Here is a 144,179-nt window from a genome sequence, read left to right on the forward strand (position 1 = left end):
TTATAAATGAGGTTTTATAATAATATTACGTGATAAAATACAAATATAGATAAAATTAGTTACATTTACTTCAGTACTCGTACGATTAAAATATATTTTTTCAATCATTATTGAGCATCAAAATATATTATCCAATATCTAGTATTTAAAATTATAAATTTGCTTCGTTAAACTTCAAGTCTATGAATATGATTAACTCTTTTTAACAACTATAGATATGAGAATATGAGATGTGTCATTAGAGTAGTGGTTGAAATAAAAGTATAATAAGCATGAGGTCATAAGTTTAAATATTAACTAGCCTTCTGTCCCGTGCAATGCACGGCTTGTTCATAGAAAATTGCATTGAGAAATGAGTGAGAAAATACCAATAAATAATTATGAGTGTAATATGTAACTGAAAACATAATTAAAGAAATAAAAATTTTGGGACTTTAATTTAAAATGAGACTTAATAGAAAGAAGATGGAGGGACTAAAATCAATAAGAGAAAATAAAAAGGTTGAATTAAAGAGGGGAGATGAAGATAAAGTGTTTAGAGTTAAGAAGAATTGTATAATTAAAAATAAAAAATATAAAACGACATGTGGCACATTGAGTTGAAGAAGATGATAGGGAAGTGTAATAGAATGATGACATATGTCTTTTTTGGTTTGTTTTTTTAAATACTAAGTGTAGATGCTAACAATTTATTATAAATTTATCTTAGTAAATTTAAATATAGTGGCAAAAATTAAGAAAATTTGATAATATATGTTGAATTCAACCTAATAACAACAAAATTAATGACATTTATCATTGTACATTGGTAGTTAAAACTTAAAATGGTCAAATTTAGAATTTAGCAGTGTAAAAAGTCAAAATGATACGTTTATTAAGAAAAAAGAGGTAGTGTAGATTAGTACTCCCTCCGTTTCAATTTGTTAGTCCCATATACTATTTTGGCCGTTTCAAAAAGATCTACCCATATTGAATGTATTCTACTTTTAACTTAGTTTTTATTTCCTATTTTATACATAATAAATTTTGATTGCTTAGATTAATTGATTGTGAATTAATGAAATGACTCTAAGTAAAGAAATTACTCCCATGATTTATGCAATTATTATAGCTAATGCTTTCCTAAAAAAATATTAAATAAGGCAAAACTATTTGTGAATTGTTTTTACTATAATGCTAGATTCCAAATATTCTTATTTTCTTATTTTATGTGATTGATTCCATATGCGACTATCATATTAAAACAGAGGGAGTATTAAGCTTGTATAAATGATTCCACGATATTAAATGAATAGAGGTGAAATAGACTTAAGCTTATATAAAATGATGGGATAAATTTCCCCAAGTGATCTTTTATGTAATTTATTTCACTGTCCAAGTGTTCTTAACAAATTCTAAAGAGAAAGTACACATACAAAAGTTAACTAGAGAATTTTCTCTCTATTTATCCTTAATATTTTCTTTAAGTACATAATTATCTTCTCTCTATTTCTTAACCCGTTTTGTTTGAGTATCTTTTTTCTTTTTTCTTTTTTTTTTTTTTTCTTTTTTTTTTTTTCTTTGTGCTTATATTATTCCCTTTTGGGAGATCCCTTTTAGATTTCACCATTATTCAAATACATATAGTAGTATAAATTCTCACTTGCACTACTTGCTTTACCTTTCTCCCCAATAACCCCATTTGTAAAATTTGTGTTTTAGGTGAAAAACTACGTGGACCTGAAAAGTTATTTGTCAGTGGGCTAAAGACGAGATCGGTTTGAGGGATGATTGGGCCGAATGTTTCATGTAACAAAGCACATAAATTGGTCTTGGATATTTTGGTAAGGAATGCCCCTCCGATACGAAAGTCAATACAATTAACATGAGAGAAATATAAATGCTATGCAAGAGAATTTTAAAAAATGCTTGAGGCTTGAATTGAATACCTTTACTTGGGTGAATAGAGGAGTACTAGTTTATGCGTAGCACGGATTAAGTAGTTATTATTTGTTTAAATAGTTGTCAATTTTATATTCGAAAAAAGTGTGATCATAATCTCATTAATAATTTTGAAAGAAGTACTGTATTTAATTAGTTTTGGAATATAGAAGGGAAAAAAAATGATGATGTCAAAAATAGTTAAAACGGGAAAATGTGTCCCTTAATGATGTCAGCATGTTTTATTTTAGTAATAGTTAATAGATTTATACTTTAGATGGACAAATGGACCCTTAAGACATATATGGGCTTGGGCCTCAACTAATTTGGCATGGACTTTGACATTTGGTGGGTTGAACCCTTTGGCATTGGGCCATTTGATGACCGGCCCAAATAAGTTATTTGGACCTAAACAAAGTGTAACCCTATATACAACACTTTTACTTCATTTCTTAAAATAATGCAATCAAAGCTAAGGACCGAAGGTTAGAGACTTAAAATAGGTCTATACAGAACCTTACATCATCTCATGGAGAATAATGAAGCAGGCTCCAATTTTATATTATTATTATTATTATTATTATTATTATTATTATTATTATAACAACCATTTTGTGTACGGATAGCTACACTATGTGGTCAGACAAAGTAATCCCTATAATAGTGATTAGTAATTCTTGTAATACCTACCGAGTAACCGCTAACGTTGACAGTGTAACCTCTATAACAATGACGAAATAACCCTTATAACACTGACCAAGCAACTCTTATAACACTGAAGATTCAATCCCTATAATAATTGGCCACATGGTGTGCCTAACTGCCTATTGACCAGTGACATTTAAAAGTTTGAAAAATTATAGTAAAAATTGACCGCAACACCCTGAATTATGACTAAGGTGCACTGAGTACCTTGAACTTTGTGTAGTAGCCTAAACACCACCGACTATGGTGTTAGGTGCGACATGTGCTTTAAAAGAAAAACTATAGCCATTTATTTCATCGGAGGGACCGAGGGAGTAAATCCGCGTGTGCTAAGTGGATGAGAAATGTTCACCATTTCCTTAAACTATTACAGAGAGTGCAGATTCACTTCCTTCGGTGAAAATAAGTGGGTATAATTTTTCATTTAAGGCACGTGACACACGTAACACTATAGTTGGTGGTGTTTTGGCGACTACGCAAAGTTTAGAATGTTTAATGCACTTAAGTCATATTTTAGGGTGTTGCACTCAATTTTGCCAAAATTAATATAAAGAAAGTAAAGGAAAAAAAAAAAGAAATGCATGGCTAAGTAACGTTAGCAAGCAATGAGAAAGCATATTCTAAAATTTGGCATTAAAAGAGAGGCCATAAAAGCATATTCTATAATTTTGAGAATTCATAATAAGTGGCTCACCATCCACTAGAATGTCAATCACGTGTTACAAATCAAAAAGCGTCAAACGTATGAAAGCGTAGTTAGTTAATTAATTAATTTAAGATCTCAAAATAAATAAATAAATAAATAAATAAAAAATAAAAAATAAAATTTAGAAAGAAATATAAAGACGAGTTGACAGGAAACGAAGTTAGAAGGATACGCCACAAATCTGTTCCGATTCATCGCATTTCCGTTTCTCTCTCCTCGCACACCCTTCTTCTCAGGTGATCCTCTCATCTTTTATTCTTTTGAATTTTGTTTAATTTGCTAATTTTTATTTAAGAATGTGCTACTATATTTTTGTTCTTTTTGTTGATTTCAACCTGCATTAAAGGTTGGTTTTTTTTTTTTTTCTTTTTCTTTTTTGGTGGGTTTGTTCTTTCTTTACTGTAATTGAGAAGAAATCTGTTTGAATTTCTGTTTTATAATTATGAATTATTGTTGTTTTGTTGAAATTATGAGTTGGGTTTCATGAAATGCTACTTGGGCACCTTAGATCTGTTTCTTAATTGTTAAATTGAATGCTGTTTTAGGATTTGCTGAATTAGGGTTTGTAGACATTTTCTTGGTGTTGGTGTCTTTGTTTTGAGCTCTAATTTGTGTTAGAACACAGATTGATAAAAAATTAAAGGAAAAAAGAGTGAGCTCTAATTTGATTGCATATCAGTGATTGAGAACCAGGGATTTTCAAATGAAACTGTATCATCTTTTTGTTGGTTGTAATTTGGGTTCAGGGTTAAATTATACTCAGATTGTTTGAATTACGAGTGCTTGCTTGGATATTTGCTGCTTTGCACCTTTTTCAATGCTATAAAACCATGGTATATGAAGTTTTGCAAATTGTTCACAAGTCACAAGTGTTGAGAATAATTCTCGTTCCTTTTGTTGTAGTCTTTACTTTTGGCGCACCCAATCATTTTGCGACAGTTCTTTCCACTTACATGTTATCTATTAATTGTATTGCAGATTTGGTACCTGTACTTCATGAATTCGAGAACATCTGTGACATCCGTGGTTTCCTGCATTCCGGGAAACAAGAACTGTTTCTTTCTCTGGATTTTGGTATCTCTACTGGCTAAGTTTTTGGGAGATCTTATTGTTTACGTGAACTTCCTTCTTGTCCAGGCCATTGACAGGAGTCCATCAGCATTACGCCTATTGTCTATTGTTCCTTAGTTGTGTGTGGACTCGGCCATCTGCATCACTTATCCTTGTCTTGTAATTTGACAGCATGGTTTCTTCTCAGTTCTCTGCTTTGAGTGAGAGCCACAAATCCTTTCGGAGCCAGTTTCTGCGTCCTGTTAACCCTCCAAATGCTGTTCCTGCCGATGATGATGAGTTTGATTTTTCTGATGTTTTTGGTCCTCTACCAGGGCAGTTTCCTGTTGAAGTGAATGAAGGGGATTTAGAAACTACAGGTGCTGATGTGAGTGAACTTGTATATGATGACCCAGTTGTTGTGTACAGGCGATCACATTCTCTTGTTGGCCCTACTGCTTGCATTAGTCAGTCATTGAAGCTCAGTAAGCTCTGTCTTGAGACTGAGGAAGCAGATGACTTATTGGAGTGTGTGAATGGAAAAACTATTGATGAAGTTTCAGAAATCTCTACAGACGATGATGCAAAGCCTTTGGACTCCTTGAATGATGATCTATTATTGACAAAGGACCAGAAAGTTGGCCTTGATGATTTTGAGATAATGAAAGTGGTCGGGCAAGGTGCATTTGGTAAGGTATACCAGGTGCTCAAGAAGGGTACTTCTGAAATATATGCAATGAAGGTCATGCGAAAGGATAAGATAATGGAAAAGAACCATGCTGAGTATATGAAAGCAGAGAGGGACATTTTGACAAAGATTGGTCATCCTTTCATTGTCCAGCTCAGATACTCATTTCAAGTAATTCCAATCTTGTTATGTGTTTTTTTACAGTGCCTTCTAGTCCTTATATTTTTTTATTCATCCAATGGAAATTTAGGAGTGTTCAATTTTTTTAAGAAAATAGGGGTGGTTGTTACCTGATGTAACATTGTAGATTTAATTAATGTTATACTTTTACTTAGCCTTTCTTTTGCTTGCCTGCAGACCAAATACAGACTGTACCTAGTGCTGGATTTTATAAATGGGGGACACCTTTTCTTTCAGCTTGAGAAACATGGTCTTTTCAGGTGTGTACCTCTTTTAGATCCTGTTTGTTGATAGCTGGCACTGCTCTGTGCAAAATCAATTAAACAATGTTATGCTTTCAGGGAAGATCTAGCCCGTATCTACGCTGCCGAAATTGTCTCTGCAGTTTCTCATCTCCATGCGAATGGCATAATGCACAGAGATCTGAAGCCTGAAAATATCCTACTTGATGCAGATGGCCATGTATATCTCTTACTGCTTCTCTGTAATATAACATGGTTGCTGATTTTCAAGCTGTGTTGACTTTATCTTTATGTTGCAGGTTGTGTTAACTGATTTTGGTCTTGCTAAAGAAATGGAAGAGAATGGGAGGTCGAACTCTTTGTGTGGGACAGTGGAGTATATGGCACCTGAAATTGTTCTTGGGAAGGGCCATGACAAGGCTGCAGACTGGTGGAGTGTAGGTGTCTTGATCTTTGAGATGCTTACTGGTCAGGTATAGCTGTGAGACTCATGAATGTAATAATGCATAGTTATGTATGTTCGTCCTGCATTTAGTGAAATAGATGCACCTTTGGAATCTAAATTATAAAATCATCCAGTTCTAAAATGCTCTATGAGAAGCAATTCAGATATATTGTATCAAATCCGTGATGAATAGAACTTTAAGGAGCTTAGACTATTTTGTGAAGGTGGTTATACTGCTCTCAGCATCTTTAGCTTGAGTGTTCAGAAACCACAATTGAATAGTTGGTTATACTGCTATTAGCATCTTTATGCAATTGCAACCTGATTTTTAGTAATGCTGTGACCCTTTTAGCCCACATTTGAAATCTATTACCCGAGTCTTATAAGATGACTGTTGGTCGTGCAGCCTCCTTTCTTTGGTGGTAACAGGGACAAGATCCAGAAGAAGATTATAAAAGATAAGATCAAGCTACCAGCTTTCTTAACTAGTGAAGCGCATTCTCTGTTAAAAGGGGTAATATATTTTTATATTGTCCTGAACTTATTTACTGGGTGCTTTCTATATGCTGAAGAAGGTTCTGAATGAGCATCTTTGTTTCACAGCTTTTGCAAAAAGATCCAACCAAACGTCTAGGCAATGGAGTAACAGCAAGCGAGGAAGTGAAGCTCCATAAGTGGTTTAAGCCAATTAACTGGAAGAAACTAGAAGCAAAGCAACTTCCACCAAGCTTCCGCCCAGAAGTTGATGGAAAACTCTGTACTGCTAACTTCGAAAAATGCTGGACTGACATGCCTGTTGTAATTTCTCCTGCCGCAAGTCCCAATGGCAATGGGAATCTACTCTTCAAGGACTTTACATACGTGAGACCAGCTGCAAGTTTCCTTCAGAGGATGAGTCCCCTGAACGAGCGTGCTTGACTTCAGCTCCCTACTTTTATATGTCTAAATTTCCATGGAGATGTTCTATGTATGAATCAATTTGACTATGTAAGCCCTTTGGGTAGTTTCTTCTCCACTGTTTAATTGTATTCAAAGCAAACTTTCCATCATGACTGATGGTTTCCAAAGTTTTATGTGAGACTTAATCCAAATTTAAGGTTGTGCAATCATTAATGTGTGCCTCTATATGTACTATTAGGATGTTTTTGTTACCATGATAAACATCAGAGATATAGACAGACCAACAGGAACAGTTGAAAGTTGAAACAAATTCTGGGCCCTTTTTTCACCAAGGGCCAAGAAGGGTTATAATGGTCCTAATCAGAAGATGCCATCAGCAGTTTTGCTATCTTCAGACTTTGAGGAATTTGCTGTTTTATCTTTCTCCACATGTAACTATTTAAATGGATAATATAGGGACTGACACGTGGCAAAAGATCATCCACTGCTGACAGTTCTATTGTGCATCTCAGTTTACCACCCAAACATCATCAAGCTCTTCTTTGGAAACCTATGGCTTCTGCTTTGCTTTCTCCAGCTACAAGTGCACATCCTAAGTCCCTTTCTCTCTCCTTCACTAAACCCATCAAGCAAAACCATTTCTTTTCCTTCATCAACCGACCGAAAAGAATCAATGTCAAGTGCAATGCATTTTCAGATAATATAATAGATGGGTTGGCAGATACAGTTGCTGCTTTACCGGTTATTGGTTCTAGTTTTGTAGAAATACAGGAGATTGCTGATACATTACCGGAATCTGAAAAGTGGGGAATCGCGGTGTTTGCTGGTTTGGCTTGGATATACCTGACTGCAAGGCCTGGAGTGCTTATTGGAGCCATTGATGCATACATTCTAGCTCCTTTGCAAGTGGGTTTTGATACCTTGACAGGCAGAAGGACACTAAAGAGGTCGGATTTTCTGATTACTGATAAGATAGGTGAGGGTTCCTTTGGTGTGGTCTATTCTGGGGTAGTTCTGCCAAAGAACGTAAATGTGGGAGAAAATGTGTCCAAGAGGAGCATGGCAAAAGTTCTTGAATCTGACAAGAGATTCAAGGAAAAGGTTATATTAAAGCAGGTAAGTTTATACTCTCCCTTTTGTTATCAAGTTATCAGCATTTGTGGAACTGGTTAGCTATATGGTTTTAGACTTGAAAGTTGGTTAGTCAATTTGGCTTTGAGTAGTAAATTACAATCATCTCTTCAAACTTGATCAAGCTTTTGGCTTTTCTCATCTAGATTGTTACAGCTTTATTCAAATGATGGTGCATAGCGAAAACTATTGTTTGTCATCAGCATCAATATTGTGAATTAGGTTGTTAGATATTTATTTTCTTTATACCATTCATCTGTTAGGTAAAGCTTGGAGTTAAAGGGGCCAAAGAATGTGGTGATTTTGAGGAGTGGTTTAATTACAGGTTATCAAGAGCTGCTCCAGAAACCTGTGCTGATTTTCTTGGAAGCTTTATAGCTGACAAAACAAACTCACAGTATACAAAAGGTGGAAAGTGCCTTGTTTGGAAATATGAGGTATCCCATCCCCCACACACATAGAAAAGAAATAAAAAAAAGGAAAAGTTTTATTTGCAGGAGTTGCTTTTACAAATTAGCTAAGATAACAATACTCTCTACACAGGGAGATCTAGACCTTGCAGATTACATGAAAGACCGTAACTTTCCTGTGAATTTAGAGAATATCATGTTTGGTCGAGCATTAGAAGGAATGGATTCTCTTGAGCGCAATGCATTGATCATCAAGCAAATAATGAGACAGATAATCACTTCTTTGAAGAAAATTCATGACACTGGCATTGTTCATCGGGATGTAAAGCCAGCAAACTTAGTAGTGACCAAGAAAGGACAGATCAAGCTCATAGATTTTGGTGCAGCAGCTGATCTTCGTATTGGTAAGAACTATGTCCCAGATCGTGGTCTGCTGGACCCTGACTATTGCCCTCCTGAACTGTATGTACTCCCAGAGGAAACCCCAAGGCCGCCTCCAGAGCCTATTGCTGCATTACTTTCTCCAATCCTATGGCAGGTATTCAACATCTCCTCTAATATATGTTTTTCCCTGCAAAATTAAGCTCAACTGAGAGGTTAATTAGTTTACATTAGGACTAATACATTCAGAAAATCAGAAGTTCTGACCATTATTTATCATGTGAAATGAAATATATCTAAATTGGTCAGAATGATGGCTCCAAGATTATATTTTATCCTACTTCCATTTGCTGTAATTGTCATAATTCTCCTCAAGCTTTTGATTTTTCATCTATAGTGTAATGTTGATATTGGCCACATGTGATTTGCAGCTCAATAGCCCTGATCTATTTGACATGTATTCAGCTGGGATAGTTCTTCTGCAAATGGCTGTACCATCTCTGAGGTCCACAGCAGGCTTAAAAAACTTTAACAATGAATTGAAGTCTGTAGGATATGATTTAAACCGCTGGAGGGAGCGCACTCGAAGTAGGCCTGATCTAAGGATATTAGATCTGGACAGGGGAAGAGGATGGGACCTTGTAACAAAGCTTATCTCAGAGGGGGGATCCTTTAGACGAGGTCGTTTATCAGCCGCTGCTGCTCTTAGACATCCTTATTTCTTGCTTGGTGGTGATCAAGCAGCTGCAGTTCTCTCTAGATTGAGCTTGACCAGATAGTAATCCTTCAGGATCTTGTGCACCTGTTTTCTCAAGGCTCTTTTCATTTTTGTAAGTATCATCAGTAATATCCTCCCACCTATTTCATTGCAACTTTTTCCAATATGAATATACAAATAACAAACAGAGCTTTTGTTGAGAGTTTACACACACTTGTTTCACAGAAATTTCTTCCCTGAATTCGTGTTAACTTTTAAAACACATCAGAAGAAAAACCTTTCTTTCGTTCACTGGTCTTGAGTTTTGAAGAACAATGAATTAACTAATTACTTTTTAATGTTACCTCAAAGATGGTAGATAAAAAGAGGTTGGTTATGTCAATTTTCTCAGATCAGCTAGATTCTGATCGTGCATAAGGATGCTCGTCTTTTCCTTGCTATATACAACAGGAGGCATGTGTAATTCTGAAAACTTCCTTCGAATATCAATACATTTTTCTTTCCCTCAATGGAATAACATAAACATCTATAGTTGTTGATTGTCAAGGAAAATCAAATGAGTGACTTCCTTTTTATCCAGAAGCTCTGTATGTACTCAGGCAAGTCTTTTCCTTGCTAAATTTTTGAATTGTAATTGAGCAAGTACTAAAAGCTTTATCTTTTGCTCTTATATTAACCTGCCAAAAGCAGCTAATAATGAAAAGGGAGTTGCATTCTATTGTCTAATTGACCCAAATAGTAAATTTTGCTAAAGGTTATTCTCATGCTCACTTTGATTGTACTTTTAGCAATTTACACTCATCCAGAAGTTTGCAGAGACATTGTCAACTTGTCAAGTGACTTTTGATACTCTATGGTTTTGTTATTAGTGATTGACCTCAATATTTTTTTTTTTTTTTTGATGTTAATTTCCTAATATAATACTTTTTAAGTATAGTTTAGGATTTTATGATAAATAAGATAGTCAATTGTTGTTATTAATGTATAGTTAATACATTATGTTTCTTACTTCTTGATACTTGCATAATCCTTATATATGTCAACTTGTCAAGTGACTTTTGATACTCTATGGTTTTGTTATTAGTGATTGACCTCAATTTTTTTTTTTTTTTTTTTTTTTTTATGTTAATTTCCTAATATAATACTTTTTAAGTATAGTTTAGGATTTTATGATAAATAAGATGGTCAATTGTTGTTATTAATGTTTAGTTAATACATTATGTTTCTTACTTCTTGATACTTACATAATCCTTATATAACTTCTGTATTATGTTGCAATTTTTTAACCTGCAAGTGTATTGTGTATACAATATACATGTGCCTTTTAAAAGGCCATCCTGTTCACAGTGCTTACAAGAAGAAGCCATAATCACTTAATTAGTATTTGATAATTTTTGTCTCCTAATAAGCTTGCACAGCCTTACACAGCACCATTAAAGTACTGCCGGATCTAGGCCAAGCAGCCTCTTCTTGCAACCCCAGCGACAGTTCCAAGAACATATTGAGCTAATGAGCTCTAGCCGTGCAGAATTAAGAGCAATCATGTCTGCTAAAGATTGAGATTTGGTCAGAACAATTGCATATCCATCATCCATGTAATCGGTGCCCTCAGGAAAGAGCTGCCACAGAAGGCTTCCAGCTCCACTTCCACCTTTTTTAGCTGAATTCACCAAAGTTTTATACACTGTGTTATAAATTGTGTCCCTGAAAGAAGAGTTGTACCCAGGATCTTTCACAGAGACACCAAATTCTGCAAACACAACAGGCATCCCGATTGACTTCTCTGCATCTTCTATGTGGGCTTGCAACCATGACTGATAGAACTGGAGATGTGCATCGGTTATTGTAGGTGATATCCTAAGTCAAAAAATTTGTTTCCATCAGTACAATATAAACAGAAAACTATGTGATACGATGAGCAAACTAACAGGTGTAATGCTACTTACCAAGAATCTGCATATATATGAACAGATGCAAAATCAACACCTAAAACCTGATGGTTCCTCACAAAGTCAGTTCCCACTTGTGTGGCGTATGTATTTGGATTAAACTGAGCCCGCTCAGGGGTCGAGGTACCATAAAATCCTTCCATCCCTATCTCGAGCAAGTGTTTTGGATCAATACTTTTCACATAGGCAGCCATCTCTTGTATCCAAGCCTGTGAACATATGGAAAATGTCTTTAACATTCACTTAAAGAGATGAAAAAGGTTAGGGCACTGGAAATCGGTGAATCAGACGAACCTGTAGTTTATCGCCAGAGGGGTCAGAAGTGCAGCGAGGCTCATTCATCAGCTCCCAAGCAAAAATGGTTGGGTCATCTTTGTATGTGACATTGGTAAAGGTATTGACTCTGCTTAGCACCATCTATAAATCAAGTTACAGTAAAGAAAGTATGACATCAGACGAAAGTATTTGTGCTTTTTATAAACATGTTACTTGGACTCTTCATTCAACTCGAGTATTCGTGTTAGATCCTTGAGAATTGGACATGGGTATGGACCCTTAAAACTTTTTTTTGAATAAGTGGAAATATTTTCATGAATTAGCTTGGTCTGAGTAGACACATACCAGTATCTAACACCAATAACTCGGTCCAAGCCAGTAAACGATCATATAAGATTTCTAAAGAGCTAACCTTGATATGATTTTTGTAGTAGGTCTTGAGAGTAGCATCAGAGAAGAAGTCATCTTCAGAGCTCAAATTCAAGCCAGCATCTTTTCCCCTTTTAACATACTGTGGTTTGCCACCATAGTCACTCCAGTTGTTCACCAAGGATAAAATCAACCTGATATTGTACTTCTTTGCTTCACTCACAACAAAATCCAAGCCCTGTGAGAAATTCAGACGGATTTATTTGTAGTTACATTTAACAGATCTTATTATGGTTAAGCATAAAATCTTGAATAGAAACAAAGAAGAAAAGGACCTTAAAAACTTCTTCATCATAGACTGAAGGGGACTTCTGAAGAGCTCGGTATTGGCCATCGTTAAAAGCCCACGTCCTGCAGACTGATAAACCAACAGAAGATGCTTGTTTGAAGACCTCGGTTACCTTTCCACGAGTAGATTGATCTGAAGCGAAGACCATAAGCCAGTAGGTGTTGAACCCATTGAAGTAGAAAGGTTTACCATTAACAATGAATTGGCTCCCTTTCCTCTCCACCATTGTCCATGCATTCTCATCCAATTCAGAGAGCCTAATCACATTATTATAACAGCCATTGTTAGAAGTTGTTTCGAACATAACATACCAACAAAATCAAACAAAACACAGTTATAAAGATCGTTAATAGTAAATGTTTACCCTGCATCAATCCCGTCATCAGGAGCAATTCCACACTGATTGTCTGCACTGATACCATGTAGCAATAATATCGCCATCAATAAAAAGATTATGAAGCCCTTAAGTTTTGTGAGGCTTGCCATGTTGTCACACCAAGCCATGTCAGAGGAATATGATCAGCTAACTTTATATAATAATGCATACAATGCAAGTGGCTTTATATTTGGTTAAACTCTTAAGGAGAAAGAGAGATATAGGGGGTTGCAGTATTCTTTGAAGCAAAGTTAGTAAAGATTTCTTTATTTCTTTTCAAGACTTTGTTTGTGCTTGCATCACACTTACTAAATTGTGCAAACACAATCGTTACTTATTTCATGCATACAAGATTTGGTGTATCAGCATTTAATCAAAACTAACTTATGGTAGGGCATCTCTTTTGGACAAGGCTACATCGCCTACATGGGCAATATGGATACATGAACACTTAATCAAAACTAACTTATCATAGATTCATAGTGCGTGTTTTGTATTAATCCGGGAACTAAAAACTAAGAAGAAGAAAGAAGAGTAATGTTAAGTGTTACCACTACTAGTTATTTCGTACCTAAGGAAAGTAATCTCTTGTTGTATCAAACTGAGGATTGAGGAAGAAAACAATTTTGCTACCATAGGATTGAAACAGGTAACAAATGGGTAGTAATGAGGGCATGTTCACATTTACTTAATTTCAGTTCAGTTCAACTCCAATCAGTTCAGTTCAGTTCAGTTCAACTCCAATCAGTTCAGTTCAGTTCAGCTCTTAATTTCCCTCTCACATAAAATATTCATTTCAGTTTAGTTCAGTTCAGCTTCAATCAGTTCAGTTCAGTTCAGCTCCAATCAGTTCAGTTCAGCTCAGTTCAGTAAATGTGAACAGGCCCTGATTATCCTTAATTGGTAACGAAAATGGTTAATTGATTTCATTTCCACTAGCACAATGCAATATGCCAAACATGCTATTAATCAAGGAGTAGTTAAATAATTTAAACAAAATAAAAGAAAAACATACAAATCAAGATAAGAGATGATGTGTACTTTCATGTGATCCACACATTGCACACAAGGTAAGGTAGCAAGTCTAAGTGACTTGGGATGAAAGGCCAAAAGATAAACAATTCATTAACATTAGCTAGGCTTATAGATTGTTCCATAGCTCCTGTAACAAAGAGAGATACAAGCCAAGTGGGGTAGTGCTTGCTAATTAAGATGAAAGTTTGCTTCAAATTAAAGATAGTCCTATTCTACTTCTATTTATTTTGTAAAGACCTTACAATTCACTCTTTTAGCATTTGCAATATAAGTAATGCTTAATTGCTAATATGAGATTGGAAATGAAATTTTTACCAATATTAAAGATTATAATAAAATATTACCTGCCATAATCCAGTTGCAAAAACTGCTACTATTGATATTGATCACATTGAAACAACAGCAACTAAACTTGAAATGGTTAAAATCTGTAATTAGATGAAAATGAAGGTAATTTGGAGTTGGTTGTTTAAAATACAGGGAGCACCAAAGCAGAATACAAAAGGTGCAGCTGGTAGTTGGCATTTGCTCTTCAAGCTTCTTTCTTTCATACAACATTAATTATAATGGTAACTAAAAAATATCCCCTTTGCATTTGTGGTCCAGATCTTTATCTTTATGTACTTTTTCATAAATGTCGGTTAAGTTGCTTTCTTTAAAGAAAAATTAACTCTACTTCCTATTATTTGTAACAATTAAACATTTTTTACTCACATATTTTATGTCAAATCGTTGCAAATAATATAAAACGGATGTAGTATATACGAGTATATTAAAGTAATCAAGTTGGTAATTTGTGATTCTGTGTTGTTGCTCTTAATTATAACCTTCTAAACTTTGAATCAACAATGAGTAATAACACAGGAGAATAAAAGATAATTCGAATTTAATGTAGGAAAACATAAATATAAAGTATAATTTTTTTTTGCAAAATTATTTGACAGTATATGGTAGTCTGGTAGACAATTTGGATGACTTTGATGGAATCATAACTTTCCAAACAAGGAATGATATCTTGTTTCCAATCTTAATACAAGTATACAAATATATTTAAGCTCAAAAAGTAAACAAAACAGCCGTCTTAGCTCAGTGGTAGAGCGCGTGGCTTTTAACCACGTGGTCGTGGGTTCGATCCCCACAGACGGCGCATTTTGAAAATCTTTTTTATTTCAAAGTATCACCTTGTTCTAATATCGTTTAAGGTGTAGTTTAGATTTGAACTTTTTAATCAACATTGGATTGTTCAGCTTAAACTTTTAAGATTTCAAAACTAAAAGTGCTAAACCGAGCTGCTAATCGTACAACTCATGCAAAATTAATACAGTACAAGGCCCGCGACAAGTCTAGAGCAAGAGTATAGGAGACAATTGAGGTTGAAGATGAAGCCAATACATGACACCAAAACTGCAATATCTATTATGCACCTGAGTGTATCTAGATTTAGGTGAATGCAATATCTATTATACAGCTCTAAATTAGCAGAAATAATAGCACCAATATGAGTAGCATAATAGTACTCGGATGATGCACAGTGGATGCTCTGCATTGAAATTGGCAAGATAATCTAGGATTGTTTCTTGAGTCAGTGTTTTAAACTTTTAAACAAAAACTTTTCTTGCAAACGGAACCCAGAGGAATCGATTACAGCCAGGGAAAACTGTTTAAGATGCTCATCTCGAGGCCTTTATAAGATGCAACCTTGCAGACCTGGATAATGTCACAAGCTCTTGTATTTCAACCTTCCTAAGTGCTCACTTTCTTAATTCCAAACCAGTGCATTTAAATTGTATTCAAAGGGATGAAATCAGAGCTTCAGTTGAGCAGGAAAAAGTGATATACTGTGTAAGTGTAACTGCCGCAAACTGCAGAAAATAATCACTGCAGTTCATGTTCCAGTTTTCCTACGCTCTGAGCGAGTACCGTAACCAGCTCCTATGGGAGCCACAGATCGTTCAGAACCACACTGTAAATGTAAAAATTAAATTATGGCATCAATAGAGAAAACAGAGCAAATACCACCCTAATGATCAGAATCACAAGTCAAACCAGCTATACAGCAACAGCCGACAAAAGAAATTGTCACTTGCATTATATCCTAAGAAACAAAAACAAAAACAAAAACAAAGAAAGATGCTTACCAGCTCACACTGGAGGAGAAAAATGTGGTTTTCTTTTGAAAGAATTGTGTCTGGAGTTCTACAAACATTGCAAAGAACATATTCATCTGTAAATAAGGAGCAAATGCATCAACAATGAATCCACAAACACTCAAACAGAACCACGTTTTTAAGAGTGTCATAGTCAATAATCTCAAATATCATGTATAAATGATAGGGACTCACTAATATATCTTTGCAATAAATCATCTAAACTTTTAGGAGCAAATCTTCCCCTAATTATCAATCTGTTCTCCTCATCTAATGATCCACTAGTGCCCAGTTTGATTAACAGGAAATTTACAAGTTGTTCTGCTCGCCTATGCATCCTGAAAATACCAAAAGTGAATCAAAACAAGCACTCTTCTTAAAAAATATAGGTTACTTGATGGGAAAAGATAAATGGCAACTTCAGATTGCATGATCACAATGATAATGTCAAACATGACAACATTTCAAGACCAACATCATCAGGGGAAAATGAGTCTCTTGGGCAGGGGAAGGGGCAAATAATAAATTTCTACAATCTAGCAGATATTAGAAAGCTGTATTTGTCAACTGAAATAACCATTGTGACAATAAAACATTACAGCATAAACCCATCTTTTATACGGTGTATCAAGTACTTTGCAGTGGTTGAAGACTTACGTTTTACACAGATCCATGATATTGACGAAGACTGTCTGTGTGGAGCCTTCTGAGAAAATTAACGGTGGCCTTAAAACTGACCTTCGCTTATCTTCAGCAAGCTGAGGATTATGTTCCAGCAGAAAACTATACACTCTTTGTAGCAGCTGCACATTCAGTAAACACATGATTATCCAAATCGTGAATGAAATCTATAGGCATTGATGGGGATTTTACAAAAGCAAAAGGCAATCACCAAGTAAAACATTGTTGAGATTGTGGCAAGCAAGTACTAGAACAAACTGATTCAAAACTGAGAAAATACACAATGAAGACAGGCCAGCTAGCTGAGTGCAAAATACAGGCACACCAGCTCATTTGATGAGCAAATATGTACTAGTGTACGAGTGCTATACATATCTACAAGGAATCTCCCTTGGTATATTGCTTGTCATTTACAAAATTTGAAGCTATATTAACTTGCCAAAGTCTTCACTATAATGCAATAAACCAGTGAAACGTACACTCAAAAGATTATATGTAATGAACCAGCCCCCTGTGGTCCTCATGTATGTCAGAAGAAATGCAGCAGCAGGCTGCGAGTATTGGGCAAGGGAATGAGTGACGGCACATAAGGACAAAAGAGCAGAGCATGTGAAGGCAAAATGGCCACCAAATCAGTCTGGGAACTTGTGTATATAAATGAAAGAGTGGAAAAGATTTAGAGAGGCAAATTTGTATTAGAGTTATCTCTGAGTGTTGTGGGCTAAACCCACTATTGAGAGTTGTAGGCTAAACCTACTAATGTGTGAAACCTATTGCTGCCATTGTTACATATAATCATGCTTGAAGCTTTCTTCCTTATTTGTTCTGTTTCTCTATATTTCTGTTGTTTTTAATAAGGTAGTGGTCTGAGTCCATTACACTAGGCCTGTAATATACATATTTGATATTTGTGAAAAACACAAGTGACAATAATATAGCAGACTTTCTTGATCTAAATAGAACATCCAGAATCCTTGAATCAACTAATTACTTGACCTAATAAGCAATTAACATTCCATAAGATCCTAGTAGAACAGTGATAGACAAAAGCTCTTCCAACAAAACCATGATCATAATCTCTAGCATAAAGTGTGAAAAGAGTACTGTACCTCTTTATACTCATAATCATGTTCATTTCCTTCCAAAGGGTACCCAGATTGTTGAATAACCACATCTTCTTCCTCATCCTCACCAAAATCTACTGAAAAGGAAAAAAAATATTTAAAGCCAAAACTACCTTTCTTGTGATAATGAGTAGAGACTGCAATGCAAATGAACATTATAAACTTTCTACAATAGGAATCCTCATAGTAAGCAATCTGCTTGCCAAGAGCTAAAGAGAATTCTAGCCTAAGGATCACGCATATATACTATTTTAGAAAACACTGTGCACTACTACCTCAAGGTTAAAATATAAGTAGCTATAATACCACCCCATTAATCTTAAATAAAATAGATCTGAGATCCTCAGAAACATTTTAAAGAGAAACACTAGTACAGGAAGGCTAAGTTTACCATACATGGCTCCTGCAGCATCAGAATCATAGTTAAACAATTTACTGGTTCCTACCTGCAATTGACAATATCTTCATCAACCAACAATGTTTGATAGCAGCTAGATCTATTCAAAAACTATGTAGAATTTTTAAACTTACTGATCCTTTGTTCTTTGTAAAACCAAGAAAGAAATTTCTTCCACCTTCATTCACTGAAACAAAGAAAATGATAGTCGCGCAGAATATTACTGATAGTGAGTGCCTAGAGACATAAAATTAATGAAACCAAACTTCACAAACAAATGTGCTGAATAATCAGGAAAATATATAAATCTCGTGAAGGTTTTTACAGACATCGTGACAAATCATCTCTCTCCACATTATGTTGAATGGCAACTTTCTTCTTCTTCTTCTTCTTGGTTGGGTCAAAAGGCACAATCTGTATTGTGAAATTAAAGTCATAAATTAATACAATGTAAGAAGAACTACTTAATCAATATGTTTACTGGTTAACTCTTCTCCTCAAGTCCATCAATTATTTAATTTCTTTCAAATTTTACTCCCCCTGTCCCACATGATTTCACACATTGTCTTTACATATAGTCCTATCTAAGTTGCACACAAACCAGTTCAACTTTCAAGTAAACTCCGCCTTATTATTTCTGACTTATTATTACTCAGTCCAAACCACTCTATCTCTTTTACTCTCTCGTTCCTCTTTTCTTAATCTTTAAGCCAAAGGCATGTGTGTAAAATGTGGCAAAGGGAGAAACAGGATTGTGTACAATTAATCCTTTTGCGTTTTTATCCATCCATAACAACCTTTATATACCCCCATAGTCAGCAGTTTAGTGATAAGTGTGAAATAATCTCATGGATACCCTGAGAAATAGTCATTTTCTTCCTGTCCTCTCTACATAATTCCATTTCAGTGGAAATTAGTGTTTGTAAAGGCTAAGGCACAATAAGGCAAAGGGGGGTTTCTGGAGTTAAACACTCAAAGGATGACAGGAGATGCATCCTGAGGTCTTAAAATGTTGTTTGGAACCATATACAACCATTAGTTGATAGCATAAAGGCTCATAGTGGCCTTGAGTTAATGAAGGGAGACTTGTACATAATTGTCAATTTAATAGGCAAAGTGGGCAGTTCCAACCAACCACACAGCCTCTCGAGGTATAGTAGGGTCCATGGGAAGCACATTGACCTCTTTTATTTTCGAATCCAAAAAAATCGAAAATGGTCCAAAACTAAAAAAAAATTTAAGTAAATGTGTGGGGTGTCTCCTAGGGCCATATAAGGTGGTTTTGAACAATAAAAAGCCTATTAGCCTACCAATATCTTTATAAAGTTGTGAGAATGAGTTTGATGTAAAATTATGTTGCATTTGTAGTTAAGAACTGCAAGAGATGGTTTCAATAACCAACTTGGCATCTCGAGGTCATATAATATTGTCAGAAACCATAAACAGCCATTGATCGGTCACATATAAGATCGTGGTGGCCTTGAGTTAATAAAGAAAGACTTGTATGTAAATAACTAAATTGATAAGATTAAAAGCAATGTGGATGGTTCCAACCACTCACATAGCCTCACGAGGTATTGTGGGGTCCATGGGAAGTACTTCGGCCTATTTCTATTCCAATTTCGAAAAAGTTGAAAATTGTCTAAAATTCAAGGCTATAATCACTATTGGGCAAAATTGAAAATTCGTGAAATTTTCCAAAAATTAAAGAGAATGTGTGGGATGTCCCTCAGGCTCATATAAGTCGATTTGGAACCATAATAAGCCTACCAATAAGTCAATAAAGTCCCAAAAATGAGTTAGTTCAGCTATGTGACTATTTTGAAATTATATTGCATTTTTAGTTAAGACTTAAGAGCTGCAACAGAAGGTTTCAACCACCAACTTGGCATTGGCATCACGAGGTCATATAATGTTGATTGGAATCAAGCACGGTCATTAACACTTAAAAGCAATGTGGATGGTTCCAACCACTCACATGGCATCTGTAAACAACCCATCCCTCATCACCAACATAAACAACCCTTCCTTCCCACAATCACCTTAACTATGCACCTCAGGACCCAAGAAGCACCGGAAGTGTCAGATACCATCCTCATATTCCCCCTTCCCTCTATAGTTTCCTACACTAGGTGGAATGTGGGATTGATTGTGATTGTAAGCAGTATTTTCCATAACTTGGAAGAACCACTTAAAAGAAATTCGCTAAATGTAAAGCTACATCAATGATAATTGAGGCTCAAAAGAACCAAATCCAGTTTTGCACATCCAAGAAAGTGGTTTGAAAGGGTGAGGCAATTGGGTGACACTCAATTGATAGCCTGACACGATAACATCAAGCAACCTATTTAAGACACTTTCACCTGTTTTTGACAAACAAAATATTTCATTCCCATACATCTTCTTACAGACTACAGTCCTGTACAGTAACTAGTATTTGACACAGTATCCGTCATAAGAGCAGATATAGATATTGACGGCAGAAACTGATTCACATTAGCTGAAAACAGTCTTCACCTTCCTATGAGGATAACATAATTGTCAATGACTCCGCGCCAGACTCCGGAATCATTAGCAAAGCCTTTTGACACTACTAAAATTCAATCCTCAAGTCAACTTACCCATCAAAATCATCAGCCCCTTTTCCTGTTTTCCAACCAGGTGACACTCCGATCACTATCATGTTGATCCTTAATACACCCTCCATCCAGAGATAATTGTCATATTCTCATAACTAAGAATACAACATACACAAATTCACAAAAAGACATTTCATTCTACTTAAATAGTCCATGCTCACGCTCCCAAATCTCAAACATTCAATCTAGGCAACAAAATATTGGGGAAAGAAGATACTGAGTACTATCCAAAATAAAGGAGACATCTTTTCTCGGACATCCTAAAATAGTTGACCATCACAGCATTCAAACACCTTTCAATTACTACATTCAAAAGCATCAACTTTCCAAGTGAATAGCTGTATGTTTCAGTGTGTACATTATAATCGACAACGCGTTCTGATCATTGTTGAATAAAGTAAAGTTAGCCATTAGTCAAGGCTACAGCTAACTCCAACTCAGTACTTAGAATTTAGTATTCAGCATTACCCCAAGACACAAAACGACCCCGCAAGAAAAACCCTTTTAAATACAGTACTATATATTTATCAAAAAAAAAGTGGTACTCACTTCGGGTATATGTAAATCCGCCATTGCTTCTTGTAATGACGTTCCATCAGTCATGTTTCAACCAAAATCTACAAGAAATTAATCCAATTTTCAGCAAAACTAACAACTCTGATGCCTTATATGAAATTATACAAAAATTTAATTGAATTTATGAGCATGTAAATGAAATTAATACGAAATTAAGAAGTATAAGTTAGATGAACAAGTGATCAAAATACTGAACCGAATTGAAATAGATTTGTAAGTTGGTAGGCTTAAACCCTAAAAAATAATGTAAGCAATTAGTGAATTGAAATGGCGAAATTCTGACCTTGAGAAATGCGGCAGTGGCTCAATTAGTAAGGAATACTTAAGAATTAAGGCGACTGGTGTACGAATTTTTGACAAAAATGGAGGAAAATCTAACTATATTTTGGAAGTTTTTTGGTATTGGACAATTGGTAGTTTGATTAGTTAGTTACTCTTCTCCCCCTTTTGCTTGGTCTATAAGTCTATTCAGGTGTTTCCAAGTTCCAATATGGTTGCTAGTGTTGGTGAGTGGAATCAAAAGACTAATGAAGATGTCAAATATTAACTCAATTCAATAAATATATACGGAGTATATATATATATAATCTTGTAGTGTAATTTTTTTTTCCTATTTCTTTTTAAAGGTAAGGATTGGGGTCTTATTGGGTTAGAATCTCTCACAAGTTAATTCGATATGGGTTAGCGAGATAGGTTCTTTGGGAGTGCGGGGAGGAGTATGGGAATCCTCAGTTTTCGACCTCAAAGCATCTTTAGCAGAATTTGATCCATGACATTTAGGTTTTGAAATGACTAACCTTAGTACATACAACTATACTAAGAGTCTATTCTCTTTAGCTTAATTTCAGTTCACTCTACTTCCTAATTTCATTCTCACATAAATAATTCGGTTCAGTTTAGTTCAATTCAGAAAGCTTTGCTTAGAGCATAAGCAATTGATGGGTTAATAGTAACTCACAATACTCTCTCTCTTTCTCTTCTTTGTGCTCTTTCTCTTCTTTGTGAGTTAACTCATTATTAATTGACACAAAGGTTACTCATGGAGTCATGGGGAAGAGAACACCCCACTGTCGAGCAATTGACATGTACATAAAAAATGTGATTTTGTTATGGTCCAATGATAAGATGACAAGTGTCACTGACAAAAGCAATTTGATCTCTTTGAATCTAATTTAAATGTAGAATGCATTGGCTAGGTTTTTTTTAATTTTTTATTATTATTATTATTATTATTATTTACCATGATAATTTTTGTAACAGTAAAATTTACAACATATTTAAACTTTTTTCAAAAAAAAAAAAATAAAAAGCACCAATGGCATACTTATAATTATATCTATAAATAGAGCCTATTATTGATATAGTTTTTCACCCTTAAAATTTTACCCTTCTTTTTTATATTCCAAAAATATTTTGTGATTATGGATTTTAATAATCCTAATTATGTAATTGAATTGGTTCATCTCAAAATAATCCAAACTACCAATCTTCCAATTCCACAAATTTCCAAAGTAATTTTCATTTTGATCTAAGTAACCTTACAAATCCAAAGGCTCAAAAGATATTATTTACTTATTTTATAACATTTCTAGCCAACCAATACATCCAAACCAACAATTTGTACAACAATTTTCAAACCAAAATTTCACACTATAATTCCCAATCCAATTTTCAAACCAAAATTTGCAAAAAAATCCCCAAAATTATCCATTTGGTTTTATGTTCCCAATGTCACAACATTATGGTGGGAACCAAATAATTCAAAATACTCCAACAACTCATAAGGAGGGATAAAGAAGCACTAATTTAAGGTATGTTCTGATTTATTGAACTGAGTTGATCTGAACTGAACTGATTTGAAATGATTGGAGGTGAATTAAATTTAGCTGAATTGAATTGTTGATGAGAGAAAGAAATTAGGAACTGAACTGAACTGAAAATAAGCTGAAGAGACCAGACCCTTAACCCCACTCGAAATTATACATAGTTAAGTGATTATTAATATTATAATAAATAATGCTCTAATTAAAATAAAACAAACCAATTAACGATGTCTTAGGCCATGTTCACTTCACCTTAAAAAAATAATATTAAGGGAAAATAATTTCAGTTCAGTAAAAATAAGTTCAGTTCAGCAAAAATAATTTCAGTTCAGTAAAAATAAGTTCCGTTCAGTAACAATAATTTCAGTTCAGTAAAAATCAGTAACTTCAAAGAAGAAATATAACATGGAATTAGTAAAAATAATTTCAATTCAGCAAAAATAATTTCAGTTTAGTAAAATTAATTTTAGTTTATTAAAAATAATTTAAGTTCAGCAAATTTTTAGTATCTTGTGTTACATTTTTAAATAGATATTGGTTGTGTTTGGTAAACAACTTATTTGAGCAAAATTAGTTTATTTGACCAACATTAACTTATTGACTAATAAATAAACTAATTTTAAGGTGTTTGGAGAAAGTTTATTCAAAGAGCTTAATCCATTAAATAAGCTCTTTTTGAATAAGCTTTTTCAGCAATTAGCTTATTCATTGATTTTTGGAGAAATGACACTTATACCATCATTTAATTTAAAAATCTACCTAAACTACATACCCCACGGTTTGCTTATTGGTCATTTCACATACTCAAATAACTGTAAACTAAGCAAACGCGAATATTGTTGAAGCCGCGGCGTGCAGGTTCGGTTTACAGGTGGCTATTCGGCTGGGATACTCATGTGTTCAATGGGAAAGTGATGCTGCTAATACTGTCCGAGGGATTAGAAGGAAGGCATGCAAGAGGTTTCAACCCTTTAAGTATGATGATCGATGATGTTTGTTCTCTCTCTATGTTTTTTGATGTTTTTTCGGTATTTCATGTTAAGTGGGCGGGTAATACTTATCAAAGGCACAAGTCAAAAAGGAAGTTGGGGCAAACAAAAGTTGGAGAGAGGATTATATATTCTCACATTTGATTGATTACCGATACAATTACTTGTATTGGCGTAAATTTTCTGTTTTTTGTTAATGTATTGGTTTTATTCTTTTGTTTAACTTTTTATGAGGATAACACGAGTTTGCTTTTATTCATTTTAAGAGCGTAGTTTGCAATGTGCGTTAATATTCACCTTCCTATTTCTACATGTTTAAATGCTCCAAACTAAACTAGTAAAATATTTTGCTCAAAATATAGGGTCTAAGATTTCTGCAAAAGTCTTAAAGCGATTTTTATTTGCTCATCTGATTCGCCCAAAAGAACAAACTTAACAATGTTAACGTGAGACTTGGGCTAAAGTGTTAAGTCGCTCATATGAGTGCTATCTATTTCTAAAGTTAATGTCTAATACAAGTATAATTTTTCTTTTTATTTCACCCAATAATTCTCTATCCTTATTCCATTATTTTATCCCATTATGTCCTAATTGACTCCCAAAGATTATAAACTTGAATAATCGTATAACACAAAGTCTTATATGTGGCTGGCCACACGGTGTAGTAATCCAATATATGGGTTACTTGGTTAGTGTTAAAGGGTTTATTTGGTCAGTGTTAAAGGGGTTTATGCTTTGTTTGGATAGCAAAGAAGGAAGGAAAAGAAAGGGAGGAAAAATGGAGGAAGGGAAGGGAAAAGAAAGGGAGGGGGAGGTGAGCTCCATTTTCCCTCCAAATCTCTCCAATTTTGGAGAGATTATGGTTATTAAAGAGAGAGGGAAAATTGATCCCTCCCTCTCCTTCCCCTTCCTTCCCCCAATCTTTTACCCAAACAAGATTTTGTCCCCCTCCATTTCTCTTCTCTTCTCTTCTTTTCCTTCCATTTCTTCCTATCCAAACAAAGTGTTAGTGTTTAGGGGTTATTTGGTCAGTGTTAAAGGGGTTTAGTGTTTTAGCGATTACTTGATTAGTGTTATGGGGTTTATTTTATTGTTTTATAAGTGGTCACACGGTATGACCAGCTACACACAAGACGGGCTGATCTTATAAATAATTAATGAATCATTGCGGTGGCAAGCACTTTTTAAAGTTTTTCGAAAAAAAAATAAAATTGTGAGAGTCCATAAAATGATTGGTATGGAATAAAAAAAAAAAAAAAAAAAAAAAAAAAAAAAAAAAAAAAATGAAACGCGTAAGACTGTACCACAACATAATACGCGCTTCAGCCGTTCTGTCTAATGGGACGTTATTATAGTATTAGTAGAGGCATCAAATCAATCATAAATTAACATCAATGGCAAATCTGGAATTACCACCTTAAATCCATTCTCTTTTCGTCATTTTTGTCAACTTGCTGTTTCTTTCCTACGGAGTACAAGCAACTTGTTCTTGTTGCTCTTAATTATATATGTTGATTACTTCATCTAATCACAAATGCCTTTTGTCTTAATTCATTTTTCTTTTATTATTGTCATATTTTTACTTTTTCACTATGAAAGGTTTTTTTTTTATAGCTTTATTTTGCACTCTAACACACTTACACACACACTAGGTATTTCCATGAATATATTAGTAACAATTTTAATGTGAATAACTCAACAACGTCCAAGTTATGATTTATAGATGATTGATTAATAAGTTAATGGTTAAATTTGATACAAATAAATATATAGGTCAATTATCAAACATATAGAATTAGCCGAAGTAGTGATTGTTTAGTTGATATAAGAAATTATGAAGTTGTTTGATAAATTTTCCATAATTTGTTTACATGTAGTGATAAATTTTACTTTTATATGTAATTAATCAAATAACTTATACAAATCTAATTAACACGAATAAACAACTTTGTAAATAGATTATATCTAATCAAACTACAACTAAATTAACAATTATAAATCCTAATTAAATTCGACCTATACATTAAGAACATCAAACTTTTCAGCAGACTTTCATTTACAAAAGGTAAGACGGTGAAATATAAATAAACAAAAAACAAAAAAAAGGAATATAAACAAATTCTTGTAATGCTGTGTAATATAGTCACAGCTCATTTTAATAATAAAATTAAAAAATTAACTACTACTACTACAAAAGTCTAAAGCTTGCAATTATCAGTTAATCCCCCCTTTCTCCGGTCCCCACTCCCAGCAATGCAGTAGTAGTAGCAATTAAAAAGAGCTAAACAATTAATTACACGATAATACAAAATTATAAATTTTAAAATAAATAAAAATTGGCAATGAGACACCTTCAATTCCGGTTTTTGTAGTCCTCTTCCTTCTTTCTTCCTCCATTACCAACTTCCCTCTAACCCTAAACTTTCTCTCTCCTTCAAATTTCCCAGATTTTCGATTTCAACCTTCTATTTCACTCTAAATCCATACTTATGACTTGATCATCTTTCTTCTTTCTCCATTTTCTAGAAACTTCTTAGCTTCTGCATCTGGGGTTGGATTCTGCTTCTTTCTTTCAGCTTTGAGATCATTAAAGTTAAGTTTCTCTAAGCTCAATTTGCTGCTGATTTTCCATTTTCAGCTTTATTTTACCTGGTTAGTTGTAGTTTTTCCCAATTTTTAATTTTTTTTTCCTGCTTGAATTTCATGTAAATTGAATTGAATTATTTAGCTCCCAAAAAAAAACAAAAAAAAGTTGAGATCTTGATGAAATGGGGAGAAAATTAGCTTTGATTCTATGGTTATCTGTATTAATAAAAGTGATAGTAGCTCAAAATTATACACCAAAAGATAATATTCTGTTGAATTGTGGGGCCACCGACAAACAGAGCAGCGATTCCGATGGTCGGAAATGGAACTCCGACAATGGATCTAAGTTCTTGTCTTCATCCAAAAACACAACCACAGCTCCGGCTGACAGTCAAGCACCTGATGTTGCTGAGGTCCCTTTCTTGACTGCTAGAATTTTTCAATCTGAATTTTCCTATAATATTGCTGTTGCCCCTGGTCGGAAATTTGTCCGTCTTTACTTCTATCCCAATTCTTATGCTGGTCATAACACCACTAATGCTATCTTCTCTGTCGCGGCCGGGCCGTTCACTTTGCTTAGCAATTTTAGTGCTGCCCAGACCACCGAAGCCCTTAACTATGATTACCTTATCAAAGAGTACTCCATCAATGTCGAGGGTGATACTTTGACCTTAACCTTTACGCCCTCGTCTAATTATACCAATTCCTTTGCCTTTATTAATGGTATTGAGGTTGTGTCTATGCCTGATATCTATCAAGATGCTGATGGTACACCCTTTGTTGGTGGAGGTGTCAATTTTATTATCGATAACTCCACCGCCCTTGAGGGTTTGTATCGGCTTAATGTGGGTGGAAATTACATTCCTCCTACTAAGGATACCGGCCTTTTTAGGTCGTGGTCTGATGATACTCCTTATATATTCGGTGCTGCTACGGGAACCACTAATGTTGCTGATGTTAATGTCACTTATCCTGATTCTATACCCTCGTATACTGCTCCTGTCGACGTTTACTCCACTGCAAGGTTCATGACAATGAACAATTCAATCAATGTCAATTTTAACTTGACATGGTTGTTTACGGTTGATACTGGCTTCAGTTACTTGGTTAGGCTGCATTTCTGCGAGATCTTTTCCAATATAACTAAGGACAACCAGATTGTGTTCAATATCTTCCTCAACAATCAGACTGCGACCCCTGGATACGATATCATTGCCTTGGCAGGCAGTAATGGGACACCTAATGTTCAGGACTTTGTGGTGATTCCTCCCCCTAGTAAAGACCCCCAGCAGGATCTCTGGCTTGATCTGCATCCAGATACCAGTTCTAAGCCGAACTACTATAATGCATTTCTGAATGGAGTAGAGGTATTCAAGATAAACGGCACTGATGGTAGTCTTGCTGGGCAGAATCCAATTCCTGCCCCAACGCAGGAGGTTGTTTTCTCTCCATCAGGCTCATCCCATTCAGCTAGTCATGCTGCAGTTATTGGTGGAGTTGTTGGAGGTGTTGGACTATTCTTCCTGGTTGCTCTATTGGCCTGTTTCATCTCTCGCCGCAGGAGGTACGGAAAGGTCTCCAACCCAAGTGATGGTCCATCTGGTTGGCTTCCCCTTTCCCTGTACGGAAATTCGCATACCTCTGGATCTGCAAAGACGACTACAACTGGAAGCTATGCTTCTTCTCTTCCTTCAAATCTCTGCCGTCATTTCTCTTTTGCAGAGATCAAATCTGCCACCAAAAATTTTGATGAGTCTCGTGTCCTCGGAGTTGGAGGTTTTGGTAAAGTTTACAGGGGAGAAATTGATGGTGGGACGATGAAAGTAGCTATCAAGCGTGGGAACCCACTGTCTGAGCAAGGTATACATGAGTTCCAAACAGAAATTGAGATGCTTTCCAAGCTTCGTCACCGTCACCTTGTCTCTCTGCTTGGTTACTGTGAAGAAAATGGAGAAATGATCCTTGTGTATGATTACATGGCTTACGGAACCCTTCGTGAGCATCTCTACAAAACCCAAAAGCCCCCTCTGCCGTGGAAGCAAAGGCTCGAAATTTGCATTGGTTCTGCTCGTGGATTGCATTACCTTCACACTGGTGCCAAGCACACTATCATTCATCGTGATGTCAAGACAACCAACATTCTGTTGGATGAGAAGTGGGTGGCCAAGGTTTCTGACTTTGGCCTGTCCAAGACAGGGCCTTCATTGGATCACACCCACGTTAGTACTGTTGTGAAAGGTAGTTTCGGATATCTGGACCCTGAGTACTTTAGGAGGCAACAACTCACCGACAAGTCAGATGTTTACTCATTTGGGGTTGTTCTGTTTGAGATCTTGTGTGCTCGGCCTGCCCTGAACCCGTCGCTTCCAAAGGAGCAAGTTAGCTTGGCAGAGTGGGCAGTATATTGCTACAAGAAGGGTATACTTGATCAGATTATGGATCCTTATCTGAAGGGAAAGATTGCTCCTGAATGCTTCAAGAAGTTTGCTGAGACTGCTATGAAGTGTGTGTCTGATCAGAGTATTGATAGACCGTCCATGGGTGATGTGCTGTGGAACCTCGAGTTTGCTTTGCAACTACAGGAGAGTGCAGAAGAGAGCGGTAAGGATCTTGGCGATGTTGCTGGGATAGACTTTGTTGAAGGCAAGTTTGACGTCGAGTGTGGAAAGAAGGATCCAAATGAATCCCGGACTTTTGATGGAAACGTGACAGACTCAAGGAGTACAATGAGCATTGGAGGTCGCAGTCTTGCAAGTGAAGATTCTGATGGTCTGACACCAAGTGCTGTGTTCTCTCAGATCATGAATCCCAAGGGACGTTAGATACATGTCCAATGCTTGGGAATTTCATTACCGAAATTTGGTGTTCCAGACCTATTTTTCTGCCTAATCAAAACGGGTTTGCTAATCGGTTTGTAATAGGGGTGAGCAAACCGGGTACCCGGTCATAATTTTAGGACCCGGACTTGGAATTGGTTGGAACCGGGTCCTAAAATTCGGAACCGGAATTGGAATTGGTTTAACCGGGTCCTAAATTTTAGGAATTGGAATTGGAACCACCAGGTACCGGTTCCGGTTCCGGGTACCCACTTATGTATGTAATTGTTAAAATATAATACAAATTATAATTCTTATTTTAGTATCATTATTAGTGTTTAATACTTATATTTATATATGCATTAAGCTATTTGTATTCATGTTAGGTATTAATAATACTTTTTTTATTGTACAAATTAGATACATTTAACATATTTTTATTATTTAAAATTTATCTAGTTTAGGATATATTGGATAACCGGGTACCCAACCGGTTCCGGGTCCAAAAAGTTGAGAATTGGAATTGGAATTGGTTATAACCGGGTCCTTAATTTATTACCCGGAATTGGAACCACCGGGTCCAATCTCGGTTCCGGACCCGCCGGTTCCTAACCGGTTCCGGTTCCAATTCCGGGTACCCGGAATTTTTGCTCACCCCTAGTTTGTAATCAACCAAACCACAGAAGGAACTCCATCATTTCGTCATCAGACTAATAACACTATCCAAAATTTTCATCAATATACAATATCTTGGTTCATCTGTTGAACATGGCTATTTTTATTTAATTTCCATCTTTGATCTAGCAGTAAGTTGTATCTATAGTTCTATTTAAAGAGTGAAACTGAAATTGTTTTATATACCATATGTACTGATCTTTCTTGTGTATTTCAGTAATTTATGGTTCATTTTAGTGGGATTCATTTATTCTTCTAAACTCGCTAATCGGATTCGAGTTTTCATCCCTAAGCCCTTTGTAATGTTTGTTATAATCATATTGCAATCTTGTTATCTTTGCATAATAATAATATAGAGTGCTTAATACTTGGTACTCGTATTAGTCGTATAATGTGAAAGTGAGTATGTAATCGTGAATATGATGGTGACCCAAGAAGGATAAGAAAGTAAATGCACCACCACTAAATATGGTTGTCAAATGTCAAGATACACATGGATGGGACCCACGTTGAGTTGTTCGTTGTTACAGCTTAATTGGAAAAAGGCAAAATGGAAGGACGGCAATCAAGAAAGAAAGAGTAAGATAATTGACAATGGAGAATATGTCAAATAATGAAAATGGCTGGAATTAGGCTGGACATTATACAATAATAATTATGTTATATTCTTTTGAGTATGACACCCCATATTAATTGTTTTACATGTCTTAATGTTTTGCATTTGATAGCTACTACGACTACTTGCTACTCAGTCCATTGGACGAATTCAATTCTAAACGATTTTCTCTATTAACACTTTGAGCAAAATAATACTCTTTCCGTTCCTTTATTATCTTGGCACTAGTTATTCAATATTTACCTCATATGAAGTGGAAATGAGAGTGGAAGGAAGGAGGATGAGAGGATAGGAATGGCGGGTTAGCTTGGTTAAAATTAGAAAGGAAAATGTGGCATTTTATTGTTTTTGGTAGGAAATCTATACTAATATATTAAAAAGCGTTCGGAGATTCAAACCCCAAACCACTCATAATAAAATTGACTTTACAACCATCTAAGCCAATTATCACACATATTATAAATATGAGAAAGAAATATACAAAAGTGTATATAATTATTAAAAAAAACACTCACATTCATTCTTGATCTTTTAATCCAAATTTATATATAAATACATAAAAGTATTATAATATAGAATAAACTCAATTAAAAATCCAAAATTAGTTTTTTTTTTATTTTTTTTATTTTTATTAGAATATACTCGTAATATGGTTTCAAAAAAAATAAAATAAAATACCCATAATAAAAAAAATTAACATGTTTTTTTTACAGTTTTCTCAAAAAAAAAAAATGTCTTTTAAAGTGTCTAAAATAGAAATGAAATTATTCAAAGTATTACCCGGGAAAAAGCCCGGGGTTACACACTAGTTTATAATTAAATAACTACATTGTACTTGTTTTGATGTTAGACTTGTAAATTATGAGTCTCAATTTTTTTTTTAAAGATCAACCACTAGTACTCGTATATGTTTATACTATGCGCAAAGAAATGGTTGGACAAGAAAAGGATTCAATGGTCACTTGTATATGTAACAAAAGGTATAGAAGCCAGTGCCATCACAAGATTATGATGATCCAACAAGAGGCTAGAATGGGATTTTTCGAAAGAAATTACTCCTTCCGTCTCTAATTGTTTGCCCATTGTAAATATTTGGATAAAATTTAAGTCCTTACTAATGTTCACGCGTATAGATTTCTAATACACATCTTTGAAACCATGAAAAATCAAATGGGATAAACAAGTAGCGATGGAAGGAGTATAACATTTTATTCATATGCTTCTGTTGGAATATTTCCAAATAATAATGTTATGTGTGAGACGTTATCCCACATGGAAAAAGTAAGAAGGGAATGTATTGTTTATATGGTAAACAATTAGATATGAGTTATGAAATGGGCTAAGTGGTGTTTTAGACAAGTGGGCTAAGTGGCTTATATATATTTATAATCAAAGACTTAGCACTTAGCTCATTCTTATCTTCCGTTCATCCTGTTCTTCTCCTCTTTTTAACGTTTTTAGGAAATCAGTCGAATCACATACGAGTAGTCAAGAGATAGAGTACCCTTTTTTTCCAAAATATTTTTCTTTTTAGTTAATAAGCTCACAATTCATAAGGTGTAAATGTGTAAAGGCCCTGAATATTGAATATACAAAATTAACAAGCACCATACACAATGCAGCGTTTTAATAATGCTTGTAAATGACAATTGAGCAATTACTCTCAGATACAAGTATAACAAATAACACTCATCTAATGCTTTACACAACTTTACAAGAAAAAGGGAGATTGGGTAAATATATAGGCATAGTTGATTGCACCTTGATCACAAGTCCAAACACCATGTACCACAATCCACAGCTAGTCATAGAATAGTCTCATTAAAATGGCCGGCCCTGTGCATCTACAACGGCAGTTATCTTCTTCAGTAATTCTGCCTTGTTGGAGCCTACAAGCTTGTCAATTTCCTGTCCATTTTGGAGGAAGAAGAAACTTGGAGTGGCCTTGATATCAAACGAGGTGCTAAGATCCTGCACCACAGTAATCTTCACTTAATAACTAATGGAGAATATAGCATAATTGTAGCAAGTTTAAGGACATAATTTATCAAAGAGACAAGGACTACGAGGATCATGAATATTCTATTCAACAGTCTAATATAGCGGTGTGAGGATCATAAATATTCTATTCTATGGTCTAATATAGCAATATAAGGATCAGGAATATTCTATGGTCCACTATCAAATTACTTCACCATCAAAAAGAAGAATTTAGCACAATCAGCATAGAGCAAACTTGTGTCAATTCAATTTTTAAATATGTTGAGATAGATCCACCATCACATCCCTAGTTTCAAAGTTAATTATTGCAATTGTCCAACCCTTCCCATATCCAACCAACATATATCATAAAGGTAAGTATGCTTGATAGCAGCAGTTTTGAATATGCAGTATGGAAATAGTCTACTATGTCCCTTCTAAGTTCTATCAGAATGAATTGTATTACTTACGGGAAGCTCATCAACATCAATAGTGAGGAACATCAAAGAAGTATATTTCCGAGACAATTCACAATAATACGATGCAATCATCTTGCAGGGTCCACACCAAGCTGCACTAAAATTTGCTATGATCTGTCAAGAAAAAACAAACAAACAAACGTTAGCATGTTTAAGTAGAGCTTATTGGGACTTGTGAGAGGGCATTAGGGAACCGAATAGCTGGTTAATATACAAATATGTTGCTTTGGCAGCATAAGGAAGCAAAACATGAGACAGTGATATTGACCTCATATAAGCTTTACATAGATTCAACACTACCACTTTATAGCATAATGCAATGAACAAAATAATTTTGTCATTGCATGAAAAAATATTGTAAAAGAGTGCAGTTATTAATAAGATTCACCAAATTACCACACTAATTACCCATTAAAATATCATTGTCTTAGACATAAACAATAAGACTAGGGCTACGTTTTAGATGTACACAGTTACACACTTCTTCCCCCAAAACAAAAAGGAAAAAGAAAGATTGTAAAAGAGAAAAGGGAAACACTTATGATACCAGATGCCCTAATGTTCTGTCAAAACATTTAAATACATACAAGAAATGCAAGCCTATCATAACCATGGTAACGAAGCAAGTAGTTCCCTATTCCAGGACAAAGTATAGATATCAAAATGAGGTACATAAGGAGGAAGCAAGAAAGGTGATTGCACATAGGAAATTAGGAAGATTAAGGGTAAGGTGGCAGCAAGTGATAGTAGTCATAAGGGAGATAAGCAAGCCCTCTAGCCTCATACCTCAAATTTAACTTAATTCTATATTCATATTTCAAACTTATGTCCCCTTCTAATTTCTAATTTCATACATTAGGCTGCTGAAATACCTAAATTATGACAATGAGCTCTTTCCCACAAAGCTCGTGACAAACATATAGCTATTAAGATGTAAAGGCTAATAAAGGTTGATTCACACGTTTTGTAAGAACTAAGATGAGAAGCATTATGAACACCAAAAAAAATTGTACAATTGAAATATCTTTCATCTGAAAATCTTAGGGGATAAAACTTACAATCTTGTCTTGTTGATTTGCAAGCATCAACTTTTCCTCCCAAGCTGCAATTGTTGTAATAAGGTGCACATTTCCATCGGCCATAATATAATGAGCAGAAGAATCCTCATCGTCATCCCGCACCCAAAATTACTACACCTAAGTAAAACTGTCATGTCACTGTGTAATGCCAGTGTTAAATGCTCAACACCGCAACATGAAACACCGAAATCTCAAATTGATAACGCAAAGCCATTGCTTGAAAAACCCTACCAAAGATGCAAGTCCTTACCATCTGACATCTTTTGATAGCTAAAGGCTAATTATTCAAATCAGAACTAAAAGAACAATCACCAAAAAAACCAAAGAAGCCATATGCCATCCCAATTCTCAATCAGAAATCCAATTAAGCTATCCTAACATTGCTACTACACATACACACTCATCTAGTAAAAGATGCTAACTTACGAAAATGAGAATGGATTTTTTAAAGTGGTTTGGTGTACAATATCCCACATGAATATCAATTTAATGTAATGCATCTCCACTCACAAATAAGCTTGTAATCACTCAAAACCACCTTACCACAAGTTTGTTAGTAGAGAGCATTCGCCTGAGACATTACACACCAAACTTACCGGTAATGCAGAACCCGTAAGGATTTCATATGTTAGAGGGGTCTCAATTTAAAGGTTGTTGGTTAATCACTTAGGCAATGAACTTTTTTTTTTTTTTTGAAAGGACTTGGGCAATGAACTTAATGATTAAAAAAAAGTGACAAAAATAGCAGTGGTAGAATAACATAATATAAAAATCTAAGGATAGCTTAGGTCCATATAAACTTACTCTTGAAGCACACAATCCCATTTTACAGCCTCCGCAGCACAATTTACTAAAGATGCGAGCCAGGTTGCTGCTGTCAGAATTGCCTGAAATTAATAAAATCATGAAATTTAGCAAGATCCAATTTTACAATCAGCAGTCCATCAATTAAAAAAGCAAGCAATTTCATCCTTTTATTAGTAACACCAGCAATATAATCATTTAATTAAAACCTTTAGATGAGTTTAAAACCCAAAGGAATCAGTTAAAAGACTCCGTATAATAATAGTATGAGAAAATATCTAATATTTAAAATACTGAATTTATACGAAAAAAATATGGGAATTCTGCAGGCAAATCAGTGAAGATAATAATCAAATAAAAGTGACATGGTACCTTAGATTAGATAGGATTTAACTAAACACTCAATTTTAGAAGAATTCACAAAAAGAAGAAAACTTTAGCACCTAAAAATTAGATCTGCAATAGTTAGAAGATAATGATTGAATGAATGAATGATATGAGACATAAAAGATGGAGATTGGTAAAAGCAAACCTTTGAACAGGGGAAACCCAAAACCCTAATCTTCTGAAATCGACGAGAATTACAAGAGAAAATCTAGGAAGAAATTTAACTGGGAAATGGAAAAATAATAAGAAGATAAATTGGGGGATTTGGAGTTTGTAGTGTTGTAGAAAAAGGTAAGTGATGCATAAATTGTAGTGGAAGACTAGTTAACATATTTAGACCAAGTACACAAGTGATGTGATACATATAACCTACAAATCAACTTTACTTTTTGGGTCATAAATTATTCAAGTAAGGTAGGTTTTAGTGTGAACACCTAAGTTGGACTAGTCCTTTCTTTGAGTGTTTCTTACGAACTTGGATTTTAGCATATGCAACATGTGCCCAATTCTACTAATCTTGCCCAATATTTACCTAATAACCTAATTTAATACAAGTAGCTAATGATGCTATTTCCAATATGTACTTTGTATGACTGTAATTGTTTATTGGTTTTAAATCATATTTGATTGGCTCACTCCAAATTGAATTGAACATTGAAAGACCAAAAGTACAAAAAACATGATTTGAAGACCTTGCGATTATGTTTAGACTAAGGGTCTGTTCACATTTATTTAATTTCAGTTCAGTTCAGCTCCAATCAGTTCAGTTCAGTTCAACTCATAATTTCCTTCTCTCATAAAATATTCATTTCATCTCAGTTCAGTTCAGATCAGCTCCAATCAGTTCAATTTAATTTAGTTCAGTTCAGCTCAGTTCAATAAATGTGAACAGACCTTATCACTGGGCTAACCTAATATATTTAGTCCAAAACCTTAACTAAATTGAATGTAGACTTTATTCCCCTCCCCCGTCTTTCAGATATTGAAAGAAAAGACTTATTTTTAAATACATATATGCTTCGATGTCTTCTTACATCCTCGTGAAGTTTTCAAAACAACCATGCAAATGTAATATGTTTACCTAACTCTACTTTGTTACTATCCCTTGGTCTCTTTTTGTTTTTGTTTTTTTTCTTTATTTTTATTGAGGCTTCACATTTCCTTTTCAATTAGAGAAAGGAATTCAATTTAATCCCAAATTTAATTTCATCCTTGTTATCTCATATTTATTTTCTTATGTGTGGATAACATTAAGATTGAATCTCCTCTATTACTTATATTAATACAATATCCAATGCATATTTATTGGTAACTCATATGTAAGAAGAAAACAAAAAATTTACATTTCCGAAACATGTCAACTTGTCCTGAATTAGTTAACTAGACAATTCAAGAGGATGTGAAAAATGTAAGGGCCTTAAATTGCTACTAATGAGATTGAATCAAATTTTGTTACATACATTCGGGATGTTTAGGCACCTTATGTATTTTTTTTGCTTATTATAATGATTAAATTAGAGGACATATAATCATCAAATGAGCAATTCAAAATCGAAGCATAGTTAGCCCAATGAACAAATTGGATGAGGGAGACGAATCAAAGTAGTCCATAACCCATATGTTGATATGAAAAAAGAAACAAATAAGAGAAAGAAAGCACCATTGATTCCGGGGTACTAATTAGTAATTACGTAACACTCGAAATAAGGTTTTTTTGGGTGTTCGAACAAGATTTGTAGATTGCACTTGCGCGCACACCAAACACACCTTCTCTAGTTCTCTTCTCCAAAGCACCAAAACCGTGGACTTTACTCTCTCTCTCTCATCTTAGATCTCCAGGTATCATTCATTCTCTCTTTCTCTTTTACACTCGCATTGCATTTCTATTCATTTCTTCATCTATTTCTTCATAATCGTTGTTCTGTAGATAGGGTTTCATGAATTCAATCAATTAAATTGGCTCATCGATCTTTTTATTATCATTTGGAGCTTTTTAATTCAGTTTTAGGTTGAATTTGGGATCTTCCAAGAAAGATGGAGGATGATAAAAAGAAGAAGAAAAACAAGAAGAAGAAGAATAAGCAACAACCCAAAACAACAGCAGCAACCGACGATTCGGCAAGTTCTGTTAGTGGCGAACAAGATAATTTGTCAAATATAGCAATTGATGATGATAAACAACCTCAAAATTATAATGGCGTTAGTTTATTTTTCTAATTATTGCTGTTATATAACTGCATTTTCATCATTATTATTACAGTGATTGTATATTAATATGGAATTTGCTTGTATATGAATTAGACATTTTACTGTGTAACCTGTGAATGTGCAAAAGTATTAAAGACTCTACCTTTTGATTTTCTACTGAAAGAAAAATTCCAATTTTGTTGGGTTTTATTTCTCTGATTTATTGGTTATTATTCTTTACAATCCTACAAAATAGGCTTACAGAAATCCCTATGATATACATATTATATGCACAACAGCACAAGGAAGCCCTTTTAAAAAGGCACTAAGCTATACAAAAAGACAAAACAGAAAAAAAACAATAGTAGTAACCACTTAGGATCAATACAAAACATATAGGAGAAACTAATTACATCGAGAGAGTTGTATGAAAAATGTCATGTGCTCCATCAATCTTCTCAATATTCCCCCCTTAAGTTGTAGCTGTGTTAAACAATTCTAACACAGAGAGAAGATTGTGCTGTTGCTCATTTATTGACAATTTACACCTTTAGGAAAAATGACATTTTGTTGGTTCAACCTTCTTCAAAATGTCAATTTATAAACTCTCTTATTCAACATGATCTAAACTACTCTATCGGTGTAATGGGATATCATTTGCTTTATCATTCTTCTCAATTGAATGCATTACCTTATCGAGTTTGATTCAAATTCTCTCAATAAACAAATATCAATCTTTGATAGCATCTCAGCATAATTCTAACATAAGTATATAAAACCGTACACTCTGTTTTGATTGCTGCTCCCTTATGAGATAAGAAATTAGGCAATGTTTTTTTTTTTTTGCCTGCCAAATTAATTGCTTTTCTGTTCATGCAGATTACTGATTTTGTCATTATCTGATACCAAGATTATTTTAACTTGATTGTCTTGACAAAGATAAATTTCTGATTCTCTATTAGAATTCTATGCTGTGAAAAACTGGACACAGTGATGATGTTCGTTAGGTTTTGAATGAAACGTCATATTCACTAGTTCTGGCATGGAAGAAAATGAAAGAATATCTTTCATCATACAAATGCTCAAATTTTATCTCATCATCTAATGCCTCTCTAAATTTTCATTGGCAGTGTGTTACAGCTGACAGTGAAAAGCAAAATTCGTTGCAAGGAGAGGTGATATATGTCAGATCAGTTGAAGTTTCTTGTAAATTTTACAAGACTTTTGCTTACGCTTCACTATGTGTTGCATCCCTGTCATGATAATTTTTTTCCTTTTGTATTTTTTAGGCTAGATTAAGAGATATGGTCAAACAACTACTTTATGAGAAAGACTCCTACATACAAAGACAGGTATTGATTTATGACATGTAGTATGGGATACATGGTTATATATCACAGTGCAAACAAAAAATTTTGTGATGAAAATACTCAATTTGCTTCAATTTGTTTGCCCTCTTTTTGCAGGCCGACCTAGAGTTGAAAATGAAGCAATTACAGACTGAAAATGACTCCTGGCATGAGAAAGAGGTTATGTTGGGTGGATTGTGTTGCATTGATTTCTGGCATGCTTGCACTGTTTGGCCTGGAAAATTGTTACAATTCTTTGGAGGAAAGGGGGGGTGGGTGTGTGTGTGTGTGTTTTTAAGAAACCAACACTCACAGTTATGCTTATTCTCTAATTCTCAGGTGAGTCTGGAGCAGAGAATCAGCCAGTTATTACAGGAGAATGCTTCTTTGAGTTTTGAACAGGTGAGAGTTAGGAAGACTATATGTCGTAAACTATATGTGCTTTTTGACTTTTTCCATACTACCTCAGTTTTCCAGAATTCTACTTAGTAATTGTTGCTACAAAATTTAAGAACTCATTAGGGTCCTTTTCACTTTATGGAGATTGATGGAGAGTTTGGGATTCAATTAAATATATAGGTTCGCATAGGGTGGGGTAGGAGCTGCTAAAAAAAAAAGTAGAACGCGTATAATCGGATGTAAACAAGTGAATAAAACTTGGGAAACGTGGGTAGTGCCGTAGTGGTCATGTACATATGTTTCTCTTCCTCGTGTTTTAATGCTCATGTCATTATTGTGGTAGCCTATGACTTCAGATTGAACTGTCTATTTAATGACTAAATTAATCATCTATTGTTTCAGAGGAATATGCTGGAAAAATATCAGCATGTTGAGAAGGAGAAACATTCTCTTGTTGAAACAGAGGTAAGATTTTCTATCTTGATGATTATTACTCCGTACTACTCATATTTTTATACTTGCCTAGTTTAATTGTTTTTCTGGTTTCCCCCCATCAAAAAACCTTCTGCGCTGTTGCTTTCAGAACTTATTGTTGTTTTTTCATCATCATTGTATTTGTCAGTCAACATCTTTTAAGTCACCCAAGGCCTTTACTGTCATCCTATAGCTCTACTTTGTCATAGTATTTTTTTACTTGCCTCAACCTCAGTTCACCTTCTGCTGCCTTCTTCGGTTTAAGATGGGAAGCTAAATACGTATGTTTTGGTTATCCTCCCCTATGTGCAGAACCTAGACAAGGAAATGATCATGACTCTGAATTCTGAGAACGCAAAGTTGAAAATGCAGGTATGTAATGTGTTATGCGAGTTTGTGATATATAATGTTGAAAAGCTAATTGTACTTGATTAGATGGTTAGCAAGTCAAGGCGTCAAGCATGTTACAGCATAGAAAGGAGCTTCATCTTCTTTGTTAGATAAGATAATTAAATTGGATTTAATATTTATCAGTCATGTATTTGGACCAAATTAATTTATCTATTGTGTGTTAGTATAAACACTTATTGAGAAAGAGTAGGATTTCATGCACCATTTAGTTTTTTTTACCAAAGCAATTTGCTTACTCCATTACTTTGCAGTTGCAACCAAAAACTTGGTGCTCAAGCCAAGGGTTAGGAGAAAGTTAAAGGAGCTTTATATGACATTTAATTACCACTCCCACCTTTCTCTATTTCCCCTCTGTGAACCCATCATTACCTTCACAATTGGAATGGGTCATTACTGTTCTCTCTTTAATAATCCACCCTCACCAGCACTTCAATTCCCATTAAGGGCACGATTTCTGCTTCACTGCCTTTGAACTTGCTGATTTGCTGGCAAAAATAACTCCTTTGACCACCAGATCTGAAGTCACCACCATCGAGTGGTTTTTATTTTTGTAAATATTGATTTTTGGTGGTGTGTTGTTGTGCTCTACTCTATCTATTTGTGGGGTGCCAACATAATTGTTAAGTGTAGGCTTTTGGTAGTTTATTAGTGTTGTTGGGTGGCCTTCTTGCCTTCCCTTTCTGGTTATTGAAGTTTTGGTAGTGGTGGATTTTGATAGTATTGGGGTAGGTGTTGATTTTAGTCGCTTGATGTCTATGTAGTTGCCTGGGAGTGGAGGCCAGAAAGGTGAACAAGAGGGGAGGAGGCGAGGCTGGAGAGTGTTGGGGTAGGCACTAGGCAGTTCACTTGGAAGGGGTGGGAGGTGCTTGCGGCTTTCAGATTGTGCAGTTGCCTGGTTAGTTGGGGTTGGGGTGTACTTGATTTATTGGCTAATGGTAAGGGGAAGAATAAGGAGAGCTGGAGGAATTAGTTAGTTGGGGTTGGGGTTATTAGATGTTATAGTTGGTTAAACAGGGGCAACCTTTTTACGAAGTATTTTATTTTTGGGTGCAAGTTTGTGTATTTACTTTAAAAAAAAAAAAAGTAACATTGCAACTATTTTAAAATTTCCTGCAAGGATTGCGTGCTAACTAAAAGAAACGGAGGAAGTAAATATTTTTTCTGATGCTAAATTGAAAACAAAGCCTGGCAGGTTTTGGAGTTGGAAGGAGCTAGGAATAGTCTTTCACAAGACAAGCAGCAGCTGCTAGACAACATTTCTAACTTGCAGTCACGAGTTCACAATCTTGAAATGAGTTTGGCAACTCCAGTGCCTCCAACTGATGCTCAAAAGGTTTGCTTCTTCTACCTTCTTTTTTATGTGCGTTTATACATGGTCATTGCATATTGGGGAAGTCATGAGATGATCTGCCAATTTGAGCGGTGATGCAAATTAAGCATTCTATCTTGTGTGGCACACATTGAAAGTATCTCTCATACAGATTTTGAAAGAACCTTTGTTAATGTCTATGATGGGTTTTGACTTTCTGATATAGGATGCCTCTGAGAAAGAGAGCTTGAATACTGAGATGGAAGAAATGTATGCGTTGATTGGGAAATTGATGGCAGAAAATGCAGATCTTGTTGAAAAGGTAATTCATGAGTGACACATGCAGTGTTGCCAGTGTATGATGGTTTAGTTGCCTATTAATAATATGAGCAGTCATTGTTATTCTGCAAATACTCTTTTTTTTTATTAAAGAGGGAGACCCCGCGCACGCTGGGGGGAGGGGCGCTTAACTTTTGTTTTATCTGAAACCTCTTCCTTCCCTCTTGAACCCTAAGATTAAAACCACATTTACTAATCCTTAGGGTAAGAGAATAAGCAAGTCTGATGTCCATTTTTTTTTTTTTTGACATTTTAGGTAAATCAGATGTCCATGGAGCTTGGTCAACGAGCTGTAGTGCCTGATATAACTTCGGTGGACATACCTGATTATTCCTCTGCAAATCCTTTGTCTAGATCCACCGAGGATATTCAAGAAGATAACTCCTTGTCAACAAAGAATTTCGAGTCTTTTGGAACAGCTCCAGTCAAAGATGAGCAAAGAGTAACTGATGAATTAAACTCAGAACATGCTAATATAGTCCGGCATTCATCAGAAACCAGTCTGGCTGGAGAAATAGTGCAAATTTCATTAGATGAAAATGAAAGTCAGGATATAGAAGCACAAGCTTCTGTAGGTGTTGAAGATGAGAGTGTGCCACTTGCTGATGCTCCTCTGATCGGTGCTCCTTTTAGGCTTATTTCTTTTGTTACGAATTATGTAAGTGGTGCCGATCTAGTCAACAAGGGTCCATCAAACTCGCTGCAGTAACCTAAAATATGTTCTAACTTGTAGAAGGTCCGTTGAGATAGGAAGGAAATAGATGGTCATACTACGTATTTGAGTTATTTTACAGTAAACATTTTTTAACACAAGATTGGACTACAGATTACTGTCCCATTGCTTTTTTGTTGTTGGCCATTTTTTTATTTTTGGTTATATAATGGCCAACCTGTATCACCTGAGCTGATATAATTGAAATTTTGATTTAAAGCGAAATAGAATCAAGTTATTCTGTTTGAATTCAATATCGGAACCATGATTTGCTTGATAACGAGTAACGTAATCATGCGTGAAGATTTATGAAAAATAGTATCAAACAACCCCCCTCCCCTCTTGTGTCATCATTAAGACTCCAATTAGTGTATGTCAAACTAATTTGTTAGAGTTTAATTGATTGTAAGACTAATTCGAGCACAGATACACTTATACAAGATGTCAGTAACACCAATAAAAAAAAGGCAAATGTTTGAACAAATTTAGCTACAACACCCCTCCTATACTGATCAACAAATAAAAAACCTGAGAAAAAAGAAAAGAATGACACAATTTGAGTTCCTAATTTATAACTCTAAAAGAATCACTGAATAGCTGGGACCTCATTAGCAGCAACTAGCAAGTACCAAGATTTTGAGCTATGTACAGTCCTTTGTTAGTAGCCTCCTTTTTCACTAAAAGATAAAATCAAAAGAACAATTGAATGCTCTTTGTTACTTTTACGGTGTAATGGTATCTGAAGCCTTAGACTTTGATCCCTCAGCCTCTGGCGATGGTCTGCTTGAAGAGTCCGACTGCCTGGTCTCCTCGATCATCTTCACCACTTCTCCCATGTCAGGTCTTAAATCTGGCACCTTGGAAACACAAGCCATGGCAATTTGAAGCATTTGAACCAACTCTTCTTCAATATTCTGATTTCTCATTAGCTCTGCGTCAAATACTTCTGCGGTCCATTCCTCCCGAACAACTGACTGCACCCACCTTGGGAGATCAACCACATCATCACGTCCAGGTGATTGCACTGGAGTCTTCCCTGTAAGCAACTCGAGAAGGAGAACACCAAAGCTATAAACATCAGATTTTTGGGAGGTTTTCCTTGTCTCTATTGTTTCTGGTGCTCTGTAGCCGGCAGTTCTTGGAGGGACAGCAGGGAAACTCATGAGGGGAGCCAGACCAAAATCTGATATGCAACCATTGTGGTCCTCGGAAAGAAACACATTGGAGGACTTAATGTTCCCATGTGTGAACTTGCCACCACCAGCTGAATGGATGTGGGCTATTCCTTTAGCAGCTCCCAGTAAAATTTTTATCCTGGATTCCCAGTCCAGTGGTGGTTTTTCACCATCCTTGCTACCTGAAAATATCATACATTGTTTTGTTTATCTAAGTTCTCGAGGATAGTAATTGCTAAGTTGAACAGATTTCTACTTTTTAAATATCATTTCTCATTTTCATAATTGACAATTAAGAAACAAAAACAATAAAACAAAGAGAAACAGATAGCATACCATGCAAACGTGCCAACAGGCTACCAGCTGATACATAGTCGTAAACAAGAAGTTTTTCATCCTTAGAGTAGTAATAAGCCCGTAGGGGAATTACATTAGGGTGCTGACCAACCCTCCCAACTGTTTCCATCTGCTGCTCAAACTCTCTTTTGCCAACCACAACCTCCTTCAATCTCTTGACAACTACTGTCGTTCCATCCTCCAAGATGGCCTTGTAAGTTGTCCCATAGCTTCCCTTTCCCAGCACTTCAGCAGAGGCCCTTAGTAGATCTTCAAGATCAAAATTGAAGGAACAACCTTCAAAGAAAACCAATTTGTTCTTCTCAGACTCCTGGACCCCACTCCCAAAATCTTCCTTGGGCTTTTCAGTCCTTCCAGCACCAAAAGCCTTGCCTTTAAGAACACCATGTCCTTCACTATCCTTTTTCCTTAAACAGCAAAAGAAAGCCATTAGCAGAAGAAGAAAAAGTGCCACACCTCCTCCTACTGCAATGGCAATGATAGCCACTTTGCTTAGTCCCTTTTTCGAGTGTTTTTTTTCATGAGCAGCAGGTGTAGGACCCACGTTATCTGAAGGAGACACAGCAGGAGCAGAAGCAGGAGAAACTCCAGAGCACTGTTTAAGTGGAGGTCCACACAAGCCAGTGTTTCCCCGAAATGACGAATTGGGAAAGCCACTAAGAGCCAATGGGATTGAGCCATTAAGGTGATTGTTGCTCAAATTCAGATATTTAAGACTTTGATTATTTAATTTGGGGATGGATCCAGTAAGAGCATTATCTTGAAGGAACAATTTATTTAAATTAGTCAGATTTTGAACAGATGATGGAATTTCGCCCTGCAGGGAGTTAGAAGCGAGATCTAATGTGTTGAGTTGCGGGGATAATGAAGATGGTATTCTTCCAGATAAGTTATTTTGTTGTAGGTATACATACTGGAGAGAAGGAAGGGACAGCAGATCAGATGGAAGACTCCCCGAGAGGAGGTTTGACCGGAGGCTGAGGGTTGTAAGGTGATCCAACTTCCCAAGGGTGTTATTAGGGATAAGACCTTTAAGTCCAACCCCAGGTAGCCTGACAGCAACTACACTATTGTTATCTGAGCTGCAGGTAATGCCCACCCAAGCAGTGCATACTGGGGCAGAAGAAGTCCAGTTCACTTTCCGGCCATGAGGGATAGAAGCAGCAAACTTAAGCAAAGCTTGCTTGTCATTTTCCAGATCAGCATGATTTGGAGGTGGAAAAATGAGCAAGAAAAGGGACACCAATGTCAAAAGAAAGAAGAGCCTCATAGATATCCTACTGGTGTAAGTTCAATAGGATAATTGTTGGTCTGTTGCAGCGATTCTCTGGTAATGCCTGGCATAAGAAAGAATAGGCTATCAGCAGTCCGATCATATTTCCTACGAATACAAACTAAAGCAAGCACTGCATGCATGTGAAATGTAGAGTTTACAAAAACTAAGAAAATTCACTCAAATAGCAAGTATGCAAAAAAAATAAAATAAAATAAAAAAAAAAAAAAAAAAAAAAAAAAAATTAGAGAGAGAGAGAGAGAGAGACTGAACATGCACTCTATGAAAAATGCTTAAAGACTAGTTATCTCTTTAAGATAAACAATAATCTAGACAAATAACAATGTTGTTATGTTAGAACAAAGATGATTGCAACAACACGAGTGATATAAAAATTGCAGAAACCGTACATTGAGAGGTAAGATATGAATTACCGGATAAAAGGGAATACAATTATATAGGACAGCAAGCAGGATATAAAAGCATCAAGCAGAATCTCATAATCTCTATTGCAATTAAAGAGAAGGTACAGATACTTCACCTAAGTATCAACGAACAACTCAAGGATTAAATGTACACCAGAATGGGAGCCACATGTTAGCAAAGTAGCTGCCTTTGATTGAAGACTAATTTGTGGACCAACAGAATGAATGCTAGATTAATACCAGACCCAGTGTGTTTCCAAGGAATTCATCCGCCGGGTCCAGTCATTAACATCAGTCCACCCACCCTCGGAATTACACTTTAAGCATCAAATTAAAATGAGTGGAGAAGAAAGAATAGGATTAACGGAAAATTTTTGTACCAAAGCATAAATGCCACTATTTATGAAAACAAAGAAATGTCCAGTTCAATTCTCGCCTGACAGTCATTATACGATCTTTAGGATTAGTATAAAAGGTAGTACTCCATAATACATTTATCAAAAAGTAAGCATACAGCTAAAGCGCTAAAGAAAGCAATAAAGCATGGGAGTTCTTTTTGGATAAAGAAGGGAGCACTAATAAGTATGCAAGGGTTAGTTGATAATAAAGACGAGTCGTTTTCTGTTTACAACACTAATTATCACCCATGATCAATTTTCTCCTACTGCCTTTCCATGCTTTCACCTTCTAATTTTAAGAGTTGATTGCATGAAGCATTAGTCAAATCCCACAAGAAAAAGAATCTCTTTTTTCTTTTCCCTTAAAAAACAGCCATTAGTACTTCTACTAAATTGGGATGGATGATATACTGGGTTTCACTTCTCACTAATGGTATCCAAGGTATACCAAATTGAAGGTCCTCTTTCAAATTATTGAATCTAATCAACTCAAACCCGTTGCCCCTCCCATTTTCCAAATTGAAGGTCCTCTTTCAAAGTAAATTTGCATGAATGATAATTCCAATTTTCTAGTCTCACATCATTTTTTTGCTGCAGGAGCAAAAAGACTAACTAAGCAACAATTCATCGAGTAATTAAGCTGTATTTATACTTCATTTAACTTAAGATAAATTGAAGGATCCGGTTGAATTGGGATGATTGATAAAATGAAGAACAAATCAGGGTGTAATGAAGATTTTAGTAAACATGAACCTGAAAATGGGAAAGCTGAAATTTTTGATAAATTCATACTAGAAGGAAGAAGAATTTACTATTTTTAGCAATCAAATTAATAGTTGAACTAAAATTAAAGGAAATAAATTAGAAGTAAGGAAATGTAACAAAAATCAAACAAAATATAACAGTATATCAATTCAAAGAGATATTGAAAGAGGAAATTACCTTAGAAAGATAAATGGGTCAAATTAGAGCACCTATCAACAAAGTTATCTGCACAACAAGAAATAAGAGGTACAGATCCATGAAATTGATGAATCAAATTTAGAAACAGAAATATTCCCAAATGAATAGAATTTGACACATTTTATATGATGCAGAAATGAAGTTAGCAACTTGAATAAAATATGAGAGATAGAAAAAAGAAAAGGGTACCTGGAAAGAAGCAGCATTTGCAGCAACAACAACAACAACATAGTTGAGTTTAAGAAAGAGAATGAAAAAGAGAGAAAAAAAAAAGGTGGAAAAAGAAAAAAGCGATTATCAACGGCAAAACTTGAAGAATACAAGTGAATCTGAGTTGGGTATTAGAGAGAAAACATGTGTTGAACCCAAAATCTTCCGTGAAGTTAACGGCAAAAAAGTAACCTCCCCTGAAAATGGGGGGTTTTGGGTTTTCGATGAATTTGTTCTCTGTTTCAGAGTTTTTGCTGTTAGGATTTTCCAAGTAAGGAAGAAGAAGCAGGTGCAGAACCCAGGAAGTTGGTCTGCACAGCTGTAATTTTTGAGAAGAAAGACCTTTTCTTTCTTTTGTTAACAATATTAACATCACATTTTTACGTTTCTGTTTTTCTTACCAACAAACTACCAGCTCATTCCTTCCTTACCCCCATTATCTTAACATTTTTAAACTCCCCCATTTCAGCATTTATTATTAATCGTAATATTGTGCCTAATACGCGTATCAATGCAAAACTTTGACCATTTATATCAGAGTATTTATAATTATGCATTAGCAAGAACTCTAAAGTTGATATAATGATAAATTAATAAAGAGTTGAAAGACTAATCAAAAATAATTTCCATGATAAAATTTGTGTTTAACATATGGAGTGTTTGTAATGATGTAGTCAAAGTAAATAATATTTATATTAATACTGTAAAAGTTAAAATGTTACACTTGTAGACAAGTGATAATACATTTGTTGCAATTCATCCAAAAACTTTCACAAGATAAACAAATCAAGCAAAATATTGTTGTAAAATGCGACAAGAAAAAAGAAACAGCTAAACATGATATTAATTAGCTAGTAGTATTGTCTTGTGAGTAATTAAATAAAATAAGTGGGGACTAGCACCCTTTTAAAAAATGAGGTAAGCCCATCCTAAGATCCTAATTCTAATTTCTAAACCTAAAATAAATGGAATGAAGAAATTAAAAGGAGCAGCAGTAGTTGAGAAAGTTGGAAAGAAGGAAGTGGGTGGGGCCCACCAAGGTAATTAGTGAGAGCCTGACAGATTAGCAGAGAGCCAGAGAGAGAGAGGTGCAATTGTGCAAATGCTAATGCTTGTAACTTATACTTGTCTCTCCCTCCTTGGATGATTCTTCGGTCTTCTTCAACCTTATTTATTTCCTGTCTTTCTTTTTTTAATTATTTTAATCTTCTTAATTACTTATACCAAATGTTAAATGTCTAGTAGATAGTATAGCAACTAGTATATGTTTAATTGATCTAGTCATCTAATTGTAGAGATTGTTACCGCACAGTATAAGGATGTGAGTCAAGATTTCCTTACCCTTGTCCTTTCATTTTAAAAGCGTCTTATCTGTTTATTTGGACAAAATTGACTTGTAAGAGGTTCTTAACCTTACATAAAACATTTTTCTTACCCGCCAAAAAAAAAAAATATCAAATATTATATTTGCATGAGTAAGCATAGCAAGAAGTAGCTACTGGTAAATTACTAGGGAGTAAATGAACAAGCATTAAGGTAAGTAGAGTTAACCTTGGATGCTTTAATTTGCATCATCAACACATGCATCAATCTATAATTAATTAAAGTCGAAACAAAAAGTCTAGCGGTTCTCATATTCGAATTAGAGACTTTTTATTTGAATGATCAAGTCTTACCTACTTATGTACCAACTCCACCTCTTTTGCCTCATAAATTCTACTCCTAAGTATTGTTTAATTAAGTCTTCCCAATTAATTACTACAGTACGAGTACTTAACAAAAACAGTCAAGCATTCAATTCCCGAGTCAAAATGAAAACCAGACTTGACGTACTACTGTCTACAGTGAAAATATGTTCTCGTTGACTCTCATTAGTAGCTCTCCAAACCATTTTAATCATAAAGTTTCTTTGTTTATTTGGCATTTTATGAGATGTACGTAGTTAAATCTATATCATTGGGCCCATTTCTAATGACATTTAGATGGTACTACAACGTCTACAAGTATGGCATTTCCTTAATACAGATACATTATTAGTGTATCCAAGCTATTTGTTTTTAATTTGCTAATTTGGATAAGAAAAAATTAAATCTCAAAATACTTGATAATATAGTACTAAGCGCGCCTGCCTATAAGTATTTCTGAGTATAAGAAGTGTGGACATTGTCACTTTGTAGGTTGTTTGGTGTTTTTCATGTGATTTTACTCGTAAATCATTTGGACACTTACAAAAAGATAAGAGAACCTTGGTTAGTTAAGTTAGTTCTTAAATGGCTTTTGAAATGACATGTTATAGACGCAAAACATAATAATACTACTATAGATGCAAAATACTCGATAGAAAACGCTCAAAGATATTCGTTAAACATAAACAAGCAATTTAAAGAAACATGCTTTGAGAAAAGAAAGAGATGAATCATGATAACCCTAATAAATATGATGTCAAAGTCTGAAAGTCAATATGCAGTTGAGCACAAGATAGGCGAAGTGTAAGTGTCAGTGAGAAGTGAATAATGGTTTAGTGGCTGGTTAGACTGGTTGGACTTTATTTAATAGGCGTAGGTATTGTGGGCCAACCCAATGAATTTGGAACCGTTAAAGCCTTTCTTTGAATCAGGCCCAGTTTATAGTAACAAAGAGTATGGCTGTTTTTATCAGGGCCCCAAAAGTAGTTTGTATACTTTATATTACGTACGATATTGGTAACATTGCCTCTCATTTTTAAGGTACAGCATACTCACTACTCATAGTCACTGTCACTGGTCACACTATTTACTTTGCAAATGGTTTTACACCTCTTATACTAGTAACAACAGTCCAAAGACTAACATGGTGTATTAACGTAAACATCGTTAACATGTAACTCTAGCTAATCTACAAACTCAGGGCCTTCTAAGAAAATTGGAGCAAATTACGTGAAACCATCTAAACTCGATACTAGACCGAAGATGTATCGCTAAGCATGAAAAGTAGTCTAGGCTAAAAGTAGTGATACAGCATAAAAAACAGAAACAAGTTGGATGAAGAGGAGCGGAGTGTATCTATGTGGATCCTCAAAAATGAGAAACTAAATGATGTTAAGAGTGAGCCCTTGTGTTTATTTTAACTAGTGAGATCACATGAAAACATGTGCTTGTTGTGCGTGGGCTCTAAACCTGATGCCCGCATCATGTGCTGCAACTGCGACTGACAGCAAAGTTCAAAGGCCAGCCACATGCCTATCACAATTGACCTGACTATCCCCAGATCTAGCTTGGAAGTTTCCCCACTGATATCTTTTGCAGCAAAAAATAATTGAGTAAATCCAAAATTCCCAGATCTCACATTCTTATCAGAACAATTCTTGCTCATTCTCTGAGGCTAACTACCAGAATTCTCTCTTTCAGAGCCACTATCCAAAAGAGCTTTGTCAAAATGTACTTGTTCTAAGTCATAACAGAAGCTCATGTAACTCGATTAGTATATCGAGTGCAAAGGAAGCGAGACATTCTATCTAATCATCTAGAATACTATTTGCCAAAGCACATACGTACTGGTCTGAGACTCCGAGATCCCTCTTCAGACTATAGCATAACAAAAGGACTCTCCAAAGTCTAAACCTGACAGGCATATAAGAGTACTTCCCAAAAGCACTGTCTTCTGCCTATGTATGTGCGAAATATATGTACTTGTATATCAAAAGTACCTAGTGCTAGTACTGTTAGATTCAATAATGATCAAATGATAACACATAATCATCAATATATATTATTGCGAAATGAATCATATGTACAGAACTATATGACTATTGCCTGGAGTATCCAGGGCATTAAGTTATAATTTATCTTATCAATTACATCAGGACTCGGGAACATGGGAAACCCAGACATTTCTTTGCAAAACAATCAATCAATAGACATTCAGCTCTTCTCCAAGCAAAAATGAGATATTCAATCACGCAGAGATAATCAGATAACTTTTGATATAATCAATTTGGAAGATCTTATATGTGTAAAATACCGAAACAAGGAACCAATCATGAGAGGCCAAATGGTTCTGGCAGAGGCTCAAACCCATTTTCAAAAATAGAACACTGATCAGACATATCATCCACGCTATGCAGCCAAGTAGTGTTCTTCAGATCCTCTTTTAGTAGGATTGCATCATATCGGGTGCTCTCGTACATGTCTGCTCCAGTCAATCGTCCAAACAACCTGCCATTTTCTTCTATCTTCCCGTTCTCAAGCAACCCATTAGCATGTGTACCATTCTCTAGCATAGACCCATTACTGCTAAGTGATGGACTTCCATTACTGTTGACAGATGTTGGACTGCCAGACCCATGACCGGTTTGGATTTTGGATGGAGCAGACCGGATGCTTTGAGGGAACAGGGAGGTACTTGGAAGTGGGCGCATGCTCCCTGAACCATTTCTAATATCCTACACAAGCAGTACAAAGCAAAGCAAGGAGTTATTCAAAACCAATTGTACACAGATATTCTATTTTCTGATTGGGAATGCCAGCTAGTACCACAAAGCATGTCAAAGAATGAAAGACAGAAAGCAAACTTACAAGGGGACTAATCCTCTCCAACAATAAAAATGAAATCAATTGACATTATAGAGAACGAAGTGCAAGCATAATATACGATTGAGACCAAAATTTAAGCGCGATATGAACATATAAGAAGTAATATGAAGACTGTAAGACACAAGTTACTGATTACAAATACAGAAACAAGTTGCAAAGGAGAACAATAAACGTACCATATGTCTGATAGCCATGTCAATTGACTTCTTTGATATGGTCCTTCCCATACCACCATTCTCCATAGTTGTGGATGCCTTGACAGGTTTCCTCATTGAATCAGAAACATAAGCTGATTTACGGGATTCAGAGACATCAGTATTGTGGCCATTGGAGTGAAGATGGCCCCTTCCAGGTGGTTCTACAGACCTACCCCTACTAATCGGAGAAGATGGTCTCCTTGGCCTATTAACAGAGCTTGGAGTCTCCGTATTTACCTTTGATGTCAAACCTGTACCTGGTCTTGACCTCCCAGCAGAAATAGGTCTATCTGTCAATGATGTTCTTAAATTAGGAGGTGTATCAAGTGGAAAATCAGGGGGAATAACTGGCTGCTGTGATCGAACCCTAGGACTAGGGGAGCTAGGACGCGATGTTGATGTCTGGTTGCGTCCATTAGACATTACACGCCCTGTTGAAACAGAGAGGCTGGGAGCTGCTAAGGAGTTGGATGATGGACTTCGCCGAGTTGGAGTTGATGGGCGAGAGTTTGATCGAGTGACAGGAATGCTAGAAGTAGCAGGGACCTGCGATCTAGAACTAGGAGTAGAGGGCCTTGAGTTTTGTGATTGGCGTGTTCTGTCGCCAGAAGAGATATTGGATGATGAACGGGGTCTTGAAGGAGTAGAAGATCGTGAGGGTGTCGTTCGCGTTGAGGGAGTGGTAGGTCTTGCAGTAGATGATGTACGGTTGATGGGGGAGGATGGCCTTATGTAAGATGAAACAGAAGCTGAACTTGTATTCAGAATAGAGGTGGATCTATTTGAAGAATAAGTGTTGTTAAGAGTAGAAGAGCGTGTCACTGAGCTGCTTCTCGCTGGTCTGGATGAATGGCTGCTATCCAATTGCGCAGTAGAAAGCTGATATAGTCATTCGATCAAAGTTAGACAGTTTATCCAAATACAAATCTCTGAGCATTATAATCGACTTAATACCATAAAATCATACTGGTCTTTCTGCACAAGAATCTACTTAAAGCCATATAAATAACTTCCACAAGCAAGAATAATATATTGGTTTTTCCAGATAGATGTATCGAGTTTCTGCTACTTATACACAAGCCTATACAGCAACACTCTTCAAAGATGGTCAATGTCAAGGAAAATATAGCTCATTTCGCCGTCATTTGCAAATCGAAACTGCCATTGGTAGGCAATACATGATTTCAAGGTGTGATTCTAACATCTAGAGTTGTAGAAGTGTTCAGTAGGCAAGCATGAGGTATATGAGATTAAACGATTTGTTACCATTACGTCCACCAACCTAATTAGGCTTGTAGTTTTACCTTTAAAATGTAGGAAAAAGCCACAAACATCTTGAATTACTAAAAGTTTTAGTTGTCCATAATAAAAATATTACGGAGTAGTATATTTCATTTTGGGTGAAATGAAATGGACAGTTGGCCTATTAATTAGGACACAATATAATCATTTCCATGAATGAGCTTAGAATTTAAGCACAAAAGAACAAAGTAATAAGTTTGACCTTTAAGTAGTGCACTATGATACAATAGAAAGTGAAAACAGGAAGACAAAAGCGACATACCCTGGACGGTTTAGTAGTGGAAGTGGATCTAGTAGCAGATCTGTTTCTTGGAGTGGCTGAAGTTGGCTGGAAATCAGTCTTCTCTGATGATGCACAAAGAGGAGTTTCCGGAGGCGTCAAAAGCCTACACGAATCGCGATATAGTGTCAGTAGATCAAGCATTCATACATAGACGCAAATAAATAACAAAAATGAGTTGGATTTTGAGTAAGTCTAAATTGATTAAAAAGAGAATTAATTGATTACTGGTAGTAGTTTAGAAAGATGGGGGGAATTGGAAAACTAAAAGTACCAATGAAAAAAGAGAGTGAGTGAGTGAGTGAAGATGTAAACCAATCATAATCATGCTTGCCGGCATCAGCAGAAGCCAGAAGATCATCCAATCCAGTCCTGGCAGGCATTGTCACTGATCCAACTGTTGTAATCCTCCCCAATCTCATTGACACTGCAACCAACCAACCAACCATATATTCATATTCAATCACTTTTTTATGATAAAAATAATAATAATATAAAAAAGGACTAGTCTTTAGTCTGTAGTCTGTAGTCTGTAGTCGTAATAAGTAACGTCCCTGTTGAGAATTAGGATACGGAAACAGGGACCATCACTAGTTTTGGATCCCTAACCGACAAATTAAGACAACAACAACATCAAAAAAAATGATACCTTGTGATTCGTCGGAGGGAGTAGTGAGGGAGACACTGCGGCGAGAGCGAGAGAAGAGATCCAGAGTGTCATCGGCGTTTCTGGAGACACCGGTCAAGCTGTTGCCTCTGCGGTGGTGGTGGTGGTTCTGTGGCTGATGCTGCGACGGAGCAGCGGGGTGATTTCTGACGACGGTGGAGGAGGAATTGTAATCTCTGAAGCTGCGATTCATGGTTGGTTGGGTTGAAACGTTGAATGAATAACAAAACCAAGTTGGTTGTGCAAATGGATATGGGTAGATGGGAAAAGGAAGAAAACAGTTGCTACTTTCAATTTACGTCATATGATGAAGAGAGAGAAATAATTAAAGAGTGAGATAAATGAGAATGGATCTGAGCGAGAAGAAGGAATTTCCTGTTCCTGGCGCAGAGATTTTTTATTTGGAAAAAATTATTAAAAAGGGGTTTTCGAGGGAGTTTTGTTCTAAGCTTCTACTGTTATCTTTTGTTAAGGACCCCCCGCCCAGGAATTGCTCATTTTTTGTAACTTGACACTATCAAACCGCTTTGGTTTCGGAATACATGTATCATTTCTTTCCCACACCAATTATTTAGGAGAAAAAAAAAGAGAGAGAGATGGACGTGTGAAATAGTACAACCAACTATTATGATGTAACAAACAAACCATACGGATTAAACTACGAGGTTTAACTCTTTTTTTTTTTTTTCAAATATTAAGGGTTTAAATTAATATGGGATAAGTGAATAAAGTATTAGACCTATTTTCAGACAACAAAAATTTCAATTAGATGGTCTTACCATTATCTAATGTCAACTTATAATTGGTTAAACCCAAAAAAAAAAAAAAAAAAAAAAAAAAAAAAAGAGAACTTAGGGCCTGTTCTAATTTATTGAACTGCTAAATTGTGATTGAAGCTGAACTAAACTGAAATAAATATTTTACTAGAGAAGGAATTAAGAACTAAACTAATTGGAGATGAAATAAACTGAAATTAAGCTTAAAAAAAACATGCCCTAAACATGTTCAGATTTACTAAACTACATTGAACCGAAATGGATATTTTACGAGAGAAAGAAATTAGGAACTGAACTGAAATTAAGCTGAAGAGAACAGACCCTTAGGATATGATCACTTAATTACTTCCATGACTCACAACAAAATAATCATATAATTGAAAGATAGGTATTTTAGTTTAAGCCTAAAAGAGAGAGAACTTAGGTTATGATAACTTAATTATTTGCATGAAACAAAAATGATCTTAGGGCCTATTCAATTCAGCTTAATTAATTTCAATTCAGTTCGATCAGCTCCAATTAGTTCAGTTCAGTTTCCAATTTCCTTCTCTCATAAAATATTAATTTCAACTCTGTTCAGTATAGTTCAGATCCAATTAGTTTAGTTCAGTTCAGTTCAAATTCTAATTTTCTTCTCTCATAAAATATTAATTTCAACTCTATTCAGAATAGTTTAGCTCCAACTAGTTCAATTCAATACAACTCAGTTCAATGAATGTGAACATGCCCTATAATTGAAAGACAATTTTACACTAATATTTCTCTTATTGGCAATTACATGTCATTATTACCTTCCTTACTCATCAAATGGCTTTTAGAAATATTGATACTTCGTATATTATTTGGATGAAACATACAATATGACATATGCCAAATTATGAAAGTAGTGCAATATGATAATCTAAAATACAGAGAATGTTAACTCTATTTTTATTCGCTGATAGATATCATTTTTTATTACAATTATCTGTTAGGTAAACTAATTGTTTGTTCTTTGATTGTGTAATGGTTGATATTATATACTTTGGTGTCAAATGTCTCTTAAAAGACGCAGAAAATTAAAGAACATATTATTATAACCAAATAATAGGAGTAAATATAATCACTAATTACAAATTTCATGTCATCATGTGTACTCAACCAAACAGGAGAAATACTGTACATCCTTCCTAAAAATAAAATACGAAGTATATTCCTACGAGTATTATATAAAGTAATTATGGAAGAAATTAAAGATAATATGTCTCTTTCATGCAAATTAAAGGCAATAATTATTGAAAATTGTTACGATTTCTTTTCATTGCCATTATTAGGAGAAACTATACACCCAACCTAATAATTTTAACAAGGAGGTGAAGTGATTACTCATTGTCAAAGTATCACGTTCAATCACTTTACCATGTGTTAGTTGCGCATAGGTAGCTAGGTCATAACACCTCCATATTACTCTATATATACCCTTTTTTCTACTTATAGTAATTACAAATTAGTACTCCGATAACGAATTCAATACTTATAATTAACAAAATGACACACTTGTACGTGGTCTATTTATGAATTATACAATCATACAACCAAATAACTCTTAAAGTCGTAGACTCCTAGTACTATTTCCTTCAAGTAAAATTCATGTTCCATCTCAACTTATCTTTGTAGTATGTGTTTATGAGAAAGAAGTTTATTTATGCACGTTTGTCTCTCTTATTTCCTACATTCTTATTATAGAAAAGAGAAAATAATACTCCGTATATACTTCTTTCGTGTTTTTAGTTGCACTACTTATGTAATTGTGTACTCCTAGATAATTTTTGGAGTAGAGAGATATAGAAAGAAAAAATAAATAGGGGCCATGTGATTGGAGAAATACGAAGTATAAAAATAATTTATTAACTAAAAGAAATTTGATGTTTTTAAACAGAAAATTTCATATTTAAAGTTGAGTCATACCAAATTTATACTACAATACTACATATAAAGACTGTCCATCAGTACATACTACATACGGAGGCTAAGGTCAGCTAGAGATTTTTTTTTATCGATTTTAAGTAAAAAAAACTGATCTGATTGGCTTAGTACCAGTGACTAGCTAAAACCCGGCAAGAGTGTTTAATTTATAAGTAGGGTGGGTTACCCTAAAGACAAAAGTGTTTAATTTATAAGTAGGATGTGTCATTTCTAAGAACCTTAGATAGTTATTAACAAGACCCTAGTAATAATTATTTTTAAAAAGTCAACATATTTAACAAATTTTTTTTTATAGGTTATACTCCCATTTACAAAAATGGTTTGCGTGAGAATTAAAATCTAAAAAGGGATGGGTGTGTAGTTAAAGTGCATATAAGAAAACAAAGAATTTCTATGATGCAATGATATAATGAGAGTAGGTGTAGAGAAAACGGTAGAAGTTGGAAAATGGAGAGAAAAGGGAGTTGATAAATTAAAGGAAATGAAGCACGTGACTAGGATTGACTCCTCTGGAGTACGTTATATCATCGGTAATTGCACATTCAAAGAATTAAACAGATGAGTTGATGTTGATTACGAGTGGAGTAGTAAACTAATGATTACCGATTTAAATATTAAGTCTAAAAGTAATAAGTAATCACTGAAGTTGAAACAGTACAAGGTAGTATTAGATCCTAGATGCTTTGTAGGAACCCAGGATGTTGGGATTTTAGACACTGCATGTGCATTTTCTGTCCTTTCTTCATCTTTTTTTATTTTTATTATCCTTTCTTACTGTCTTCATTATTATAATTTTAAATCCCCACATTACCATTACAGATGCAATTTATAGCTTAACTACTTTTACTTGGGATGTAAATTTAGACTAGTATAACACTACAAGTCTAATAGTCTATAACACAAGTTTATAGACTACTGACTCAATTAAAAGTTTAATTATATCTTCTTTATCATAATGTGTCATTTAGAGATGGAGTTATACAAATCATAATAAAGTCAATTGGGATCAAGTTTATTTTCATTTAGTATTTTTTTTTCATTAGGATATATCTGCAAGTAAGAATATAAACTCACATGTGATGATTGTATAAACTCACATAAATAAAGCATTTATTTAAATATGATCGCTAAAAAAAAGTGAAGCTGCAATTATAAATTAGTTGAACATAAAATTTAGATCTGACAACGTGTTAGACGGTACCAATAAAACTCATATCACATACGGAGTAGATGTTATTATTTCATATTAAGTGAATTTAACATAATCTTAATTTAAGAGTGATCCATACATGTTAGAAAAAAATCATTCACATTACTAGTGAACATGAGTCCTACTATCAGCTCACGGATTCTATATTTCTATCACAAAACGTTATGACCAAGTGGATCAACTTTACTTTTAAGCTGGGTAGATATTGGGCCTCTGTTAAAAGGACCGGTCCAATATATAACAACGTCACCCTAAATCGGTGATTCAAATGGGAGTATTCACCATTGATCAATATATAGAGAGAGTTTACAAGACTAGTTCTAATTATGATAGTAAATTGAATGCAATAAAGATACAAAATATACCCTATAATATATATCTTAATCTACGACAATTATTATTATAATATACTCGGTAGTATTTAATACAAACGAACATCGGAATTGGATTCCATAACATCAACTTTGCATACTAAAACCTAAACCAAAAACAAAAAATCCATACTTTTGAGTCTAATTAATACAATATATCTTAGGGGTGTCTATTCAAATTTTAGTTTGGAAGTTTGAATTAAGGATTTAGGGCCTGTTCATATTTACTTATTTTCAGTTCAGTTAAGCTCCAATCAGTTCAGTTCAGTTCAGTTCATCTCTAATCAGTTCAGTTCAGTTCAGTTCAGTTCAGTTTTATGCATTTTAATTTTTCAGTTCAGTTTATTTCAGCTCCAATCAGTTCAGTTTAGTTCAGCTCAGTTCAGTAAATATGAACAGGCCCTTAAGGCTAAATTCAATTTAGTTAGAAATAAAATTGGTCCAAGCTCACAATACCAATACAATACAAGTCTTTAAAACATAATATAGACATTTTACTTCAACAAGAATCCGTGCAAATGTGCAATAGAAGGCAATAACCTGCACAATATAAGAACATTCCATATTTGCAAATATACTCGTTTATATTTCGATTATTTTAGTACTTGGATTCTAAATAAGGTCAATTCAATTCAATCCGAACCTGATGTAAATGAGAAAGCCCCTAGCTACTAGCTAGGTAGGGAAGGGGAGCGAAAATGAAGTCAACACTAACCTTGATACTCCTCGATGATACGATGATGATAATTGACAATGCTGGCTTTGCAGTTCAATCTCTCAAGTCCTTCTCCTTCACTGATAATACTGTTAGCTAGGCATACTTTTAGCTACCCAAGAGAAATAGAGATGGAATAGTTCAAAACTTAAGGTTATCATAGAACCTTATACTTTTACAAGTTAAAATTGCATGGTTTTGTAGAACCTTATACGTTATTCTTGACATTGACATTATGGCCAAAGCCCCAAAAGATTATTATACTTTTTTGGGTTTTTCTATACAGTGCCCCTGAGGTATTGACTTTTTCAAGCTGTGCCCACCCATTTTCAAAATTCCACGCTGTACCCCCAAGGTACCTTTAGTGTCTATGATGTAACCCTACCCTAACCCCTCCGTTAACTTAAGTTAACTTTCCGTCATCTTAAATATAAATAAATTAAAAAAAATAAAAAAAAAAAAACCCCAAACACCTCTCTCTCCTCCCTCACAACTACCCACCAGCCACCAGCCGCACCACCGCCGCACCCCCAGCCGCTCCACCTAGCCGCGCTCTTCTCTCCTTGATCCACCACCGCGCGAGTCACCACATAGTGCACCACTAAAGAAAGTGTTTGAATGCAATGGAGGAATTTAGTTCAAATTCGAATTGAAATTTCGACAAATTGGTTTAGGGCTTTTGTTTCATTGGATTCAAATTGCAAAATTAAGTTGTTAATTGTTGTTTTTGTTTTAAAATCAAAGAATTTGGTTCAAAATAATAGAAAACCCTAATTTTCCCCCAATTTGATTTTAATTGCTAAATCAACAATTTTGGTTCAATTAGATTGAGATTAAATACACAAAACTTGTTTTAATTGATTTTTCCAATGAAAATCTGCACGAATATGGTTCAATTGGTCGAATTTGGGCATGAAGAACGATAAGCTGGGCAACATACAGTGCGCGGTGGTGCGGTTGCGGCTCGAGTGAGAGAGAAAGAGAGAGGAGGGGTGATGCGCGTGGTGGTGGGTCGAGGAGAGAGGAGTGCGGCTCGGTGGTGCATCTGGGGGTGCGGCGGTGGTGCGGATGGTGGCTGGTGGGTAGTTGTGAGGGAGGAGAGAGAGGTGTTTGGGGTTTTTTTTATAATTTATTTATATTTAAGTTAACGGAAAGTTAACTTAAGTTAACGGAGGGGTTAGGGTAGGGTTACATCATAGACACTAAAGGTACCTTGGGGGTACAGCGTGGAATTTTGAAAATGGGTGGGCACAGCTTGGAAAAGTCAATACCTCAGGGGCACTGTATAGAAAAACCCTACTTTTTTTCAAACACACCTAAACATTAATTTTAATAACTTTTATCCTTCACAAAGGAAAATTTAAAATTCCTCATCCCAAAGTTCTTCAATAGTTTTATACCCAGCAGAGGCCTTATGCACCATTCCCTCTGCTTTATCAAACTTTTCCTGCATCCACACCAAGATTTAACTCAAAACATGCATCAAGTAGACTTAATATTATACATGATTATGAAATGCAATAGAATACTCATATTCTTGCCTGCTTAATATCAGCAAATTTACTGAGCAAATTTACAGGAATGTACCAATTCATCACTTGTAAGTTCTCTTTCAATCTTGCTTCAGTAGAGGTTTTAGGCAATACGCTGTGAGACATTTCAAGCCCCCAACGAAGAGCTACTTGTGCAGGAGACTTGTTCAGTTCAAGTGCAACCAGTTTGACAACTTCATTTTCAAGAACATCTTTCTTGTTCTCTTTAGACCCCAATGGTGAATAACCCTAATCAAAGAAAATTTTAATTCCTATAAAAAGCAAGTTTTAACAAAGAGCAGCATGTTTACATCATTACAAATGTATTGAAAGGATGACTACTTACAGATAGATGCACATTCCTTGATCTACAAAATTCATGCAGCTTTGGTTGTTGCCAAATAGGGTGACATTCTACTTGGTTCACAGCCGGAGGAACACGAGCAACTTTGAAAAGATCATCTAGTTTCTTGACAGAAAAATTACTTACTCCAATAGCGCGAACCTTGCCTGAGTCATACAGCGACTCCATTGCCTTCCATGTGGTTGGTATATCAGTTGGAAGATATCTCTCTGGGTTGGTATGATGCAATCCTCTCTTCTCCTTTACTGGCCAGTGGATCTTCAAGTATAGGTGATAGCAATTAAGACTAACATATATAGAATATATATTCATTCAATATTAAATGAATGAGTAAAACATAACAGTAACACACTCACAAGGTATAGATCCAAGTAGTCAAGTTGAAGATCACTCAAAGTTTTTGATAGTGCTTTTGGTACATCTTCCGGCTCATGATCAAAGTTCCTATATCATCATATCATATATCAGCTCTTAACATAATAAACTAATAAGCAACGACAACGTACGTAGACTTCGTTCCAATACTCACCATAGTTTGGAAGTGATAAATAACTCATCTCGCTTGACTACTCCATTTTCAAATAGCTCCTTTAAAACAACTCCAATCTAGTAATGTAATTGACAAAATGTTTTAAGGCATTATAATTTATAAACTCTTGAACAATGGGACAGAGTAACGTGGCTTAAAAAAAAACAGTTAAGTGACAAAGGAGTACGTATATCATTACCTCTTTTTGATTTCCATAAATTTCAGCACAATCAATGTGTCTATAACCCAACTGTGTTAAAAAAAATGTAGTTAATTGGTTGGAGTTGTGATTGAAAAACATCTTGGCTTTAATTTGGTATCGTCAATGAGTTTTCATAGCTTTATTCAATTCATTAGCATAACTTGAATAGTTCTCCTTTTCTTCATTAAATTAGCATATAAATACGGCGAATTCCCTGTTTCTCACGGTGAGAAACAGGGCTTGTTTCTCATAGGGGTACAAACGACATTTTGCCCATTATAAGTCACTTGCTGGACGACTGAGCTGGCCCAATTAATCTTACGTGTTTAGAATTCGTTTGCCAGCTGTTATACTTGCTGGCATACGCCGTTATTCTTCGATGGAGATTTGAATTCGAAACTGGGCGAATTCATGGGTAAAAATACAAGTTCGAATTTGGGCGACCTGAATTTCAAAATTTTTCTCACTGCCGAATTGAAGTCGAAGACGAAGAGGAGAATCTCCAATTTGGGCGGAAACATTGTATCCAGGTTCTCACTGACTTCTATTTCAATTTTTTGATTTCAATTTTCTAATTTCAATTCGAACTGGCTTCTTGTTTTTTCTCAATTCGAACTGGCTTGTTTTTTCTCAATTCGTACTGGGCGCTTGGTTCTTGTTTCTTCGAATGTTGTAGGGTTGAGGGTCGATTTTCGGTGATTGTTTCAATTGACAGAATTAGGGTTGCAGTTACAGGATTTGTTAGGGTTGCAGATGCAGAACCAAAGCTACAAAAGGTATTAATTTGTCCGGAATTAAATAATGGAATTATTGCGATTACACTGCTATTAAATATTGGAAATGTTGATGTTCGGTGAATGGGGTGAATTACGCTGTTGGGATGTTCATTTGATTTGATTGAATGAGGTGAATTGTGCATTCATTAGTGACGATTATTCAATCTATCTATGTGATATTGTGTTAAATCAGGTGAATTATTGATTCATTGGTGCTCATTATTCTTTCTATATATGTTATATTGTGTTATGGTGGACTGTTCAGTTGACTGAATGATGTGATTTATGTTGTATTGTAATGTTCATTTGATGGAATGAGTTGAATTATGCATTCACTGGTGCTCATTACTCATTATATCTATGTGATATTTTGTTAATTAAATGAGGTGAATTATGCAGTCATTAATTGTTTGTGGGTAGATTGAGTTTTGTGGCAGCAAATTTGATATAATCGTTCTTCGGACAGGATTATCAAAATGTCAGCGGGGAATGGTAAGAATAAACGTACAATGGTGAGGGGTTTTGGGATGAAGATTGGGGCTGTGGTTGAAGATGTTGAAGAGGGGTATGGGCTCAGTAAGAAGCGTAAGGTATGTGAGCAGAAGACCATGCATTTGTATCCAGAATTGTTTAAGGTACTACAATACTTAATCTAAGATTGTTCTCACTGTGTTTTTGCATGATTAATGTTTACGAATGAATTAAGTATACTGTTTTTTTGTGTGATTAGGATGACAGATTAAGTTATGGAGGGACTGTCAAAGGTAGAGCGGAGGTGATGGCTGAACATACCAAGGCATCAAGTCGGGTAAGTTTGCTTCCTGATTAAGTGGTCAGTGGGTCTAGGAGAGGAACATTAACTTTATTAATGTGATTTCATTGGCAGCCTCCTAACATGGGTTGCCGCATCGAGTCATTTGGGCGCATATGTCAGAAATTTGATGATAGGAGAAGACGTTGGGTTTGTGAGATGGGATTTGGTAGTCTTTTACATCTTGCTTTAGATATGCATTTACCAAGACAATTGGCATATTGGGTCATGACACGGATGGATCCAATTGGTGAAATGTTTAGAAGTCCCAACGGTATAGAGTTTAAGTTTTCAAAGAATCAGGTTAGGTGGGTACTAGGGATACCAATGAGTTCTAGGACTGTTCCTTGTACAAAAACCATGACCCATCATGAACGTGTAAAGGTTCAGAATATAATTTTGAAGTATGGTAAATCGTGGGAGTCTAAGTCTGGGGGACAGTTTGGTCAGATCTACACGTCTGTAGGCATACCATTAAGTTCAGATATGATGAGTCGCTTGGAGGGGTACTTCGATGCTGGAGAGGAAGAGGAATTCAAGACGTTGTTCTTGATAATTGCTTTAGAGATGGTGTTGTGTCCCACTCAGTCACCCCGGCTTGCGTCTGACCTACTCCCTGCAATAAGCTGTGCTATGGAGGCAGTTGAGTATGACTGGTGCTCTTTAGTGCTGTCGAAGTTGCTGAAGAGCGTACAAAGTTTTGCTCGACGTTTCTATGCTAATGGGTTTGTGTAGGGAATAATTTCAAGCCTTAATCCCACTAGCTCGAACCCCACTGTGATCATACACTAAAGTACGGTGGCGTCCAAAAGGGAAGAAGATAGAGCAAAAGAGTCGCCAACAAGTTTTGTAGGAATTTGTAAACCATCACGAGGTGAAGGTTACACCCCTTAACGATCCAAGAGATCGTCAACTCCATAAGGTCATGAACCAAATAAGGGTTCGGGGATGATGGTACAAATCCAACCTAAAAGAGATTGAACTTCCCTAATAATAGGCCTCTACTTTATTCTGCTCGTATTCATGTGCGCTTTCTGACTAACATGCAATCAATAGGTTTAAACCTAAACCTGTTTAATCTATGTTGGTTGAATTTAATGCACATATAAACTATTATTGGCGATCACTTGAATTATAATCACATTAACCCTAAACAAGATTATTAATATCTTATTAAGCGTGATTACAAGTACCAAATTCCCTTTAACATGCAATAAAGGTGATCAAGCAATAAAGAATGAGCATCAAGCAACATAATAAATAATAAATATCATAAAAATAATAATTATAATCGTGATAACCATAAATATAATCATAACAAAACAATTATAAAAATAGTCATGAATCATGTTAAAGCATAATAATAATAGCAAGATCCTAGGCATGATACTAACAAGATTAATAACAAACCCTAGCATGTCACTAAGCAATAAAAATCAAATCTTTAGCCCTAACATGATACTAACAATCATAAATATTAGGAAGAGAATAAAAGGCATCATAGCAGTCATATTTAATATTAAAATTACCCTAGACATGATACTAGGAATATCATAATAACAATATAAACATGATTATAATATCAATTAATCAATTAAAGTACTTACTTTGATGCCTCGTACCTCTTTCTAATAACAAAATACACACGTTAGTAACTTCAAGGAAAATAATAATCAAAACAATTAAATTAAATAATTGAAAGAGAGATTTGGGACCAAACCCTCAGAAATTAAAACCTTTCACGTCTAGGGCGAAGGCAACTTCGAATATGGCTAGGTGTTTCTAGATCTTGTGAATGCGGAATTTTGTATGAAAAAGCAAGAAAGAAAGAATGCTAAAGAATTAATGATTGTTGATGAAAGCTAATTAAAACTAATTGTTGATGAGAATTCGTGAATGAAAACGGAGTTTTTGATACGATATTTATAGAGAAAATCAGCCAAAAAAGATAATTTAACAAAACAGAGTCTGAAAGATCGCAAAACAGGATTGGCGCCAACCCTGGCTAGCTGGCGCCAGGCACCAGTGGCTAACGCCAGGCGCCAATGGCTAGCGCCTGGCGCCAAGCCTGGTTCCAGGCGCCAAGGCCTGGGGTTGGACGCCAGTCTTAATTCCAACGCGTTTTCGAAAATCTGATAAGTTTACCGTACTGGAAGATAAAATAATATAATTTCTTCGAAAATGCTATTTGATCCTGATTAAAACTCTGAAAAGTCAACAAAGTCAACTTATCAATGCTAATTGAATTAGGAATGAAAAGAACCTTCTAGAAGATTCTAGAAGACTAAAACCATTCCTAATTGCATTAGGAATGATACATCATATTAGGCCCTCCCCTAGATCATTGGGCCGTACATAAAGCTCAAACCGGACCCAGTTTAGTAAATTGGCCATAACTTCCTCAATATTCATCGGAATTGGGCTTATAATATATCGTTGGAAAAGTCTTTGCAAGCGCTATCCAACTACACCACTATTGGACCCATATCATGGACCAACCAAACTGGATTGGCTGTTTTCTTAAAATAAAGTTTTCAAAAACAGAGAAAAGAGAAAAGAAATAAAAAACTATCCGCAACACTAGACTTTCCACACTTTCACTTCATTCGATTATGATTCAACATGAAAGGTACTCATCACTGGGTTTGGTTTTTGGGAGACACAAATGGGTGTCTACAGAAGCCCCCACTTTGACTGAGTTTGGAGAAACGCAAGTTTCGAAAACAAAAGTCAAAGTATCGATAGGGACGGAGAATGATTCAGAACGTTCTGCGATCCTAAATCATTCTTGCAACGCCGATACCTGCAAACTAGCGTTAGTTAAACAGATAAAATAGTTAATAAACGCGTATCTTGCACCGTCGAGCACACGTCTCTGAAAGTAACCGATTTGCTGTCGCTTTACTGTTGTTTTGATGACCTCCTGCAAGCTAGAGAATGCCATCCCGCTTGAAAACCGCTACGCCCGTAACTGCTTCCAATATAGAAGATTGCTTCGCCTGAAACTATCCTCTTCGCAATGATAATATTCCACATCCTAGGGAACATTATCGAAGATTGCTTCTCTTGAAACAAATCCTCATCTGTATTGATAATATTCCACATCCTAGGGAATAACATTGAAGATTATTTCGCTTGAAACAATCCTCATCTGCATTAATAATATTCCGCGTCCAAGGGAATACTATTGAAGATTATTTTGCTTGAAATAATCCTCAGTTGCTCGTGACAACTCTCCATAATCCAGGGAACGCCACCTTGCTGTTTGGATGTTCACTCGTCTCTGAACAAAGAGCTTCTTTTGGATATGTTCCAATTTCCGATGTGATAGTCTTCGAAAAGATCACTGCTTCTTAATCGGCGCTTCCGTTGCTTTGAACCTGTACGTTGGTGCTTTTGCTGTGATGACAATCCTCTTTTCTTTAGGAATAGTTGCCAACACAACTCTTGTATGATGTATGACAATCCGATTTAGGGAAAGTTGTCAATGCCACGTAACAATCCATCCTTGGAAATGTTGTCACGATGAAGCGACAATCCGTACCTCGGAAAATTTGCCAAAATCCAATTTTTGGAAAATTTGCCAATGCTTCGTAACAATCTTTCATAAGAACTTTGCTACGATCGACAATCCACATCTTGGAATATAACTCTTGAAAGCAATCCACCTTGGAAATTTGCCAACGCTATGCGACAATCCTTTTGAGAAAATATTGCCACTATTGACAATCCGTGTCTTGGAACATTTGCAAAAAAAGAGTCGACCGACAATCCACTTCGGGAAATTTGCCACTTATTGAAATGAATGACAATCCACGTTGAGGAACTTTTGCCGAAATTTATGATGAGTAGAGACCTACAACAATCCTTTGGGAAATTTTGCCATAGGGACTTGGGTGTATGACAATCCAATTTCGGAAAACTTGCCAGCGATGACAATCCGAACTTGGAAAAAAATGCCAAACAAAGAAGGAGCACGAAAATCCACGCTTGGAAACTTTGCCAGAGATGACAATCCAATCTTGGAAAAATTGTCATTGAAGAAGATGCACGACAATCCATTTTTGGAAATATTGTCAGTTGGGGATGACAATCCAATTTTTGGAAAACTTTGTCATTTAATAAGAATGCGCGACAATCCATACTTGGAAATATTGTCGTTTAAGTGCTTACTTTTGAACCGATTGTAATGAGCCAGTGTTTTAGGCGCTTAAGCTAAGTGAGACGATTTTTTTGTCAGGTCAATCACTTACTACGATTGTAATCGAGCCGACTACTAATCATGTCAAATTGCTTATAGGGGCTAACTGGCATACCAAGGAACCCGAAATTGCTGCATGAGGTCGAAATCACCTTTCTGGGAGGCTTCGAGCTCTGTCGTTGCTGAGATATCTCTGGCGCCAAGAATTGGAGTAGGGTCTTCCCTATTCTGCTGCACCTGTATTTATTTTTGACTATAGAACTTTGTCAATTTCTTTAATTATCTTAGGGTTGACCTAATGTTTTAGCATTGCTTGACTCATCGACTTGACACGACTCAAAGCATAAACTTGACTCGCTGTGATTGACTCGAGGTTGACTCGACTCAAAGTGTTTGACACATGTATTAGACTGAAATCAAAGTGATATGACACGACATGACTCAGTGTGTACATGACTTGTGTGTGCATTGTAATGTGATCGTGCGACTCGAAAAATGCAAAAAAGCAAAAATTTTCCGTCAATTTTGTGGAGGGTACCGACTTTTTCCCGAAAAAGAAAGACGCGAAAAAGAATCGAAAGTCTGAAGATGCATGTTGAATGAGCTTAGTCAAATGTCATTTGATACTATCTCTCAAGGTGCAAGGATTAATCCATCCTAGGCTATCTCAATTGGCTCAATAATGAAAGTATTTGGGTAACTTAGGCACAGAGGCTAAGCACTTCATACTTTATGATGCAATGACAATTATGAGTGATTTTGACGAAGCATACTTCAGCGTTAAGATTTCATGACAAAGGTTCCTAAGGGAAATATATTTGGTCATGTATGCGTGCGGTGTGTGAAAGTGACACTAAGGCTAGGCCGCAAGACCTAAGTGTGTGGAAAAATATATTGAAAAGAGTCAAATGGTGGTGACTCTTAGGCTAGGTAAGCTAATGATGTAAGGACCAAGCCCCCAAGTCTAGCTCTAAGTGAAAAGGGATGAGCATTGGAGATCCCTTGATATGATCATGGTGTAAGTGTGTGAATGTGAATATGAATGCATGTTTATTACGGCCGCACCTCGATGTGAGGTTGCCTACGTATCCGTTAGGAATCAGGCCGAACGTAGCTCTAGCCGAACCTCGCACAAGTGTGTATACCTCAAAAAAGGTCTTTTTAAGGGTTGTAACGTGGTTAGGCTAAAGGTTTGAAGAAGAAGGGGATAAAGGCTCAAGACCCTAGATAAGCCCCCAAGGTGTGCAACCTTGCTTTTGAATATTTGTATTTTTATGCTTGAGGTTTTCTACTCTTTTTTTAGCTCTTTCTTGCTTTAGCATTTATTTTATTTTAATAAGTGTGGGCAATCTCGACCATGCGGTCTATCACTCACTTGGCATTCATGTTTCTCAGGCACGGTACCGAGCACTCGATAAGAGACGCAATCTGAGACGTGTTCTTATCGAAGATATTTTCATATCAAAGACATTGGAACACTTGCCCTTTTGTACACTTTTATTTATTTTTTTGCTTTTGCTTATTTTTACTATTTTTTGAATTTCTGAAATCACTCAAGCTTTGTTCTTTGTAAATTGCATAAGTTGCACACCATCCCATCCTAAGGTTAGATAGATGTAGGTTGAAAAAAGAAAGGTCTATCGTTAGACGAGGCTCAGCTCAAAGTGGTTTATGAAGAAAGGATTTGTAAATTAGAAAGGCGAAAGGAGATATGATGTGGCTACAAGGGGTGCCTCAAATCATTGGTATACCTTGCGCTCAATTCGACATGGTTTTTTTTTTTTTTATTTTATTTTTAATGCAATGAAATGATCATATGTAAGGAAATAAATGCTCATTTTTATTAAAAGAAAGGGAAAAAAGACTACAAAATTAATCTAAAGGAAAAGAAAAGGTGCCTATGCTAGACTTATTGAGGAAAGGAAAAAATGAAAAAGAAATAGAAAAAAGAAGTCATGAAATCTTGTCATTGAAGCTCGCCTCTTGTCTTGTCTTGTTTGCTCCGACATCATCCAGTCTTCTCGCTAGCTAGAGGCGATGGGATCTTATTTGCCTCTATGAGATCTTGAATGAGGTTTTGAAACCTGTAGCATTCATCAGTGGTATGACCGTTTCCTCGATGGTACTTGCAATAGGAATTTGGATTCCATCTCGAAGATCGATTTTCTGGTGTTGGATCCTCGGTAGGGCCAATAGGTTTGATTAATCCTCGATCATAGAGACGATCAAAAGCAGCATCGTAGGTCATTCCAATGGGTGTGAACTCTCGCCCGGGTTTCCTTTTAGATCCTTGATTGTTCACGGCTAAGACATCATTATGGTCAAAGGTACTAACATTATTACTAGAGTGGGCGTTTTCGGAAGAAGAAGGATTGTCGTTCTTCTTTCCTTTCCAGCCACCGTGGTTACTATTGTTTGTAGCTTTTTGCTTTGCGAGATCGTCTTCGATTTCAATTCCGATGTCATAAACGGCCTTGAAAGTATTCAAGTTGTGTTGATATTTTAAGTGCTTTGAATACTTTTCTTGGAGATTTTTGATAAACATCCTCACAGACTCCTTTTCGGTGGGGACCTCAATCATCTTGGCAGAAGTTTCCCTCCATTTATTAAAGAAAGAAGTAAAGCCTTCATTCTCTTTTTGTCTTAGCATCTCAAGTTGTCTATGGTCGGTTTCAACTTGGATATTGCACTTGTACCTATCAACGAAAGCGTTCACTATCGATTCCCAGGTAGAGGTTTTCTCCTTGTCAAGGGAGAAGAACCATTGTTGGAAAACGGTTTCAAGAGATAGTGGGAACAGAGAGGGGAAGACCTTCTTATCGATACCCTTAATGCTCATTATAGTTTCAAAAGCTCTTAGATGGAAGTAAGGGTTATCTGTTGCCTTGAATTTTGGGATGTCAGTGGCGTTGAACTTATGTGGAAGAAGTTCCTTGTCCAACGAGACCCCTTGTGAACTCATGCCCTGGAATTTATGGTCACTAGATTGCTTGCTGAGACTCTCTTGCATGAGGTTCATGTGTTGTTGCTTTACGGGGTCATCGACCCTAAGTGCGAGAAGTTTCAGTGTCTCAGTCACAGTAGCCAGTTGGTTCTTAAGATCATTGACTTCTTATTGAGTTGCCATTATCTTCTTAGCCTTCCTCTTTTGACAAATCGGTTTATCAAAAAGCGAGACTTGAATAAAGAGGTTGTCCTTGATTAATCGCCCTTCTTTCCTCGACCAAGTACTGTGGGAAAGGAATTGGGGATATTTATTGTTAATTATTTGACTCAAACTTTATTCAACATGCAATGGATGGAGGAAGTGAAGAAAGATTGGAATAGAATGTGAAAGAAGATTTAGATGGAGGGATATGAAGAATTAGGAATATAATGTACCCCCCAACTCAAATGACGGAAAAGACCGACTCATGCATGAACCTAAGACATGGCCATGGTGACATATACTCAAAGTGTGTGCTAAGACTAGTGAGTGTAGGTGACATGTTGAGACTCGTGTCATGACCATGTGGCTAGACTATGTGACCAAGACTCGATTAATGACTTGACAAGGTGTTATTGACAGCGAAAATTAACCGAATTAATTAGCAAACTGGTTAATTAGACATTAGGTGATGACTCGACAAATAATACGAACTGTTGGCCAAGCGACAGGACTGGCGTCACACTATGGTGGTTGGCGCCAGACAATTTAGTTAATGCCTGGCGCTACGCACTATAATGTGGCGCTACAGCTCAGACTTTGGCGCCAATATTGGAGCTTCGGTCTGGGACTGTTTTCGGTATTATTAGTCAAATGGGGTATGCCTAAAGTCGTACTAGTTCAATTCCGATTAAAAAAAGACTTTATTGACTCAAATTAATTAATTAATTAATTAAATAGGCAAAGTTCTTTAATTCATTAATTTTAGTCTCAACACAAATCAACAAACGGTTAAGAGAAACACAGAATATATATGCACAACAAATAATGCACAATTAGTCAAGTAGGCACAATATGATGCAATGCGTTCGCAACCTAACCATGGCTCTAGTTCTCTAAAGTCTGGGATATGGTTTAGTCAATAGAGGGTCCATGGTTAATTATCCGGATGCACCGCGCGGAAGCCTAACCGTGAAGGGTTGGCGCGAGTGGATAGGACATCGCGAGTTTTAGAAAAAAAACTCGCTTCCATGGTTTGGTGAATTCAACATCTCGGATGTACCCTTTGTTGCCAGGAGCGTTCGATCGGGTAGATGGAGCATGAATTCCCAGAGGGTTATGTCCATATGTAGAACACATATGGGTTTCAGAAAAGTGAGAAAAAATTCGATCAGGAAGTAGGATCGAGCAAACAATACGAAAAACCGGTCGAAATTAGAACGCATATTTCTGGCTCGGTATTGGGGGAAATTGGCGCCAGCAAACAGAGACTGGCGCCAGCTTTTAATTGTAGCGCCTGGCGCCAATACTGGCGTCTGGCGCTACGATTAAATTGCTGGCGCCAAGCTCTGGCCCCTGACGCTACTTCCCACATGCCTCAGCAGCTTTCTGTGCTCGATAAAATTTTCCAGTTTCGCGCGGTGTTATTCCAGTCCTAGTTGTGAAAGATATTCCTCAAATTTCCTACGTGTAAAATCCTATGTTTTTAACTCATTACGGATGGTCTTTCCAATGAGATCTTTTTTATGCATATGACAATAATGTTAATCAAAATTACGCACATGAAATACTTCGAACTTTTCGAGTCTCATCCACTCATTCTAAATCATTGCCGAAACAAATTCAGGAATTAAAATAGAAATCCTCCCCAGTGGATTCGCCAAAAAACTGTAGGGAATAATTTCAAGCCTTAATCCCACTAGCTCGAACCCCACTGTGATCATACACTAAAGTACGGTGGCGTCCAAAAGGGAAGAAGATAGAGCAAAAGAGTCGCCAACAAGTTTTGTAGGAATTTGTAAACCATCACGAGGTGAAGGTTACACCCCTTAACGATCCAAGAGATCGTCAACTCCATAAGGTCATGAACCAAATAAGGGTTCGGGGATGATGGTACAAATCCAACCTAAAAGAGATTGAACTTCCCTAATAATAGGCCTCTACTTTATTCTGCTCGTATTCATGTGCGCTTTCTGACTAACATGCAATCAATAGGTTTAAACCTAAACCTGTTTAATCTATGTTGGTTGAATTTAATGCACATATAAACTATTATTGGCGATCACTTGAATTATAATCACATTAACCCTAAACAAGATTATTAATATCTTATTAAGCGTGATTACAAGTACCAAATTCCCTTTAACATGCAATAAAGGTGATCAAGCAATAAAGAATGAGCATCAAGCAACATAATAAATAATAAATATCATAAAAATAATAATTATAATCGTGATAACCATAAATATAATCATAACAAAACAATTATAAAAATAGTCATGAATCATGTTAAAGCATAATAATAATAGCAAGATCCTAGGCATGATACTAACAAGATTAATAACAAACCCTAGCATGTCACTAAGCAATAAAAATCAAATCTTTAGCCCTAACATGATACTAACAATCATAAATATTAGGAAGAGAATAAAAGGCATCATAGCAGTCATATTTAATATTAAAATTACCCTAGACATGATACTAGGAATATCATAATAACAATATAAACATGATTATAATATCAATTAATCAATTAAAGTACTTACTTTGATGCCTCGTACCTCTTTCTAATAACAAAATACACACGTTAGTAACTTCAAGGAAAATAATAATCAAAACAATTAAATTAAATAATTGAAAGAGAGATTTGGGACCAAACCCTCAGAAATTAAAACCTTTCACGTCTAGGGCGAAGGCAACTTCGAATATGGCTAGGTGTTTCTAGATCTTGTGAATGCGGAATTTTGTATGAAAAAGCAAGAAAGAAAGAATGCTAAAGAATTAATGATTGTTGATGAAAGCTAATTAAAACTAATTGTTGATGAGAATTCGTGAATAAAAACGGAGTTTTTGATACGATATTTATAGAGAAAATCAGCCAAAAAAGATAATTTAACAAAACAGAGTCTGAAGATCGCAAAACAGGATTGGCGCCAACCCTGGCTAGCTGGCGCCAGGCACCAGTGGCTAACGCCAGGCGCCAATGGCTAGCGCCTAGCGCCAAGCCTGGTTCCAGGCGCCAAGGCCTGGGGTTGGACGCCAGTCTTAATTCCAACGCGTTTTCGAAAATCTGATAAGTTTACCGTACTGGAAGATAAAATAATATAATTTCTTCGAAAATGCTATTTGATCCTGATTAAAACTCTGAAAAGTCAACAAAGTCAACTTATCAATGCTAATTGAATTAGGAATGAAAAGAACCTTCTAGAAGATTCTAGAAGACTAAAACCATTCCTAATTGCATTAGGAATGATACATCATATTAGGCCCTCCCCTAGATCATTGGGCCGTACATAAAGCTCAAACCGGACCCAGTTTAGTAAATTGGCCATAACTTCCTCAATATTCATCGGAATTGGGCTTATAATATATCGTTGGAAAGGTCTTTGCAAGCGCTATCCAACTACACCACTATTTGACCCATATCATGGACCAACCAAACTGGATTGACTGTTTTCTTAAAATAAAGTTTTCAAAAACAGAGAAAAGAGAAAAGAAATAAAAAACTATCCGCAACACTAGACTTTCCACACTTTCACTTCATTCGATTATGATTCGACATGAAAGGTACTCATCACTGGGTTTGGTTTTGGGGAGACACAAATGGATGGCAGCAAAGTCGGACAAATTGCTGTCTGGCGACTACGGGAAACTTGGGGTAAGCACTTTTGTATGTGTTTTATTTCACAATCCTTCAAACAAATATGGTGTAGAGAGGAGTAACCAATTTTCATTTGTGTGGTCTTTCCTTGTGGTGGATCAAGCTATTGGATATTTCCTATGGTGAACAACACCCAAGGGATGCACGGGATAACGTTGGACCCCAAGCTGGAGTGAATAATGTGAGGTTTGATCTTATAGTAGTTGTTTCACCTGTGTACGTTGAATCTGAATCTCTGTTGTGTGGATGCAGATGCATGATTTACCAGTGCCTGGGGTTAACTTCAAGGCTAAGCAAAGAAGGGGCCGAATGCCTGAGGTGATTCTAAACTGCAAGGAAGGTAACAATATGTACAGTGTGTAATATGTAGCATGTGTTGAACGCAATTCTAAGTTTAGAATGTGTAATGTATTAAGGGTTCTTATATTTGTTGGATTTGGATATTCTTATATTTACTTATTGGTTAATTCTTGGACAAATAATTTTCAGTTTTGTTTTTTTGACATATAATTTGTAGTTTGTTTTGTGACATATAATTTTCAGTTTAGTTGAATACTCAATTTCCAATTTGGAATGTGCAAGGGTAAAGCCCATAAAATATGCCTGATATCTGGTTTTTTTTGGGCTTATTTTGCTCAGTTTTTAGAATGTGTAATGTTCTAGAATAATGATGATAGTTGTAGGATTTGGATATTCTGAATTACTATTTTAACTTAAATTGAATATTCAATTTTCTTTTTTTTTGACAAAAGAATATTCAATTTTCAGTTAAGTTGAAAACTCAGTTTCACATTTGTGTAAGGGTAAAGCCCAGTAAAAAAAAGGCCTTGAATACTCAGTTTCCAATTCGGAATGTGTAAGGGTATAGCCCAAAAAAAAGGCCCCTGATATCTGGTTTGTGGGTTTGTGGGCTCCTTTGGCCCAATGTATTGGTCAATTTTATTTTTGGCCTTATTTTATGTCAAATGGACTTTGTCATAATTTTATGGCATTGTATAATTTATAATTGTATGTTATAGATTTCATAAGTTGTGCTGAAGTGTATAATTTTAGTGTACTGTATGTTTTACAAGTTTAATTGTATCAAAGTACACTTTATAGTTATTAAAATTTGAGGTAATGTGATAATTGCAGGGATAATTGTTAATTCAAACAATTGCATATTGTGCTAATTAAAACAACTTAACATCAAGTTCATAAGCAAGTTAAAAGCTTCAAGTTCAAAAGCAATACATCATCATCATAATGCCCATACTAAGGGGACTTTCTAATACATAGGTCCTTCGGGCTTCCTACAAAAGGCGGTTGCATTCACTATCTACCCTAGACCCTTAATACATGATTTTGTTGACACATGACCTACTTGTCTGTGAAGCAAAATATTTCATCCCCATTCCTCATGGCCGCACCCCGAACTAGGTGAATTGGAGTAACCTTTTTGTTCTCATGAATCATCAGGATTTTGTTGGGCCTTACATTGACCTCCTCACTCCAAGCTCGAAACAGCCCGTCCAGAGAGTCGTCCAGCTTAACCAACACCTTCTTCTTCACTGACCGTGTTCGCGGCTCTCGAAGAATGACTAGCTTCTTACGAACATCCATGTTGCCATCAGCATGGTTCTACAAATCAAATCAAAGCAGAAATTAACAACTACATTTTAACTAAATTTATTGACATAAACTGTATTTTTTTTAACCACTTTCATTCATTGCTATCTTAACTCAACAAATGTGTTTTAACTCAACTAATATTTTTTTTAACCACTTTCATTCATTGCTATCTTAACAACTTTGTTTTAACTCAACTAAACGACATTAAGAACTATAAATTACCGAAATTAACAACTAAAATCCAAAAACATGTTTTATGTATTTAATTCAGTTTTACAATGGATTTAATCCACTTGAGTTGTTCACATTAACTTAAAATCCATAAAGTACTTCAATAATTAATAACTGAATAATAGTTGCCGAAATTTAAAGACAGTAAGATCTACAAAGTTTATCAAGATTAATAGCTAAAATTTAGCTAAATTAACAACATAAATAATTTAACGACTATTAACAATAAAATTTGAACGAAATTAACTACTTTAAAAATTAGATTTTAACAGGTTTAAAAACTATATTCGTGTTTAGCAGGTAAAAGTCAACGAGTTTAAAAATTAAATTTTAATGAAATTAACACCTAAAATGACTTATAATTTTAATTAACTTGATGAAAACAAAAGCAAAATAAAATGATTAAGTTACCCGGTGGCGACGAACCCACAGGACAGCCCCATTCACAATCCCAGCCGCTATTGGATTGTGAGTACAATAAATGATCCCACGAACATTCCTTATAGTAATATCATCCGAATGACAGTCCACCCTCCTAGCATAGTCATAGTAAATTTTCAGGAATGTTTCATTAATCCTAAGTTCATACTCGAGCCCTGGATCATCGTCGTTTAGGCTGCGAATCCTGAAAGAGATCTTTGGAGCTAATACTCCAGGCCTTTCCTTCCTAAACCTTGGCCCTTTCTTAGCAACAGGCGCTGCTTAGCAGTAGGAGGTCCCGTGACAACCACAGCATCAAGTTCATCATCTTCTATCTCAACAATAACATCCTTAGAAGCAACGGGCTTCTTTTGTTCAGCATCATCGACGTCCTTCATCTCCTGATCAGCTACATCCTCCTTGTTTTCTGCGGCAACAACGACGTCCTTGTTCTCTTCAGCATTAGCAACGACGTCCTCCATCTCTTCAGCAGCACCAACGACGTCCGTGTTCTCTTCAGCAGCAACAACGACGTCCTTGTTCTCTTCAGCATCAACAACCTTCTCTTCGGCAACAATTCCTTTTGGTTTCGTAAGGTCATGTACAGGATCTTCAATGAGGTCAGGAACAGAACGATGAGACTGCAGTCTAGCGCGGCATTTTCTTGCTCCGACCCTCATGCCACACGCTAACTGCTCCAAGAGGCTGGGACGCCCGTTAGAAGTCTTCCTTTTCCTACGTGGTGGACCGAGTATGGAAGGGATACCATTAGGGTTAAGATTTGAAGGGGCGGAGGAACTCATTTCGGATGAATATCTATGTGTGGATGATGTTTGTGAATAAGTTATTTTGTGAAGTATTATATAACTCCCCTTGCGTAGGAATACACCTTTTTTTTCAATTAAAATATTAATTACATTATGCAAATGAGAATGAGAGTGCAAAGCAATAGTTCCATACTATATATATTATTTGTTTCCTAATTATACCACGGTCGATGACTGTCTCAATTGGTTTACATTCTACCTACACACTACATTTGGTTCTAGGTTCGAATCCCAGCAGCCGCATTTCCCATCCCCCAAATTTTTTTATTTGTTTCTTTTTACACTCCTCCAATATTTGTTTTGGACTTTTGGGTTTATAAAAAGGTAGTCCAATTTTATCTTTTTAGACATGCAATTACACTAATTGTATCTAATTTTAAAAAGTTACTTTGTATGTATTAGTATAAACAGTTGTATTAAAGATAATTACAAATCATGTCTACACTAATTTAATAATAATAATAATAATAATAATAATAATAATAATAATAATAATAATAATAATAATAATAATAATAATTTTGTACTAAAAGGAGTTGTCCTTTATCCGCGAGGTATTAACTAAAGGACATTGTCTACGCTTACAAAATCACATTGAGCCCTGTCAAAATTGTTTAACAGAAAAAGGGAAACATGTATCTTCCTATGAATGTTCAGCACTTCAGCTATAATCCTTTCTAACGTCCCAAAAGCATACTCGTAATAAGTAGCTATCCTAGCATCTTAGGCCAAATCTTATCCTAACACTTCACATTTTACCATTTTACCACGGTGAATCCAATTTCTTTTTACCTCTCCAGTCATACTTCCAAATATCTTACACGCCTAATTGAAAATCGTATATGTACTGTTGCTAATGCAATTTTCACATTGTGGTAAATCAATCAACGGCTACAATTTAAAACATCAACGCCTATAAACAAAGAAATTACTTGATTAATCAGGTCGAATTCGATTTCATAGTATTTATTGTAAGTGTATGGAAATATTGCATACCTTACACCTAAAAGTATGATCTAACATGGTTTTAAAAAAAATATGCTTTAACAATAAAATTGGTTACTGGCAATTATTAGATGTACAATTCTTTTATTTAATATAATGCGGATTTTTATTACAAAAAATTTGTTAGAGATTACTAGAGTTTCTAGGGTTTAGGGTTTCTAGGGTTTAGGGTTTAGGGTTTCTAGGTTTTAGGGTTTGTGTATAGGGAATACATGAAATAAAATTATCAAAGTTGTTACGTTTATTGACATAATTAGAGTTCATTTCGATCTCACAAACCAAAGAACAATTGAGCTTCGATGATCAGCTATATAGAGAAACAATATATGAACATCATTACTACGATCGACTACAGAGAAGAATTCGATCACCAAACAAACTATTATAATTACATTTTACTGTCAATTTTAAAATGTACAATTCTATTTTGTAATTAAGGCGGAGAGTTTAATTTTTAAAACAAAAATTAAAATGTACAACTCTATTTTGTAATTAAGGCGGACAGTTTAATTTTTAAAATAAAAAAAAAGACGATACAATAAGAATTTAGTATGGCTTATTTAAGGATTTAAGAGGGTTTAGGGTTTAGTGGTTTAGGGTTTAGGGTTTGAAGGGTTTGACTTCCAATTCTGATTGTTTTAGGTTTGTACAATAAATCTGACAAACCAAAGAACAATTGAGGTTCGATGAGTTCATTACTTCGATCAACTACAAAGAATAATTCGAACACCAATCAAACTACGATTTACTACATAGAAGAATTCGATGTCCAAGCAAACTTAAATATTTTTAGAAATACTGTCATTTATAAAATGCATGTACAATTGACAGTTTATAATGCAGATTTAAATTTTTAAATAAAAAGTTGATAGACTACTCAGAAACTTAGAATTTAAATTGTCAATAATTAATTTTTTTAACTACTAGTACTTTAAAATATAAAATAATTTTTATTTTTTTAATCTATTGTCATAGAAATGGAAACAAGAATCCAAAAAATATTCACCCACTTCTTTAAAAAAAAAATAAAAAAAATATTCACCCACACCCTTTCCAACGTTTATAAATCATACCTACAACCTACCTAGCCCTAATCATAGCTACCCTACTCCTGACTTACCATGGTGAAACAATGTCCTTTTACCAAACTAAACAATGTCCTTTTTACTAAACTCATACTTTCAAAAATCTCACACAAACATTTGAAAATCGTATCTATAGTCCTATTAATGCAACTGTCACATATTGAATTTTTTTTTATTTTTTTTAACTGGACTGTCACATATTGATAAATCAACGACTTTAAATTTAGATCGACTATTCAACGGCTGACGACTGTAATTTGTTTGTGAACACTAAATTTTGTTGTTGATATATATATATATATATATATATTTTGACTTTACAACAATTTATAGCTAAATATATTGAAACAAAAAGAAATCATGTTTATTTTATAAGAAGCGTAAAAAAATACGGAGTATATAAAAGTTTTACATCATTAGAGGTACATAAGAATTTAATTAGTATGACGATCGATCATATATAAGTGTTTGGGGTTGGAGGAGGGTTTAGGGTTTGAAGGGTCTAGGGTTTGGAGGGTTTAGGGTTTGGAGGGTTTAGGGTTTGAAGGGTTTAGGGTTTGAAGGGTCTAGGGTTTGGAGGGTTTAGGGTTTGGAGGGTTTAGGGTTTGGAAGGGTTTAGGGTTTGGAGGGTTTGATTTCCAATTTGATCGTTTACAATTTGAGGTGTACATTATTCGGATATACACCGAAATAGGTCAATCTAAACAGAATTATTAATTAGGATCGGATAACTATAAATCGGATCGGATTGGATTGAAATATTTTGAGAAATCGGATTTTCGGATCAGATCGGATTTTGACCTTGTTTGCATCCAATAAATAAATTTCACCGAAATATGAAGCCATGATGTTACAAATGAGGGTTGTTCATCCTAATCATGTGAAATTATTTTTATGATTACGTTGATTGTTTATAACATGCCATTCCATTTAGATTTTAATGCAGATTTAGATTTTAGTTAAAAAAAATGATAGATTTGCATAATAATTTACTCCAAATGAGTATGGATCATATATATTTAATGATTTCAGGGTTTGAAGGGTTTATGGTTTGTTTAGGGTTTGAATGGTTTAGGGTTTGAAGGGTCTAGGGTGTGAATGGTTTAGGGTTTGGAGGGTTTGATTTCCAATTTGATCGTTTATAGGACAACTTGGGGTGTTCATTATTCGGATAAAAACCAAAAAAGTTCAATCTAAACCGATTTATTCGGATCGGATAAATTTAAATCGCATCGGATTGGATTGAAAATTTTTGAGAATTCGGATGTTTCGGATCGGATCGGATCGGATTGACCTTGTTTATGAGGATTGTTTATCTTAATCATGTGAAATTTTGTTCATGATTACGTTGATTGCAATGTATGACGCGAATCTTTAAACTAACTAGTGTATATAAATTGTTGCTATTTAATTTATGATTGTAAATGTTGTTAAAAAAAATTAAATACAAATTTTCTGGTATTAAAATTTTTTAAAATAACAAAGGTTAATGAATTTGTTTAGGGTTGTATTGGTTTGGCGCCCAAACAACGGATGAATTTCAGACCTTGTTCAGGAGTGTTTTAGCTACTTTATTTGACGAAATGACAAAAGGAGGTTGCTTGTCAAAACTGTGCAAAGTTGCAGACCTTCACAACAGCAAGTACGGAGTATTATCGTAAAAATGGAAACAAGAATCCAAAACATATCCACCCACGTCCTTTCCAACGTTCCAAAATCATACCTACCCATACTAGCCCGAATCATAGCTACCCTACTAATTACCATGGTGAAACCGTGTCCTTTTACCAATGTCCTTTTACCAATATCTCATACACCCATTTCAAAATCGTTTCTGTAGTCCTACTAATGCAACTGTCACATATTGATAGATCAACGGCTGTAATTAGTTTGTGGAATTCTAAAATTTTGGGGAGTGTATTATTTGTGGTTATGTTTTCACTTAAAACCGTAACAATTAACAAAATCATATTAAATCAACAAAGCTAGAGGCAACTAAAGCTATAAGGCAATTAAATCTACAAACATAGTAGGCAACTAAATCATATTCATTCACATAGTTATTCTCATATAAATATTTATGATATGAATACATACGGATTATGTAATGACCGACATTTCAAAGCATGCCAATGTTATCGACTAAACTAGGGGTGTAAATAAGTTGGAGTAACATTGAAATCCAATCTAATCAATTCAGATCGGAACTCTTAAACGGATCGAATCGGATCGGGTCGGATTGAGACTTTCACTACAAGAAAAAGGGGAATTAGCGATGGTCAAAGTAGTCGCAAATCCGTTGCAATAATGGATTTGCGACGGATTAGCAACTACTTTGGTTAGTCGCTAAAGACCTCATCGCAAATCCATTTTTGCGACTAATTTTGGAGTAGTCACAAATTTAGCGACGGATTTGCAACGACTTTGCAACTGCTATTTAGCGACTAACTTTGAAATTTTAGCAACTAAATCATTTTCCGTCGTAAAATATTAGCGACGGATTAGCGACTTCGGAGACCAATGGTTTAAGACTACGAAGACAAATATTTTGTGATGGATTAGCAACTGCTAAACCAAACTTTTGTGACTATAGAGACTTTTTTTTTTTTTTTTTTTTTTTTTTTTTTTTGTGATGGATTAGCAACTACCGAGACACATATATTTCCACTAACCAATCAGTGGCTAAAAAAAAATTTCAGTTGGTAGATTTTTGCGACTAACTATAAGTATTTTAAGACTGATTTAGTGACGAACAATCAATTGCAAAATAAATAAATAAATAAAGATACCATGCATAAAATCACTAGTGGAAAAACTGATAAAAGTTTCTATACATACATAAATGTAACAATTTCGCAAAGTATAATTTACAATATACACTTTAATATAATTTACAAGTATAAAAAATAACAAACTAGTATAAAGTTTATATAATAGCTTTCATCAATATGCTTTAACCGCCGGTGCATCACCAGCAGTGTAGTGACAATAGGAGCAGTAATAGTGTTGCGACAACAACGATAGTTTGGTAGCAGCAACAACAACAATTTGGCAGCAGCAACACCAGCAACAGTTTGGTGGCAATAACAACATCAATTTAGTAATAATAGCAGCAACTGTGGCAGCAGTAGCAATAGATATTCAATTTGTGAGAACAAACTTGGTTTTTGCACCACCAACAAAACAGAATAATCTAAGATGTTAGATTATTAGATTTATCATAAAACACATAGCATAACTACGCAAGGTACCTATGATGTTTTATTCACCTTTTGATTGCTTACATGCATAATCAAATGCACTGCTTCATCAGGATACTAAGTATCACGTTAATTGGCTAAATACTCATCTTGAAGTACTTAGTAAAGTGATTCCCATGCCAGCTTAACAATGACTTTTTATCCAGCCCCATCATATTTGCATAAATTCCTGCAATATTGTATTTATTATACTAATCTAGTGTTCTCCATAACCTAAACCTATTCTTCCAGACCCAACTATCACTCTTTTAAAAGATAAAAGTGCAATGAAACAGGAAAATTGAAGTGGTCTTGCAAATCGCCAGATACCTTGTGAGATTCTTACTACAAACTAACAAAAAGAGTATGAAATAATGACATAGAGTCAACAAGCAAACATATGCATTCTGATATATTGAAAAGATAAATTACAACATATATCACCAGAGTAGGGCACTTCATTTCCGTATTTTTCTTATATTCTTCATCAAAGCATCATAGGGTTAGCTCTAGGAATCACGGGGGGTTCAACACTTAAGTAAATTTAAGACTAGCCTACAAGATTCACAGCCTAAAAAGCCATAAAAAGTATACCAAAGAACACCAAGCTACTTTAACTAACTACATCTTCAGTTTTTCTATTGATTCGATTGCACATCACACCAAGCCAGGCTTATATAAAAGCACACATATAAATTGAAAAGCGTGTATAAAATGAATGTACACGCACTAATGAGAAGGGGAAAAGGAGGCCGAACACTGTACTTATAATCAAAGCTTATGAATTTCTAGTATCATGAAGTATCCCAACAAACAAAAATTTGATACTCGTATATTCCTCCTTATATGATCAAACTAATATTAGTCATGAGCATGCGTCGAACCCAAATCCGTACAATTTTAGCTAATTCGGTAATTAAAACCATCCATAACTCTATAATTGCAATAAAATTGTCATCTGCAACATAAAGAGCAATGATATCATCACCAACTGATGATAGAAACTTGTTTAATATTCCACAGTTGCATAAATGTTCAGATTTATATTGCCCAAAAATAAAAAGCTCGACTTTCAACAACATTGGATATTTAGAAAAGTGTACATCAATTTGTATGATTTATAATTAAAGAAGAGGGTGGGGGTGATTCCTACATATATCTAGTATTAAAACAAATAATTTTAAAAGACTAGTTCCAATTTCTTGTGAGCAGGATTATCTTAAGTATTACAGCAAAGAAGAGCACATAAGCCATTCATCTGATCATTTTCTATGTTAGAGCTACAAACATGAAATATATATCAAGAGAACTCAGCAACATATGCAATCACTTCTGATCTTGGGGGCTACAATAAGATAATGATGATCTTGGCATCAAATGCAATATTCTTTGCAAAGAAAAATACCTTTCTAATAAACTGGTAGCTATTAACAATAAACCCATCTTCAATTGCTTGACATTATTAGGGAAATGTGGAAGGAGCATAGAACTTTAGGAATGAATCATATTCATATATATAATATAATATAATGTAAAAGACATTCATGAACATTAAAAGTAAGTGAACGACTAAACCAAAAGTTTAGGAATAAAATTATTGTTTTACATAGCTTACATCCACTAATGTAACTGCCCATGAGTGTAATGGCAATTTTCTAACCATCAACACCATAATTTCAACATTATTCTAGTTCTAGTACATTACAATAGAAAATTGACAAAAAAAAAATGGGTTGGGATCTCAAAAGTGATTAGCTCTTAAAGCATTTCAACCACTCGATTATAAAATTAATAAAACAGATTCCATGAAAACAGAACCCCACAAAATATATAACAAAAAATCATGCATAAATTTACGAATAATTAGAAGAAAAAAACGCAAGTTTTAACATTGAATCTCCAAAGTAATTTAATAATCCCAAATAATGAATTAACCAATTGATCTCAATATATGAAATAGCTAAAATCAATTGATTGAAAATCATATAAATATGAGAACTGGAAAAAATGAGAATAATTAAATTATAAAAGACCTTACATATAAAGGAATCTGCTGGTGCCGGTGTTTGAAGAGTTCGGCAACGCGAAGTGAGCAGCGAGGGAGGAATGACCGCAACGACAGCGGTGTTAGCAACAACAGTGGCGACGGCGACGACAACGGAAGCAAAGGCAACAACGGCAGCAGGGCAACAATGGCGGCAGGGGGAGTTTTTTTAGTTGTGAGAGTGTGAGACTTGTGACTTCGTGAGTATTGAGTAGCAAGTTAGCAACGCTAGGGTTAGGCTCTGAAAGTTGATGCTTAAAGAAGCATAGGTGGGGACGTGGGATGTGCTGAAGTGCACCGTATTATGATGTTATACCCACTAAAAATGCTTAAGGGGTTAATTTAGCTATATTTAGTTCGCTTTATTACACCCTTTGTTCCAAAATAATGCTTATTAATAATAAGAAATATTGTTCATCAACATTTTACCACTTATGTTTATTAATAATTAGAGATATTAAGGTAGTCGCATATGTCAGTCGCATATTAGCGATTGCATAACAACTACAGTAAATTAAAACAGTCATAAAATTTGCGAGTACTAGTCTTTTTTAGTAGTAAAAATATGTTTTTCGCGACTTATTAAGGTAGTCGCACATATTAGTCACAAATTAGCGACCGCATAGCAACTCCTATAAAATCTGTCGCAAAATTTGCAACTATTAGTTTTTTTCAGTTGCAAAAATATTTTTTTGTGACTTAATATTAAGGTAGTCGCATATATCAGTCGCAAATTAGCGACCACAAAACAACTACTGTAAAATCAGTCGTTACATTTGCGACTTTTAGTCTTTTTCAGTTACAAAAATATTTTTTTGCGACTTAATATCAAGGTAGTCGCATATATTAGTCGCAAATTAGTGACCGCATAACAACTAGTGTAAAATCAGTCGCAAAATTTACGACTACCAGTCTTTTTCAGTTGCAAACTTATTTTTTGCGACTGATTACTATGGTAGTCGCAAATATCAGTTGCTAATTCCCCTTTTTCTTGTAGTGTTTTTGAAAGTTCAGATTAGGGTGTTGGATGGATTTATTGACCCTAACAGGACCGAATCCAATCCGAAAACCAATTAACGTTAAATTAGCTTGTTTAAATATGGATTTATTTTATTTTAAAAGTTTATCTTAAATACTTACGATCGACTAGAGTAGGTGGAACAAACGTTACTTCCGAGCAACTAGGAGGAACAACAAGATCAATAAAGGGAACCACATGATTTATATATTTAACAACGTTTAATGGATCGACGGAACACAATTGAACTTCAATGATCGACTTCATTGAGGAATTATACATATTATTTGCTCAATTTGGGGAGTATAAGTATTAAAAAGTTTTATATCACTATAAGTACATAAGAAGTTAATTATCATGATCAAATATAAGTGCTTAGGGTTTGTAGGGTTTGGAGGGTTTGGGTTTGAAGGGTTTAGAGGGTTAAGGGTTTAGGGTTTGGAAAGGCTTTAGGGTTTGGAGGGTTTGATTTCCAATTTGAACTTGGGGTGTCCATTATTCGAATAAAAAACGAAATAGTCTAATCTAAATCGAATTAATAATTCGGATCGGATTGGATTGAAATATTTTGAGAAATCGGATTTTCGGATCGGATCGGATTTTGACCTTGTTTTCATCCAATAAATAAATTTCACCGAAATATGAAGCCATGATGTTACAAACGAGGGTTGTTCATCCTAATCATGTGAAATTATTTTTATGATTACGTTGATTGTTTATAACATGCCATTCCATTTAGATTTTAATGCAGATTTAGATTTTAGTTAAAAAAAATGATAGATTTGCATAATAATTTACTCTAAATAATGAGTATGGGTCATATATATTTAATGATTTCAGGGTTTGAAGGGTTTATGGTTTGTTTAGGGTTTGAATGGTTTAGGGTTTGAAGGGTCTAGGGTGTGAATGGTTTAGGGTTTGGAGGGTTTGATTTCCAATTTGATCGTTTATATGACAACTTGGGGTGTCCATTATTCGGTTTTGGTCCAAAAAAGTCCAATCTAAACCGAAGTATTTATTCGGATCGGATAAATTTAAATCGCATCGGATTGGATTGAAAATTTTTTAGAGTTCGGATGTTTCGGATCGGATCGGATTGACCTTGTTTATGAGGATTGTTTATCTTAATCATGTGAAATTTTGTTCATGATTACGTTGATTGCAATGTATGACGCGAATCTTTAAACTAATTAGTGTATATAAATTGTTACTATTTAATTTATGATTGTAAATGTTGTTAAAAAAAATTAAATATAAATTTTCTGGTATTAACAATTTTTTAAAATAACAAAGGTTAATGAATTTGTTTAGGGTTGTATTGGTTTGGCGCCCAAACAACGGATGAATTTCAGACCTTGTTCAGGAGTGTTTTAGCTACTTTATTTGACGAAATGACAAAAGGAGGTTGCTTGTCAAAACTGTGCAAAGTTGCAGACCTTCACAACAGCAAGTACGGAGTATTATCGTAAAAATGGAAACAAGAATCCAAAACATATCCACCCACATCCTTTCCAACGTTCCAAAATCATACCTACCCATACTAGCCCGAATCATAGCTACCCTACTAATTACCATGGTGAAACCGTGTCCTTTTACCAATATCTCATACACCCATTTCAAAATCGTTTCTGTAGTCCTACTAATGCAACTGTCACATATTGATAGATCAACGACTGTAATTAGTTTGTGGAATTCTAAAATTTTGGGGAGTGTATTATTTGTGGTTATGTTTTCCCTTAAAACCGTAACAATTAACAAAATCATATTAAGGGCCTGTTCCGATTGACTGAACTGAACTGAATTGAACTTATTAATTAGTGATTTCTAACTACGGATTAGTGATCTTTAATTATTTATTGATTATTTATTACTATACATATGTGTATATACAAATGTACATATTATTAATAATAATAATAATAATAATAATAATAATAATAATAATAATATTATTATTATTATTATTATTATTATTTTTGATTATTATTATTATTTATTGATTATTTTTATTATTATTATTATTATTATTATTATTTTTATTATTATTATTATTATTATTTATTGATGATTATTATTATTTATTGATTATTATTATTAGTATTATTATTTCAATTATTATTATTATTATTATTATTATTATTATTATTATATTATTATTATTATTATTATTTATTGATGATTATTATTATTATTTACTTCCTCCGTTTTCTTTTACTTGCAACACTTCCCTAAAAAGGAAATGTCACAATACTTGCAACATACTATAAAAGGAAACTTACTTTAGGGAAAAACTATACTATTTCCCTTATTTAAAGCACATGACCCACTAAATTACACTCCTAAAAACCACTCATCCTATTTTAAAATTTATTATATCATGTAAATCCCACCTTTCTTAATTACCGCGCTAAAGGGTGTGTTGCATCTAAAAGAAAACGGAGAAAGTATTACTTATTGATTATTATTATTATTATTATTATTATTATTATTATTATTATTATTATTATTATTATTATTATTATTATTATTATTATTATTATTATTATTATTATTATTATTATTATTATTATTATTTGGCTTTATATCATTAGCAATATCATTAGACGTAAATTAAGAGCTGAACTGAACTGAACTGAACTGAACTGAATTTCAACGGAAGAGAACAGGCCCTAAATCAACAAAGCTAGAGGCAACTAAATCTATAAGGCAATTAAATCTACAAACATAGTAGACAACTAAATCATATTCATTCACATAGTTATTCTCATATAAATATTTATGATATGAATACATACGGATTATGTAATGACCGACATTTCAAAGCATGTCAATGTTATCGACTAAACTAGGGGTGTAAATAAGTTGGAGTAAAATTGAAATCCAATCCAATCAATTCAGATCGGAACTCTTAAACGGATCGAATCGGATCGGGTCAGATTGAGACTTTTTGAAAGTTCAGATTAGGGTGTTTGGAGGGTTTAGGGTTTGAAGGGTTTAGAGGGTTAAGGGTTTGGAAGGGTTTAGGTTTTGGAGGGTTTAGGGTTTGAAGGGTTTAGAGGGTTAAGGGTTTGGAAGGGTTTAGGACTTTAGGGTTTGGAGGGTTTAGGGTTTGGAAGGTTTAGGGTTTGGAAGTGTTTAGGGTTTGGAAGGGTTTAGGGTTTGGAGGGTTTAGGTTTTGGAAGGGTATAGCACTTTAGGGTTTGGAGGGTTTAGTGTTTGGAAGGTTTAGGGTTTGGAAGGGTTTAGGGTTTGGAGGGTTTAGGGTTTAGGGTTTGGAGGGTTTAGGGTTTAGGGTTTGGAGGGTTTAGGATTTGGAAGGGTTTAGGACTTTAGGGTTTGGAGGGTTTAGGGTTTAGGGTTTAGGGTTAGGAAGGGTTTAGGGTTTGGAGGGTTTAGGGTTTTTTAGGGTTTAGGGTTTAGGGTTTGGAAGGGTTTAGGGTTGGAGGGTTTAGGGTTTAGGGTTTAGGGTTTAGGGTTTGGAAGGGTTTAGGGTTGGAGGGTTTAGGGTTTAGGGTTTAGGGTTTTTTAGGGTTTAGGGTTTAGGGTTTGGAAGGGTTTAGGGTTGGAGGGTTTAGGGTTTAGGGTTTTTTAGGGTTTAGGGTTTAGCGTTGGAGGGTTTAGGGTTTAGGGAAGGGTTTAGGGTTTGGAGGATTTAGGGTTTTTTAGGGTTTGGAAGGGTTTAGGGTTGGAGGGTTTAGGGTTTTTTAGGGTTTAGGGTTTAGGGTTTGGAGGGTTTAGGGTTTTTTAGGGTTTAGGGTTTAGGGTTTGGAAGGGTTTAGGGTTGGAGGGTTTAGGGTTTAGGGTTTGGAGGGTTTGATTTCCAATTGTCTTTTAGTGCAGTATATTTTTGGCCATATAACCAAGAATCATTTCAATTGACTTTATACCTGATCACTTCCTCAAATGCAAATATTTTTTACAATGACTATACAATGGCAAACTTCATGGGAAACAAGCACCAAATATCTGTCAACCCATAACCGTAGCAGTTGTATTTTAACTAAAACTCTGAACTAGGCACGTGCCAGTTTAGTTTACTTTATATATTTTTTTTTCTTTTTCTTTTCCTTTGAGAGGAGTTAACTTACCTTACCAAACCTCGAGTTAAATTACCTTACCTAAGCTAGGGTGTACTATGAGTGGACTTAAGTTAACTACAGTTGCTTTTCAAAAAAAAAAAAAAAAAAAAAAAAGAAAAAACTAGAGTTAGCTACTTCATTATCAGAAGTTAAAGTTATCAGACAGAAAAGAACCACACCCTAATACTTTCCTCCTCTCTTCCCCAAGTAATATTTTCATTTCCCACCATGGAACCCAACCAAGAAGTGCCTTACCCTCCTGGGTTCTTCCCGGCTACGGCCACTAATTACGCCAAACACTGTTTCAAGTACAACACGAACACTGAACAAGAAATGAACTTCAATGATTTTGTCTATTTTTATAGTGAAAATGGAAACTTGACCTTGCATGATGTGGAGTACGATATTCTGAGGAAAATTGTTGCCAACCCTAAAGAAGAGCAACACCGTATGGACAAATTGATGATGGTCAATGAGGCTGGTGAGTTTTTTCCGGCGCACTTACCCAACATTGCTGACGTTGTTGTAAGCCGGAGGTGCAAGCTGCCATTCGTGAGCTGGAAAAGGATGATGTTGTGGAGTACGAGGGTACTACAAAAATAATTCCAAAATTGTTTGTAGACAAGATGGATCCGAAGCCAATTATAGCCACGAGTGGCCCTGTTTACTCCCTTGGATTGGCTGGCTTCATCACGGATTTTGGGAGCTACACCGATGATGTTATTTTCCTGCAGGTACCCTTTTAATTAGTAGCCAAATAATAATTTAATTTTAGATAATTTATGTTAATTTTATTGCCTGCTCTTTGATTTAATTTAATTGCCTGCTATTTGATTTAAGTTAATTTAATTTGGGAAATTTATGTGCCATATAATGGTTGAAATTAAAGTAGATTAGAGTATTAGAGTCCCATGAACGATTTTTGAATAGATATGTTTGACCAGTGAATGGTAATTTAAATTTGGTATGTAATTTGCTAATATAGATGATGGTTTAATTTTACTCATGGTAATTAAGCATTTTCATTAACTTGTTTACGTAATCATGTTGTTGTTCAAATTAAGTTAATCCTGATAATTTATGTTTTTGTTCAAATTAAGTTCAGGTAATTGTTATCATTCACTTAATTTTTACATAATCATGCTTTAAATTTTTATCATTCACTTAATTTTTATCGTTAAGTTAATTTTTAAAGTTAAGTATATACGGAGTAAAAAGTATATAAAGTTAATTGAGTAGTCAATCATGATAAATATGAACCCGTACATGATAATTTAAGTTGATTGAGTAGGTTAATTATGAATATGATATTTACACACAATAGATCGAGCCCCATCCCCCAAAGTTTTTTTTTTAAAAAAAAAACAATTTTTTTTAAACAATTGATTATAAATTTTGATCCAATAAAATAAGTTGGTTTGAGTAGCTTATAATCTGCACTACATTTAGGTGAGGTCTCCTATCACGGAGATCAATTACTCGGTTGTGAGGGACCAGTTCATCGAAGAAGATCTCACAAGCCGTTACCAATCTATCAGACTTCACCCGTTGGTAGAAGCTAACAAGAAAACAGTGGACATTGGATCTTCTGTTGTGCTATGGAATGGCCGTAGGATCACCCGTCCTTCCTTTGTCGACCACTTTGAAAAAATTGTTGCAACCCATAACCCAATTCTGATGATAGTGACAGAGGTGGGGGCAACATCCACCAATTGTGAAAGGATTCTTGCCAAACTAGGCACAACTATGACTTGGAGGTTCGATGCGGGTGGAGGTGTGCTTGGAGGGACCGTGGTTTTCTTTGACACTCGTAGGGTAGACTCAGTCATCCTCCTAGCTGCAAATGAGTCGAATGATGAGCGTGTCATGGGCACAATTACCCCAGTTGAGGTTGAACTCCCTCATTATAGATCAAAAAAATATTGTTATTATGTTATTTAATTAAAGTACTAATCCTTTAATTTTAATGTCCAACACAGGTTTCTGGTGATGGTGATGGTGAGGAGAACTAGTATCAAGTGCAAACGCTGATGGGGAAGGCTGCAATGTGAAGTTAGAAAAACTGTACTGCTACGCGTACTAATCTATGTAAAATAATGCGTGTTGTTAGAGACTTGGAGTTTGCGTGTCATGGAATTGTCTTGCTATGGTTTGTGTTTAAACTTGATCTGTTAATGTTTATGTATGAATGTGTTATGAGGCCCTAATTATATTTAATAATTATCTCATTACTACGTTTTGCCCTTTTAAATTTGGCGACTTATAGTTTAAACCCTATGTTTTTTAGATTAGTAACCGAATAGTGATATAAGAAAGATAAAACTTAAATCATAAACACCATTTAGTGATCGATTCTTAAAAATTAAAATAAAACATAAAAAAAAACCTATCTTATAAACAGTAAAAATTAAAAAGAAATAATGTATATACTTCGTTCACGTTAAATCAATGATAATTTACACCATTTAATTTTTTTTTTTAACTAAACCACCTTTTAAGTTATTTTAAATAATGTATAATTATTTTTTAAAAATAAATTTTACAGATAAATCCAAGTTTAATTAATACATCAAATACAAAATTTCATTAATTTAAGAAAAGGACTCCTTTGCATTAATAATTGGACATAGTATGTTGCAATAATTCATAACTTCTAAAAATAAAAAAGGATCAGGGGTACAATTCTACCAAATATATTACATTAATTACTACTACTACAACATTCCTTCATTAAATGAAAATCAGACAGAATAATTCTCCTAGCTTTTAGGGTTTGAAGTTCAATCATTACCACCATTACATTAAAGACACTATAACAAAAGTAAAACCAATTGATTTCACAGCCGAATTACATAGGTTAAGTTTAAATACTTGGCTTGAACAAGTCAATTGCACCTCTTCCCACAACATTTGAATGAAGGTTTAGTAATTCCGAGATTGGGTTTCTTCAACGAAGGTTATGTGCCCTGTGATGGTTAGGAAAAAAAAGAATTGATTAAATGTACAAGATGGACTATGATTTATCTTAATATAACGTGTTTAAGAACAAAAGGTAAATAAAGGTAAAAAGTAGTAAAAACTATGGTAATTGGACTTTAAAGTTTACCTGAAGCACCACGTTGATTACGTCAGGCCCGGTAAAGGTAGGGTGCTGGTTGATTTTGATATCCTCTGGCTTCCACAAGACTGCGACACCGCCGGAAAATGCACGAACAGGGGAAGTGATGAAACTAAAGTGGCGTGGAAGCCGACGTATCATCTCAGTGACATTTTCTAAGAAATGCCTTGTCTCAAGTAATATAATCACGGATGGCTGCATAGCTTCATAAATTATTGAGAAATTACGAAGGAAGGACTCCCTAGTGATACCCCGAACATTCCAGGTGAGAATGCGAGTGTTTAATGGCACATTGTTGACATTGGGAACCCATGGAGGGCATGATACCGGATCCAATGCAACATAATGGTAGGGTGCACGCTTCGTAGACTGTGGCGCTAAATGGTGGGGTGCACGCTTCTCAGACTGTGGCGCTTTTAAAACGGTTAAGATTACTACACTTGGATAGCGCGGAACATTGACCACTTGAATGGCGTCTGAGAAGCTGGCCATGCACAGGAACAAAATGTCGAAGTCAAGTTGAAATGTAGGAGAAGTTAGATCAATAACGGGCTCTGGATCAATTAAATGCTGCAAGAAGTAAGGAACGGTGAAATAATTCCTGAGATAGAATTCAAGGATAAATTTTGCGGTTTTAGGCAATGGATAACAATCATCCATGTGTGGTATGTGAGCCGGTCGGAGCTCATCAGTGAGATCCTTTGACCGCATTTTCAAGGTCGAGAACTCAGGTGTCACATTAGTGGGATTGAGTATGAAGTTTGCAATAGTTCGTTTGGAGACATATGAGGGGTTGTCATTAGCGTCCCAGCATAAGAACAGCTTTGAATCGAGGTCCAATTCCGGGGCTAAGCTACGAGGGGGGTCGAAGAAAAGCAGTGCCCGACTACCCTCAGGAGTTACCGCAGCTCTGGGCATGATGGTTGAGTGCTTGGGGTTGAAGATGGGTTCTGTAATTGGGGTTGAAGATGGGGTTATGTAAATGGTGAGTACTAGTGATTTGTAATGTCAGTATTTGTTACTAAACAATAATAAAATCCTCATGCTTCCCCACGCAAAAAGGACATCATAAAGGAGGGAAAATTTGTTTTTTATGTGTGGGATGTCTGACTTACTCCAGTAAGGTAAAGGGAAGAGCTCTTCCACTCTCCCACTGACATAGACCCACAAAATTGCAAAAGGACCTCAAAGAAATTATATAGTACATCTATGATATATTGACAAGCTAAGGGTATTGATTTGTAAGTAGGGGTGTCCATTATTCAAATAAAAACCAAAATCCAATCAAATCCAAACCGAATTATCAATTCGGATCGGATCCAAACTTTAAATCAGATCAGATTGGATTGAATTTCTTTTTTAATTTGGATTTTCGGATCGGATCGGATTGACCTTGTTCGGATCCAAAAAACTGAAATAACTGAATTATAATTTTTTTTTTTAATATTAATCATGTTAAACTAAACTATGTTCATCATTATAATTAATAATATTAATAACGTAAACCTATGTTTTCAATACTGGTAAATAAATCATGTACTACTATACTTTCAAGAATTGTAATTCGGATTGGATCGGATCGGATCGGATTTGGTAAGTAATTCGGATCGGATTGGGTAAGTAATTCGGATCGGATTGGGTAAGTAATTCGGGTCCAGATTGAATTTGAAAACTAACCGAGTACCCAACTAGTTTCAAATAAAAGTTGTACAACAACAAAAAAATATAAATAAGACTGAGTTAAATAGATTATGCTTCAAAGTTAGAGAATTACCATATGACAAAGAAATAAGGTACATGATCTAAATTGTTTCACTGCAACGAACACAAACAGCACATGATCTAAGTCCAACCGCGCGGATTAATTCTAGAAATCCTTTCTTTATCATATGTTTTTTTTAAAACATTAGATTATTAAAGGATAAACATTGATTGACGAAAGTTAAAACGAAATTCAAACAGCGTATTATTGAAATTGTAAAGATAACAAAATTGGAAATAAACAATTAATTATACGGTTAAATGGTTGGTTAAAGCTATACTTATATACGTAGTATATAAACAAAACTTGTTCACGTCTCACCTCTATCAAGTCCGACATGTCATAAACGTAAATAAATCATGTAGTACTATACTTTCAAGAATTATAATTCGGATTGGATCGTAATTCAAGCAAAATATAATGGAGTCGCGCCCATTCTTGCATCGCGCTAAACTTTTATTTAAAATGGTCATTTGGGACCAAAATGATTTGGTGGATTGGAAAACCTCGTCTATTGCTTACTCCAAATTAAATTAATGAAATTAAATATAAAGAGTCAAGTGTTTGGAATTGATTAGCAAGTATGTTGAGTCGATTGAATTGTTTAAGTGTGGAGTCTTGATTAATGAATTCGTGTTGTATGTTTATTTACTTTAATTAGTTGAGCATGCTAGGTTTTGTGCGTTGTAGCTTGTATGTACTCAGCTTTGCTGATTGCGTGCTTTTGTGTGTTTTCTTTTGGTCATGGCCTTCGCCTTTCAATGACCCTGTGATGATCCAATTATTACATTGGTATTATTGGGGAGAAATATTGCACAGGTTAGCTTGATGATGTGAAGTTCGGGGATTTGACATATACATTGTCAAGGGATTGGTGTGATTGAGAGTATTCGTTCTTTGTGTTGAACTTATTTATGTTTTACTACTTTAATTATGTTTTGGGACTTTGATTATTGGTTTGGTTTTAAATAAGGGCCTTTATGGTTCCAATTTGTAAGCTTTGACTTATTGGTTTTCTAAATTATATTATTTTAGGATTTAAGTTGGATTTTCGCTGCAATACTTTGATAAAGCCACCGACTACTTTCATTTAACTTTCGGATCGGATCGGATTTGGTAAGTAATTCGGATCGGATTAGCTAAGTAATTCGGATCGGATTGGATTTGAAAACTAAAAACGGAAAATTATTTCGGATCGGATTTGATTTGTGCTAAATCCAACCCTAAAACCGAATGGACACCCCTATTTGTAAGCTAAGAAAAGGAAAAGAAAGTGATATTACTTATTGGGTAACCGGGTACCCAATCAAGAATTATAATTCGGATCGGATCGGATCGGATCGAATTTGGTAAGTAATTAGGATCGGATTGGCTAAGGATCGGATTGGATTTGAAAACTAAAAACGGAAATATATTTCGGATCGGATTGGATTTGTGCTAAATCCAAACCTAAAACCGAATGGACACCCCTATTTGTAAGCTAAGCAAAGGAAAAGAAAGTGATATTACTTATTGGGTAACCGGGTACCCAATCAAGAATTATAATTCGGATCGGATCGGATCGGATCGGATTTGGTAAGTAATTCGGATCGGATTGGCTAAGTAATTCGGATCGGATTGGATTTGAAAGCTAAAAAAGGAAAATTATTTCAGATCGGATTGGATTTGTGATAAATCCAAACCTAAAACCGAATGGACACCCCTATTTGTAAGCAAAGGAAAAGAAAGTGATATTACTTATTGGGTAACCGGGTACCCAATAAATAATTATAATTCGGATCGGATCGGATTTGCTAAGTAATTCGGATCGGATTAGCTAAGTAATTCAGATCGGATTGGCTAAGTAATTCGGATCAGATTGGATTTGAAAACTAAAAACGGAAAATTATTTCGGATCGGATTGGATTTGTGCTAAATCCAAACCTAAAACCGAATGGACACCCCTATTTGTAAGCAAAGGAAAAGAAAGTGATATTACTTATTGGGTAACCGGGTACCCAACCGGTTTTGGATCGAAAAGGTTGATAATTGGAATTGGAACCACCTCCGGATCTGCCGGTTCCTACCCGGTGCCAGTTCCAATTGACAGTTACACAGACTTTTTGCTCACCCCTAATAATACTTCAAAATTACACTTGGATTGACTAGTTTCAAAGAAATAAGGTACATGATCTAAATTGTTTCACTGCAACACAAACAGCACATGATCTAAGTCCAACCGCGCGGATTAATTCTAGAAATCCTTTCTTTATATTTTAAAATACTTTAACCCTTTAAAATATTTAATTAAAATACTTGAGCCCTTGACAATACATTTTATTAATACTTAAATACTTTATAAAAATACATAAAAATACGGGGTATTACAAAAATAGGTAAGTTTTGTAATAGCCACATATATAGTCATATTGGTATATAAAAGTAATCTTCATTTAAATGTATGAGTAGTCTCATTTTTTCATAAGAATAACCCTATCTTGTTCATTAAAGTAACCCAAATTAAATATACGAATAAAATCAAATAATTTAAAAATAAGTAACCCATTTAGTTCATTCGAATAACGCATATTCTTTTGTTTTAAAAATTAAAAGAATTATTCCACATATTTAAGAGAGCAACCCCTTTTTTTCATTTAAGTAACTTACAAAGATAAAGTAACCCCATTTGCTCATCACCATGACCCCTATTACTTGTATGTGATTAGTGAGCCAGGATCTAATAGAGGTCTACCTTGCACCCGTCTCAATTAGGTGAAATTGAGTTTAGGTTTGGCGGAGTGATTATATATAGATGAAAACGAGTAAAGGTTTGTTGGGTGATGATGTTAATTTCGAGAATGCACTTGAAAAGTTTTAAAGCTTAACCAAAGTGGAGTTATATAGTATTGCTTGTGATTTTGTGGAAAGTAGTGTTTGTCGAACCTAGTTGGTGGTTCACTCAAACTCAAAGCTATTGGACTCAAATCCTCTGCCTTGAACTTTGGCCAAACACCTGAATTTGGCCTATTGTAGCAATTCACATCTTTTTTGAAGTGATGTTAAACCTTCTTGTTCATTTTATTGTAATCATACTTAACACTATATATACTTATGCACGCTTAGTCCTTGTATCAGGGGATATGATGTTGAATGTATGGGATAAAAAGAAAGACTCAATTATTTTAGGTTTTAAGTTTGAAGTAAATTTTGAGGTGGAGAATTTCAATGGTGAGTTAATAATCACATACTACTTCCATAACTATTGTGGAAATTAACCATGCCCTTTAATCTAAGAGTCCTAAGACCAATATCACACAAATTATGAGTTCAACAAACAATAATGATTACAAGACTTCTAACATGGACGTATCCATAAGACCACAATCACTAGCCAACAACATAGTACAACATGGTTGTAGAAAATAATTTCTAAATGTGATAGTTACAAATTAATTATTTGTATTTATATTTTAATACGTTTTCTAATCCAATAGTTTGTTACTTGTCGAATATATATATAGGAGTAATAATATTTTAAAACTACTTTTATGAAGTTATCATGATTTTAATTTGATGCTCTCACGGTGTCACCTCAATTTTATAAATTGTCAGGTTGATGTATATACATGTTATTTTTTTGAAATAAATTCATCAATTTGATTTGTATTATATATACACTAAATCTAATTGTATAATAAAAATTACAAAAATAAAATATATATAAAAAGTTTCTTCATTGAGAATATCCAACATCATTTTGTATATTAACATTTGTTTCTTGTGATTTTTTTTATTGGTTACAACACAAACCAAATTTAATATACTAGTATATAAATATAAAAAACGAAAAAGTCAAGTTATACGTGTATGTGTGTATACGCTAAATGGATTGGCTAAGTAATTCGGATCGGATTGGATTTGAAAACTAAAAACGAAAATTTATTTCAGATCGGATTGGATTTGTGCTAAATCCAAACCTAAAATCGAATGAACACCCCTATTTGTAAGCAAAGGAAAAGAAAGTGATATTACTTATTGGGTAACCGGGTACCCAACCGGTTTTGGATCGAAAAAGGTTGATAATTGGAATTGGAACAACCTCCGGATCTGCCGGTTCCTACCCGGTGCCAGTTCCAATTGACAGTTACACAGACTTTTTGCTCACCCCTAATAATACTTCAAAATTACACTTGGATTGACTAGTTTCAAAGAAATAAGGTACATGATCTAAATTGTTTCACTGCAACACAAACAACACATGATCTAAGTCCAACCGCGCGGATTAATTCTAGAAATCCTTTCTTTATCATTTTTTTTTTTGTAAACATTAGATTATTAAAGGAGAAACATTGATTGACGAAAGTTAAAACGAAATTCAAACATCGTATTATTGAAATTGTAAAGATGACAAAATTGGAAATTAACAATTAATTATACGGTTAAATGGTTGGTTAAAGCTATACTTATATACGTAGTATTAAAAAAATGTTTCTAAAACAAAATTTGTTCACGTGTCACCTATATCAAGTTCGACATGTCATAAACGTGATATGTGAGTATGTGAGTTTCACAAGTATTAAGTTTGAAATGTATTAAGTTTACATTTTAAAAATGCTTATAACAAGACTTGAACTGAAGACCAACATGTCTTAAGTTAATTAAGAGTCTTGCCATCTTAGATAAGTTAATTTGTGTCTTCAAATTAAAACAATTCAAATAAAAATTTCTTCAAAGTAAGAAAATGTACAAATAAAAAAAAGCACAAATAAGAAAAAAGTACAAATAAAAAAAAAAGCACAAATCAGAAAAGGTACAAATAAAAATAAAGTACAAATTAACAATAAAGTACAAATAAAAATAAAGTACAAATAAAATCCAAAAAATCTTTTAACCTAAATTGAACTCGGATAGTGTTTACTCTCTACAGTCAGTCAATCAAGTGTCATCCACTCATCCTTCTCCCTCTATATCCTTTGATGCGCAGTTAACATTCTCCCTTGTGTTAGCTTCTGAGGTAAGATGTTACTTTCTTTTTGTCGTAAACCAATTTCAGTTTCTAAATATTGGGATATAACCTAAAATTTAATAATTCAATCTCAGTTACAGGAACAACTCGAGTGATGACGTCAAATGTAGGTAAGTTTGATTTGAATTGAATTTTGCTTTCACATATTTGCTTTCTTTTTTTTGAATTGTTTGGCTTGTACATATTTCTGTGAATAATCTTGATAATTTTAGGAAATTGTAATTTGGAATTATAAATACGTGAATCTATAGTCACTGCTGATTTTATAATATAGAGATTTTAAAATCTTCATATTGAGATTAACCAATATGCAAAATTAGGGTTCAATTCATTTGAATCTAGATCTGAAATTCAATTGCAAGCATTTGGGGATTATTTTACGCGTTAATAGTATTGAAAAAAAAAACTTACTAGGTTTTATTTCATAACATAGCATACTTATTGGTACATCATAATTTAAAAAAAAAAAAAAACATAGCAACACCTGAAAACATGGAAATCATAAAAACTAAACAAACAACTACTCAGGGGTGGGGGTTGGCCGATTGTACTTGTTTTCATTTTCTTTCAGAAACTTGTCTAAGGCAAGATGTTTTGCCTTCTGTTTAACACGGCGCCGCTCAGACCCATGTCCCACCCCATGGGCATGTTGTACGAGAGACGTGAAACTGTAGTGCTTAATTTTCTTCCCCAGGCGGCAGAAGGGGCACCTCAATCCCTGTGCTGACTGGCGGATTTTGGTCTTGCCGTCGACTAAACGCTTGTATGGTTTTTCTGCACACTCCTCTATTTCAGATTCACTGTACACACTTTCATCACTTGAACTCCCCATATTCTCCTAAACTTTTTCTTTGTTAGATGATACTCTCTAGTCTCTACAAATGTGAGTCTTTAGTTTATTGGTAGTGAGTATTTATAGGAGGGTGAATGTTGGTACTTATGCTTTGTAGGATAAGGCAGTAGTCAAATGGTGAACTGTATTCGTCAAAAACTCTTTGAATTCCAGAGTCAATGTTAACTTCGAAGTGTTGAAAAGGGTTCAGGTCTTAGTTTCCAATCTTATCCCAAATCAGTACACGTCATACTCTTTGCAAGCATTACGAATTTTTATTTTTTTTAAAATTTTTTTTTTAACCTTTAGAAATTCTCATTTTTTGTTTATAGTCTTAATAGAGTATCAATTTTCAAGCAATATCAGCTATTTTTGTTTTGTTTTTTTTTTTTTTTTTTGGTTTTTTTTTTTGGTTTTTTTTTTTATTTTTTGTTTTTAATCTTGGAAAGGAAAAAGAAAATATAATAAATTTAAAATTTTTTTTATCAATCAACGAAAACTTTAAAAGAAAAAAAAATTGTTTGGGGGTGGGGTGTTGGTAGGAATCGAACCGTTGACCTTCTGCGTAGTAGCTCGACCGTGATACATTGGCCTTAAAAAATGTATATGTACCTTTAGAAATTCTCATTTTTGTTTATAGTCTTATATACAACTGTCAATTCGGGTAAATGGGTCGGGTTTGAGTCGGGTTAGTGTGGGTCGGGTCAGTACGGGTTAATGTCGGGACCTATGCGGGTCGGGTTCGGGTTGGGTCATGATTGAGTCGGGTAACGTCGGGTCATACATCTTATCGGGTTTGGGTAGGATTTCGGTGGGGTCAATAAAAGGTCGGGTTACATTCGGGTCGGGTAACATTCGGGTTTTAACGGGTTTAAACGAGTTAGGGTCCTGTTCGGGTTCGAGTTGGGTTCGGTTCAAGTCAGTTATTTGGGGGTTATAATCAGGTCGGGTCATTATCGGGTTCGGTTCAAGTCAATAATTTGCGGGTTATAATCAAGTCGGGTCATTTCCTAGTCGGGTCATTCTCGGGTTCGAGTCGGGTTCGGTTCAAGTCAATAATTTTATTTTTTGATTTTTTTTTAAAGCTCCAAATCAAATTGCATAATTTAAAACATTTAAAAAAAATTTAAAATAAACAAGTGAATACTAAAATTTGAAAAAATGGATCAATAAAAGGATTATAATTTATAAGTAGTTATATGGAAGTTTATTTTGAAGATAAATTTAGAAAAAAAAAAACATTTGGCTGATTTAATTAGACAAAATCACTATCATCGATTCAGCTCACTCAATGATGATTGAATAACATTGGTACTTATTATTAGGTATGTAACTGATGTATTGTGGTTAGCTTACTAAATGATGATTGAATAACATTGGTACTTATTATTTTATTTGGGTTGATCATTATGCCATCTTTGAATTTTCTTGACTTGTAATTATGGTTGGTATGACCATTGGGAAGGAATATTGAAATTAAAGATTCTTTCAGTTACCGAAAAATCTGATTGTTTAAGTCTTTTCTTGTCAAAGTAATATTTAATTGCAATTAATATACTACATAATTTTGACAATAGATTTTTTATATAATTTTGACATAGCATAATTCTCCTATCCTGCAGATTAGCTACTGAATTGTGCGAAAAAGCCAAGTATAAATAAAAATCTTAGTAAATTGTTCAGAATATTGAATGGCAAATACTGCGATGACATTTACCATTTGTTATGAAGATCATCACAAAGATAAGCTGGTATGAAACATATAATTATTGCTTTATTATTGCTGTAGTTATGTGTTATGGTGAGATTACTTTCTGACATGTGTATGTTTGGTTTTTGCTTATATTTTGAGTTGGTATTTTGCTAATGTGTATTAATTTACAACGTATTCCTGATGAATTTAAGAATATCTTGAATGATGGTGATAAAGGGGTTGACTTGCAACTACAATAGTATGGCAGAGTGTGGGAAGCTACAATGGCACATGAAGAAGACAGAGATGGTTGGATGACTATCTTAGCAGGTGGTTGGGTTGATTTTGTTGAAGAAAATGAGATCATGGTTGGCGATGGTCTAAAGTTTACATATAGAGGGAATAGCTGTTTCTTGGTAAAGATTTTAAGGCGATCAGGAAGCAAGAAATCACAAAGATCTGAAACTGCAAAGAGCACTGGTGGCTCGAGCTCGAGTAAGAGGCCAGGACCTGGCTCAAGCTCGAGTAAGAGGCCAGGACGCAGACCTGCTTACCATGGTAGCTCAAAAAATATAATCGAAACAAATGAATGGATTGATGACCTTGCACGTTCCTGTTCTGAGCCACATTTCAAGTTCATTTTCACTGCAGCTTACCTTAAGAAAGGAGTAATTGTATGTGCTGCTAATAACTATTACACTTTTTTGACCTGATAAAATATTTGTACTTATTCCGGTTCAATTATTGCAGAATGTTCCTGTTGACTTTGCTAACAAATGGTTAAGCAACTGTGGTGATTCAACTAATGTGCTGCTTCAAAACTCTGATGATGAGCAAATCGCTGCGAAGAAGAAAGTTGTGAAGAAGGATGGTCTCATTACCAAGTGTGAACTAAGTGGTGTTAGGGAACTTACTGATCGGTACAATGTTCAGGTAGAAGAAGGTGCATTATATTGATTAAGTTTCAAGAAGGACAGCCTGCAGTGTTTGGTGTAGATCTTGTCTTAGTGTGAGCCACTAAATATGATCAACTGTATTGTTGGCTTTATTATGATTGAATGCAGTTTCAGTTGTTTATTTTTTTTTTCTTTTGTTGATTTTGGATCATTTTTTTTTTGTTTATGCATGTATATTCTGTTGATTGTTAATTGTAACATTGTAAAATTAAAAAAAAACTAATTCTCTTTAATTAAAACCAAATAAAAAATAAAATGAACCGAACAGGTTCAAAGGAATATTATAAATAAATAATATAACATTAGCTAGTTTAGGAATTAAATTTTATAATTAGCCGTTTTGGTAAATACTTTTGTCAAAATAGCCATTTTGGTAAAAGATCCAATGCTATAGGGCTATATATAAGGATTAATTACATAGTTTATTCTCTTACAATATGACTCAATAAAAATGCATGCAATTGAAATTGGACTAATATAGCCTAATTGGAAAACATCCATACGAGAACATGAAATTTGGCCTAACTTATTTGACGACTGTTTTTGTTTTCTTTTTTTGTACACGATGGTAGGATATTAGCTACGGAGTAGAATTGTTTATTTTCCTAAAAAAAGTAGTTTAGGAAGTGTTATTAAATGTAGTGTTATGAAAATCTATCCTATTAATAACTTAACACTACATTAAGTAAATCAATTGTTTAATTCAATTATAATATTAGATTCCATTGGAATATGAAAAAGTGCATTAATTATATGAAAATGTTGTTTTTTATATTTATGTTTTGCAAAACCCAAATTAAAATACTCCATCCGTTTCATAATGTTAGTCCCACATACTATTTTTGGGCGTTTCAAAAAGATATACCCATATTGAATATATTTCATTTATAAGTTGATTTATTTTGGAATTAATAAGTTGTGGATTGATGACATGACTCTAAGTAAGGAAATTTTTACCTTAAATTATGCAATTTTGAGTTATGTTTTCCTAATAAAAATTAAAAAAGTTAAACTTATTATTAATTATGTTGTACTTTAATGTTACATTCCTAATATATTTCTTTTCTTATTTCACGTGATTGATTCTATATGGGACTAACATTATGAAACGGAGGGAGTAACAAATTATTAAGCTTTAAAATCTTAAAATCTTTATGTATTCCTAATGAAATTTGGCCTAACTTATTTGACGACTTTTTTTGTTTTCTTTTTTTTGTACACGATGGTAGGATATTAGCTACGGAGTAGAATTGTTAATTTTCCAAAAAAAAGTAGTTTAGGAAGTGTTATTAAATGTAGTGTTATGAAAATCTATCCTATTAATAACACTACATTAAGTAAATCAGTTGTTTAATTCAATTATAATATTAGATTCCATTGGAATATGAAAAAGTGCATTAATTATATTAAATTGTTGTTTTTTATATTTATGTATAGCAAAACCCAAATTAAAATACAGAGTAACAAATTATTAAGCTTTAAAATCTTAAAATCTTTATGTATTCCTAATGAAATTTCTTGCAAATTATAAGTAACAAAATTGCAAATTATTAAGCTTTAAAATCTTAAAATCTTTATGTATTCCTAATTCCTAATTCCAAAATTGCAAATTATAAGCTAGAACTCGTAATTGTTACTCACAACCATAAAACAATAAAATATGTACTTATTACTCACAATATCTACTTATTACTACTTAATTGTTCAACACATAAAACATAAATTAGACATGCAACAATAACATACCTAGTAATTACTACTTAATTGTTCCACAATATCTACTTAATTGTTCAACACATAAAACATAAAACAGACATGCAACAATAAGATATCTACTAATTACTACTTCATTGTTCAAACTACACACATAAAACATCAAATAAACTTAAAACACTAAACATTAAACATTGATCATAATTGTACAAACTAGTCAAACTTTTCGATGGCAGAAGCAGAGTGACCGTAAGCACCAGATTCATCGCCAGAAACCTCTGGAGACCAGTGATCACGGACATGATATGGAGCGTGGGGAACTACCTCCGTCGGGCTTATGGATCTCCTCTGCCTCACTGTCCACTGCCTCGGCCTCCGCCTGTTCCCAACCGGTTGCACTCCTCCTGCAACAACGGGTCCCTGTCCAGTAGCAACACCCACTGTTGCTTGCCCATCACCAGCCCCACCAAAAACCCTTTTCATAGCCTCCGACTTTGCCCCCTTCGTGGGTCTCTTCCTACCCCTTGTGCCCTGTTCCTTTTCTGTCAGTGCTTCATTGGCCTCTGCCTTATCTTTGTGAATTTTAGATATGGCCGTATCAACATCATCCATTTCAGACTACAGGGATTTGCACATTAACTGGTAGTCAGCCAATTGATCTCTTATCATTTTCTTCCTCAACTCAAGGAATTGCAATTCAGAGTATTTGGGTTGATCGTGCTCTGACAGAACCATTGGTTTTTTGCCCTTGTTTTGTTTAAATTTTTGGATTAATAGAGAAAGAAATTAAGAAATTGGGAATAATAGAGAGAAGTTATGTAAAAATGGAGAGCAAATTTAAGGGGAAATTGAAATAAATAATGGAAGTTAGATTTATAGAGAGTGGGAGTGGAAGTTATTTGATCATGGGGATGATGTCATACATACCCTTTCAACTCCCTCTTTCATTCCCTCTTTTTTTTGAGCCAAAAATGAGAGTGCAAAGCAGTAGTTTCATACTATATATAATATTTGTTTCCTAATTATATCACGATTGATGACTGTCTCAATTGGTTTACATTCTACCTACACACTATATTTGGTTCTAGGTTTGATTCCCAGCAGCCGCATTTCCCATCCCCCATTTTTTTTTTTTTTATTTTTTTTTTTATTTTTTTGCTTTTTTCACTACTCCAATATTTGTTTTGGACTTTTGGGTTTATTGGTTGAAAGGGGTGGCAGAATATGATTAGACATGAATGGTTGCTTGTTCATGTATTAGATTTTGGTGGCATGTTTATTGAAAAGTTTGTTCTATAATTAAATCTACAAAAGTAAAGTTATTTGTGAAGTCTTATATAACCCCCCTTGGCCCTTGTGTAGGAAAACACGTTATTTTTTTTTCAATTAATATATTAATTACATTATGCAAATGAGAATGAGAGTGCAAAGCAATAGTTCCGTACTATATATAATATTTTTTTCCTAATTATATCACGGTCGATGACTGTCTCAATTGGTTTACATTCTACCTACACACTATATTTGGTTCTAGGTTCGATTCCCAACAGCCGCATTTCCCATCCCCCTTTTTTTTCTTTTTTTTTTTTTTTTGCTTTTTTCACTACTCCAATATTTGTTTTGGACTTTTGGGTTTATTGGTTGAAAGGGGTGGCAGAATATGATTAGACATGAAAGGTTGTTTGTTCATGTATTAGATTTTGGTGGCATGTTTATTGAAAAGTTTGTTCTATAATTAAATCTACAAAAGTAAAGTTATTTGTGAAGTCTTGTATAACCCCCCTTGGACCTTGTGTAGGAATACACGTTATTTTTTTTTTCAATTAATATATTAATTACATTATTCAAATGAGAATGAGAGTGCAAAGCAATAGTTCCGTACTATATATAATATTTGTTTCCTAATTATATCACGGTCAATGACTGTCTCAATTGGTTTACATTCTACCTACACATTATATTTGGTTCTAGGTTCGATTCCCAGCAGCCGCATTTCCTATCCCCCCCCCTTTTTTTTCACTACTCCAATATTTGTTTTGGACTTTTGGGTTTATTGGTTGAAAGGGGTGGCAGAATATGATTAGATATGAAAGGTTGCTTGTTCATGTATTAGATTTTGGTGGCATGTTTATTGAAAAGTTTGTTCTATAATTAAATCTACAAAAGTAAAGTTATTTGTGAAGTCTTATATAACCCCCCTTGACCTTGTGTAGGAATACACGTTATTTTTTTTTCAATTAATATATTAATTACATTATGCAAATGAGAATGAGAGTGCAAAGCAATAGTTCCGTACTATATATAATATTTGTTTCCTAATTATATCACGGTCGATGACTGTCTCAATTGGTTTACATTCTACCTACACACTATATTTGGTTCTAGGTTCGATTCCCAGCAGCCGCATTTCCCATCCCCCATTTATTTTTTTTTTTTTTTTTTTTGTTTTTTTCACTACTCCAATATTTGTTTTGGACTTTTGGGTTTATTGGTTGAAAGGGGTGGCAGAATATGATTAGACATGAAAGGTTGCTTGTTCATGTATTAGATTTTGGTGGCATGTTTATTGAAAAGTTTGTTCTATAATTAAATCTACAAAAGTAAAGTTATTTGTGAAGTCTTATATGACCTCCCTTGCGTAGGAATACACCCTTTTTATAATCAATTAAAATATTAATTAAAATATGCAAATGAGAAGGAGAGTGCAAAAGCAATAGTTCCATACTATATATAATATTTGTTTTCTAATTATATCACGGTCGATGACTGTCTCAATTGGTTTACATTCTACCTACACACTATATTTGGTTCTAGGTTCGATTCCCAGCAGCCGCATTTCCCATCCCCCATTTATTTTATTTTTTTTTTTTTTGTTTTTTTCACTACTCCAATATTTGTTTTGGACTTTTGGGTTTATTGGTTGAAAGGGGTGGCAGAATATGATTAGACATGAAAGGTTGCTTGTTCATGTATTAGATTTTGGTGGCATGTTTATTGAAAAGTTTGTTCTATAATTAAATCTACAAAAGTAAAGTTATTTGTGAAGTCTTATATGACCTCCCTTGCGTAGGAATACACCCTTTTTATAATCAATTAAAATATTAATTAAAATATGCAAATGAGAAGGAGAGTGCAAAAGCAATAGTTCCATACTATATATAATATTTGTTTTCTAATTATATCACGGTCGATGACTGTCTCAATTGGTTTACATTCTATATGCACTATATTTGGTTCTAAGTTCGAATCCCAGCAGCCGCATTTCCCATCCCCCATTTTTTTTTTTAATTTTTTTTCTTTTTTCACTACTCCAATATTTTGGTTTTGTACATATACTGTTATACAAGAAGGAGTTGCTTATATTTTCAATTTTTGGTAATGTTAATAGCTTGATTAGCAAGTATGCATGTGTTTTGAGCCTCAAGTGTGATATTATAAATCCTAGATTCAAATCATGTTCATACATTAGATTCAACACATAAGACTCAACTCATAATAGATCAGACATTAGGTTTTTGTTAAATATGATAAACGCACGAATCCACATCAGCAAACTTGTTCGCCTCCCGGGAATACGTATTCCTTCCGGTTGATGTAGTATCCAAACTTACAAGTCACGCCCCGTTGGCCATTAGTTCCACAAGCCTTTTCTGTTTCACCACCTTATGCTTCACCACCTGTGAGTGATGTGTTAAATATGATATAAAAATAATTTAATTGGAATCACATAAATGACTGTATAAACTTACAGGTTCAGCATTGCCCTTGCCCGTGCCCTTTCCCTTTCCCTTTCCCTTATCTGGTTCGGCATTGCCCTTCCCCTTTCCCTTAACTGTTCCTGCCTTGCCCTTGATTGGTTTGCCCTTTCCCTTGCCCTTACCTTGTTCTTCCTTTCCCTTGATTGGTTTGCCCTTTCCCTTACCCTTACATTGTTCTGCCTTTCCCTTTCCCTTTGCCTTTACCTTAACTGTTCCTGCAGTCGGTGCATGTTCATCCTCCTCATTCGCATCCTCTTCACCCTCCTCAGCACCATTTCCTGCATCCTCTTCACCCTCCTCAGCACCATTTCCTGCATCCTATATGATATCCAAGTCAGCTTATTCCATAAATAAAAAGTAATGACAATAAAAGCATAAATCTTACTAGGCTAGGCTTCTTGTTCTTCTTGGGTTTCTTGTAGCCAGTTTCAGCTAACGATTTGTGCCTTGAACCCTTAGGCCTGCCCCTTTTCCTTTTCTTAATCATAGGGTCCTTTATAACAGGCACCATGGCAGATGGACATGGGTCTATAGGATCAGCATGAACTGAGACTGATGAAAACGTTCTGTCTTCTTCAGCGAGTGATGAAAGTGTGCTAACTACAGGAACATGTTCCTGACTCTTCTTGTCCATACAATCATTAACAACTTTTTGAAGCTTTGATAATGCTTCAATTACAATTTGGACTGTTTGATCATTGAGCATGGCAGCAGTGTCACAGATGGGCTCGAACTTTTCCATGATTCTGTTGAATCTCTGCACATTCTCTTTGTCGCTCGGATAATGGTAGGACACCTTGACCCTAGTGTGCTTACGGGGTACATCCTTCCGCCAACGGTCTAAAATGTACTTTTGTGGCAGATCTTCAACCTCGTTTTCGTCAAGAATTCTAATACAGTGTTTGCAAAGTATGCCACTTGTCTCAAACTTCCTGCAAACACATTGAACCTCCTTAGTCATAGGATAGTAAGTAACTTGGTAAAGCCTTCGCCTATCTGTAATGACCTCCTCACTAGCACCTGGAGGTACTATCCATACACGATCGATCAGCAAATACTGAATAAGGTTTTCAGACAAAACCTCCTCCGTTTGAACTTCTTGAAACTTGTTGTCTGTGTATAACTTTTGGAAAAAATTTTCGACTTTGAAGCCACTAACCAACCTCCTTAGGTACTTCGAGCAACGCTCATCTGCACTCACTTCATCTGACACGCGTTGAGTTAAGGCCATGTCATATTTCTGGGGAAACTCGTGGAGTTTAGTTTTGCGGTTTACGTAGCCATCAAAAAACCGATTGATGCTCTCCACCCTTTGTGTGGTCTTCATACCAGCCCAGAAATATTCCTTCATGTACGCAGGCACCCACATATGACTCTCCTTGTGGAGGCTATGCAGCCATTCATTGTCCTCCAAGTTATACTCCGCTATGAACTCAGCCCATCGGGTATTGAACTCCTCGGGATCAAAACTCTCATACACCACCTCTTTTAGGGGGTTGACAAAGTCTTGGTACCTAGACAAAAATTAATTTACCATCACAATATATACAATGTCTTAAAAAACTATGGTCTAAAACTATAACATCTTGAAAAAAACACAAATGCAAGCAAATTATATTTAACAAAATAGCACATGTGTTTAGCAGCAATCTTCTGTATACCACCAAGCCTCCTGATCATTTTGCTACTGTATATATCTGTTCTAAAGGCCTAATAGATCAGACTCCCCTTCACAAAAAAAATAACAGAAAAAATTTACTCTGGCTCTGATAGTTCATATATTTTTATCCTGCACCCAACTTGGCATATCATTAAACTATTACATCAGATTTGAAGGCCAAATATTAGCCAGCATCAGTCACAACAGATCATATATCATTAAACTTATATTGTACTCACAGCAGTTCATATATCATTAAACTTATATTGTACTCACAACAGTTCATATATCATTAAACTTATATTGATCAATAATTATCTAACTCTTATTCTGAAGCCTGTTAAGGCCTAATAGTTGAGACTCCTCTTCACAAAAAAAAAAAAAAAAACAAAAAAAAAAATTAATTAACTTATATTGAACTCATACAGCAGATTATTGTACTCATTGAAGTCAGACAACACCTAATATGAACTAATAATTGCATAAGCCACTTACCGTGCGCACTTGCCAAGTTTGTCAGGGATCTTGCTCATTATATGCCATATGCACCAACGATGAATCGTGTTTGGCATGACTTCAGCTAGGGGCTTCCGCATAGCTACCGCTTGGTCAGTCAAAATGGCACTAGGAGCTTTGTTGTTCATACAAGCTAGCCACTGCTGAAATATCCACCGAAAAGTATCGCAGTCTTCATGAGAAACAAGAGCACATCCCAACAACAACGATTGTCCGTGGTGGTTCACACCAACAAAGTTCGCAAATGGGAACTCGTACTCATTTGTTAGGTATGTTGCGTCGAAGCATACCACATCCCCAAAGTCCTCATAAGCAACCCTACTTCTTGCATCCACCCACATCACATCCTTAAGCCTCCCTTCTTCATCCAACCGTTGGGCATGGAAAAAATTTTGGTTGTCGGATTGCATTTTTCCAAAAAACTCCATCATTGCCACCGAGTCCCCTCCAACCATCTTCAACCGCTTTACCTTGTACACCTCATGTTCAAGGGAATTATTTTATTTAATTTTCGTGTGCATAGGAATGATTAAAATTAAATAATCATTTCCTTTAAAAGTGACTTATTAGGGGCGATTGTGTGGCCGTGTCCACCTTTCTACCTTAAAATATATTTTGGTATACTCGAATTTTGAGGAAAAACATGAGCCCTTGAGAGGCCGAGGATTATATGAGAAAGAGATATCCTGAGTTATTTAATGAGGTGAGTTACGAGGGCGTAACTCTTGTTCTTTAAGGGGGGTAGAATGCGTATAATTTCGCGCTTTTTGCCCTATTTTATGTTATTTTATGGTGTTTTCATGCTTTTCATAGCTATTTTATTGTTTACGTATCTAGTGAAGTGAGTAAATTGGGATGGTGATAAGATATTAGTGTTAATATTATGACACAATTGGAATAATTCCAGCAACATAATTTTGAAAATTTTGAATGATTTTATGCAAATGTTTTGCAATTTAAGGGATTTTGTGCTAAGTTTCGGGACGAAACTTCTTTTAAGAGGGGTAGATTGTAATCCCCCATATTTTAAAATATATTATAAATGAAATTATATATTATTTATAATATTTACTTGTATTTTTCCGGAATTTAATTTCAAAAGTTTCAAATTATTTTTGGGGTTGATAAACGATTTTATTACAAAGAACTTTTTATGAACCTTCCTTCTATAATTTATGTCCAACAAACAAACCAAACCCAGTTTACTTTCTTAATTGACCCATTAATTTAATGAGGCCCAATATCCCTACTTACCCTACTACCCTCTCTCCTATAAATACCCCATACATCCCCAAAAATTTCCCCACACAAAAGGTTAGTCTTATTTTCTTTCTCCTTTGTTTTATTAATTTGTGTAATGATAATTATTGATTATGAGTTTTGATTTTATTGTTTGAAATTAATTTAATTAATATCAAATTGTATTTTGATGATTAAACTTTATAATTTTCAGATTTTGTAAATTTAATAACCTATGGTTTTTAATCATTGAAAATCATGATTTTAGGGTTTTTATGAACAATCGATTTAGGGCTTTTATAGTAATGATGTTTTGAAATTTTGGTGATTATACTACTAATTAGTTTAACTTAATTCCAGATTATTTTGAACACGTAAATTCGTGTTTTAATGTTTAGATTTTGGTTCGTTAATATTAATCCCGTTTTAATCCCGATCAGGTTCTGAACTCATCCAATTTTGACAAAAAAGTAGTGTTTTCCATGTGGAAACAATGTTTTAAGAAAGACTCACTACCATTGGTACTGAGCACCACCCTCTCGTGGCCAAATTCAGCCTCTAAATATGATTTTCGGGCAGTTTTTGATTTTTAACGAAGTTTTTTTTTATGCTTAATGTTTATAATTAGTTTTGGGTTTTGATTTTATAGTATAAAGTTTATATTTTTAGTATCAAAATCATGTTTTTATGTTTTAAACTAATAATTTCAGATTATAATTATTGTTATAATTTTCAGATTTTATAATTTTAAAAACCTAGGGTTTCAATTTATTTAAATTGGGATTTTAGGGTTCTTATGACTAATTAAATTGGGGCTTTTGTTCCTATTGTATTTCTAATGCATAATTAACCATAAAAACATGTTTTTAATGAATTTTTAAGGAGTTTTAATCTAAATTATATTGCTGGAAATTTGGTTAAGTATTAATTTATTATTGTTGCTTGTTTTCTAGGAAGTGATTATTTCTTAGGAGACTTTTAAGTGATTAAAAGTGGCACAAAGGATTGTTTATACGAGGTACGTACATGTCTACTTCGTTGTAAGTAGTATCATGTTTAGGTACCAAAGAAAAGAACTTAGTTTCATGATTAGAGAACACTTGGATGAAAATTGTTTGGTTATACATTTAATTAATTCATGTGCTTATGTTTATGAGACATGTTTTGGTGAATTGATTATGTTTGTATGGAATTATGGATGCAAACATGTTGAATTATATTGGATTAATTGTTTGTATGGAATGTTGATACTGGCATATTTTTATTGGATTGGTTTGTTAACCACATTTGGATTATTAAAGGATTGGAATTGAATGGTTTAAGTGGAATGAATTTATTAATTATTCCACAAGGTTATTATTATTTTATTTATTACTTAATCATGACTTGTTAGTATGTTGAGTAAAGGTGGATTAAGCCGAAATGGCTAGGTGGGTTGACTATGTTCAACAATTTTGAATAATTTGGAAGTTTAATGGAATTAAAGGTCAACTTGTGATGTGATCACCATTGTCCTAAATAAGATTAAAAGTGAATTGATGTATGATTGTTATGTATGGTCTTCTTGATTGAGTCGGCTATTAATTAAAATTGTAATCACGTAAAGTGAAACATGGATGAGCAATAAAACTCTAGAAAGCGTGCACTTCTAGAGTATTGACAATTATGGGTTGAGGTACACGGTGGTAGCCCGTGGCTTTCCGAGGCTTGTTTGATCAACATGTCTTCTTCTCTTTTGGTATTTACATTTTTATTTTATAATGAAAGTTAGATGGGATCCTAGACTAACTTTGTGAGAATGGAGTCGCGCCCATTCTTGCATCGCGCTAAACTTTTATTTTAAATGGTCATTTGGGACCAAAATGATTTGGTGGATTGGACAACCTCGTCTATTGCTTACTCCAACTAAATTAATTAAATTAAATATATAGAGTCAAGTGTTTGGAATTGATTAGCAAGTATGTTGAGTCGATTGAATTGTTTAAGTGTGCAGTCTTGATTAATGAATTTATGTTGTATGTTTATTTACTTTAATTAGTTGAGCATGCTAGGCTTGGTACGTTGTAGCTTGTATGTACTCAGCTTTGCTGATTGCGTGCTTTTGTGTGTTTTCTTTTGGTCATGGCCTTCGCCTTTCAATGACCCTGTGATGATCCAATTATTACACTTGTATTATTGGGGAGCAGTATTGCATATGTTAGCTTGATGATGTGAAGTTCGGGGATTTGACATACGCATTGTTAAGGGATTGGTGTGATTGAGAGTATTCGTTCTTTGTGTTGAACTTATTTATGTTTTACTATTTTAATTATGTTTTGGGATTTTGGAATATTGGTTTGGTTTTAATAAGGGCCTTTATGGTTCCAATTTGTAAGCTTTGACTTATTGGTTTTCTAAATTATATTATTTTAATATTTAAGTTGGATTTCCGCTGCAATACTTTGATAAAGCCTTAACGTTTTAACACGTGGCGGTAACATGCCAATGGTTCTCCTCTATTTTTATCTAAAGTAAGTGGTTTGGAAAAGGGAGAATTATTGGGGTGTTACAGTATTCAAGGGGGATAAATACCCAACATTCATGTTAACATCTTCACTAACACTATCTGCAACAACTGTGTCTTCTAAAACCTCCATATCAATACCCTCCATATCTATACCCTCCAACATATCAATACCCTCCAACATATCAATGTTACTCCCCTGACCTTAACTCCACTGCCCCTATCACCAACACCAACATTACTGCCCCTTATAACATCTTTACTAACACTATCTGCAAGAACTATGTCTTCTATACCCTCCATATGAATATCCTCCTAAACTTAACTCCACTCTTATAACATAAAAAAACAATTCACTTCCACCCTTCAAAAGCAGAACACCAACAGAATTATGATACAAATTGAAACAATCATAACTCTCCGAACAAAGTACAACAATTCAACCAACACGTTTTGGCATCACATAAGACTATAACACAGTTTTATAAAGTATGAATTGAATTTTTATCCAAAATCAATCAGCAATTATCAGAACTTCAAACCCCATTATAACAGATCGCATTACATATCATTATTGTACAAATTAAAACAACCATAGTCTATGTAACTACAACCAATTTAAAAAAGTATGAAAAATCGACCAAGACAACACCAACACGCTTTTGCAGCAACAAGACAACAACACATTCTCATATTTTCCATTTTACACCCTTTAAACCAAAATCAATCACCCATTTTCAACCAATTTGTACCATTTCAACATAGGAATGTCAACGCATAACCCCATTACTTTCAATTATTCTGATTTCGGTCTCAATTGTGAATTCAATTTGACCAAAACCCTAGAACCAGAACAACAGATCAGAACAAAAATTAACATGAAGGGACGAAGAAGAAAGAATAGAAAACTTCACCAACCTGTTATCTTCGACAGATTTCCGACAACTTGAAGACCCAATTAAGTCATCTGGGTAGGTGAGGAGAGGTTAGGAGCTCTGATAGAGTTGAGGAGAGCTGTGAGCTAATTCTGAAAGTGGTGAGAGGAGCTCGGCTAATTCTGTTATTGCGTTTTCTTGTTACGCCATTATTCAACCAATTTGACACATAAGCTGTCCCCACGAAATCCGACTCAGCATCTCAGTAAGTGGAAAACATCAAAATATTTTCAAAACTGCCATTGTGAGGAACAACCTTGTTTCTCATGATGAGCAACTGGGGCTCGCTCTTTTATTATTAAAAAATGCTTAATTAGAAATTAAAGATAGTTAGAAAAGAATAAAGTACAGTATATAGGTATACATTTATTTAGATACGAAATATATTTTAGCACTAAATGGCAAATACTTGTTTAAAAACTTTTCAACATTTTTTATACTAGGTATGAAATATCATGTAGATAAATATAAATGCTATAACCGTCTTTATTAAAGGCTAATAAGTGAATATTTAAACAACACTAAGTAGTTTATACGTAGTAAATATCGAAGCATTTTTTGAATTATCAAGAAATTACGATTATGAACATATATCATACTTAAATACTTTTTTTTTTACTATCTATCTAGAGCTAGTGAGCTACATGAAAGGAAATAGGGAATATTTAAAAAAAAAAAAAAAAAAAAAAAAAAAAAAAAAAAAAAAAAAAAAAAAAAAAAAAACTCTACACCTTTCTTATTAGTACTGTATTACAGTAGCAACTATAAGTATCCATTAAGGAGTAGTTAAACTGTTTTTAATTCAATGGAAAAAGATTAGTTATGTGAGTAGAAGACAAAAACACAGGGTCCCACAACACTGCACAATGGTTAAGTTTAAATGATGAAATGAGATGATTATGCTAATTCTGTTTTTAATTGGGCGTAAAAGTATGGTATCCAAATTAAATTAATTACTCTTACTCCACTAATTTATGATGGTTTGGACATCTTCTCCAATAAGGCCAATCAATTCTGCCAAAAGCTCAAAGTTATTTTACATTACATCAATTAGCTCCTACACTTATATAAATAAAGGGTCAATTAGCACTGGAGTTGACTTTGTAATACTACGGAGTATTATATTTACATGTAATGTATTTGTTTGACATTTACGTCCACTAAACCAGTAATATATGATTTGACTTTATTTAGTTTTGACTTTTTGCAAATACACCTCTTTTTATTACTTTGTCTAGATTGATGTTGCTCAAAACCGATCCATCTCAAAATTGTGTGGGGTAGCAATTTGTTTTTGGAGGAATAAAATTATCTTGATTATTACTACGTACATTTTTTTTAAAAAAAACTATAAATACTCAAATTATCTTCGATCTATATTATATCATAAACTTGGATTAGGTGTCAAGAGAGTTTCTTAATATATTTTTTTTTTGTCGACTAATAATGTTCATGGAATATTGGAAAAGGGGAGGGAATAGAAATTGTTAATACGTCTTGTAACCTTAAAGAGTAAGAGTAATAGAGAGTGAGGGATAGCTCAAGTAGTAAGAGCTTCCTTCCCGGTTTCAGGAGATCCTGAGATCGATCCTCACCCCGCCCTTATGGTTCTCTACATGCCAAAAAAAGAGTAAGAATAATAGCTATTTGATGAGAACTCGTTTCCAATTTTCCATCCTGGAAATTAATATGCCTATCATTTCAAGTTCAAGTTGAAGTCTTTGAACAACTCTGTATGCCACAAGTTCTGTCCCCAATATCTATTCAAGAAATGAGAAACACTGATAAAAACAAGAACAAAAACCAACTGAGCAGACTGCTTCTTGATCATAGTTTCATATCGACAAAACAACACTGGCAATGGAAATCTTTCCAGTAAAAGTACTAAACTCTTAAAACTTGTCAAAATACATACCAGAAACTAAGCAAATTCTAAAGAAATTGGTACTAAAGAGCCACATTTGACAGATTCAATCTGTATAATCACTCATGAGCATATAATGGGGGCCACGAAGATTCTTAATTGCACTGCGGCGCAGATTAGAACGACCAAATGGAATTTTTCCAGATTCATCAACACCAATATCTAGAAGTTCTTTATCAGCTGTAAACGAACAAACCAGGCCATCTGTTCCAAACTCAACAAGGGCATCATAACCACGCATGCCCCCATGTGGAAATAGTTTCTTCTCTATGGAAGCTGAGTGGTCAGCGATAAACGGGCATACCAACCATGGCATTACTTCAGACAGTTCTAAATCATCATCCATTGCAGCAGAATTATGTTTGCGAACAAATACCACTTCAAAATCAGGACTCTTTGTCCGATTGTTTTTGTACCATAATAATAGTTTATGATAGAAAGAAATATTACTGGGAGAAAGAGAGCTCATCCAAAGAAGTACATTCTTGCCCCTCAAATCTGCCACAGGAATCTTTGTGTTTCCTTTAAGAAGGTAACTCTGTGACTCATACACCAGCAATGTCTCCAAGGTGAGTTCTTTGAACTTGTTTACTTCCCGCTGGACTAGTTCCTTTCTAGTAAATGGATAAGCATTAATTCCAAAAGTGATCAATACTTCTCGGCCATAAGGATCAATAGATCCATCCTGGGTTCCCAAAATGATAAGCTCATCTTCTAAGGGGCAAACAAGTCGATAGAGCTTGCGGCTTACAGAATTATCAAAGGGCATATACCACAAGGATAAATTGTGCTTCTGCAACTGATTATCAACAAACAACTTGTAATTTTGTGGGTCAATAGAGTCTTGCGTGGGCATGTAGACCAGCAAAATTTCAAATGACTTGTGGTGAGTTTTGCAGTGTTGATATACCTCCTTGAGCTTGGGAATGAGATCTCCTTTGACACACAAGAACAACCCAACAAAATCCTTGTTATTGAGGTCTGAGATAGTCACCGTGCCACAACCATCTTCTGCATTGGTCTTTTTTAGAACATCAGACAGTTTGCACCTCAAAAGTCCCACAAGGTTGTTAGTGGAACAAGTTTTCCATCTCGGTTCTTCATCTGCTTTAAGTTCCTGCAGCTTCTCATCAGTGAAGGGAAAGGCATCGGCTCCATAATCATGCACAAACCTATTTCCATGAAGTAGAATGTTCTTCTTCATATCCGTACCCTTCTTATCCAAAATCAGGCATTGAAGATAATCGAGTTGAAGGTAGTTGCATATAAAATCTCGACGCTTCAAGTCCTCAAACGGTATTACAAAACAAGAAGGGGGGAAAGCCGACAAGAAATGATCGAAAACCTGCTTGTAATCAGCTAGTTTCTTCATCTTTACAACCACTACCATCTCAAAATCCACACCCAAAGCATAAAGTTCGAAATATGTATTTAGTAGAGACTGAACCCCCACTGAATCCCAATCTCTACGGAAGAAAGGAGCATGAAAACAACAAATCATCAAGTATTTGTCCTGAATCGCCTTGCCAATTTCCACTTGCTGACCGTCTTTTCGAACAAGGTAACCAAGCTCATTTGAACCAGCGGACAAGAGCATCTTAACATCCAAACTCTGGCCAATCTGAATAGGAGATAACTGAGAAACCATGGCATTGATATCATGAGAGTATTCGGGTTTGACACATTCAAAAATCGATCCTAGCTATAGGTCATGTCACTGGTGGAAGGCAAGAGTTGACAGGCCACATATTTTTCAACAGCCTTTGATAAGAATGTAAGGCGTCGAATGAGGTATTGTGCACAAGTTCCTTGAGATGAGCTACTAAAGAAGACATGGAATTGGGTTCTCCAACGAGCATTGTTTTATGAGCAACATCGAGAAAGAGGCACTTAAAATCAAAACCTAAACCAGAATTAACAGGGTCAAGGAGTTGGTGTATTGAGGAACGACGGTAATAGTCATCGAATGGGACGACAATTGAGGACATAGGAAAGTGACGGAGAGGGTACATAAAGAAGAAAGGATAGTCAGGATTGGTGTCAGTAGGATTAACCAAAACAATCTCGAAATCATCTCTATAAGAATAGAGATCATGACACGCAGGAATGAAATCTTGGGGATAGTAGTATTCGAATTCGAATTCGATGTCGGATTGGGGATGAAAGTATATGCAAACAAAGAGAAGGTATCGTTTACCCTTGAGATCATTCAAAGCAACTTCGCCGGTCCTTCGATACAGATGCTCCATCTCATTCATACAACTCAACAACGGTTCAACCCTGTCTTCCCATGCCCCTTCAAACTCCTCAAACCCTGATTTCTTATATTTCTTTTGCTTTGAATCCTCCTCATTATCAATGAAGCTGCTAAATATTGATTCAAGCGAATGTTTCGATGCTGTCTCATCACCATCCATCTCTCTTCTCTGTAAACAATCAAACAAACAAATATATATGCAATCAATTGTTTTCATATGATTATGGATATCAAAGTATTTTCAAATCAATCAAACCATCCATCTCTCTTCTCTGTAAACAATCAAACAAACAAATATATATGCAATCAATTGTTTTCATATGATTATGGATATCAAAGTATTTTCAAATCAATCAAACCATCCATCTCTCTTCTCTGTAAACAATCAAACAAACAAATATATATGCAATCAATTGTTTTCATATGATTATGGATATCAAAGTATTTTCAAATCAATCAAACCAAGTTTCAGTAAAATTCGATTGGGATAGAAACCCTAACCTCAGATTGTTCGGTTGCTTCTACTTGCTTTTTCTTTGCCTAAGATTTGACAGGGCGTTTGAATTTAAATTTTTTTTTTTTTTTTAATTTTAAGACTAAATTTATCTTTTGTAGGTTTATTTATTTTACGTGGCGCTTGAATTTAAAATCTCAAACCTCATTCTTTAATTTTGCTTAAGTGACAATTTAATTTTTTAAAAAATATATGGCAAATCATTTTATTTATTGGTTAAAATAAGTCCTTTGCAAATGCGTTTTTTTATATACTTGTTATGTTTCAAAAATATTAGTCTCATCTAGAATCTTTTAACTATTAAAAAAATTAGGGGAATCTTCTAAATTTCTCTCTATATGTAAGGAAAAACATAGTGATATGAGATTTAGTTTTATTCGTTTCGATGAGTACATTATTAATATCTAATTTTTATAATATTTGCTGGGGAGATTAAAGATATTTACGATCAAAGATTTACATCCATATATGTAAAAAAGATAACGGATTTTTCACCAAATACCACTGAGTTTAAACTTAATTCACCGTATACCACCAAAAACTTTGTAATACACCTTGTTACCACTCAGTTATTGTACATTAACACGAAATGCCTTTTTCCTTAACTGCCGTTAGTCTGCCGTTTGAGGGAATTTACCAATTCACCATATACCACTACTGTTAAAAATTATTTCACCATATACCATTATTTAAAATTTATTTCACTACTTACCCATTTTTTTGTAACGGTAATATTTTTTTAAAAAAATAACCCTTGCACACTTGTAACAGCTACTTTGTTTATATAAATGTAGTGTTTGAGGGAGATACTAATCAAGTCACACTTCTAAAAGCTATAGTAAAAATGTAAACATAAACTTTGTTTAAATAAATTGGTAGCTGTTTGTCTTCAAAAAATTTAGGGCTACATGATTTTGCAATGGTTGTAATAAACAAGTTTGTTGCAAAATAACTAAGTGGTTAACATTTTGTCCAAAAAAACCTGACACCAGTTTGAAATGTTTTCCCCAAAAAATTATACATAATGTATGGCAGCTTCAAGGATTCTAACTGTCAGCCTTTCTCTTCCTCCCTCTTCCTTTGCCTTGCTGTGAACTGGATGCTGCATTTTCTGCTTGTTTTGCTGCTTCCTTTCTTGCCTTACAGGTTTTTGCATTGTGTCCCAACTCCTTGCAAAGACTGCACTTGTTGTTCTTGTGCCTCTTTCCTTTTCTTGCTTCATGAGATGCTCTCCTTCTCTGCTTAGCTGGTCTGCCTGCAGCTCTTTTGACAGTTGGTGGTGCTATTTCAGGCACATCAAATGCTGGCCAGTGACTTGGATCTGACATGGGATGGATGCTGTCTCATCACCATCCATCTCTCTTCTCTGTAAACAATCAAACAAACAAATATATATGCAATCAATTAAACCTGTTTGTTTTCATATGATTATGAATATCAAAGTATTTTCAAATCAATCAAACCAAGTTTCAGTAAAATTCGATTGGGATAGAAACCCTAACCTCAGATTGTTCGGTTGCTTCTACCAAGTTTCAGTAAAATATATGGCAAATCATTTTATTTATTGGTTAAAATAAGTCCTTTGCAAATGCGTTTTTTTATATACTTGTTATGTTTCAAAAAATATTAGTCTCATAACATAGTGATATGAGATTTAGTTTTATTCGTTTCGATGAGTACATTATTAATATCTAATTTTTATAATATTTGTTGGGGAGATTAAAGATATTTACGATCAAAGATTTACATACATATATGTAAAAAAGATAATTATTAGTTTTTTAAATAATTTAAATTTTAATTGTTCACTATTCGTTATTTTTACCTAGCTGGCAAAATTCTTAAATCTTATTCGTCACTTTTTCTTAGGTGGCGAGTGAATTTTTTAATTCTAAAACAAAATATTAATCTAAAATTTCATTGGTCAAAATAATACCTTTTCTTATGTGGCGCGCCGAATGCTTTCCAAAAATGCCTACTTTATTTATATATATTAGATTTTCAGCTTTATTGTTACTAGGGAAGCGCGCGTTACTAATTGGAATTTTAGGGGTGATTGTTGTCCAAAGCTGCGGCAATGTGAGAGGTTTTTTTTTTTTTTTTTCAAATACATAATGAGTTTAAAAAGAAATTTTATATTCGGGTGCTAGTTACACATGTGTCTAAAGTAATATTGAGCATGGTTATTGTTTTAAAAAATTGATAATAATGTTTTTGGTAAGGGAAAAAAATGAAGTTTTTCTATTGATTTTCCCGATTATCATGCCCCTCTCCTAAGCTAATTTCCCGATTATCTAAAGTGATTTCTTAAGTGGTCTCTTGATTTTCTTATGCGATCTTTCTTTTCTTAAGTGATATTTCTTTTTTAGTGATCTTTCTTCTTTATTGAAAATTCTTAAGTGGTATCTCTCTTGATGTCGTTCTAGCATTTAGTAACTCTTTTTCCTAAGCTAATTTCTTTTTTAAGTGGTCTTTGTTAAGTTGTCTCTCCTTTTTCATGTTAAGTGATCTTTTTTAAGTAGTATATCTCAATGATCTTTCGTAAGTGACTTATGTCTCTCTAGTCTATTAATAGGTCGCTTCCTAAACTATAATTGCCGTTATTTTCTTAAGTGGTTTTTCCTTAGTGGTCTCTCTCTCTCTCTCTCTCTCTCATTTTAGAAAGCCTTTTCCTAAGCTAATTGTGTTTTCTTAAGCTAATTGCCATAATTTTTAAGTGATCTTTCTTAAGTGACCCCTCTCTCGCTCTTCACTTCTAAGCTAATTGCCTTGATTTTTGTATGTGATCTTTCTTAATTGGTCTCTCATCCCTTCAAAGCCAATTGACCTTATTTTCATAGATGATCTTTCTTAAGCAGTTGCTTTCTTTCTCTCTCTCTCTCTCTATATATATCTCTCTCTCTCTCTCTCTCTTAAATTAAGATAATTTTTTTGATTTTCTTAAGTGATCTATTTTGTGTGGTCTTTTTTTTTTTCTCGCATTTTATGAAGCCTTTTTCCTAAGCTAATTTCGTTGTCATAAACTAATCGCCCTAACTTTCTTAGGTGATTGTCCTAAGTTTCTTAAGTGGTCTCTCTCACTAATGATTTCTTTTTTTCCATCTCCTAAGCCAATTGTCCTAAGTTTCTCTCCTAAACTAATTGCCTTGATTTCTAACTTATCTTTCTTTTCTTTAGTGTTCTTTCTTCTTCAGTGTTTTTTCTTCTTCAATGATATTTCTTATGTGGTCTCTCTTTCTTTTTAGCATTTTAGTAACTCTTTTTCCTATGCTAACTTTTCTTATTTTCATAAGTAATATTTCAAGTGATTTCCCTCTTTTTGTTAAGTGATCTTTTTAAAGTGGTCTCTCTCAAATGATTTTTCTTAAGTACTCTCTCTCTCTCTCAAGTGATCTTTCGTAATTAATCTTCCTAACCTGTAGTAGTTCGCTTCCTAAGCTAGTTGTCCTGATTTTGATTTCTTAAGTGATTTTTCCTTAGTGGTCTCTCTCTCTCTCACTCATTTTAGTAACCCTTTTTCTAGGATAATTGTTTTTTCTTAATCTAATTGCCTTAATTTTCTTAAGTGATCTTTCTTATAAGTGCCCTCCCTCTCTCTCTTCTAAGCTAATTGCCTCGATTTTTGTATGTGATCTTTCTTAATTGGTCTCTCACCTCTCTAAAGGCAATTGACCTTACTTTCATAAATGATTTTTCTTAAGTGACTTCTTTCTCTTTTTCTCTCTTGAGATTATTGCCTTGATTTTCTTAATATTTTGTGTGGTCTCTTTTTCTCTCGCATTTTATTAAGCCTTTTTCCTAAGATAATTACGTTTTCATAAGCTAATCGTCCTATTTCTTAGGTCATGGGTCTTTCCTTAAGTTGTCTCTCTCACTCATGGTTTCTTTCTCTCCCTCTCCTAAACTAATTGCCCTAAGTTTCTCTATAAACTAATTGTCCTGAGTTTCTCCTAAACTAATTGCCCTGATTTTCTTAAGTTATCATTCTTTTTTTTTAGTGATATTTCTTCTTTGGGTGATCTTTCTTTATCTTGAGTGATTTTTTCTTCTTAAAGTGATATTGCTTAAGTGGTTCCTCTTTCTTTTTAGAATTTTATTAAGCTAATCTTACTTATTTTCACAAGTGATTTTTTAAAAGTGGTCCCCCTCTTTTTGTCAAGGGATTTTTCTTAATTGGTTTCTCTCAAATTATCTTTCTTAAATGTTCTCTCTCTTTCTTTCTATTTCTCTTTCTCACTCTCCTCATGTGTTATTTTGTAATTAATCTCTCTCTTTCTCTCTCTCAAATGATCTTTCTTCAGAATTTAACTTGAGAAATTGTAATTAGCTTAATTGGTCCAATGAACCTTTTCCTAAGCTAATTACTCTTATTTTTTTAAGTGAACTTTCTCTCTCTAATAATAGTAATAATCACGTAATCCCTTGCCATAGATGGATATTTAACTCAAAGTTCTAGAACAATAACTTCCAAATAAAACATTTAATATAAAACACAAAAAAATTACCACAAAATCACAAATATATAAGCTTGTAACAGAACACTTCCTTTTTTCAATGTAATTTTACATTTTTACATAATCACTTTAGCACTATCACTTTTAAAAAAACCATACTTTAAAAAATACTGTGTATGACTATACATGGATAATAGAGTGAAATTTGTCAAAGAGCATGCATGACACAATCACACAATGCAAGTAGCTGATTGACGAGCCTTATAAAAAAATTCTTCTAACATTATTTGTCGTACTTTCTCCAAACCACATGGTCAGGAAACTTCTAAACATGATTTCTTCCTTTTCGAGCTTAACCTGAAATGCAACCCCAAAAACCAAAGAAGAGCTACAATGTCAATAGTATCGAGGTAATTTTTATATCTTGTAGTAAAAATTTCTCATCTATTTTTTCCTTTCTATTACAGATTAAATTATCTCAAGTAAAAACAAATATTCACACATTACATTTCAATCCTTGAATTTTAACTCCCAAGTCAGTACTCACCTCAAGTTCATTGCACTATTGTCTTTGTTTCTCCAGTTGCTCCCAGGATTCCTTGATTTCTTTCAAGAGCTTTATCCTGAAGTGACGGCTCAGATATTGATGACCCTTTTTCTTGAATTGACATGACCTAGTTAATCCTAAAACTAACTTTTATACGTGACAATAATGCCTATAATCAGCTTGTTTTATACCTTATCTCTACCTAGTGTTCTTCTAGATTGACAAAAGTAGAAATTTTCCCTAATGGTTTCTGGAAATTTTTTTAATGATGCCTTAAATCAAGTAGCAATTGCCATTCTAAAAGATATGAGATCAAGGAGAGGATGAGATTAAAGCTGCTTTAAGTAAGGCAATGCCCTTTGATCTTATTGAAACAAAGAACATCACAAATTGACCCTGAAAATTGTCTAGCATGATAAAAAAAAAACTCCGAGACAAACATCAATGATAATAGAGAAGATATGAAGACGAACAACTCCGCTTAGATAACTTAACATCCAAAAACTGAATCCTTCACCCTCAATCACTGCATTTGGCTAGTATACAGTAGAAAAACTAAGGAGCTATTTGTCTCAAAATTCCAGAAAGCAAGAAGTTTTGCTTCATATACCAAATGTATGCGAAACCAGGGGAAGTGGGTAAAAAAAGGTACATCACAGAACAAAGCTGCTACTTAAATCAAAGCTTTAAAACTATTGCATGAACTTGTCATTATATATTGATATGACAACCTAAAAAAACAACCAGTTTTAGGGGGTATCATTTTTACCCTTCACTTGTTGCTAAATTACTTAAAGTAAAATATTGTACCCTTTGATAAGTGTCATGATGGGGCTAGATTTTCTTAGATGTCTAATATACAACAGGGTGTACCATGCATAGGATGCACCCCAAAATCATTTTTTAGCTCGTTTCCGTGTATGAAAAACCCATGTATAAAATATGAAATGCTCAAACTTAGCTTGTAGCTTGTGAAACCAGCATATGATAAATTATAAAAAAAAAAAAAAAAAAAAAAAAAAAAAAAAAAAAAAAAACTCTAAGAAGGATGTTCTATCATTAAATTAATACACAAATCACTTATCATTCCTACTTTATCATGCAACCAATACAACTTAAACTACCAGAACACATCCCTCCTAAGGAGTATTATATTGGAACAGAGGCATACAATAGCAACAACTTTAAAAAGCACTTTTAGTATATATATCCTAGTCTGGGGACAAATTACTGGATGGTTGGATGTAACTCTGGAATATAAAAGATCCAGATTTTCAGTTATGTATGTCTTCAAAACTGAATGTCCTCACACTATTGTGTTAATCTATCTTTTCTATCCCATAACTTATACAAGTTAACTATACAACCAGCAGCTGTAGTGTGGTGTTTACTTTTATCAAGGACCTCAAAAGATATGTCACAACACTAAAATATTGAGTAATTGGATAGAGAACAGCATAATATATTTCATATCTTTTCTATTCTTCACTCTTTCGTCTTCCTTTTATTCAATTTAATATTCCCACTTTCCCAGCCTTTGTTGTCTCTAACCTTCAATAATGGACAAAGGCATATGATTAAGCTACAACAATATCTAATTCCCAATTGCATATGATGTCAAAGAGAGATTGTGATGAAATGAAAATAGCCCATTAATAAAGAAACCATTGGGACATCACTCAATTAGAAGATGAGATAAAGAGATGTCCTATAATACTGACAATATTATCTAGTCTTTACCCTTAACTCTCCTCCACACCTCTTCACATTAATCTCCAAGAAATAGTGTAGATGGCTATTGATATGAGTAAGTATTACCCACTACCATGGTATGGGTAATACTACCCAATACCACAATTTTTTTTTCTTTTTCCTTTTTTTTTTCCCCTTTCCTCTTCATCTTCTTCCTTCCTTAAACCCTTTTCCCCACCTCCATGGATAGCTCCCATTGCCGGCCAAACCTCCGCCCACCGCACCTTCACCTCCGACAACAAGAAGCCCACCCCACCGGCTACTACCTTGGTCGAAATCCAAAAACATGCAACTACCTCCATTAAAAATCACCGGAAATCACCCAAAAAAACATAACCCAAAAACAAGAGACACAAACTTATGGCTCTAGCCATTAAAAACGGTGAGTTCTATGCTGGAAATCGCTGAGTTCGGTCGAAATTGACGCCGGTAGTTTTTTGTCGGTGCTCGGTTATTATTAATTTCTATACTGTTATTATTGGTTTGTATACTGTTATTATTGGTTTTTATACTGTTATTCATAATTTATATACTTTTATTGAGAGGAGAGAGACTCCATTTTTACAACATGGGTAAGTTTTACGTGAAATTACATTTTTGCCCCTGGTATGGGCCCAACTGGTAGTGGTCTATCACTACTCCTATTGATATAACCCTGAAACTTTTCTATAGTGACCTAAATTTCTGTGATATTGATGATAGTTGTGAAAGATGTCTACTTGATAATATTTGACTAAGACACATCTATTTTATCTCTAAGTACGTAAGCATTTTACTTTCTTACTCCATAACTTTTTATAGTTAATTAAAGTCAACATTCGCCCAATGATCCAAATGAGGTCCATTAAATTTAAGCCCTCAATCGTATGCTAGACAAATTTCTAACAATATCTCACATTAGCAAATAAATAAAAATCTGATAGTACACTTTTATCATCACCTTCTTCCCTTTCTTATTGCCTCAACAAATTCTCTCTCTCCTCATTGACTTCACTGACATTGCAATACAACGCATGTGAAATGCCCTCAGCTATTTTTGAAGAATAGTTTTAACACTTTAATACATGAAGTAATAGCCTATGAACAATGGTTTCGGCAATTTTCAAAGAATTTAAGAGCACTTCAGCATATATGATATAAGAACCCCAATAACAAGGATTATTAATTAATCACTATCAGAGAATTTCTACACAAATTGTCATTACTATACTGTTTAACATTACATCTGCCATAGTCAACTTCACTACTTGTATCCAACCAAAAACTTCACTTTGGAAAATAAACATCCAAAATTGAATTTAAGATTAAACCCAACAAAAAGTCCTACTAATAAAAATCATCTATTAAATATATTTTAAAATTTGACTACTCGTCTCCCCAAATTCTCACTAAATACAAAATTAAGATCAATCACATTTACAAAAAAGGGTTTGGGGGGGGGGTGAAATGCAGAAATTAGAATGAATTTCAAAATTTATGGATCACAGTAAACAAAGAAGACATTAGTAGTGATAAGAGACTACGAAAGTTTGAGCTTTGTGATAAGTCATACTCTTTTTTTTACTTCTTCCTCTTAGTGGTTGGCTATATGAACTGGGAAAAGGTGAAGTGAGTGAAGAACAGTAATTCCGACCACAACTGCATCTGCAGTCGTATCCTTTCTGCATCAACTGATAAAGTTTTTCTTCTCACGCGCCGTCTCTGCACTCAACCAGAATTTTGTGTAACCTCGAACTGTTTTCGAAGCTCATCAACCTAAAAAACAAGAAGATAAAAAGGAAAAAGAAAAATCAAAATCAGAGGATCTGAGATAAACCCTAGAAAATAGAGAACGAAATTAGGGATTGAAATGGGGTAAAATTACAAACAAATTGAGTTAATTACTCATTACATATCCACCTTGTGAGGGATCGCATGAAAGAGAGACAGACAGAGAAAGATGAGCATGGTGAGATACTTCCAGAATTAAAGATCACTCGCCACCATTAGGAAGAAGATTGAGGTCGACATCATCGGAAGAGTTGATGAGAAATCAGACAGAATTGGGAGAAGAATTCCTTCTCTAAGCAATTATGGGCGGCTGTGGTTGTGTTCTTCATGAGTGTCGTCGGTGAGATAAGGAAGAAGGACGAGATTGAGAAGAGGAGAGAGAACAGAGAAGTTTGTCTGTGACTTTGTGTGATGAAGGATGAGAGAGGAAAGAGATGTGTACCGGTGAATGTGAGTTTTGTCTTTTTCACTGCAAAATAATTGTGAAATCGTCCGGCCACTGTTCATAAGGATTCCAACCTTTGAGCAATTCTAATTTGTGCTCCCCGACTTTTATAGGGTAAGGATTCTATTTTTTTTTAACAACATTTAAAGGGAGTTGTTAAACGTTGCTCTCATTTTACAAGGGAACGTTCGCATTTTTACAAAGGATTTCCATTTTTACCCCTAGTATATAAGTTCACGACTCACTCCACGACACTCACATTTCACTCTCTAATCTCACTATCAAACTCTCATACTCACTCTGTTTTTAAATACTTGCTCCACTTTCTTTTTCCGGCCGTTTTTAAATACTTACTCCATTTCCTTTTTTGGAAAGCTTTTACAAAATTTAATTAATTTCACACACTAGGTGGACCCAACATAATACCTTCTCTCCTCCTATTCTTCCACTACTTTTGTTTTTTACAATTTTTATATTCTCAACTACCCCACTACCTCTATATTTTATTACTTTATCCAATTTCTCCTAAAACTCCGCGCATGGATAAATGGAGCAAGTATTTAAAAATGGAGGGAGTACAATTTAAATTATACACAAACTCTGATTTGTATTTTATACTTTATAATCACAAAATATACGGGTATTACAAATCAAGTCTCTAACCTTTGGAAATTCCAGGGATAACAGTCGAAGAAATATTATTACTGTCATGTTTGTCAGCCACCCAAGCATCACCCCAAATATCAATGCTCTCACCATTGCCCACCTTCCAAATCAACCCATCTCTCAAGATAGACTTTGAAATCCAGATTCTCGACCAGGAATAACTTCTGAACTAACCAAGATAGGACCCCCAACAAATCAGATTTCGGGTAATATTTGTGTGCCATGACTCTACCAAATAATGAAGAAGGGTGCTTCAAAAGTCTCCAAGCTTGTTTCCCAAGTAGAGCTACATTAAAAAAAACCCCATATCTCAACCCCATTCACCCCCAAGCATTTAGGAGAACAAAGCACATCCCACTTAATTAATACAGTGAACCACTTTCTTTTGATCCAAACTTCCCCACCAGGACCTTGCAGTCATGGAACGAATCTCATCAATGACAAAAATCATGACAGTAATTGGAATTTTGTAAACTCCCATCAAATAGGTTGGAATGGCTTGGATAACCGATTTGATGATCACCTCTTTGCCTGCTCTTGACAAAAGTTTCTCTTTCCACCCTTTCACCCTTTCAACTTTTTCCAAAGTCTATCCTTCAAAGCATTACAATATTCCCTCTTTGACCTTCCAATAATCGTCGGAATCCCCAAATACTTCACATGTGCCTCCACCTTTTTCATCCCTAAAAGTTCAACAAGTTCCTCTTGCTTCAACTCACATACGCCTTTGCTAAAAGAGACCTCCGATTTCTCATAATTAATTTTATGTCCGGAAGCTACTTCATATGTGTTGAGAATTTCATCTATTTTTAAGCATTCTCGTCGGTTGGCTCTTGCAAAAAGAAAATTGTCATCAGCAAAAAGGAGATGTGAAATACTCGGCCCACTCCTTTTCTTCATAGTGTGAAAATTTTCCAAAGTGCTTTTGTACCAGGGAGACTAATTACAAACAATGCTTTAATATCACACAAGTTTTAATAAAGGTTTTTTTTTTTTTTTTTTTTTTTTTGAGGGAAAGTTTGAATAAAGGTTATTATGTTAAAAATAAGGTTACTAATTTAAAATTAGGATCACTATGTTTAATACTCCTAATTGTAAGGAGTATCGTCTGTTACATGTAGACTTGGCAAATGGGTCATTGAATTTCAGGTTGGGTCAGGTAACATTTAGGTTGGGTCATTTCGGGTTTCAGGTATGATTCGGGTCAGGTATCGGGTCGAGTTCGGGTCGGTTCATTTCAATACGGGTTAGGCCATTTTCGGGTCAAGTATGTTTGGGTCATATTTAAGTTGGGTCAAAATCAGGCCAGGCCAGGTCATGTTTTGGTTGTTTCATTTGTAGATCAAACTCAAATCAATAATTTTATATTTTGTTATTGTTATAATAAGAACTATCATTTCGGATTATGAGCTTGACTACGGTTGAAGATGATCAATTTGAGTTATTTTTGGCACCAAACATTATTAGTTTAATTATAAAGTAATTTTAGTTCAGGACATTTCGATATTAGGTCTGTTCGGGTTAATTTTGGGTATCGAGTTTGTTTAGTTCAAGTTTGTGTCAGGTCAACTCCATTTTTGGGTCAGGTATGAGTTGATGTTATTGGGTCAATTTCAGGTCATGGGTTGGGTCATTCGGGTAGTGTCATCGGGTCTGGGTTAGAATTGTCAGATCTAGTTACATGTGTATAACCCTGAAATTCAAAATAATATTATAATGGACTAGGTACACACAAGCTTTTTCGATCCGATTAAGCTAAGACCATCATCACTCATGGTATAAAATTTATACCACCCCTCTCTCTCTACCACTTTCTCACTCCTCCACATCATCTATACCACAATACAATATACTTTCTCCAAAAATCACCCCACCCATGGTATAATAAAAGTTTAACAACATACTTTCTCTCTCCTATATGTATGAATTATACACTTAATTAAATTATAATTATATTTTGTTTTATGTTGAAAATAACTAATTAATATTTATAAAGTTAATTAAATAAAAATAAGCAATTTAGGTAGAAAAAAGTGAATTTCAAAAATATATAAAACTATATTAATATGGGTGTCTATGTGTATGTCTTGAAAAATTATGAACAATGGTAATTTTTTCATAATTTTGACTTTATAATTTTTTCTTAAAATGCAATTGAAAAAAATAAATAAAAGATGTATGACAACTAGGCCACATGGCGTGACCTGGTTGGTTCATGTTTCACGTGGAACGAAGCTAAAGTTTACCATGGGATGGTATATACTATAGTTTTATGCCACCAAGATAGTAAAAATTTGCAACTTTTTGATGAATATTTACACCGTGGTATAAAATTATACCACGAGTGTTGATGCTCTATTATATATGGCAACAAAAAAATAACGTTGGATAACTAGTGATATTAACCACGAGTGTTGATGCTCTATTATATATGGCAACAAAATAATAAAATTATACCACGAGTGTTGATGCTCTATTATACCCCAAAGTTGTGAATAATTTAGACTTGAGGTAGTATGATGCAATAATATAATGAGAGTAGGCGTAGAGAAAATGGTAGAAGTTGGAAAATGGAGAGAAAAGGGAGTTGATAAATTAAAGGAAATGAAGCACGTGACTAGTATAACACTACAAGTCTAATAGTCTATAACACAAGTTTATAGACTACTGACTCAATTAAAAGTTTAATTATATCTTCTTTATCATAATGTGTCATTTAGAGATGGAGTTATACAAATCATAATAAAGTCAATTGGGATCAAGTTTATTTTCATTTAGTATTTTTTTTTTCATTAGGATATATCTGCAAGTAAGAACATAAACTCACATGTGATGATTGTATAAACTCACATAAATAAAGTATTTATTTAAATATGATCGCTAAAAAAAAGTGAAGCTGCAATTATAAATTAGTTGAACATAAAATTTAGATCTGACAACGTGTTAGACGGTACCAATAAAACTCATATCACATACGGAGTAGATGTTATTATTTCATATTAAGTGAATTTAACATAATCTTAATTTAAGAGTGGTCCATACATGTTAGAAAAAAATCATTCACATTACTAGTGAACATGACTACATGAGTCCTACTATCAGCTCACGGATTCTATATTTCTATCACAAAACGTTATGACCAAGTGGATCAACTTTACTTTTAAGCTGGGTAGATATTGGGCCTATGTTAAAAGGACCGGTCCAATCTATAACAACGTCACCCTAAACCGGTGATTCAAATAGGAGTATTCACCATTGATCAATATATAGAGAGAGTTTACAAGACTAGTTCTAATTATGATAGTAAATCGAATGCAATAAAGATACAAAATATACCCTATAATATATATCTTAATCTACGACAATTATTATTATAATATACTCGGTAATATTTAATACAAACGAATATCGGAATTGGATTCCATAACATCAACTTTGCATATTAAAACCTAAACCAAAAACAGAAAATCCATACTTTTGAGTCTAATTAATACAATATATCTTAGGGGTGTCTATTCAAATTTTAGTTTGGAAGTTTGAATTAAGGATTTAGGGCCTGTTCATATTTACTTATTTTCAGTTCAGTTCAGTTCAGTTCATCTCTAATCAGTTCAGTTCAGTTTAGTTCAGTTCAGTTTTATGCATTTTAATTTTTCAGTTCAGTTTATTTCAGCTCCAATCAGTTCAGTTTAGTTCAGCTCAGTTCAGTAAATATGAACAGGCCCTTAAGGCTAAATTCAATTTAGTTAGAAATAAAATTGGTCCAAGCTCACAATACCAATACAATACAAGTCTTTAAAACATAATATAGACATTTTACTTCAACAAGAATCCGTGCAAATGTGCAATAGAAGGATAACCTGCACAACATAAGAACATTCCATATTTGCAAATTTACTCGTTTATATTTCGATTATTTTAGTACTTGGATTCTAAATAAGATCAATTCAATTCAATCCGAACCTGATGTAAATGAGAAAGCCCCTAGCTACTAGCTAGGTAGGGAAGGGGAGCGAAAATGAAGTCAACACTGACCTTGATACTCCTCGATGATACGATGATGATAATTGACAATGCTGGCTTTGCAGTTCAATCTCTCAAGTCCTTCTCCTTCACTGATAATACTGTTAGCTAGGCATACTTTTAGCTACCCAAGAGAAATAGAGATGGAATAGTTCAAAACTTAAGGTTATCATAGAACCTTATACATTTTACAAGTTAAAATTGCATGGTTTAATTTTGTAGAACTTTATACGTTATTCTTGACATTGACAATATGGCCAAAGCCCCAAAAGATTATTATACTTTTTTTCATACACACCTAAACATAAATTTTGATAACTTTTATCCTTCACAAAGGAAAATTTAAAATTCCTCATCCCAAAGTTCTTCAATAGTTTTATACCCAGCAGAGGCCTTATGCACCATTCCCTCTGCTTTATCAAACTTTTCCTGCATCCACACCAAGATTTAACTCAAAACATGCATCAAGTAGACTTAATATAATACATGATAGATTATGAAATGCAATAGAATACTCATATTCTTGCCTTCTTAATATCAGCAAATTTACTGAGCAAATTTACAGGAATGGACCAATTCATCACTTGTAAGTTCTTTTTCAATCTTGCTTCAGTAGAGGTTTTAGGCAATACGCTGTGAGACATTTCAAGCCCCCAACGAAGAGCTACTTGTGCAGGAGACTTGTTCAGTTCAAGTGCAACCAGTTTGACAACTTCATTTTCAAGAACATCTTTCTTGTTCTCTTTAGACCCCAATGGTGAATAACCCTAACCAAAGAAAATTTAAATTCCTATAAAAAGCAAGTTTTAACAAAGAGCAGCATGTTTACAGCATTACAAATGTATTGAAAGGATGACTACTTACAGATAGATGCACATTCCTTGATCTACAAAATTCATGCAGCTTTGGTTGTTGCCAAATAGGGTGACATTCTACTTGGTTCACAGCCGGAGGAACACGAGCAACTTTGAAAAGATCATCTAGTTTCTTGACAGAAAAATTACTTACTCCAATAGCGCGAACCTTGCCTGAGTCATACAGCGACTCCATTGCCTTCCATGTGGTTGGTATATCAGTTGGAAGATATCTCTCTGGGTTGGTATGATGCAATCCTCTCTTCTCCTTTACTGGCCAGTGGATCTTCAAGTATAGGTGATAGCAATTAAGACTAACATGTATAGTATATTCATTCAATATTAAATGAATGAGTAAAACATAACAGTAACACACTCACAAGGTATAGATCCAAGTAGTCAAGTTGAAGATCACTCAAAGTTTTTGATAGTGCTTTTGGTACATCTTCCGGCTCATGATCAAAGTTCCTATATCATCATATCACATATCAGCTCTTAACATAATAAACTAATAAGCAACGACGACGTACGTAGACTTTGTTCCAATACTCACCATAGTTTGGAAGTGATAAATATATAACTCATCTCGCTTGACTACTCCATTTTCAAATAGCTCCTTTAAAACAACTCCAATCTAGTAATGTAATTGACAAAATGTTTTAAGGCATTATAATTTATAAACTCTTGAATAATGGGACGGAGTAACGTGGCTTAAAAAAAAAAACAGTTAAGTGACAAAGGAGTACGTATATCATTACCTCTTTTTGATTTCCATAAATTTCAGCACAATCAATGTGTCTATAACCCAACTGTGTTAAAAAAATGTAGTTAATTGGTTGGAGTTGTGATTGAAAAACATCTTGGCTTTAATTTGGTATCGTCAATGAGTTTTCACAGCTTTATTCAATTCATTAGCATAACTTGAATAGTTCTCCTTTTCTTCATTAAATTAGCATATAAATACGGCAAATTCCCTGTTTCTCACCGTGAGAAACAGGGCTTGTTTCTCATAGGGGTACAAACAAAATTTCGCCCATTATAAGTCACTTGTTGGACGACTGAGCTGGCCCAATTAATCTTACGTGTTTAGAATTCGTTTGCCAGCTGTTATACTTGCTGGCATACGCCGTTATTCTTCGACGGAGATTTGAATTCGAAACTGGGCGAATTCATGGGTAAAAATACAAGTTCGAATCTGGGCGACCTGAATTTCAAACTTTTTCTCACTGCCGAATTGAAGTCGAAGACGAAGAGGAGAATCTCCAATTTGGGCGGAAACATTGTATCCAGGTTCTCACTGAATTCTATTTCAATTTTTTGATTTCAATTTTCTGATTTCAATTCGAACTGGCTTCTTGTTTTTTCTCAATTTGAACTGGCTTGTTTTTTCTCAATTCGTACTGGGCGCTTGGTTCTTGTTTCTTCGAATGTTGTAGGGTTGAGGGTCGATTTTCGATGATTGTTTCAATTGACAGAATTAGGGTTGCAGTTACAGGATTTGTTAGGGTTGCAGATGCAGAACCAAAGCTACAAAAGGTATTAATTTGTCCGGAATCAAATAATGGAATTATTGCGATTATGCTGCTATTAAATATTGGAAATGTTGATGTTCGGTGAATGGGGTGAATTACGCTGTTGGGATGTTCATTTGATTTGATTGAATGAGGTGAATTGTGCATTCATTAGTGACTATTATTCGTTCTATCTATGTGATATTGTGTTAAATTAGGTGAATTATTGATTCATTGGTGCTCATTATTCTTTCTATATATGTTATATTGTGTTATGGTGGACTGTTCAGTTGACTGAATGATGTGATTTATGTTGTATTGTAATGTTCATTTGATGGAATGAGTTGAATTATGCATTCACTGGTGCTCATTACTCATTATATCTATGTGATATTGTGTTAATTAAATGAGGTGAATTATGCAGTCATTAATTGTTTGTGGGTAGATTGAGTTTTGTGGCAGCAAATTTGATATAATCGTTCTTCGGACAGGATTATCAAAATGTCAGCGGGTAATGGTAAGAATAAACGTACAATGGTGAGGGGTTTTGGGATGAAGATTGGGGCTGTGGTTGAAGATGTTGAAGAGGGGTATGGGCTCAATAAGAAGCGTAAGGTATGTGAGCAGAAGACCATGCATTTGTATCCAGAATTGTTTAAGGTACTACAATACTCAATCTAAGATTGTTCTCACTGTGTTTTTGCATGATTAATGTTTACGAATGAACTAAGTATACTGTTTTTTTGTGTGATTAGGATGACAGATTATGTTATGGAGGGACTGTCAAAGGTAGAGCGGAGGTGATGGCTGAACATACCAAGGCATCAAGTCGGGTAAGTTTGCTTCCTGATTAAGTGGTCAGTGGGTCTAGGAGAGGAACATTAACTTTATTAATGTGATTTCATTGGCAGCCTCCTAACATGGGTTGCCGCATCGAGTCATTTGGGCGCATATGTCAGAAATTTGATGATAGGAGAAGACGTTGGGTTTGTGAGATGGGATTTGGTAGTCTTTTACATCTTGCTTTAGATATGCATTTACCAAGATAATTGGCATATTGGGTCATGACACGGATGGATCCAATTGGTGAAATGTTTAGAAGTCCCAACGGTATAGATTTTAAGTTTTCAAAGAATCAGGTTAGGTGGGTACTAGGGATACCAATGGGTTCTAGGACTGTTCCTTGTACAAAAACCATGACCCATCATGAACGTGTAAAGGTTCAGAATATAATTTTGAAGTATGGTAAATTGTGGGAGTCCAAGTCTGGGGGACAGTCTGGTCAGATCTACACGTCTGTAGGCATACCATTAAGTTCAGATATGATGAGTCGCTTGGAGGGGTACTTCGATGCTGGAGAGGAAGAAGAATTCAAGACGTTGTTCTTGATAATTGCTTTAGAGATGGTGTTGTGTCCCACTTAGTCACCCCGGCTTGCGTCTGACCTACTACCTGCAATAAGCTGTGTTATGGAGGCAGTTGAGTATGACTGGTGCTCTTTAGTGCTGTCGAAGTTGCTGAAGAGCGTAAAAAGTTTTGCTCGATGTTTCTATGCTAATGGGTTTGTGTAGGGAATAATTTCAAGCCTTAATCCCACTAGCTCGAACCCCACTGTGATCATACACTAAAGTACGGTGGCGTCCAAAAGGGAAGAAGATAGAGCAAAAGAGTTGCCAACAAGTTTTTTAGGAACTTGTAAACCATCACGAGGTGAAGGTTACACCCCTTAACGATCCAAGAGATCGTCAACTCCATAAGGTCATGAACCAAATAAGGGTTCGGGGATGATGGTACAAATCCAACTTAAAAAAGATTAAACCTGCCCTAATAATAGGCCTCTACTTTATTCTGCTCGTATTCATGTGCGCTTTCTGACTAACATGCAATCAATAGGTTTAAACCTAAACCTGTTTAATCTATGTTGGTTGAATTTAATGCACATATAAACTATTATTGGCGATCACTTGAATTATAATCACATTAACCCTAAACAAGATTATTAATATCTTATTAAGCGTGATTACAAGTACCAAATTCCCTTTAACATGCAATAAAGGCGATCAAGCAATAAAGAATGAGCATCAAGCAACATAATAAATAATAAATATCATAAAAATAATAATTATAATCGTGATAACCATAAATATAATCATAACAAAACAATTATAAAAACAGTCATGAATCATGTTAAAGCATAATAATAATAGCAAGATCCTAGGCATGATACTAACAAGATTAATAACAAACCCTAGCATGTCACTAAGCAATAAAAATCAAATCTTTAGCCCTAACATGATACTAACAATCATAAATATTAGGAAGAGAATAAAAGGCATCATAGCAATCATATTTAATATTAAAATTACCCTAGACATGATACTAGGAATATCATAATAAATATAAACATGATTATAATATCAATTAATCAATTAAAGTACTTACTTTGATGCCTCGTACCTCTTTCTAATAACAAAATACACGCGTTAGTAACTTCAAGGAAAATAATAATCAAAACAATTAAATTAAATAATTGAAAGAGAGATTTGGGACCAAACCCTCAGAAATTAAAACCTTTCACGTCTAGGGCGAAGGCAACTTCGAATATGGCTAGGTGTTTCTAGATCTTGTGAATGCGGAATTTTGTATGAAAAAGCAAGAAAGAAAGAATGCTAAAGAATTAATGATTGTTGATGAAAGCTAATTAAAACTAATTGTTTATGAGAATTCGTGAATGAAAACGGAGTTTTTGATACGATATTTATAGAGAAAATCAGCCAAAAAAGATAATTTAACAAAACAGAGTCTGAAGATCGCAAAACAGGATTGGCGCCAACCCTGGCTAGCTGGCGCCAGGCACCAATGGCTAGCGCCTGGCGCCAAGCCTGGTTCCAGGCGCCAAGGCCTGGAGTTGGACGCCAGTCTTAATTCCAACGCGTTTTCGAAAATCTGATAAGTTTACCGTACTGGAAGATAAAATAATATAATTTCTTCGAAAATGCTATTTGATCCTGATTAAAACTCTGAAAAGTCAACAAAGTCAACTTATCAATGCTAATTGAATTAGGAATGAAAAGAACCTTCTAGAAGATTCTAGAAGACTAAAACCATTCCTAATTGCATTAGGAATGATAAATCATATTAGGCCCTCCCCTAGATCATTGGGTCGTACATAAAGCTCAAACCGGACCCAGTTTAGTAAATTGGCCATAACTTCCTCAATATTCATCGGAATTGGGCTTATAATATATCGTTGGAAAGGTCTTTGCAAGCCCTATCCAACTACACCACTATTGGACCCATATCATGGACCAACCAAACTGGATTGGCTGTTTTCTTAAAATAAAGATTTTTAAAAAACAGAGAAAAGAGAAAAGAAATAAAAAACTATCCGCAACACTAGACTTTCCACACTTTCACTTCATTCGATTATGATTCGACATGAAAGGTACTCATCACTGGGTTTGGTTTTGGGGAGACACAAATGGGTATCTACAGGTTGCAAGTGGATGCGGCGGGTGTGCAATATTTGCTGTAGTATGTGTGTTTTAGTGTATTATTGCTTGTTTTGTTTTTTCTTTGTGGTTCCTTTCTTAGTAATTGCTTGTTTTCAACATATTGGCAGATATTGTACTTGGATCGGTTGGATAGGGATCCTATTCAGTGGGGTGTTTTTCCTAGAATTAAAGTGTGGACTATGCAGCAGATTGGGATGGCAGCAAAGTCGGACAAATTGCTGTCTGGCGACTACGGGAAACTTGGGGTAAGCACTTTTGTATGTGTTTTATTGCACAGTCCTTCAAACAAATATGGTGTAGAGAGGAGTAACCAATTTTCATTTGTGTGGTCTTTCCTTGTGGTGGATCAAGCTATTGGATATTGCCTATGGTGAACAACACCCAAGGGATGCACGGGATAGCGTTGGACCCCAAGCTGGAGTGAATAATGTGAGGTTTGATCTTATAGTAGTTGTTTCACCTGTGTACGTTGAATCTGAATCTCTGTTGTGTGGATGTAGATGCATGATTTACCAGTTCCTGGGGTTAACTTCAAGGTTAAGCAAATAAGGGGCCGAATGCCTGAGGTGATTCTAAACTGCAAGGGAGGTAACAATATGTACAGTGTGTAATATGTAGCATGTGTTGAACACAATTCTAAGTTTAGAATGTGTAATGTATTAAGGGTTCTTATATTTTAGGATTTGGATATTCTTATATTTACTTATTGGTTAATTCTTGGACAAATAATTTTCAGTTTTGTTTTTTTGACATATAATTTGTAGTTTGTTTTGTGACATATAATTTTCAGTTTAGTTGAATACTCAATTTCCAATTTGGAATGTGCAAGGGTAAAGCCCAGAAAATATGCCTGATATCTGGTTTTTTTTGGGCTTATTTTGCTCATTTTTTAGAATGTGTAATGTTCTGGAATAATGATGATAGTTGTAGGATTTGGATATTCTGAATTACTATTTTAACTTAATTGAATATTCAATTTTCTTTTTTTTGACAAAAGAATATTCAATTTTCAGTTAAGTTGAAAACTCAGTTTCCAATTTGTGTAAGGGTAAAGCCCAGTAAAAAAAGGCCTTGAATACTCAGTTTCCAATTTGGAATGTGTAAGGGTAAAGCCCAAAAAAAAGGCCCCTGATATCTGGTTTGTGGGTTTGTGGGCTCCTTTGGCCTAATGTATTGGTCAATTTTATTTTTGGCCTTATTTTATGTCAAATGGACTTTGTCATAATTTTATGGCATTGTATAATTTATAATTGTATGTTATAGACTTCATAAGTTGTGCTGAAGTGTATAATTTTAGTGTACTATATGTTTTACAAGTTTAATTGTATCAAAGTACACTTTATAGTTATTAAAATTTGAGGTAATGTGATAATTGCAGGGATAATTGTTAATTCAAACAATTGCATATTGTGCTAATTAAAACAACTTAACATCAAGTTCATAAGCAAGTTAAAAGCTTCAAGTTCAAAAGCAATACATCATCATCATAATGCCCATACTAAGGGGACTTTCTAATACATAGGTCCTTCGGGCTTCCGACAAAAGGCGATTGCATTCACTATCTACCCTAGACCCTTAATACATGATTTTGTTGACACATGACCTACTTGTCTGTGAAGCAAAATATTTCATCCCCATTCCTCATGGCCGTACCCCGAACTAGGTGAATTGGAGTAACCTTTTTGTTCTCATGAATCATCAGGATTTTGTTGGGCCTTACATTGACCTCCTCACTCCAAGCTCGAAACAGCCCGTCCAGAGAGTCGTCCAGCTTAACCAACACCTTCTTTTTCACTGACCGTGTTTGCGGCTCTCGAAGAATGACTAGCTTCTTACGAACATCCATGTTGCCATCAGCATGGTTCTACAAATCAAATCAAAGCATAAATTAACAACTACATTTTAACTAAATTTAATGACATAAACTATATTTTTTTTAACCACTTTCATTCATTGCTATCTTAACTCAACAACTGTGTTTTAACTCAACTAATATTTTTTTTAACCACTTTCATTCATTGCTATCTTAACAACTTTGTTTTAACTCAACTAAACGACATTAAGAACTATAAATTACCGAAATTAACAACTAAAATTCAAAAACGTGTTTTATGTATTTAATTCAGTTTTACAATGGATTTAATCCACTTGAGTTGTTCACATTAACTTAAAATCCTTTAAGTACTTCAATAATTAATAACTGAATAATAGTTGCCGAAATTTAAAGACAGTAAGATCTACAAAGTTTATCAAGATTAATAGCTAAAATTTAGCTAAATTAACAACATAAATAATTTAACGACTATTAACAATAAAATTTGAACGAAATTAACTACTTTAAAAATTAGATTTAACAGGTTTAAAAATTATATTCGTGTTTAGCAGGTAAAAGTCAACGAGTTTAAAAATTAAATTTTAATGAAATTAACACCTAAAATGACTTATAATTTTAACTTGATGAAAACAAAAGCAAAATAAAATGATTAAGTTACCCGGTGGCCACGAACCCACAGGACAGCCCCATTCACAATCCCAGCCGCTATTGGATTGTGAGTACAATAAATGATCCCACGAGCATTCCTTATAGTAATATCATCCGAATGATAGTCCACCCTCCTAGCATAGTCATAGTAAATTTTCAGGAATGTTTCATTAATCCTAAGCTCATACTCGAGCCCTGGATCGTCGTCGTTTAGGCTGCGAATCCTGAAAGAGATATTTGGAGCTAATACTCTAGGCCTTTCCTTCCTAAACCTTGGCCCTTTCTTAGCAATAGGCGTTGGCTTAGCAGTAGGAGGTGCCATGACAACCACAGCATCAAGTTCATCATCTTCTATCTCAACAATAACATCCTTAGAAGCAACGGGCTTCTTTTGTTCAGCACCATCAACGTCCTTCATCTCCTGATCAGCTACATCCTCCTTGTTTTCTGCGGCAGCAACGACGTCCTTGTTCTATTCAGCATTAGCAACGACGTCCTCCATCTCTTCAGCAGCACCAACGACGTCCGTGTTCTCTTCAGCAGCAGCAACGACGTCCTTGTTCTCTTCAGCATCAGCAACCTTCTCTTCGGCAACAGTTCCTTTTGGTTTCGTAAGGTCATGTACATGATCTTCAATGAGGTCAGGAACAGAACGATGAGACTGCAGTCTAGCGCGACATTTTCTTCCTCCGACCCTCATGCCACACGCTAACTGCTCCAAGAGGCTGGGACGCCCGCTAGAAGTCTTCCTTTTCCTACGTGGTGGACCGAGTATGGAAGGGATACCATTAGGGTTAAGATTTGAAGGGGTGGAGGAACTCTTTTCGGATGAATATCTATGTGTGGATGATGTTTGTGAATAAGTTATTTTGTGAAGTCTTATATAACCCCCCTTGCGTAGGAATACACCTTTTTTTTCAATTAAAATATTAATTACATTATGCAAATGAGAATGAGAGTGCAAAGCAATAGTTCCATACTATATATAATATTTCTTTCCTAATTATACCACGGTCGATGACTGTCTTAATTGGTTTACATTCTACCTACTGACAGGGTGAAGTCGTATCCCCTAATCAAAAATAATTACCTAATCACTAACTAAAGTAGATAGGGAAGTAGGGTCGATCTCCACAGGGAAACAAGTCTTTTTACTCCTAATTAAATATTATAATCTAAATTATTTAAGTAACCAATATTTATGAATGAATAAGAAACTAAACTAAAAAGAGTAGGAATAGGGAGAAAATAATATATAAAAGGATCTAGGGCATAGGTTCACCAATAAATAATACTCCGGGGTAAAATAGGGTAATCAATCATTGACATTGC

At 34.6% G+C, this 144,179-nt stretch overlaps 10 protein-coding genes, 1 non-coding gene and 2 pseudogenes across 21 annotated transcripts; 5 read left to right on the forward strand and 8 right to left on the reverse strand.

The window, feature by feature from the left end:
- Nucleotides 1-3,441: 3,441 nt before the first annotated feature.
- LOC145623491 (serine/threonine-protein kinase AtPK1/AtPK6-like) lies at nt 3,442-7,045 on the forward strand. The gene is made up of 7 exons (XM_081676486.1): nt 3,442-3,567; nt 4,310-5,240; nt 5,427-5,509; nt 5,591-5,711; nt 5,791-5,964; nt 6,343-6,450; nt 6,540-7,045. Exons 2-7 carry the CDS (start codon nt 4,575-4,577, stop codon nt 6,852-6,854), a joined length of 1,467 nt encoding a protein of 488 aa, XP_081532612.1. The 5' UTR covers nt 3,442-3,567; nt 4,310-4,574; the 3' UTR covers nt 6,855-7,045.
- Nucleotides 7,046-7,343: 298 nt separating this feature from the next.
- On the forward strand, nt 7,344-10,146 carry LOC145623430 (serine/threonine-protein kinase STN8, chloroplastic-like). 3 transcript variants are annotated; one of them, XR_014109993.1, is made up of 5 exons: nt 7,344-7,952; nt 8,231-8,404; nt 8,511-8,915; nt 9,190-9,588; nt 9,828-10,146. XR_014109993.1 is itself a non-coding variant. In XM_081676482.1 (4 exons), the coding sequence occupies exons 1-4, from the start codon at nt 7,389-7,391 to the stop codon at nt 9,535-9,537; spliced, it is 1,491 nt and encodes a 496-aa protein (XP_081532608.1). In that variant the 5' UTR covers nt 7,344-7,388; the 3' UTR covers nt 9,538-9,765. The 3 variants fall into 3 exon arrangements, 1 of the variants encoding a protein (XP_081532608.1); XR_014109998.1 differs by having other exon boundaries at nt 9,868-10,146; XM_081676482.1 differs by lacking the exon at nt 9,828-10,146 and having other exon boundaries at nt 9,190-9,765.
- Nucleotides 10,147-10,641: 495 nt separating this feature from the next.
- On the reverse strand, nt 10,642-14,415 carry LOC145623454 (mannan endo-1,4-beta-mannosidase 6-like). 3 transcript variants are annotated; one of them, XM_081676483.1, is made up of 7 exons: nt 14,175-14,415; nt 12,784-12,826; nt 12,406-12,676; nt 12,114-12,308; nt 11,720-11,842; nt 11,423-11,634; nt 10,642-11,333 (listed from the first exon to the last, which is right to left on the reverse strand). In XM_081676483.1, the coding sequence occupies exons 1-7, from the start codon at nt 14,386-14,388 to the stop codon at nt 10,910-10,912; spliced, it is 1,482 nt and encodes a 493-aa protein (XP_081532609.1). In that variant the 5' UTR covers nt 14,389-14,415; the 3' UTR covers nt 10,642-10,909. The 3 variants fall into 3 exon arrangements, with proteins under 3 accessions (XP_081532609.1, XP_081532611.1, XP_081532610.1); XM_081676485.1 differs by having other exon boundaries at nt 12,784-12,831; XM_081676484.1 differs by having other exon boundaries at nt 12,784-12,897.
- Nucleotides 14,416-14,905: 490 nt separating this feature from the next.
- Nucleotides 14,906-14,977, forward strand: TRNAK-UUU (transfer RNA lysine (anticodon UUU)). The gene has a single exon. It is a non-coding gene; the product is annotated as a tRNA-Lys (tRNA).
- A 246-nt stretch (nt 14,978-15,223) lies between these two features.
- Nucleotides 15,224-21,912, reverse strand: LOC145623507 (eukaryotic translation initiation factor 2 subunit beta-like). 3 transcript variants are annotated; one of them, XM_081676490.1, is made up of 10 exons: nt 21,678-21,912; nt 21,368-21,435; nt 18,509-18,593; nt 18,314-18,366; nt 18,174-18,228; nt 17,768-17,859; nt 16,635-16,780; nt 16,173-16,315; nt 15,969-16,026; nt 15,224-15,793 (listed from the first exon to the last, which is right to left on the reverse strand). In XM_081676490.1, the coding sequence occupies exons 2-10, from the start codon at nt 21,419-21,421 to the stop codon at nt 15,763-15,765; spliced, it is 717 nt and encodes a 238-aa protein (XP_081532616.1). In that variant the 5' UTR covers nt 21,422-21,435; nt 21,678-21,912; the 3' UTR covers nt 15,224-15,762. The 3 variants fall into 3 exon arrangements, with proteins under 3 accessions (XP_081532616.1, XP_081532615.1, XP_081532614.1); XM_081676489.1 differs by having other exon boundaries at nt 15,969-16,054; nt 17,768-17,856; nt 21,678-21,910; XM_081676488.1 differs by having other exon boundaries at nt 15,969-16,054; nt 21,678-21,910.
- A 4,683-nt stretch (nt 21,913-26,595) lies between these two features.
- On the forward strand, nt 26,596-29,936 carry LOC145623543 (receptor-like protein kinase FERONIA pseudogene; annotated as a pseudogene).
- Nucleotides 29,937-32,452: 2,516 nt separating this feature from the next.
- On the reverse strand, nt 32,453-35,939 carry LOC145609721 (thioredoxin H-type-like). Its single transcript, XM_081665189.1, has 5 exons — nt 35,774-35,939; nt 35,241-35,324; nt 34,417-34,532; nt 33,350-33,472; nt 32,453-32,870 (listed from the first exon to the last, which is right to left on the reverse strand). The coding sequence occupies exons 2-5, from the start codon at nt 35,260-35,262 to the stop codon at nt 32,721-32,723; spliced, it is 411 nt and encodes a 136-aa protein (XP_081521315.1). The 5' UTR covers nt 35,263-35,324; nt 35,774-35,939; the 3' UTR covers nt 32,453-32,720.
- Nucleotides 35,940-37,274: 1,335 nt separating this feature from the next.
- LOC145609732 (uncharacterized) lies at nt 37,275-43,019 on the forward strand. Of its 2 annotated transcripts, none has more exons than XM_081665200.1 (11): nt 37,275-37,467; nt 37,618-37,827; nt 38,946-38,990; nt 39,105-39,167; nt 39,282-39,344; nt 39,504-39,566; nt 39,966-40,028; nt 40,350-40,409; nt 41,641-41,781; nt 41,984-42,079; nt 42,353-43,019. In XM_081665200.1, exons 2-11 carry the CDS (start codon nt 37,663-37,665, stop codon nt 42,803-42,805), a joined length of 1,212 nt encoding a protein of 403 aa, XP_081521326.1. In that variant the 5' UTR covers nt 37,275-37,467; nt 37,618-37,662; the 3' UTR covers nt 42,806-43,019. The 2 variants fall into 2 exon arrangements, with proteins under 2 accessions (XP_081521326.1, XP_081521323.1); XM_081665197.1 differs by having other exon boundaries at nt 37,277-37,467; nt 37,631-37,827.
- Nucleotides 43,020-43,179: 160 nt separating this feature from the next.
- On the reverse strand, nt 43,180-48,014 carry LOC145623559 (putative inactive receptor kinase At5g58300). Of its 4 annotated transcripts, XM_081676491.1 has the most exons (4): nt 47,589-48,014; nt 47,379-47,426; nt 44,320-45,677; nt 43,180-44,165 (listed from the first exon to the last, which is right to left on the reverse strand). In XM_081676491.1, exons 3-4 carry the CDS (start codon nt 45,608-45,610, stop codon nt 43,531-43,533), a joined length of 1,926 nt encoding a protein of 641 aa, XP_081532617.1. In that variant the 5' UTR covers nt 45,611-45,677; nt 47,379-47,426; nt 47,589-48,014; the 3' UTR covers nt 43,180-43,530. The 4 variants fall into 4 exon arrangements, with proteins under 4 accessions (XP_081532617.1, XP_081532620.1, XP_081532618.1 ...); XM_081676494.1 differs by lacking the exons at nt 47,379-47,426; nt 47,589-48,014 and adding an exon at nt 46,155-46,655; XM_081676492.1 differs by lacking the exons at nt 47,379-47,426; nt 47,589-48,014 and adding an exon at nt 46,048-46,131.
- Nucleotides 48,015-51,322: 3,308 nt separating this feature from the next.
- Nucleotides 51,323-55,146, reverse strand: LOC145609745 (uncharacterized). The gene is made up of 5 exons (XM_081665211.1): nt 54,609-55,146; nt 54,275-54,386; nt 53,942-54,065; nt 52,357-53,256; nt 51,323-52,029 (listed from the first exon to the last, which is right to left on the reverse strand). The coding sequence occupies exons 1-5, from the start codon at nt 54,817-54,819 to the stop codon at nt 51,625-51,627; spliced, it is 1,752 nt and encodes a 583-aa protein (XP_081521337.1). The 5' UTR covers nt 54,820-55,146; the 3' UTR covers nt 51,323-51,624.
- A 6,046-nt stretch (nt 55,147-61,192) lies between these two features.
- LOC145621630 (NADPH-dependent aldo-keto reductase, chloroplastic-like) lies at nt 61,193-62,811 on the reverse strand. The gene is made up of 6 exons (XM_081676352.1): nt 62,758-62,811; nt 62,288-62,338; nt 62,089-62,165; nt 61,916-62,003; nt 61,542-61,817; nt 61,193-61,444 (listed from the first exon to the last, which is right to left on the reverse strand). Exons 1-6 carry the CDS (start codon nt 62,809-62,811, stop codon nt 61,193-61,195), a joined length of 798 nt encoding a protein of 265 aa, XP_081532478.1.
- Nucleotides 62,812-118,103: 55,292 nt separating this feature from the next.
- LOC145621642 (putative nucleoredoxin 1) lies at nt 118,104-119,705 on the reverse strand. The gene has a single exon (XM_081676357.1). It carries the CDS (start codon nt 119,703-119,705, stop codon nt 118,104-118,106), a length of 1,602 nt encoding a protein of 533 aa, XP_081532483.1.
- A 14,931-nt stretch (nt 119,706-134,636) lies between these two features.
- LOC145621658 (NADPH-dependent aldo-keto reductase, chloroplastic-like) lies at nt 134,637-136,512 on the reverse strand (annotated as a pseudogene).
- Nucleotides 136,513-144,179: the final 7,667 nt, after the last annotated feature.

The sequence above is a fragment of the Chenopodium album genome, chromosome 3, assembly GCF_948465745.1.
Source record: "Chenopodium album chromosome 3, dcCheAlbu1.1, whole genome shotgun sequence".
Classification (NCBI taxonomy): Eukaryota; Viridiplantae; Streptophyta; class Magnoliopsida; order Caryophyllales; family Amaranthaceae; genus Chenopodium; species Chenopodium album.

Bases quoted from the DNA above. Each gene is read 5' to 3' on its own strand.
- LOC145623491 (XM_081676486.1), top strand. From the start codon at position 4,575: ATGGTTTCTTCTCAGTTCTCTGCTTTGAGTGAGAGCCACAAATCCTTT. The intron at 5,510-5,590 runs GTGTGTACCTCT...TTATGCTTTCAG, and splicing joins GAGAAACATGGTCTTTTCAG to GGAAGATCTAGCCCGTATCT. The intron at 5,712-5,790 runs GTATATCTCTTA...TTTATGTTGCAG, and splicing joins TACTTGATGCAGATGGCCAT to GTTGTGTTAACTGATTTTGG.
- LOC145623430 (XM_081676482.1), top strand. From the start codon at position 7,389: ATGGCTTCTGCTTTGCTTTCTCCAGCTACAAGTGCACATCCTAAGTCC. The intron at 8,405-8,510 runs GTATCCCATCCC...CTCTCTACACAG, and splicing joins GCCTTGTTTGGAAATATGAG to GGAGATCTAGACCTTGCAGA. The intron at 8,916-9,189 runs GTATTCAACATC...TGTGATTTGCAG, and splicing joins TTTCTCCAATCCTATGGCAG to CTCAATAGCCCTGATCTATT.
- LOC145623454 (XM_081676483.1), bottom strand. From the start codon at position 14,388: ATGTTGTATGAAAGAAAGAAGCTTGAAGAGCAAATGCCAACTACCAGC. The intron at 12,677-12,783 runs GTAAACATTTAC...TAATGTGATTAG, and splicing joins GATGACGGGATTGATGCAGG to GCTCTCTGAATTGGATGAGA. The intron at 12,309-12,405 runs GTCCTTTTCTTC...AATTTCTCACAG, and splicing joins ATGATGAAGAAGTTTTTAAG to GGCTTGGATTTTGTTGTGAG.
- LOC145623507 (XM_081676488.1), bottom strand. From the start codon at position 21,421: ATGACTGATGGAACGTCATTACAAGAAGCAATGGCGGATTTACATATA. The intron at 18,594-21,367 runs GTGAGTACCACT...TTCACAATACAG, and splicing joins CGGATTTACATATACCCGAA to ATTGTGCCTTTTGACCCAAC. The intron at 18,367-18,508 runs GTCTGTAAAAAC...TCTTTGTTTCAG, and splicing joins GAGAGATGATTTGTCACGAT to TGAATGAAGGTGGAAGAAAT.
- LOC145609721 (XM_081665189.1), bottom strand. From the start codon at position 35,262: ATGGGATTGTGTGCTTCAAGAG. The intron at 34,533-35,240 runs TAAGTTTATATG...TTTGGGTGCGGG, and splicing joins GGGATTGTGTGCTTCAAGAG to ATGACGATGAGGATTCTTCT. The intron at 32,871-33,349 runs GTAAGTAATACA...ACTGTGGTGCAG, and splicing joins TTGATGTTGATGAGCTTCCC to GATCTTAGCACCTCGTTTGA.
- LOC145609732 (XM_081665200.1), top strand. From the start codon at position 37,663: ATGGAGGATGATAAAAAGAAGAAGAAAAACAAGAAGAAGAAGAATAAG. The intron at 39,345-39,503 runs GTTATGTTGGGT...TCTAATTCTCAG, and splicing joins ACTCCTGGCATGAGAAAGAG to GTGAGTCTGGAGCAGAGAAT. The intron at 39,567-39,965 runs GTGAGAGTTAGG...CTATTGTTTCAG, and splicing joins CTTCTTTGAGTTTTGAACAG to AGGAATATGCTGGAAAAATA.
- LOC145623559 (XM_081676491.1), bottom strand. From the start codon at position 45,610: ATGAGGCTCTTCTTTCTTTTGACATTGGTGTCCCTTTTCTTGCTCATT. The intron at 44,166-44,319 runs GTATGCTATCTG...TGATATTTTCAG, and splicing joins CCTGTTGGCACGTTTGCATG to GTAGCAAGGATGGTGAAAAA.
- LOC145609745 (XM_081665211.1), bottom strand. From the start codon at position 54,819: ATGAATCGCAGCTTCAGAGATTACAATTCCTCCTCCACCGTCGTCAGA. The intron at 54,387-54,608 runs GTATCATTTTTT...GGTTGGTTGCAG, and splicing joins TCCCTCCGACGAATCACAAG to TGTCAATGAGATTGGGGAGG. The intron at 54,066-54,274 runs GTTTACATCTTC...CGATTCGTGTAG, and splicing joins GGCAAGCATGATTATGATTG to GCTTTTGACGCCTCCGGAAA.
- LOC145621630 (XM_081676352.1), bottom strand. From the start codon at position 62,811: ATGTTTCCGCCCAAATTGGAGATTCTCCTCTTCGTCTTCGACTTCAAT. The intron at 62,004-62,088 runs GTGAGTATTGGA...ATGATGATATAG, and splicing joins TTTATCACTTCCAAACTATG to GAACTTTGATCATGAGCCGG. The intron at 61,445-61,541 runs GTAAGTAGTCAT...TTCTTTGATTAG, and splicing joins CAAGGAATGTGCATCTATCT to GGTTATTCACCATTGGGGTC.
- LOC145621642 (XM_081676357.1), bottom strand. From the start codon at position 119,705: ATGGTTTCTCAGTTATCTCCTATTCAGATTGGCCAGAGTTTGGATGTT.